Raw genomic sequence first — 102,301 nt, 5'->3', positions numbered from 1 at the left:
ACACAATCACAAATATGGACACATATGGAAACACACATGCACAGAGAGACACACAGGATCAAATTCAGTCAACCAGTCTAAATATATTGAATTTGAATCTTACAATGAGATGATCCCATAAAAAGGCTTTCTCTCTCTCTCTCTCTCTCTGTCACACACACACACACACACACACACACACACACACACACACACACACAGGGAGAGAAGAGCAACTTTCTAGGTCAGTCAAGCAGCCTGGGAGCTGCTAAATTTGAATCCACCAATCAGAGAGGCTGTGTACTTTTTCCCGCCAAAACAGGTGCAGCCGTTTTTACACACACAGAGCACAGAGACAGGATTTCTGCAGTGAATTTCTCATAGTGAGGATTCCTCTCAAACAAATGGCCATAATTTCCTAACCGTAGGGGCTAGAACGGTCATTCTTACACCGTTTTGTTCAGAAGAGATGGGGGAATCTTACAGTGTTGACAATTTATCATTAAAATATGAATTATTGAAGATATTTGACTTATAATGCACCATAACTGAGTAGAGGCAAAGCGAAAAGTGCCTTGACTTGCCCTCAAACAACGCTTTCTAACTCTAAATCTATTTGGAGTATAGATATCATTGTTTCACCGTAAGACACAGCAGGCTTTGGTGAACAGTCATGGAAATTTTCAGGTCTCTGTGGAAATCTATCAAAAAGATATGACGAGAGAAAAAAGTGGTTCATTTACAGAGTTTGAAATCTGAAGAAATCTGAGTGAGGGACAAATTTCCTACTCTCAAACAAACCCAATTCATGGCCAAATGGTAATACATGAGAAAAAAATTCTTGAATTGTGAGCGTCAGGAGTGTCTGAAGATATACTGGTACAAGCCTCATGTTTTAACTTCGCTTCGTTGAGGAGATATGGCGATTCGAATATGCCTCTCATTACAGAAATCAAGCGGTGATTTTGAACAAACTCTCCATTGACTTTCTATGGAGAGTTTTGCGACTTTGTGTTGGTCTGAGGAGATTTGCCAAAATTCTATAAATCTCACAACAATGATGGTGACATTTTCTGAAAGCCAGCAAAAATACCTACGTTTTGATGTATAAATTGTGGAAGTTGAGTGAAAATTGAGCAAGTAGCAAGAAGTTGTTCGGAAATGAAGAGAAGACTGCGAAACCTACAGTGGCACACTGGAAACCAAGTGCATAGCAACCATAACAACGCATGTATTTTGTGAAAAATCACAAAGATGAAACTCAAAACTTGAAGAGGGATAAGATGAAAATGGTAACAGATATGAAAAAGCTGAATCAGACATGAATAGCCCAATAATTTGTGAACATTTTAAAGTTTGAATGGTTATTCTAGGCGAAAGTATGAGGAAGTAGTTCAGTTTCAAAAACAAGTAAGTTTTAGCAGAATTGCAGAAGTTTCCCATTCATTTCAATGGGACAAATTAAAGGAAAAAGCTTAATATTTTAAAAAGTATAATAGTATAAAATACCAAAAGATATAGCCGGAAAGGGAAAAATTAGCAGAATAGTTTAAAATTTGAACGGTGAAAATCGGCTGAAAATTGTGGAAGTAGATCCACAGCGAAAAACGTACGGAAACACCCGGAATAATAATAATAAAGAATAAAGAGAAACAGGAACTCAATAGTGTGGATGCTTAATCAGCATCCACACAACTAGAAAAATTTGCATTTCCTGCGAAATTGCTGTGTGGATGCCGGAACGCTGAAGCTGTCTGCTGAAAATGACTGAAAAAGATGAAAAGCTGCAAGAATTGTATGGCAGTAAAGAAACTGAAAAATTATGCTGAAAACAAGTGAAAAAAAACAGAAACTTTTTCTGAAAAGAGGTGAAAAGGCAAAGATTCTGCTTCAAAGGGGTACAGAAGTTCAAATTTGTACTGAAAAGAGGTGAAAGGGTTTCCTCTGAAATGAGCAGAAGATACTGAGATTTGTACTGATAAGAGGTGAAAGGCTGAAAATTCTGCTTAAAATACGTGAATCAGCAGAATTTCTGCTGGAAAGAGGTAAAGAAGTAGTTGCACTGAAAACAGGTGAATCAGCAGAATGTCTGCTAAAAAAGAGATTTCAGTTGAAAACACCTGAAAAATCTGGGATTTGTGCTGAAAAGGGGTGAAAAAACTCACAATTATGCTGAAAAGGGTTGAAGAAGAGGTGTTGGGCTGTTGAGAAGAGTTAAATAAGTTGAACTGATATGTTTGGGTACAAATACTATGATTTGGCAGAAATAGTATGATTTGGCAATAATACTGCGTTTTAGCACAACTACTGAGATTTGATTGAAATACTATGATTTAGAAAAGATATTATGACTTTGTACAAATACAATGTTTTGGCACAAATACTATGATTTGGTTCAGATGCCATGATTTGAAACAAATACTATGATTTGGCAGAAATACTGTTATTTAGTTGAAATACTATGATTTTCCAGAAATATTATGCCTTAGTAGTAATACTTTAACATAACAGATATATGATGATTTTGCAGACATTCTGGTTTTACACAAATACTATAATGTGGCAGAAATACTATGTTTTAGCACAAATACTATGATTTGCTATAAATACTACGATTTGGCACATATACTTCATTCAGCAGATATACTATAACAAAACAGAAAGTCTACGACTTAGTAATAATACTATAACATAACAGATATACTATGATTTTGCAGACAGTCTATTTTTTTCCACAAATAGCACAATATGGCAGAAATACTATGATTGGGCAGAAATACTATGTTTCAGTACAAATACCATGATTTGGCATTAATACTGCGTTTTAGCACACCTGCTGAGATTTGATTGAAATACTATGATTTAGAAGAAATACTATGACTTCGTACAAATACTATGTTTTGGTTCGAATACAATGATTTGCATCAAATACTATGATTTGGCACAAGTACCATGATTTCGTACAAATACTACGATTTCGCTCAAATACTATGAAATTGCAGTAATACTATGATTTTGAAGAAATACTATGATTTGGTAGAATTACTATGCCTTAGTAGTAATACTATAACATAACAGATATACTGTGATTTTGCAGACATTGTATGTTTTTGCACAAATACTACGATGTCTCTCAAATACTATGAAATTGCAGTAATACTATGATTTTGAAGGAATACTATGATTTGGTAGAAATACTATGCCTTAGTAGTAATACTATAACATAACAGATATACTGTGATTTAGCAGACATAGTATGTTTTTGCACAAATACTACGATTTCGCTCAAATACTATGGAATTGCAGTAATACTATGATTTGGAATACTATGATTTGGTAGGAATACTATGCCTTAGTAGTAATACTATAACATAACAGATATACTGTGATTTAGCAGACATAGTATGTTTTTGCACAAATACTACGATTTCGCTCAAATACTATGGAATTGCAGTAATACTATGATTTGGAATACTATGATTTGGTAGGAATACTATGCCTTAGTAGTAATACTATAACATAACAGATATACTATTATTTTGCAGAAATTCTATGTTTTTGCAGAAATACTACAATTTGGCAGAAATACTATGTTTGGGCAGTAATACTATGATTTGCTATAAATACTATGATTTGGCACATATACTATAATCAGCAGATATACTATAACATAACAGAAATTCTACGACTTAGTAGTAACACTATAATATAACAGAAATTTTAACTGGGCACAAATAACATGATTTGGCACAAATACCATGATTTGGCAAAAAGATACCATGATTTGCCACAAATACGATCATATTGCAGAAATACTATGATTGGGTACAAATACTATGATTTGGCACAAGTACTATGAATAAGTACAAATACTATGATTTAGCAGAAATACTATGATTTAGCAGAAATACTATGTTTTAACATAAATAATATCTTTTGACAGAAATTTCTGCTAAAAGGTACTATTTCTGCTTTTTAGCAGAAATACTGTAATTTTGCATAAATACTATGATTTGGGATAAATACTATGATTTGGCAGATATACTATATTCAGCACATAAACTATAACATAACAGACATTCCTCCACTTAGTAGTAATCTTATAACATAAAATAAATATTATGGTTCTGCCCCAAAACCATGATTTGGCACAAATACCATGATTTTTCAAAAATACTATGATTTAGCAGAAATACTATGGTTGAGCAGAAGTACTAAGATGTAGTAGAAGTACTTTGATTTAGCACAAATACTATTATGGAGGAGTAATTCTTTAACATGGGAGAAATATTGATATACACACACACATACACATAGAGCAAAGTGTACAGGGCTGTTAAGAGTCTGGGCTTGGTATATCTAGGTCAGCTAAATTGGCTGCACCTGCTGCAATCAGCACTTACACACACAGACACAGAGACATGTATAAGTTTTCTGCAGTGTATTTCTCACATTCAGGATTCCCCTGGAACAAATGGCCAAACTTTCCTAACCGTAGGGGCTAGAACGCTCATTCTGACACCGTTTTGTTCAGAAGAGATGGGGGAATCTGCAGGTCTTCATAAATCAGAGATAAAATATAAATTATTAAAGATATATGATTTGTAATACACTGTAACTGAGCAGAGGCAAAGCAAAACTGCCTTGACTTGCCCTCAAACAATGTTTTGTAACTCTAAATCTATATGGAGCATCAAAATCATTCTTTCACCGTAAGAAACAGCAGGCTTTGGTGAACAGTCATGGGAATTTTCAGGTCTCTGTGGAAATCCATCAAAAAGATATGATGAGAGAAAAAAGTGCCTCATTTCCAGAGTTTGAAATCTGAAGAAATCTGAGCGAGGGACAAATTTCCTATCCTCAAACAAGTGTAATTCATGGCCAAACGGTAATAGGTGAGGAAAAAATTATTGAATTGTGAGCATCAGGGATGTCTGCAGATATATTGGCACAAACCTCATGTCTCAACTCTGTTTTGTTGAGATATGACGATTTGAAAATGCCTCTCATTAGAGAGTCCCAGCGCTGATTTTGAACAGACTCTCCATTGACTTTGTGTGGAGAGTTTCAAGACTTTGTGTTGCTCTGAGGCGATTTGATAAAAGTCTGTAACTTCCACAACAGTGATAGTGACATTTTCTGAAAGCCAGCAAAAATACCTACGTTTTGATGTATAATTTGTGGGGGTTGAGTGGAAATTGAGCGAGTAGCAAGAAGTTGTTCAGACATGAAGAGAAAATTCAGAACAGACCAGCACTCACTCTGAGTTAATTGCATAGCAACCATAGCAACGCATGTATTTTCTGAAAAATCACAATTTTGCAACTGAAAACTTAAAGAGAGATAAGATTAAAACGGTAGAAGATCTGAAAAAGCTGAATCAGACAGGAATAGCCCAATAATTTGAGAACATTTTAAAGTTTGAATGGAGTTTCTAGGTGAAAGTATGAGGATGTAGTTAAGTTTCAAAAACAAGCAAGTTTTAGCAGAATTGTGGAAGTTTTCTATTCATTTCAATGGGACAAATTAAAGGAAAAAAGTGTAATATTTTAAAAAGTATAATAGTAATAAACACCAAAAGTCATTGCCGGCATTAGCAGAAAGAGCAGAACAGTATAGAGTTTGAACGGAGAAAATCGGCTGAAAACTGAGGGAGTAGTTAAGTGCCAAAAAGTGTACGGAAGCAACTAGAATAATATAGTGGAACTAGAAAGCGAAAATTTCAGAAGAAATTTTATGTGTGCCTATGCCGCTGCTAATCACTGTAGTTGCCATTCATACGGCTACAGACAGCAAAACTCAGAAGAGCAGCCATTCTCCACCATGAACTATGGTAAAAACAAACACCGCTCACGCTTCACAGATGACAGCTTACAGTTTTGTGTAAAGATGAAGTTACTTCGTACAGCGCCGATTTGCAGACGCTGTGCACACAGGTTCATGAGCAGAAGTCCCATTGTACCACGGCAGACCCGACAATGTTTGCATGAACACGCTTTGAAGCATTACATTATAGACCACTTTTCACACATGCATTCACTTTTTGTTTTTTGTTATTTCTACACAGTGTTCTGAATTATGAACAATGGTCTACAGCCAATCTTGTGTATTATTATACAAACTTTGGTTGTGAGATTCAGATAACTATTTAATAAAAGCTAAATATTTTATATGAGAGTAAGAAAGAAAAGTATATCTTTATGTCCACCTTTCTCTGTTAATGCCCTACCTGGCCCCCTGGCAAAAGCTTTGCTAGATCCGCCCCTGCACAGTTACCAGCTGTCAGCTACACAAAAAAAGGAGCTTGGTGTTTACAGGGAGTGCAGAATTATTAGGCAAATGAGTATTTTGTCCACATCATCCTCTTCATGCATGTTGTCTTACTCCAAGCTGTATAGGCTCGAAAGCCTACTACCAATTAAGCATATTAGGTGATGTGCATCTCTGTAATGAGAAGGGGTGTGGTCTAATGACATCAACACCCTATATCAGGTGTGCATAATTATTAGGCAACCTCCTTTCCTTTGGCAAAATGGGTCAAAAGAAGGACTTGACAGGCTCAGAAAAGTCAAAAATAGTGAGATATCTTGCAGAGGGATGCAGCAGTCTTAAAATTGCAAAGCTTCTGAAGCGTGACCATCGAACAATCAAGCGTTTCATTCAAAATAGTCAACAGGGTCGCAAGAAGCGTGTGGAAAAACCAAGGCGCAAAATAACTGCCCATGAACTGAGAAAAGTCAAGCGTGCAGCTGCCAAGATGCCACTTGCCACCAGTTTGGCCATATTTCAGAGCTGCAACATCACTGGAGTGCCCAAAAGCACAAGGTGTGCAATACTCAGAGACACGGCCAAGGTAAGAAAGGCTGAAAGATGACCACCACTGAACAAGACACACAAGCTGAAACGTCAAGACTGGGCCAAGAAATATCTCAAGACTGATTTTTCTAAGGTTTTATGGACTGATGAAATGAGAGTGAGTCTTGATGGGCCAGATGGATGGGCCCGTGGCTGGATTGGTAAAGGGCAGAGAGCTCCAGTCCGACTCAGACGCCAGCAAGGTGGAGGTGGAGTACTGGTTTGGGCTGGTATCATCAAAGATGAGCTTGTGGGGCCTTTTCGGGTTGAGGATGGAGTCAAGCTCAACTCCCAGTCCTACTGCCAGTTTCTGGAAGACACCTTCTTCAAGCAGTGGTACAGGAAGAAGTCTGCATCCTTCAAGAAAAACATGATTTTCATGCAGGACAATGCTCCATCACACGCGTCCAAGTACTCCACAGCGTGGCTGGCAAGAAAGGGTATAAAAGAAGGAAAAACTAATGACATGGCCTCCTTGTTCACCTGATCTGAACCCCATTGAGAACCTGTGGTCCATCATCAAATGTGAGATTTACAAGGAGGGAAAACAGTACACCTCTCTGAACAGTGTCTGGGAGGCTGTGGTTGCTGCTGCATGCAATGTTGATGGTGAACAGATCAAAACACTGACAGAATCCATGGATGGCAGGCTTTTGAGCGTCCTTGCAAAGAAAGGTGGTTATATTGGTCACCGATTTGTTTTTGTTTTGTTTTTGAATGTCAGAAATGTATATTTGTGAATGTGGAGATGTTATATTGGTTTCACTGGTAAAAATAAATAATTGAAATGGGTATATATTTGTTTTTTGTTAAGTTGCCTAATAATTATGCACAGGAAGTGTCACCTGCACACACAGATATCCCCCTAAAATAGCTAAAACTATAAACTACTTCCAAAAACATTCAGCTTTGATATTAATGAGTTTTTTGGGTTCATTGAGAACATGGTTGTTGTTCAATAATAAAATTATTCCTCAAAAATACAACTTGCCTAATAATTCTGCACTCCCTGTATGAGAGTAAGAAAGAAAAGTATATCTTTGTGTCCACCTTTCTCTGTTAATGCCCTACCTGGCCCCCTGGCAAAAGCTTTGCTAGATCCGCCCCTGCACAGTTACCAGCTGTCAGCTACACAAAAAAGGAGCTTGGTCTTTGTCTCTCAGAAACAACTCATAACTTCCCTTCAACTCATTCATGTCACCTAAAGTGTAAACCTGTTTCTCCATCACCAGTTCAGCTCTGATGATTCAGTAAGGACATCTCCTGATTTCATCTTCATGCTCCAGCAAACATCAGCTGATACTAGAAATTAAAATCAAAAGAATTCTAACAACAGCTGATCAAGCTTAAACTTGCTGCTGTTGTTTAGCGCGATAAATAAGAGCGAACAGCCGATCATTGATCAGTTTCATGATTGACGTTTCAACACGCGAGAGAATGACAGGGGAGGCTTCGTAACGACAGAATAAATCATAATGTTTTCTCTGAATGTGGGACGATTCCGTTTGTACGGCACGGCAACTCTATGAACTAACCCTAATGAATAAAATAAAGTCCAACGTCAGTAACTTAGTACGCACACAGCTGTATATAAACTCCCGTGGCATTACGATTGTAAAAGGTCAACGAAAATAAATTACACCTAAACTCGGTTTATATCTGACCCAAATAGAGAGCGACCGGGTGCTGACACGAGTTTCACCCGCCTCAATATAAGCCAAGCCTGGGTGCTTTTTCACGAAGGGTTGCTAGCGGCGCGAGCTAACTATGCTAGCGGCGCTAGCTAGCTAGCCGGCTATCAGCAACACATAAGAGAACTGCTGCTAAATAAACTACACCTAAACTCGGTTTATATCTGACCCAAATAGAGAGCGACCGGGTGCTGACACGAGTTTCACCCGCCTCAATATAAGCCAAGCCTGGGTGCTTTTTCACGAAGGGTTGCTAGCGGCGCGAGCTAACTATGCTAGCGGCGCTAGCTAGCTAGCCAGCTATCAGCAACACATAAGAGAACTGCTGCTAAATAAACTACACCTAAACTCGGTTTATATCTGACCCAAATAGAGTGCAGTTCATAACTTCTTACCTGAAATTCAGTTCACCTCACGCTCCTGCCTTCGCTTTCCCTGATCCATGATTGACCACCGCGTTAGCAATCGCCTGCCCGGCCTCATATGTCTCGTTGGCGGCATGTCCTTTCTGTCACACACCGGTGGGTAGCTGCCCTCTGTTGTAGCTCCACCACCAAACAACTCAGTTATTTTTTCCACATCCAGCTGTAACTCCGATTCTATGCGAGCATTTGCGAGAGACCAGGGAGGTGAAACGACAGAGAGAGTCCCCTCGCTATCCATTTGCAGCCAAGTGCGGCAGCTAGCTAGGTAGCCAGCTAGGTAGCCGGCTAGCTGTCAGGCAGGAGCGACGTAGTCAGAGCACTGTCGCTAAATATGGGATGTCTTGATAAAACAAGCAGATATTTGAAGTTTACACACCTACATTCTCGCCTGAAAATATCTTAAAAGCTTATTTTGTGACCTAGAAACAAGAATAAAAGACATATAAAACGAAGTGGTGGCCGCCATTGTTCACTCTGTAGAGGCGTGCTATGAATTGTGGGATATTGAGTTTTCCACCAAGCATTACCGTAACTTTTGAATGATTTGCGCAACCTTAAAAATTCCAATGGCTCCTGAAAGCAGCGACGCTGTGCGCACCGTTGAAATTGTCATCATTACGGTAATCCAAACAAGGGTACACAGGCTGTACCACTCCCGGCATACCACTAGAGAGAGCCAACACACCACAAATGAAGTCTGTTTATTTGGCGCCAAAAGATGAATTGGCCTAAATTTGCACTAAAATATTAATATTTAAAAAACTATAAAAGTTATGAACACCAAAAGTCATGACATAATAGTCCAGCTCCAGCCGCACAAAATGATCTAACATATGTAACCCTAATGTCAAAACTGTTCGGCAGAGGAGCGCGGGAAAATTTTCACTAAAATATTAATATTTAAAAAACTATAAAATTCATAAAGACCAAAAGTCATAGCACACCATTCCAGATCCGGCCGCACAAAATGAGGTAACATATATGAAGCTTGTCTCAAAACTGCGGGGCGAGATTCGCTGCAAAATTTCAGGCGGAAACTGGAGAATAATAATAATAATAATAATAATAATAATAAATCCGAGGAATAGTAATATGTGTGCCTCTTGGCATAGGCACACATAATAAAGAATAAAGAGAAACAGGAACTCAATAGTGTGGATGCCTAAAGCATCCACACAATAACTTAGCAGAAAAGCAATAACTTAGAAGAAACATAACAATTCAGCAGAAATGTTGTAGTTTACCAGAAGCTACAACTTAGCAGAAATGAAATAATTTAGAATAACATAACATAACATAATAAACAAAAGTAGTGTAACCTAGCAAAAATAATATAATTTAGTAGAAAATTAAAAACTTGGCAGAAATATTACAAGTTATCAGAACTGCTATAATTTTGCAGAAATGTAATAATTAGGCAAAACTGTCTACAGATAACAGCTGAAAAGGCTGAAGTAACCTCAAAGTTACTTGTTTAACTGTGAAAAATTACCAGGAACACTAGAAAAGGAAGAAAATCAGCCAGTAGATAAACTGATGTGGAACAAAACCAAGGTAAAATTGCAGAGTTTACACAGCTGGTGAAATCTAAAAATGGCAAAAAAAACAAAAAACAAAAAAACAAAACCCACACAAACAACATTTAGGTAATAAATGCACAAGATGCTGCGGTCAGAGATAAAAACACCCAAAAATTATGTTATTGAAATGCCAAAGAGTGGAAGAAAGTTTAGAAAGTAGAAAACAAGTAGTAGAAAAGTAGAACATTCAAATACTTTTAGAAACATATGATACAAAATATTTACTCAGTTGTTTCCAATGATTACAATAATGGCATACAGAAATAAAAATCCCATTTGGGACAAACAGAAAAATATTAATAGAAAATGCAAATCAAATGAATCTAACATCTATACAAACAATTGAAGCATCTGTTGGAATTGTGAACATATCCTTGTTTGCCATGTTTATGTTTATGGCCCTAAGATGCGCAGACACATGATAGGCTATTAACTGCAAAAATATACACATATGCGCATATACGCAAGTGAGAGACAAAAATATATCCTCTGATTTGCTGGAGTTTTGTGTAAATACCATTTGGCAAGGATAAACAACATGTTCCAATGCCACATTAAAAATTTTCATAAGCTTCATTTTTTCAATTAGTTTACAGTTTCCTGATTTTATGATAAATATGGTACCAATCTACAAAATACTGTCGAAATGAAGTCCACATTGTGATATATTTGAGGTGTAGAGAGTCACACAGCTGAACAATCGATGTGCATATTTAAAGAAACAGGGATCAAATAAAGAACATTATTGTGGAATAAATTACAGTGAAAATAATCACTGCTTTGCGTTATAGAGTGACTTATGATGAGGTATTAATTGGGTTAACTTTACCTCTAACAGCTTTTCACATAGTGCTGTGACCAGGATGAAATCCATCATAAAGTAACTGTAAACAGTAGAACCATTAGAATGAATGTTATGGTTCTACTCTGATCAAAACTCAAGTCAGCTGTGTGACCTGATATAAAATGATAAAGAGGAACACATATAAATGGATGTGACCTTTATGAACTTTTCAAAATGACTTTATATGTCTGACCCATTATCTATATATATTAGAGCAGATGTGGAATACCACTGTTAGACCTAGTCTATACTAATGTAGTTACTGACACCCTATACTAAGGCAGGATTCATACAAACACACAATATTTATTCTCTTAAACATTTTCTTTTTTCACATTTTGAGATTGTGTAATTTCTATAAAGAATATGTGTAATGGTTCAATAGATATAGTTATTTAAATGTCCATAATAATCACATGATCATTTTTGTACATCCTTTTTTTTTTTTTTTTTTTTTTTTAACCTGTCCCGTTTGGTTCTTTTGCCATCAGAATTATTGTCTAAAGGCGAAGAAAGATGCCCAACGGATTTACTTTACCAAATGGACCATCCCAGCCTTGCCGTAATGGTCCATTTGATTCACCTTTTATTGTTTATTTTATTTTCACTTGCTGAATACGGGACAGACTTGACTGGTGGAAAGAAAGGGGAGAAAGAAAGAGGGAAAGGAAAAAAAAAACAAAAAACAAAAACCAAAAAAAACCTGAGAAGAGGGACGGGGGAAAAGGGCAAAAAAAAAAAAAAAAAAAAAAAAAAAAAAAAAAAAGCCAACAGAATAAGCAGACAAAAAATACATATATCGATCACCTGGATCACCTGTTGAGAAAGAAAAAAGAAAGCAAGCAGAAGAAAACGAGAGTAATAAACAAGATCACAATGATATATGGGAATTTGACAGTAAATACTAAATATTAAACATTATTGTGCAGCACGTGAGAATGACAGCGCACAGTGTGCTTTGAGGTAGGAGCCAAAAAGGGTGTAGTTTGTGTGTGTGATCACCCGTGTGTACACCTGTGAGCATGAACGCGCTTGTTTTTAAAAGGTTCCTTCATGTAATGATCTGCTAGAGGGTGTGGGGGGACCACAGCCCCGTCCTCCAGGGCATGAAGCAGGTATGGAGGAGATCAAACTCCAGACATCCAGAGGCCCCCAGAACACAAGAGACCAAGGAAGACCAACAGAAGGGCAGCCGCGCCACTATCCCAGAAAGAGCTGAGGAGAGTCCCAGATGAGGGGTCACTCAGCAGCCGCGGAGCAGAAGCCAGGGGGGTTGCAGTGACGTGCCCGTGAGCTCCGCCGGCAGCCAGCTGTGCCTGAGTGACCGAGCCCCGGGCCGAGAGGCCGAGGGCACCCCATCCCCGAAGTGGCCCGAGCGAGCCCCAGGCTTCATTTTTGTACATCCTACAATTCAAGATTTAGAGCTGTGTGTTTGTATGAATTCAGCTTGCTATACTTAGACTTAGATATATTAATCCACTATTTACCCAAACAATGTAACTTGTTTGGGTAAATAGATTGGGTTTGTCCTACAAAATAATTATTCAACAATAAAAAAAAAAAAAAACACACAAAAAACATCTGCACATTAATCCAGAGTTCAGTTTCATATGTCTGATATTGTTTGTTAAATCTGGTGACACAAACACAGTCAAAAATTCATTGCTAGCGTGACATGTGGTCCTTTTTGTCTTTGACCAATGATATGCTGGTTACTTGGACCAGTTTAGTATTTACTGTCACAGAGGAATGTTAAATCCAAAAGACAAAACTGAAAAAAATATGTTAATTGCAAACATGTTTTTGCTTAGTCAAATGATTGAAATTACTTGGAAACTGTCACCTTAAAACCTCATTGTAAATATCATCACAAACAGATGTTTTACACACAGTTAACAAAGCTCCACCACATCCGATAACTGCATATAAATGTAAAAGAAAAAAAATAAATAAAAAATAAAACAATTAACACAAGGGAAGACTTTTGATTTAATAACTAAGCTTAAAATAAGTGTTACCTTTGAATATTTGTGGGAAAAATCTGATGCTACCCCAAGAATACAAAGCCACACTGGAAACGATAACAGGCTTGCAGCCCTCTGTCTTCCTGGAGTGAGGTGCCTGATCAGTAGCACTGAGTTGACAGAAGTCGGTGTCTGTAAGAGTGGCCAAGCACTGATACTCTGTCCACTTGCGTAGAGTCTAAGAAGCTGGAATGCAGGCACACAGGACGAGCTTGTTCTAAAAAAATACAGAAAAAGGAACATTTTATTTGTGTTAACTAGAAATAAGTTATAAAATGAACAATGCTGAAATACCTTATAGGTGCTGCAGGCCACATAACCAGAATCCAGAGCAATCTCACACTCACATGATGGTGAGGAAAGACATGAGCTCTGCAATGAGGTTTGAATGTCTCAGTTGGGACACTGAAGAACTCAGAAGACAGCAATACCTGCACAGAGAGACAGAGTAGAAAAAGCATAGATTTGTAATCCATAATGTGAATTAAAACTCAAAAAGTGTCAACAAGTATAATCATTTGAGTGTGTAATTCTTTATGCAATAAACAGGATTTAAATTAATTAAATGAATTAAAAGCAATGACATTTTTTATCAAAGATAAAGAATCACACCTCTCTCTGCTCTGAGGATCACTGAGCATCTCTGACAGGAAATACAGTTTCCTCAGTATCAGTCATCATTGATGGTCTCAGAGGTGTGTAGTGTGGCAGCATGATGATGGTCTCCAGATCAGGCAGGAGGTCAGGTGATGGGTGTGTCATCTTCTCCATTGAAGACACACTGGTATGGCAGTTCATAAAACAGCAGTCTCCTTGTGGCATGTAGTTATCTGTGCAGTCCAGCACTGATGGATCAGGTTTGGCTCAGCAGTTCATGAAGATGGTGTTAAGATGTTGTTGTTTCAGCTGAGGATGGTGAAGTTCGAAGGTTTTCCCACAAAGGAGACAGGACTGTGTGTGCCCTGTCTGAAAAAATACATCTACAAAACATAAAGTGCTTTTAACACCACCCACCCTCCCCACCCACCCATCTCAGCCCCCAAGTGTCTATGTAATGCTGGTATGGGGTGTCAGTTACTAAATCTAATTAGTGCGTCAGAAAGCGGGGGCTACACCTAAAGCCCCCGCTTTCTGATGTCTTTGTTTACTAGCAGCTTTTTCCAGCTGCTCAGAGAATTCTGACTTGGCCTTTATCCACCCAAACCCAAACCCACCCGGATAAAGGCCAAGTCAGAAAATGGATGCAGAAACTTTCCATGTACTTCTAAATCAGTTTTTATACATATTCTGTAAGCTGTAAAAATGTTTTTCTCTACATAATGAATCATTATAAACATCTCTGGTAGCCTAAAGATAGTTTAAAACTTTTAACATTTTTTACCTGTAAAACATGATAAGCAAAACCTCATTCATCCCAAAAACATTTGATTCTACAAAATTTACTATAATCAAGAAAATATAATTGTCTGTTATTATTCATGTGACCCATAATAAATACCTGCATTTATCTGGGATTTATTTATTTACTATTTCATATTTGAAAGCCCTTTGAGGGGAAGCTCTCGTTTGTTGAGATACATACATCAGAGTAAAAAAAGTATCAAAAAAGGAGATGACAATTAACATCCATGAAAAAATGCATTAGTAGATTTAGTCATTTAAAACATGAGAATAAAAAATAAATTATGTCCGTTTAATACTTTTTGCAGCATATTTCAGATCTGAGGTGCATGATAACAGAAAGCAGATCTCCCGGCTCTGCATGAAGTACAGCCATGATTTGGTGAAATGATTAATAACATTGCAATAAGAAAGGCTCTTCTTACAGACAAAGTAGGGAAGACAATATGAAGAAATATAATTATTCAATGAAAAATCTTTTTCATGCTCTACAATCAGTAAACTCTGTAACAAACATGATCTGTAATTGTTTCAAAACTCACCAGACGACTTCATGATTGGCTGGAGGACAGGACACAAAACACAGGGTTGTGGTAACTGTAATATGTCCTCAGGACACCTGAATGAAGATTCTGCTGTGGCTGAGAAACAAAAATGAGGTCGAGGTCAAGCAGGGTGTTCTTGTCTGTAGTGGCAGAAGTGATCAGCTGTGAATACCCTCTGAACTGAAACTGCTCCAGAATCTGTTTTCTTCCACTCTGCAACTGGTTCTCATTAAAATCTCCACACACAATTATTGGGTGACAGTCCATTATTTCAAGTGAATCTAAAAGACTTACCAGGTTTTGCATGAACGGTGCCAAACTGTAGTCTGGAGGTCTGTACACAACAGCAATGAGTGCAGGGAATGGAGCCTGAACCTTCAACACTAAAAACTCAAGATCAGTGACATTATGCAGATACTGTTTTACCTGAACCTGAAAATTATTCCTCAAATACACAACAACTCCACCACCACTTCTGCTGGCCATGTGAGGAAAGTTTGTGTAGGACACATGTCTGTTGCGTTTGAACATGGTGTAGCCGTCCAAATGAAGACTGTCTGCAACAAAGGAGCCTTGGAGGTGAGACTCTGTGAGACACAAAACATCTGCTAAACACATTTCATAATGACTCTTGATGTCACTGATGTGAGATGGCAAACCCTCTGTATTGTGATGGATCAGTGTAAGAGTGTCAGGTCTGCTGGCTGTTTCTCTGACCTGAAGAAGAGGCATCATTTCCTCAACACTGGCTTGTCTCATGGTTTGGAGCGCTGCAGTTACCTCGGGATTGGCGTAAATCTTTTTCTCATCCAAGTCCTGTAAATAGAGTCCACTGAGAGACGTCACCCTGCTGAGAGCAACATAAGCCATACCTGGTTCAAAAATGTTCTTCATTGAAACTACAGCTGTCTGTGTTGTAAGACCCTGAGTTTTGTGGATTGTGCAGGCAAATGCGAGCTTTACAGGAAACTGTCTGCGTACCGCTCATTTAAACTTCAGACTCTCCTCTGCTCTCTCAATGTAAACCAGATCATCAGATGCTGCATTAGCACTGCGGTTGTGTCTCATAGGCTGCCAGTTGTCCATTCTGAGCCCCAGTTTAATTATTTGTCCATCATTTTCAGATCTCACCACCTTTATCAGTATACCAAAAGCACCATTGACCAAACCGTTTAGTGTGTCCAAGTTTCTGGTCAGCATCACTCGGGCTCCTTCAGCAACATTCAGGGTGTCAGGTAAATCATTTCGCCCACCTGTAAATGGTTTGTCTCTTCGTGCCATTCTGCCTGTACGTTTATCCTTCTGGAAATCGTCTGCATTGATGATTATAATGTTTGAATGAAGCTTCTTGAGCGTATCTGTGTTGTGGGATTCAACATTCTTGTTGGTGGCATAAATGTGTAAGACCTCGATTGGACATTCTTCTGGTGCAGTCACAGCCTGTGACAACAAATCTCTGTCGCACTGAGAAAGCTCATTTGTCTTTTCTTTGACTCTAATCCTGTTCAACATCTCTGCAAAGGCCACATCATCTTTCTGACGCATGATCTCGGTTAGAGTGATCATCTGAAAATGTTCCTGCCATAGGTCAATCTGTTCTGGATCGTAAACACAGAGAGGCTTAGACTGTCGCACTGGTGGCAGCTGGTAAAAATCTCCAACAGCTAAAACTGACATTCCACCAAAAGGTCTCTGAGTGCCTTTGATTTGTTTCAGTCTTGCATCCACATAGGCAAAAAGGAGTTTTGAAACCATTGAAATCTCATCAATAACAATAATTTCAGCATTTATAAGCTCAGATCTGACTTCATCCAGTTGGTTACCAAGTCCTTGAATGGGTGGTTTCAGACTTCTGGGTAGTTTCAGTAGAGAATGTAATGTAGAGCCATTGATAGAAAAAGCTGCTGTACCGGTAAATGACGTCAGTAAAACAGTTGGATTTGATATGTCAGCTTCTTCTGCATTAGAAGGCAGTCTGCTCAGGATCTTTGATGCTTCAGAGTGAATACACTTAATCAGATGTGACTTTCCAGTTCCTGCACCACCGTTGACATACAAGAAAAATGGATCTGGGTTCAAACCACAAACTCGCTGAATACACCAGTCTCTTATAGCATAGAACACGCAGGCCTGCTTCTGGTTCAGATTCTGATACATGATGCGTACCACAGCTGGATCGACTGCAGGTTGTTCTCTGATGGCTCTGATCTCTGTTACAGCATCAGACTGACGACTGTAGTCGGGAACATTCTCCTGTTCGTTCTCATCATCAGAATGTCTCTCAGGAAGATTCTCATCACATTGCAACCTCACAACTTCAGATTCAGGAGCCAGATTACACCATTCATCAATCACAACATCCCTATTTTGTTCAAACTCTTCCAGTGCACTCTCAATATCCTCAGAGTTCTTCTCATACTTGTCTTTATTTCTCTTCACAACCCTTTTCACAGACTCAATGTGGTCTGAACATGGAAGTCGTACAAAACCTGAGTTGTAGAAGGACTGATAGGTTTGGAACCCTTGTGGTTTCAGTTCCTGCTCTGATCTGTGTAGAAGGTAAAGTCTCAACAGTCGTCCATAATATTGCTCAGGATCTTTTTCCTGTGAACAGTGGTAATACCTGATTATAGCTGGTTTATCATTCTTTCGCCTTTGTACAAATCCAAGCTGGTTTAGAAGAGGAAGCACATCTTTTCCTTCATTTGGACCACTCACCAACCGGCACAAGGCAGCAAAATCAGCCAGGGACATTTCCTCATATTCTGGTGTCTCAGGTCTGCATTTGTATTTATCACTCAAACTTGTCATCCAAATATTACAACTGTCATGTGTTGTGGATTCCAGATAGCTCATCGGGCGACTCATTTTTACTGGGTTATCATCTGTTGGTACAAATACAACACTGCGGGAACATTTTTTTCATTTTTAGGCCACAGACTCGAGTCACACACTCCTGTGCGCTGATTTCTCTCTTTTTTGAGTAAGCCTGCATCACAGCTCTCATTTCATCACATTCATTGACCGTGTTCTTATCAGAGTTGTCAATAACTGTCTTTAGGTATTCAGAGAGGCCAGATTCTTTCTTCGTTATATATTTACAGAGGTATTCTATACATGAATAGGCATTCAATATTAACGAGACATCTAAATTAGAGTTCCAGGCTTCAAGCAGGTGTGGGTTGTAATTGTTGATCCAACAGTCCTTTGGGTCACGTTTCAGAATAAGAGCTGTTTTCTTGTTTATGTCCTGGAGGCATTGTTCATACTCATTCATTGTCAAGTTGCATTGTGACAGAATCTGCTCTATGGTGAGAGAAGCAGCTTCAGGTTCCTTCAGCAGGTTCAACAAAGGTCTGAGTTTGGCTTTTGCAGCTTCAGTGTCTGAATCCTCATCCTGTCTCACAATCATTGTTCTTGTGGATGGCGGTTTTGGAAACCCAAATCTACAACCAGAGTTCACACTCTTAAAGCATGTTTTTGTGTGGTTTTTGCTGTGCTTTTGTAGTTCAGCGACTTTTTTGTGCAGTTCAGGCTGTTTTTCTGTTTTTTGGTTTATCTCAAACTTGGGTTTCAGGCAAACTTGGGTTTCAGGCAAACTTGTTTTGCTTTTCAACTCAGGTTCAAGCTTGTCAACTTAGATAGAGCTCGTGGCGGAGAAATGATAGAAGATAGAATGGCTTGTCAAAAAAGATGGAGCAGGGAGAGGGAGAGTGATAGGACAGACTGAATTGCTTGTTAATGATAGAGGGAGAGGGTTTTCTGCAGCAGGTCACCTGTAAGACAGAAAGAAAGTGGAATTAGACACACTTCCAATAAACCTGGCTTTACCATATTTTTCAGACTATAAGGCACATTTAAAAGCCTTTAATTTTCTCAAAAATAGACAGTTCACCTTATATATGGTTGCGCTTACTGACTTCAAACCAATTCTATGTGGTACACGGCACTCAAAAATCTGTCAAATGTTTTAGTATGTCTTTGGTAAGCTACAAAGCAGCACCACTTGATGTATTGTCGGAGCATGGCTACCATAGTCAGCACCCTCGTAGAGTAATTCGTACTGTGCTTCAACATAATATGGTGTGTGTGTGTGTGTGTGTGTGTGTGTGTGTATAAGGGCCTGGCACCTGTTGAGAGCCATGCTTATGAAGCAGATTTCAAACTGATCAATCCACATTCATCAATACACAAATCCTGAAAAGTGAGTGCATTGTTCTGTATTTTATGTCTTACGACTGAACAATGTTGAGAGTTATTGTAAATGAGTTGAATAAAGTTTGGCTTATCTGTTTTGTTTGGCTTAATGTGCCTTAGAATTTAGTGCGCCTTACAGTCCGAAAAATACAGAACATATATATCATTACACACTGAAGAGTTGTACAGTACATTATTAGATTCAACTGAATGAAAATGTTTAACATATGGTGGTGGAACATTTCTAAGGACATTTTTACATTCTATTAACACAATAAAAACAAACAGAGTCTGTAAACCAACATGTGGTGCTACAGTAACTTACTGTAAACATTATATGGTCAAGCTAAACCCACACAATGAAGTTAGAGCAGACAGTTTCAGACCACCTGCTTTAAACACTTCACATGCACTCAACTCAAACTTATAACACATCACATGTACCTAAATGCCCAAAGGTCTCAAATTCCCATTTCTGTGTGTACTTACCTGGTACAACAGTATATCATAATGTTTGGGGAGCCGTTAACATAAAAGTAAAAAATAATTTACTCAGTATGACTTTTGGCAAAATGAAAAATTATATAGGGCATGTTTAATACACACTCACCTCAATCTACAATAAAATTAGCATGGCCGACATTAGGGCCTAATTAAAAATGTAGTATGATGATAAGAGAGATCTGTAAGTCTGGAAATGTTTACATAGACTTTTCTAGGATTTGATGACTTTTGATAATCACCAATAGCTGTGCTCACTCACAGCACTAAACTGAATGTCCTATAATGAGAAACATTTCCCAGCACTGCACATCAGACAAACCTTTACTTACCAGACTTGAGACGATCAGATCAGCTGTCTAGAGAAAGGAAACAATACATCAGATCACTGTTTGATGATTCAGACTGTTGAGCCTCTTCACACACAATCCAATTCACTATGACATAAATTAACTAGTAAAATCCTCAATTACTTTAAGGCTTTATGAGCTTACTGTAGTGTAAAGAGGAGATAAATGAACTGCAGCGTCTCAAATGGCATGTGTAATAAAAGCATTCATTACTACAGAAATGCAAAGAATATCCACCAATATTTGTTGGCACAAGTGCAGGATATACCAAATATTTCCTACACAGAAGCTTTGTGGCTCCAACATTTTCTACCACAAGTCAGTGCTAATAAAGTGTGAACACCAAAACTTTTAAAAATGTAAGATACAAAGTAATTATATAAATCAGAAGCAACAGAAAACCTCATGTCTGACATGAATATGTAAATCTTAAAATACATTTAAATATTAACATGTTACAATAGCAGAGGTGCACCATGTTTTGTAATTAAAATTAAATGTCTTAAAATATTACACTAAAAAGTCCTTTCATTGTACCCGTTGCTAGGAATATTTATGAATTTTGCAGTGTACCTTTTTGGCAACCTTTCTATTTAATTTTAAAACACATTATATTCACTAAATAAGTAATAAACCAATTGGACACACTGGCTGTAATGTACCTAACAATGTCCACTCACACCTCTGGTTCTCTTCGTTTTTATTATTGCTTAACTGTTAAAGCTATTACTTATACCGAGTGAGGCAAAATACTTCTACAGTGTTCTGACTTTAATGTAATACATCAGCAGAATATGAGAGACAATATAAATCAATACCTGTGCAGCTCTTAAGTGTTTGAGCAACCACTTATACTGACTCTCCTAAAACACTTTCATTGTTTTGTCTGCTACTTAAATCCACAAACATAAGGAGAAAATGAACCACCGTATAAAGACATCTGACATTTAACTATGTTTGGATTTGATAAGCCATAAGAAATTTAAACCATACATAAATGCGCTATTAAACTTCAGGGACATTTTCAGGGAGAGTCAGAGGGGTCCTGTGTGGGGGCTTTGCTGCTACAGGTCACAAATCCTGTGTTTTTGCCAATCAGTAAATGGAAACATATCACAAAAAGTCAAACTACTGTATGTAAGTTGCCAAATGTGCTTGCCAAATGCCAGGTTCATACTGCTTCAATTACAATCACTGTTTACTTACCAGCAAAGGCAAAACCAAAGATCTCTTTCACTCTGTGTAACAAAAGACAAAGCACAAAAATACAAAATGAGACAACTCAGATCAGCATCAGAGTCAATACTACATAACTCTGTGTAGTCCAAAAGACTCAGTACACTTCTTTATTTACCACAGCAACAAACAACTCACCTGTTTTTTTCTACACCTTATTAAATATTACTGTCTTCATTAAGGTAATATGTGGTTTCATCCATTTGTAATAAGCCACACAAGTTTCTCAGTTATGTGATAGCTCTATTAGTTTGGTTCTACTAGATAACACAGTAGATTTCATAAGCAATGATTTGCTACACCTAGCACTGCACACTTTATCAAATTCTGACATCACAATTTCAAAGCATGAGCAATCATAAATGAAAGCTTGGGTAATATATTTGTAGGCTTCAACATTTGAGTTGGCCTGCATTCAAATTCTGCTTCCTAAAAATATTATCACCTGCACACAGTATCATTTAATATGGTGTTGTTTTAAATATCTACATATCATATTTATAATATTAATGGTGCACTGCTGCATTTTATTTATTTGAAGGTGGCCTTTTTTAGATTTCATTAATTTTTCACAAAGTGAGAAGTTAAACAGAGCTGCAGGTGTAGGTTTTATTTTAAAAAACAACCTGCACAAACAAGTGTTTGTTAAACAGTTCTTAAAATTTAACTAAAAAACTAAAATTGATTAATTAAAAAAAAAAAACTTCTTCTTGTTAAGAAATGTTATTATTCTTATATTATATTTTTTTATCCTCACTCTCTCTCTCCCTTCTGTTAATTAACCCACAACACAAACACACACCGGCACAGGCACGTGAATCTTTTTCTCCCAGCCTTCAGTCAGAGGCGGTAAAATGGCTCCTTTAAAGTTGCCGACCCTGCTGCTTCAGCAGCTAATCAGTGGTTCTAAAATGGCGGCTCATTACCTTATAACCTAAAGAATGAGGCCGTTTTAACTGACTGATTTATGAAGAGGAGAACTACCTTCAGCTTCCCTAAGAGACTCAGAAACACTAACACACCGAATGAACCAGATACAACACAATAACTGTATTAAACAATCAAATGAACCATATTAATTTCACACTGGGCCTATAGGAGCTAGGCTAGGCGTTAGCGCTTAGGTTGCTAGGGCTAGCATACCAAACACTCCTTTTAAATACTAAAATTACAACGTTTCACTAAAAAAGCAGCCATTGTGTTACTTTAACATGACTTATACTTCGACTGGCTTCATAAGTCACTAACAACAACTCGGTAAATCACTCAAACAGTTTATACACATTTAATTTCAGAGAAGAGAGACAGAGAGGCAGCGCTTACCGGCAGGGATCAAGCAGAGAGTGGGCGGAGATTCAGTAGTCAGCCATAGACGTAAAAAAAGAGGCATTCACGGGTAGTGGGAAACTTCGCCATTACACAAAATTGGCATTGAAAACGTGAAAAATATATGTAGATTTAAATATTATTATACTAGATTTTTTTGCAAAAAAAAAAAAAAAACTAGTAGAAATTTAATTCTATAAGTTTAATAAATGTTTCAAACAGGATTCTTTGAATTTGAAATAATGGTTAAAAGACATAAATAAACATAAGGTCATTATGTTAAAATGTACTGTATTATGATAGATTTATGTAACTGACTGCAGTAATAAGAACAGTCTTCAGGACAGTAGGAGCTGCAGAGGCTCATCTCACTGCTCTGCAGGACTCAAGATCTTCAGGAGGTCCTTTAACCCCACTGCCATGTTACTTTTTAACTGTGACCCCTGAAATGTTCATTGCACATTTATTTCTTTTTTTCTAAATCATAATGGTTGTAATCATATAAACTCCCCCTTGTGGGACTAATAAAGGTATATCAAATATCAAATATCAAATACTGACCTAAATGGACTTGCACCCACTTGTTCACCCACATTGCAGTAAAGCTACAGCGTGGACAACTACAGTGAGGTAAAGCTGTGGCTGTCTCCAACAAGACTCTTCAGTGAAAGTTTTAAAGACAACCATCTAAACTATAGCTTTAACAGTTACACTTTCTGAAACCACATGTTAATGTAAAAATCATATTTGTAAGAAAATCGGTTTCATAGAGTGGAAACCTGTTAATACACAAAGACTTGTTCTGAACTATCAGTAATTAGTGCAGGGGTGGCTTTTACACACACACACACACACAGACACACAACACAGTAACAGAGAGAGAGAGAGAGATACACGCTTCAGCCATAATTTCATAACCATAGGGGCTACAACTGTCATTTTGTTCGGAAGAGATGGGGGAATCCTTAATTGTTATGTATTTAAAATAAAATTATGAATTATTAGAGATATATGACATAGATGATTGGTTGGCTTAGGAGCCAAAAAGGCATCAAAATGCAAATTTTAATGTCCCAGCCCTCAGAAATGATTGGCTGGTTGTGAAGTCGTGCAGGTCCTCATATGTAAATTTGAATATTACAGTGCTCACAGAGGATTAACTCCTTGGGGAGCTGGCAGAAATATATAGAAATACTATGATTACCCAGAAATACTGAATTTAGTTGAAATACTATGTTTTAGCACAAATACTATAAAATGGCAGAAATACCATATCAGAAATACTGTATTTGGTAGAAATATGTTTTAGCAGAAATATTATAGTTAGCACAAATGTTATAAAATAGCAGAAATATTATGATTTAGCAGAAATACTGAAAAGCAGCAGAAAATCTATGATTTAGCACAATAGTAATAACTTGCATAGAAATATGGAAATACAAAATGGAAAGCTGAAGAAAACCTGAATATGGTTAGATGTGTTAGAAAAACTATAACTAATCAGAAATCCTATGTTTTAGAACAAATACTATATTTTGCACAAATCTTATAAAATAGCAGAAATAGTATGATTTAGCAGAAATGCTGTATTTAGCACAGATACTGAAAAGCAGCAGAAATGCTATGACTTAGCACAATAGTAATAATTTAAATAGAAAAATTGAAAAAGCAAAATGGACAGCTGAAAAAATGATGAACATCATAAGGGTCACTCAAATATACTTGTTCAATCAAAAAAAATTGGCAAAAAAAGTATAACAGTCACACAATCACAAATATGAGCACATATGAAAACACACATGCACAGAGAGACACACACAGGATCAAATTCAGTCATCCAGTCTAAATATATTGAATTAAAATCATACAATAAGATGCTCCATTAAAAACTCTCTCTCGCCCTCTCTTTCTCTCTCTCTTTGTCACACACACACACACACACACACACACACACACACACACACAGGGAGAGAACAGTAAGTTTCTAGGTCAGTCAAGCAGCCTGGGAGCTGCTAAATTTGAATCCACCAATCAGAGAGGCTGTGTACTTTTTCCCGCCAAAACAGGTGCACCTGTTTTTACACACACGCAGCACAGAGACAGGATTTCTGCAGTCTATTTCTCATAGTGAAGACACCCCTCAAACAAATGGCTATAATTTCCTAACCGTAGGGGCTACAACGGTCATTCTTACACCGTTTTGTTCAGAAGAGATGGGGGAATCTTAAAGTGTTGACAATTTATCATTAAAATATGAATTATTAAAGATATTTGACTTGTAATGCACCATAACTGAGTAGAGGCGAAGCAAAAACTGCCTTGACCTGCCCTCAAACAAAGCTTTGTAACTCTAAATCTATTTGGATTATCGATATCATTCTTTCACGGTAAGAGACAGCAGGCTTTGGTGAACAGCCATGGAAAGTTTCAGGTCTCTGTGGAAATCCAAAAAAAAGATGTGACAAGAGAAAAAAGTTGTTCATTTCCAGAGTTTGAAATCTGAAGAAATCTGAGCGAAGGACGAATTTCCTACCCTCAAACAAGTCTAACTCATTTCAGAACGGTAATAGGTGAGAAAAAAATTCTTGAATTGTGAGCGTCAGGAGTGTCTGAAGATATACGGGGACAAGCCTCATGTTTTAACTTCGCTTCGTTAAGGAGATATGACGATTCGAATATGCCTCTCATTACAGAAATCAAGCGATGATTTTGAACAAACTCTCCATTGACTTTCTATGGAGAGTTTTCAGAGTTTGTGTTGGTCTGAGGAGATTTGCCAAAATTCTATAAATCTCACAACAATGATGGTGACATTTTCTGAAAGCCAGCAAAAATACCTACGTTTTGATGTATAATTTGTGGAAGTTGAGTGAAAATTGAGCAAGTAGCAAGAAGTTGTTCGGACATGAAGAGAAGACTGCGAAACCTACAGTGGCACACTGAAAGCCAAGTGCATAGCAACCATAACAACACATGTATTTTCTGAAAAATCACAATTTTGCAACTGAAAACTTTAAGAGGGATAAGATGAAAATGGTAACAGATATGAAAAAGCTGAATCATCCATGAATAGCCCAATAATTTGTGAACATTTTAAAGTTTGAATAGTTGTTCTACGTGAAAGTAGGAAAAAGTAGTTAAGTTTCAAAAACAAGCAAGTTTTAGCAGAATTGCGGAAGTTTCCCATTCATTTCAATGGGACAAATTAAAGGAAAAAAGCTTAATATTTTAAAAAGTATAATAGTAAAAAATACCAAAAGTCATAGCCGGAATTAGCAGAAATAGCAGAATAGTTTAAAATTTGAACGGTGAAAATCGGCTGAAAATTGTGGAAGTAGTTAAGTGCCAAAAAACTGAAAAAAGTGGCAACTAGAATAATAATAATAAAGAATAAAGAGAAACAGGAACTCAATAGTGTGGATGCCTAAAGCATCCACACAATAAAGAGAAACAGGAACTCAATAGTGTGGATGCATAAAGCATCCACACAATAAAGAGAAACAGGAACTCAATAGTGTGGATGCATAAAGCATCCACACAATAAAGAGAAACAGGAACTCAATAGTGTGGATGCCTCCAGCATCCACACAATAAAGAATAAAGAGAAACAGGAACTCAATAGTGTGGATGCCTTAAAGCATCCACACAATAAAGAGAAACAGGAACCCAATAGTGTGGAAGCCCTTGTAGGGCATCCACACAATAAAGAATAAAGAGAAACAGGAACTCAATAGTGTGGAAGCCCTTTTAGGGCATCCACACAATAAAGACAAACAGGAAAACAATAGTGTGGAAGCCCTTTTAGGGCATCCACACAATAAAGAGAAACAGGAAAACAATAGTGTGGAAGCCCTTTTAGGGCATCCACACAATAAAGAACTAGAAAAACTAGAAAAATTTGAATTTCCTGCGAAAATGCTGTGTGGATGCCTTAACGCTGAAGCTGTCTGCTGAAAAGCTGAAAAAGATGAAAAGTTGCAAAAAGTTGTATAGTGGTGAAAAAAAAAAGTCACCCTGAGCATGATTTGAACATGGCCCTGGTGGGCTCAAGGCAGCTACTCATCTGACTGACCCAAACTCATTCTCACAAAGAAGAGGTGGACAGACTGACAATTCTGCTGAAATTAGCAGAAGCTGCTGAGAACTGTGTTGATAAGAGGTGAAAAGGCTGAAAATTTTGCACAAAAGAGGTGAATCAGCAGAATTTCTGCAGAAAAGAGGGAAAGAAGCAGAACGTTGCGCTGAAAAGAGGTGAATGAGCAGAATTTCTGCTGAAAAGAGGCAGAACAACCTGGTTCTGCTCAAATTCACCAATCAGAGGTACTGCCTCTGTCTGCTTCATCAGGCTGTGTACTTGTATGTATTCCTGCCATGGAGCTGTCACTTGGTGTTCGCTCGCTTTGTGGTAGACTATCACTTCCTGTTCCTGCTCAAACACAGTGGTGTTTCTGAGTAGCTTTTCTGCTTGGCAATTTAATTTAAATCTTTTGATACATCCCTTTTTCATAGTATAATCTTAACGTGCTTCATCTGAATCACCCTTTCTGTGTGCTCACTACCTAATTTATAGCCAAAGTATTCACTCACTGTCTCCTTACTGTTTCGCTAGCTTAGCTTAGCTCGTAGCCGACTCGTTAGCAACATGGCTACTTCACCTGTCCCTCCTGCACTTTCCTGCTCATTGTATCAGATGTTTAGTTACTCCTCGGCCTCCTTTAGCAGTAATGATACCTGTAACAAATGTAGCATATTTGCAGCTCTGGAGGCCAGGATTACTGAATTGGAGACTCGGCTTCGCACCCTTCATTCACCCGTAGCTAGCCAGGCCCCTGTAGCTGGTGCAGCCGAAGATAGCGCAGGCCCCACTAGCTGTTCCCCGGCAGACCCCAATCAGCTGGGGAAAGAGGGCGGCTGGGTGACGGTGAGGAGGAAGCATAGTCTTAAACAGAAGCCCCAGGTACACCACCAACCTGTTCATGTGTCTAACCGTTTTTCCCCACTCGGCGACACACCCGCCGGGGGTCAAACTCTGGTAATTGGTGATTCTGTTCTCAGACATGTGAAGCTAGAGACACCGGCAACCATAGTCAATTGTCTTCCAGGGGCCAGAGCAGGCGACATTGAACGAAATTTAAAACTGCTGGCTAAGGGTAAACGTAAATACAGTAAGATCATAATTCACGTCGGCAGTAATGACACCCGGTTACACCAATCGGAGGTCACTAAAATCAATATTGAATCGGTGTGTAACTTTGCCAAAATAATGTCGGACTCTGTAGTTTTCTCTGGTCCCCTCCCCAATCCGACCAGGAGTGACATGTTTAGCCGCATGTTCTCCTTAAATTGCTGGCTGTCTGAGTGGTGTCCCAGAAACGATGTGGGCTTCATAGATAATTGGCAAACCTTCTGGAGGAAACCTGGTCTTGTCAGGAGAGACGGCATCCATCCCACTTTGGATGGAGCAGCTCTCATTTCTAGAAATATGGACCAATTTATTAAACCCCCCAAAATATGACTATCCAGAGTTGGGACCAGGAAGCAGAGTTGCAGTCTTACACGCCTCTCTGCAGCTTCTCTCCTCCTGCTACCCCCCCAAAAACCCATCTCCATTGAGACTGTGTCAGCTCCCAAACAGACAAAAAACAAACTAAAAACCAGCAATAAACAACTTAAACATAAAAAATCACAAAGAAAGAACAATACAGTATCCACATCTGAACCAAAGAGTAAAACAGTGAAATGTGGATTATTAAATATTAGGTCTCTCTCCTCCAAGTCTCTGTTAGTACATGACTTAATAATTGATCAACAAATCGATTTACTCTGCCTTACAGAAACCTGGTTGCAGCCGGATGAGTATGTTAGTTTAAATGAATCAACACCCCCGAGTCATTCTAACTACCAGAAACCTCGAAGCACAGGCCGAGGGGCGGTGTGGCAGCAATTTTTCACACCAGTCTATTAATTAACGAAAGACCAAGACAGACTTTTAATTCATTTGAAAGCCTGATGCTTAGCCTTGTCCACCCCAGCTGTAAAACTCAGAAACCAGTCTTACTTGTTATCATATATCGTCCACCTGGGCCTTACACAGAGTTTCTCTCTGATTTCTCAGATTTTTTATCTGATTTAGTGCTCAGCTGAGATAAAATAATTATTGTGGGTGATTTTAACATCCATGTAGATGCTAAAAATGACAGCCTCAACATCGCATTTAATCTGTTATTAGACTCAATTGGCTTCTCTCAAAATGTAAAAGAACCCACCCACCACTTTAATCACACTCTAGATCTTGTTTTAACATATGGCATAGAAACTGAACATTTAACAGTGTTTCCTGAAAACTCTCTGCTATCTGATCATTTCCTGATAACATTTACATTTACAATAATTGATTACACAGCAGTGGAGAGTAGACTTTATCAAAGTAGATGTCTTTCTGAAAGTGCTGTAACTAAGTTTAAGAATATAATCCACCCACTGTTATCATCTTCAATGCCCTGTACCAACATAGAGCAGAGCAGCTACCTGAAAGCTACTCCAACAGAGGTCGATTATCTTGTTAAAAATTTTACCTCCTCACTACATACGACTCTGGATACTGTAGCTCCTGTGAAAACAAATCCGAAGTACCTGACTCTGTGGTATAATTCTCAAACACGTAGCCTAAAGCAGATAACTCGTAAGCTGGAGAGGAAATGGCGTGTCACAAATTTAGAGGATCATCATTTAGCCTGGAGAAATAGTTTGCTGCTTTATAAGAAAGCCCTCCGCAAAGCCAGAACATCTTACTATTCGTCACTGATTGAAGAAAATAAGAACAACCCCAGGTTTCTCTTCAGCACTGTAGCCAGGCTGACAAAAAGTCAGAGCACTGTTGAGCCAACAATCCCTTTAAAGTTAACTAGTAATGACTTCATGAACTTCTTCACAAATAAAATTTTTATCAATAGAGAAAAAATTACCAATAATCATCCCACAGATGTAATATTATCTACAGCTACTTTTAGTACCATCAATGTTAAGTTAGACTCTTTTTCTCCAATTGATCTTTCTGAGTTAACTTCAATAATTAATTCCTCCAAACCATCAACGTGTCTTTTAGACCCCATTCCTACAAAACTGCTCAAAGAAGTCCTGCCATTAATTAATTCTTCAATCTTAAATATGATCAACCTATCTCTAATAATCGACTATGTACCACAGGCCTTCAAGCTGGCTGTAGTTAAACCTTTACTCAAAAAGCCATCCCTAGACCCAGCTGTCTTAGCTAATTATAGGCCAATCTCCAACCTTCCTTTCATATCAAAAATCCTTGAAAGAGTAGCTGTCAAACAGTTAACAGATCATCTGCAGAGGAATGGCTTATTTGAAAAGTTTCAGTCAGGTTTCAGAGCTCATCACAGCACAGAAACAGCTTTAGTGAAGGTTACAAATGATCTTCTTATGGCCTCTGACAGTGGACTCATCTCTTTGCTTGTCCTGCTAGACCTTAGTGCAGCGTTCGATACTGTTGACCATAATATCCTATTAGCGCGATTAGAACGTGCTGTAGGTATTACAGGTACTGCACTGCAGTGGTTTGTATCATATCTATCTAATAGACTCCAATTTGTACATGTAAATGGAGAGTCCTCTTCACCCACTAAGGTCACAGGGTTCAGTGCTAGGACCAATTCTATTTACATTATACATGCTTCCCCTAGGCAGCATCATTAGAAGACATAGCATAAATTTTCACTGCTATGCAGATGACACGCAGCTCTATCTATCCATGAAGCCAGGTAACACACACCAATTAGTTAAACTGCAGGAATGCCTTAAAGACATAAAGACCTGGATGGCCGCTAACTTTCTGCTTCTTAATTCAGATAAAACTGAGGTTATTGTACTTGGCCCTGAAAATCTTAGAAATATGGTATCTAACCAGATTCTTACTCTGGATGGCATTACCTTGGCCTCCAGTAATGCTGTGAGGAACCTTGGAGTCATTTTTGACCAGGACATGTCCTTCAACGCACATATTAAAGAAATATGTAAGACTGCTTTCTTCCATTTGTGCAACATCTCTAAAGTTAGAAATATCCTGTCTCAGAGTGACGCTGAAAAACTAGTTCGTGCATTTATTACTTCCAGGCTGGACTACTGTAATTCATTATTATCAGGATGTCCTAAAAACCTGCTGAAAAGCCTTCAGCTGATCCAAAATGCTGAGTAACGCCAGAGCTTATATTATATTTTTACATGCTGTAGTGCCATTTTTGGGAGCATTTCAAGTTGATATACATCAATACAACCATCCATCCATCCATTCGCTTCCGCTTATCCTTTTCAGGGTCGCGGGGGGCGCTGGAGCCTATCCCAGCTGTCATAGGGCGAGAGGCGGGGTACACCCTGGACAGGTCGCCAGTCTGTTGCCAATACAACCATTATAGCCCAAATTTTAATAATATGTATGCATTAAGTGCTTAGTAATTACATAAATTGCAAAAAAGTGCAATAAACTACAAAAAAATTGAAAATCGTTTTTGTTTTTTTAACATATATTTCTAGTTAGAGAAATTTAAGAGGCTTATCCCTCAAAACTGTAAATACAAAAAAGTTGCACAAAATAGTTTCCCACCACAGGAAATTTATTTTGAGTGTCTTCATAGTTTTATTTTTGAAATACACCAATTTTTATATACTGCAGGAAAAACGAAAATAAATATTATAGTGCAAATTTGCAAAAAAGCAGCATATGCATCAAAATAAACTATTTCCAGCAGTGCAATTTGAGTTCTAAGCATCCCAGAAACGACACAGAAAGTCATAAAGTCAAAGATAACTTTTAAAAATACCAGTATAGGCTCTGAGGCCCTGATAGTAAAAAAAACTACATTTCCGCGAAAATGACGTCACTTCCGGTTTCGGGCAGGTAATGGCGGACATGCGAAAGTTCGCGCTGACGTCTATTCCAACGTAGGAAGTGTTATGAACAGCTGATCGGATCGGCAAAACGTGTTTCTGGAATATTATGTTTTATGTATTATGTTTTTGTTGCTGCAAGCGCTTTTTATGCAGTTTTTGCAAAGCTATATGTGGAAGAAAACCGTGACCTAGGACAAGCTGATAGCATAAGATGTAAGTACAACTCCTCCGGTTTCATATGCAAAAAAAATTATTGCTCTAGCTTATGTGGTTGCAGAGCTACCGGGATTTAAAAATAGTTACGCAAAACGGAGCGTGCCCGCTCCGACCGGTTTTAAAGGGTTAAACATTATTACTGCTATATTTGGCAATATTTGATCATTACTTTTTAAAATAATTAATTTCAAACTTTAGATAATACTACTAATACCTGTTACTCTTTCACCAATCAATCTTATGTTACAGTAGCTGTGCCGAACGTCATTGCTCGAGGGTCGGTGTACTGCAACTTTTTGATGTGTCCCTGGTCCAATTATGAATTAAATGGCTGAATTGCCACCTCAGCATGGAGTCAAGTCTTTATTGTGGTGTGTTGCAATGACGACTTGTTTAATAGTTTTAGGACACAGGCCCTCAAGGACTGGAGATTAAAACCCGTGGGTTATAGGATCACAGTCTTGTCCACATCAAAAACTAAATGATTAAAAAGAAAATGCGCATGTCCCTTACTCAAATTTTCATGCCAATTATCTGCAGCTTGGCAGTCTATACGGCACTATAATGCCCAGACCTAATTCTTTTGAAAACTATACATCTATCCAGAGGTCAACTTCATCAGACATCACCTAGACACAGAGCTGGATGAGGCCACCACAAACAGCAGTCTGTCCGACAAAGATGACTTCTTTGGATCCATGGGGTCAGGAAAGCCAGAAGCAGGGGAGCTGGAGAGGTACCTTTCATGTCCATTCACTGGAGGTATGGATCTATTGCATAGCTTTCCCCACATCAAGAAGCTGTCAAAGTCAATACAGCTCTTCCTGCATCTGGAGCTTGTGAGGGACTTCTTAGTCAGGCAGGACTCCTGTTCACTGTTAAACAGTTACATCTGCACAGCAATAACCTTGAGACCAAACTGCTGCTGAAGCTTAACCATCATTTCACTGATTGAAGAAATGACACATTTTTGCTAAATATGAAGAAATAGATGCACGCCCATATAGTTTGTGGTAAAATAAGCAGCTTTGTATCGACATATGTTAAAGTTGCCTCGTTCTAATGGTTTCTCTGAGACTGCTGTGCCATGTGGAGTAAAAGTGAATATAAAGTGTACAGCATCTTGTCACTGGAAATGGTTTGCACTTTACTGTAGGTATTGGTGAAAAAAGCTTTATGTTGTGAAAAACTGAAATCTGGAAATTTGAAGTGTTGTGCCTTATTTTGTTAATGTTTTTTACATATATTCTGTTACGGCCCATCTAGGGGGGCCAGGTCATAACATGAGTGAAGCAAGGGAAAGACCAAGGGAAAAGGGAAAGACCATCTCTGAATCGAGGAGGGGGCCTAAGGGTACATCTTTCACCATCTTACAATGCTGTGATTGCAGTTATTCCCCAACTCTCTGTAAATGGTACTCATGGCCATTGATCAGTGGTTGTTGATCAATGGTGTAGACAATTTACATATTAATGATGTGCGTGTGCTCTGCGACACACACACAACACCTCAGGTCCTGGCACATCACACAGGGGAGCCATGATCAGCTGATGAAGCTCCCTGAACCCACTGCTCCACCCCTCCCCTGCAGCTGAGCCACAAACCACACCCTGCCACAGAGAGCCTCTAGGTTTTGTTACCACTTACATTACTTACATTTTGTGGTTTTTGTTTGCTTTTGTCTTTTCTATTTTTGGTGTCCAGTCTGTCTTCGTCTTGTCTCTGTGTTCTGTCTTCAGCATCTCCTGTTGGCGTGTTTTGGCTTATGTCTTTTTGACTCAATCTTTTGCCAGTTAATAAAGCTGTCTTTTCAGTTAAATTTGTCTGCCAATTCCTGATTTTGGGTCCGGACACTGCTGCCAAACAACCATCACATGGCATTTATAGTCTATTCATTTTAATCAGTAGACTACATGCAACATGTATGTCACTCTCTGAATTTAATATTGCTTTTAATATTGCTTTGTGCGACACTAGCTGTTTTAGTTGAAATTAAATCATTTTGAGGTAGTCTTCCTTCATTTATTTCATCTACTTTTTGCAATGTATCACTACCACTGGCAGCAAAACAACCCCAGAGCTTGATATAACCGTTATCATGCTTGTTCTGGTAGTGTTCTTAGATTTAAATGCCTCACCTTTACCCGTCCCAACATAGCTCTTGTTATTGTGGCCAAATAGCTCAATATTTGTCTTTTTACACTATAAAACCTTTCTCCACACTGCATTTGGCTTGTACATGTGGGCAGCTTCAAATTTCAGTTGAATTCTAAGGTGGTGATTATGAAGCAGGGACTTCTCTGTTGGTTAACATCCTCTCAGTCCATGGTCAATTTAAATGTGCTTCATTGTGGATAGTGATCCTGGTGTTCAGCAGAGTCCAGTTCATGGTAAATTTGAGTTTTGGGTTTTTGGGGTTCTTACTGAACATCCTTACCAATTTCCTCTCATCCAAGTTTGATAGTTTGTGTCTTCTTCAGACATAGGGCTGATTTGACTCATCTAAATAATGTGTACTTGTACTTGTTAGAAATGATGCAGCTGTTTAGAAATGAATAGCAGAGCGCATTGTGGCCAAAACACAAAGCCAAACACAGACACCATCATGCCAGAAGTTGTCATCAACACTATCATCATCGATATTTGTTGTCTGTCTCTTGTTCAGAGGTAGCAAATATTAAAAAAAACAACAAACAAAACACCACATGAATAAAACAGTGGCAGTTCAGCCTGTAATGTTTTAAAGACAAGAGACATCATTATGGGAGAAACTATCTGTCCAGTTAAAAGGCACAGTGCCTAGCACAACTCAATTTTATCCAGAAGAAATATGCACAGTACTATCAAATCTTACGCGGCAAAGGAAAGGACCAGTCAGCTGTTGCCAGAAATTCCTGCTGGAAACAGGTTTGTTGAAATAGTCCCATCGCCCCTTCTGATGTTCTTACATTTAAACGTTTCATACGATCAATATATCAGTCTGGAAAGGGTTGCAAAGCCATTTCTAAGGCTTTGGAACTCTGACTACAATAGGAGCTATTATCCTTAAAAGGAGAAATTGTCACGGCCCAGCGGCACAAGGAAAACGGGATGGGCACAAGTGCAGGACCCAAATCGGAAGCGAGACAGTGAGTGAACTAGGTTTATTTTCCCCCACAAGGTAAACACAAAAGCCAAATTTAAATGATGCCACTACACTAGTTGGCGCGCTGTTAAAACTAAGGCAACTAACTGAAAACTAGACAGCTCTAGAATACAGCGGGACAGCTGTGGCAGTGGGTAGGTGGAAGCTGGGCCGGGAAAATACTATTAAATGAGAGGAGAACACAGTCAGAGGGGTCCAGCAGTCTATCAGCGATCCTCCACAGTTAAACTGAATCGCCTTACTTGGTTTCAGGTGGAGGGGACAGGTGGGGCGCAAGGCCCAGGTGGGCTTGAGGTCAAGGCGTGGGGAGGCAGGCAGGTGAGTGGCAAGTTAATTGCCAAAGCTGTACCAGAAACAGGTGACCCAGGTCCAGAAAAGCGGGGATGAGTGAGGTGAGAACCCCACTCCAGGAGCCAACTCTGAAGACAGGAAAAAGCAGGTAAGTTTTCACACAGGATTTAGACTGAGCAATAATACACCACTGACTAACATGGGATAGCAGATACTCAGGCGATGACTAATTGAGCGTGCAGGTTTTATATGCTGCTGGAATAATTGCCTACAGGTGGTCAGCCAGGGAGGAGCAACCGATCTCCGCCCAAAGGAGGAGGGCTGCTGTTTGAGAACTGCAGGGGCCCACCCAGACCATGACAGAAACATTGGAACACTGATGAGCCTTCCCAAAAGTACTCCAAGAATGTACTGATGATTCATCCAGGATGTTACAAAATAATACAGAACAATGTCTAAAAGCTGAAGGCCTCCCTTGCCTCAGTTATAGTCAGTGTTCAGGATTCAAAAATAAAAAAGAGACTTTCTTATTGTTGAGATGTAAATAAATTTAAAATCCATTGCCAGTCAAGTCATGTCAAAGTTTATTTCTGTTGCACATATATATAAGCTAAGGAAGTGCTGCTCAGTCTATACAAAATACATTTTAAATAACTACAAAATGAACAAATAATTACCAAATATGTTATAAATTGCATTATAAACAACAACTTAAAATAAATATACACTCACATATACTAAATTACAAAGTAGAAACCATAAACTTATCACAGCATACCTCAATAAACATAAACCTCAATTAAATATAAAACAAAAAATACATAACAAAGTAGAAGTAAATACGACTGTGGTTGGACAATGAAAAAAAACAGGGCATGCTGCTCAACTAGAACTGAACGTAAGAGAGAATAAATCCATTTTTAATATTTTAAAATATTGATTGTGCAGGACTTATGTGAAAAGGTAAGTGTACAGACGTTTCCCAGCATCCTCTGAAACAATATCTCTGAGTCATTGTACTTTTTATATTGTATATTTTATTTTACACAATCATTATTGTCTTTCACAATACTTGCTTTGTTTTACTTTTTCAAACAAATAAAAACAGTAAAATAAAATTCAATAAATGGGATTTTGGTTCAGTGGTTAGCACTGTTGCCTCACAGCAAAGAGATTCTGTTCAAATCCAGGCTAGGCCCTTTCTGTGTGGAGTTTCTATGTTGTCCCCAAGTACTCTGGCTTCTTCTCACAATCCAATGACATATAAGGGTCCGTTTAATTGGTAAATCTAAACTGCCAATGTTGGGATTGGATGTTGTCGGATGGAACAAAACCACCATTTAAATTGTAAATGTTTAGCAAAATGCTTCCTGTAAAATATTCTGTGCATTATTTGAGGTATGCATGATGATGCAAAAATAAATATGTATAAAGATTTTTTCACCTCTATAATACTGTAGACAAAAATGGAGCAAACAGGAAACAATGCATGAGGCTGACTTGATCATGTGTTTTTATATTTCTTTATATAAGCTGTTCTTTTTATTTAACTTTCGTCACGTAGAGCGGTGCTTCTAAAAGCAGACACACTGTCTCGAGTGGTTTGTATTTGTTAAATTGAAATAACAGCATCTAAAATGAAACACATGCTGACTAACTGATACCAGTGTGTCAGTCAGCAAATGTGTGGCTTTTTCTTTCTGTGAGAAAGTTTCACATCATTTACTGTCAGCATGAATATGTGATACAAAGATATTTAATAACTTCAAGTCAGTTGAATAAAACTGATGAAGAACACAATGTAGACCCACCTTTCAGTTTACTGATGAGATGTGTTTTGTTTAAATAACTTGACCAAACACTTCCCTGTGGATACTCAGTGGTTGTTATTAATCAGTTACCTTTAAAGGTGAACCTATTATTTTTATGTAACTCTGATTTTCACCCATTGAAGAAGTACCAGTAGTAGCAACAGCAGAGCTACCATCACCACAGTGAAAACAGTTCTCAGGATGAGGTAAATTGGAGTTGAGTGGTCAGTGAAGGCAACACTGTCTTTGTGAAGTGCTGTGAGAATAAGAGAACATATCTGCTGTAACACTGTTCTAATACTTGTATTAAGAAATCCTTCAGGGTTTGCCATTGCATTGTAACTATATATGTTACCTGTGACAGCCAACCAGCTCTCTGGTGATTCACCAACATCAGAGATGCTGCACTTGTACCATCCTTCATCAGAAAAGGAAACATTATGGATCACCATGTCTCCTGTTGTACTGTTCCCTATGAGGAGTCCATCTTTATAGAACTCAGAGTAGAGGTGGGAGGACGTGTTCCTGTTTCTGCATCTCAGAGTCACACACTGACCCTCCAGCACAGCAAAGACAGGACTCTCCAGGATCACAGAGCCAACTGATAAAAAAAAAAAGGTTTTCATTTCCATCCATTCTCTCAAAAATTTATATCAAAGACATCTTATAGAAGTTGGAAATTACCAGTGACTGTGATGTTGACAGTGTTGCTTCTCTCTCCACTTTTAGTCTCACACCAGTATTTTCCACTGTCTGCTGGATAGGCTCTGTGAATGGAGCAATATACTGTAGACCTCTGCTTAACATCACATGCTAATAGGAATCCCTCCACATTCCTGATCCCTCTGAACTGAGCAGAACCATTATGACTATCACAGTGAAAAGAAACAGACTCGTACTGAAACAGCTGCAGTCGGTCTGGAACAATATTAAAACCTGCACCTGAGACAGAAACACAGAGAAAGTTACAAATATGAATGATTCATGACAAAAGCAAGCAGGTTTCGATCACCGCCATCGCAAAATCGGTATAACTCATACAAAAGAACAGGTTTATGTAGTATGCCAAAACATTTACTGCACGCTAAAATTTGGATATAGTCCAAAGTAAAATCATATGGGGAAAAAGGTCTAAAATGTTATGGAAAAATGATTGCTACTTACTGTTGTTCTGGACACATTCACTCAACATAATGAAAACAGCCATGGCTGCATAGACAAAGGCAATGAAACTCAATATTACACTAAACTGCACTTTAACGTGAAAAAAGTAAAACTTTAGCAGAAAAAATTAGGATGCTTGTATTTACAGTACTCACACAGTCTAATGCAGAGAGCTCTAACCTCCATGTTGACTTGCTGCTGAATGACAGCTCATCATACTGAAGTACAACCTACTGTAGATGACAGCTTCCTCTTCCTGAGCAGTTCTTCCTGCTAGACTCACAACTATCCATTTACAGTAAGCGTATGCTTGTTTTTGAGCAACTAGACCTCTGAACTACGGTGGCCCCTAGAGACAAAGCATGTACAAACTCCAAAACACTTACAAATTCCAAATAGCACGCACAAACTCCAAAACACGTACAAAATCCAAAACACATGGAAACTCCAAAACACGTACAAAATCCAAAACACATGCAAACTCCAAAACACTTACAAAATCCAAAACACATGCAAACTCCAAATCACAACGGAAGTGCTCCAGGACGCTAGGGGCAGTGTTGAGCTCGATTTGCAAAATAAACGGCAAGTTTGTTTCAAACACATGGGCTGTATGGGACAGTCTAGTCTCCGTCTGCCCACAGAGGGAGAGCAACCGCAGCCGTTCATTGTCCGCATCCATTACTACCAGGAGAAGGAGCGGATACAGCGCTTAGCCAGACAGAAAGGCCGGCTGGAGTTTCAAGGGAAGCAGATCTTCATCTTTCCTGACTACAGCGCCGACCTGGCCAGACGCCGGGCTGCTTTCAGCGAGGTAAAGGGACCACTACGGAAAAACGACGGAGTTCGCTCCCGAATGACATTTCATAAGAACCACCGGGACTTTCATACCATCATGACTATACTTTTGTCAATCAATAAACGGACGATCCCTGGTTTAGCTTAGTTTCATGTTCAAGGTTCATTTAGAAATCTCAGATGTTGGTGAGTTTGCCCTTGTTCCCTGGGAGGTTAACTATATTCCAGTACTTGTCACCAGTGTTGGGTGTAACGCGTTACTGTAATTAAATTACTTTTCCACTGAAAAAGTAGAGTAACTAATTACTGTTCATTTTTAGGTATTTTAATTACAGTTACTTACAATGTACTTGCGTTACATTGTAAAATAATTAAACTTGCTGAATATCATTATTTAATTTCATTAATTTATCTTCTAAATGTAGAAGTAAACTCTGCCGCTTTAACATCGCTGTAGTGCAGCTTCACATCATTTCGCGCCAGTTTGCTGCATAGTCGTATTCCAAAGCGGAAGATGTCGAACTCGGCTGAAGCGAGTGGCTGTTTTATGACATGGACATATTCCCGTCTCTTCACTTTTCTGAAACAAGCAGACAGGAACATTACAGTAATGTGTAAGCTATGTGCTGGGAAGAAAAAACTATCGGCTGCTGTTAATAGCACGAGTAATCTACTGAAGCGCCTGACACAGAGCATAGACGAACACTTCTGAGTGATTCTTGTTCATCATCCATGGATAACACCGCGGCAACTCCTGCTAAGCAGCAAAACGTGATTTTACTTCAGCAGCACAGAAAGCGTCTGATGGTGAGCTTAAAAAATGACTGCAGGCTACATAGCTGGACTGGCCATCGGGCATACCGGGCATTTGCCGGTGATTTTTCGTTTTTATGGGCCGATGGGTTTTTTTTCTTCTTTTTTTCCATGACGGTATAAACACTGAAAGGTGGTGGATTGGCCAGATGAAGGGAGATGTGTAAAAATAACTCAATTGTTTGGTGGTGGCTATTGCGGAGATTACAGATTCAGTAACATTAACAAGTGGTGGAGGCCAGCAGATGCAACACGCTGGCAGGTGGATGACGGAAAGGCAGGAGGAGCAGAGACCCGAGGCGGTGAACTGAACTTCAGGTAAGAAGTTATGACCTGCAGGCTATCTGGGTCAGATATAAACCAAGTTTAGGTGGAGTTTATTTTCGTTATGCTGACTTTTTACAGTCAGTTACAATAACTCGTATTGCGTACTAGCTAGCATGACAGAGTTTCTATACAGCTGGGCGGGTGCTATGATATTATTGATGTTGAACTTGTTTTATCTTATTTATAAGGTCAGTTATTAGAGTTTCCAACCGTCCAGTAAAAAACAGAATCTTCTCGTATACAGAGAAAATATTATGCGTTTAGTGTTGAGGTGAAAAGGAACAGTTTGTCCCGGACTTCAGCTACAATGAAAAAGACACAAAGCTGGAGTTATTCTGTGTTTACGCTGCACAGCTGTTTCTTCTTCTCTCATTCTCTCCCTCCCTCTCCTGTTTCTACTTCAATCATGAAACTGATCAGTGATCAGCTGATCGGTTTTTCTCTCTTGTTTGTTTATCGCTCTGAATCTTACAACAAACGTTTTCATCTGATGTAAAATGTATAGAAATCCATTATTGTACATAGTATTTTTTTTAGGGTCCCATCATAATTTCTTCAGAAGTAGCTAAGTACTGTTTATGATGCCAGCATTTCCCCACATTTTCTAGATACTGTACCAGTACTGTGTGAAATGCCATCAAAAAGTCAATTAAGTTTTTCTTTCTCACCTGTCTTTCTATCTCCTTTCACTTTTTAAAGGTTGCCATGTTAGAAAAAATATTTTGCCCTGCCATGCTGTTTATTGATGTGGCAAATGAATGGTTTATGAAAATATATCTAAATCTGTCATCAGTAATCAGTAATGATCATGTCTCACCTCTAGTCTTCTCTGTCTTACTTTCAGGTTTTCACCATGTGTTGTAGATAGTTCAGGAGGTTAACTCGACCAAGCAGTCTACTTTCGGGTACTGTTTAGAATACGAGAATAGGGAGGATGGTGAAGGTTTAAGTTTATCAGACTGATACATATATACCAACAAGACAGTGTACATCACTGTGACAACAGTGTTTGTTTTCATTCATAGGCTTTATGGTTTTTCCTATAATACCTGGTGGGCCGGTTTCTAGTCAAAATGCCCGGGCCGATTTTTTGTCCCAGTCCAGCCCTGGCAGGCTACATTGTGGAACAGATGCTACCGCTGCGTACTGTAGAGTGTCTGTCTTAAAAAAAATGTATTTATTATTTAAAGAGTTTAATTTCTATTGTTTGTCCACTCAAGGTTTATATGGATTTTAAGAAGTATTTAGTTAAATACTTATGTAGTAATTAAGTTACTTTTCTGACACAGTAAATAGATAAGTGTTTTAAATACAATATTGACTAAGTAATTGGTAATTAATTGCTTTTTTAAAGTAACTTACCCAACACTGCTTGTCACTTGAAAGGGACTCCGGAGTAAGCTTTGATGAGAAGTGAAACAGGTCCGTTTTTTGGTTACAGGTAAATTTGACGTGGGAGTTTTTCTCTTTCCTTCACTTAATTATTTTACTCTATTATGTTGGACTTTGTGACTTTCTAACTTGAATATATTTTGCACTACATGTGTGATTCATAGTTCAGATGCTTCTGCTTATGTGGGGCTGTGGTTATGAATAAGGTGAATGGGACTCTTAATAGAAGCAGGGGAGCTTTGGGAAATTGGTGTGTGTCATTTGGGGACAACACTGAACACGGGGAGGTGGGTGGGAGGGATTTATCTATTTTTTCTTTTGTTTTTTTTCTTTTTTGTTGTATATTATTTGCTCAGATTATTGTTAACAACAAGATTTCAGTGTACACCCATGATAGAATTGGTATTTGTGTTTGGAACCGCCTTTTTCATCATGTACTTATATTGTGATGACTTCTGTTGATTACACTTCAACTGCTGTGAGTAATGGCTGCCATGTTAACTTTATTAGTTGGAATGTGAAGGGATTGAACCACCCAGCGAAACGAAATAAGGTACTCTCTCATCTTCTTTATCTTAAAGTACATGTAGCGTTTCTTCAAGAAACACACCACATAAGCCCTACGCCCCCTGTACAGGGGGCAAAAATGAGGAGATCACGTTTAATCGGTTATAACACGGGTTGAGAAATATAAGTCCAGACATGTGTGGTATCCACAGAAACCTCAGAATCTCAGCTAAAATGTCATGTGAACCACTTCTACAACCACCAAACACACCAAAAACAAGCCGTGATTAAACGAGCAGTTACGTAAATGCGCAGAAGTCCGCTAAACAAACAAACCCGGACCAGAAATTCTTCAGACTTCATGTAACCGGCTAAAGATAGGCTGCTTAGCTTCCAGGGCTATCACTGACTCCACACACCAAGTTTCACCATGATCAGACCAAAATTCACTGAATGAGCCGCAAAAGAAGACCACAAAAACACACAGCGGCGCAGATAAGCTAAGACAGAAATTGGCTTACCGTCCTGATTTCCTCAGTTATTTTCGGCGGTAGCCGGTAGCCGGTAGCCACGTGATTACCAGTAGCATCAGTACTAGCCGCATCAGAGCCGTTTTCCATCAACAACCTCCATTTTAGACCCAGCTACAGACACGTGACTGGACAGACGCCACATGCAGTAAATTTGGGCCCACGTGGGTTTTGGCATTACAACGTCTGATTGGTTGAAGTGATGTGAACGTGGCATCGTTACTGTGAATCTATTGGCTCAAACGATTAAAAAGAGGTGTCAATCACGCAAATTGACCAAGAGAAACCAAAGTTACAGCCCCTCAGAGTTTAAAGGGCCAGAGGCCAATCAAGCGCTCTATGCGCACGGCAGAAAAGGGCCATTGCCATGTGAATGTATGGTTAATTCTTCAAAAATATATTTTTAAGAAAAGCATTTGTAGGCCTGTTAATAATTTTTTTTATTTCTCCTCTTTAATACCTAAAAAAATCAACTGGCATGGTGTCCAATTGTGTGCCAAAAATTGACATTTTTGTACAACGTCTGGATATTCATGTATTGACAGGGCTGTAATTTTTCACTGTTTCACTTTAGAAACATAAATCTTTGCACAGATGATGTTTATATGTTGGTTACTGAATTTCTGGAACCAAATGTGATCTGAGGCATATTTTTAAAAGGGTTATATGCTAAAAATTAAAAAACAAAATTAGGCGAGGATAAAATCTACTTACTTTTTCTGTGTTCCAGTGTCAGTAACTTTGACACAGTAATATCTGCTTCAATATTTACACCTCTGATGAAATGTCCCAAGTGTTAGCTTTATTTTGATACCAAGATTGTAAGGACAGAGTTTGTAATTGCAGAGAAACAATCAATTAAATTTGGGCATTACATTTTCGAGCAGGAAGCTCAGAAACCCCCTTGGGGCTTAAGAGAATACAGATCATGTCAGATTAAGACGAAATTGGGTTGGAGAAATTTTTCATTCCAAATTCAATGGTAAAGCCAGAGGTGCAGCAATTTTGATCAATAAGAATACTCCATTTATAGTCTCTCACACAATAGCTGACCCAAATGGTCGTTATGTAGTTGTGACAGGGTCCCTGTTTAATACTATGAGGGGCCGTACAAGCCAAAATTCATTCTTTCACTCTCACACACATACATTCTTCTTTCACACACATATATTTTCACTGTCACATACATATATTTTCACTCTCACATACATATATTTTCATTCTTTCACTCTCACACACATACATTCTTCTTTCACACACATATATTTTCACTCTCACACACATACATTTTCACTCTCACACACATACATTTTCACTCTCACACACATACATTCTTCTTTCACACACATATATATTTTCACTCTCACATACATATATTTTCACTCTCACACACATATATTTTCACTCTCACACACATACATTTTCACTCTCACACACATACATTCTTCTTTCACACACATATATATTTTCACTCTCACACACATATATTTTCACTCTCACATACATATATTTTCACTCTCACATACATACATTTTCATTTATGCATTCCTACATTTTGCTCTCATTTACATGCATTCAATATGCATTTAATCTCTCAAATAATATATGTATGTAAGCAGAGAATGCATACATGTCAGAAGAAAATATATGTATGCAAGAGAATAATGTATGTGAATGAAAGAGTATAGTGGAAACGGAAGGAGTTTAATGGAAACGGAAGGCTGGGTGTCTGTACCGCCGTGATTGGCTGAGAAGCACGCGCGGGTCACTTTCAAGTGTCTGACAGCATGGATGGGGGAGAAGAAACTCGAGTTCTTCAGCAAGCTATCGGGGTGTTAAGAAATATTTTATCATCTCCTGAAACGGTCACATCGTTGTCCTCGTCACTTGATCGAGATGGGACGGGCTCAACTTTTTTTTTTACGTGCGCTCAGAATAGTGGGACAAAAATAACGCCACAGTAACCCAGAAAGAGTAATATTTCAAACTCCGCCACTCTGTGCTTCTCTGCCACTGCCTCGTTTGAGTTTTGGACGAAATGGATTCTGGGATATTGCATTTCGTCATTTCGAGCCGATTGGAGACCAGAACAGCCAATCAGATATTTTTGCATCCAAGTCTGTGATTGGCTGGTTTTGTGGCACAAAAATAACGCCATAGGTCACAAAATAAACTTTTAAGATATTTTCATGCGAGAATGGTGCTGTGTAAACTTCAAATATCTGCTTGATTCATCAAGACATCACATATTTCCATAAGTGCTCTAACATTTTCGGAGATGCCTGTTACCTATGGCCTTATTTTTGTCCCACTATTCTGAGCGCACGTTAAAAAAAAAGTTGAGCCCGTCCCATCTCGATCAAGTGACGAGGACAACGATGTGACCGTTTCAGGAGATGATAAAATATTTCTTAAAACCCCGATAGCTTGCTGAAGAACTCGAGTTTCTTCTCCCCCCTCCATGCTGTCAGACACTTGAAAGTGACCCGCGCGTGCTTCTCAGCCAATCACAGCGGTACAGACACCCAGCCTTCCGTTTCCATTAAACTCCTTCCGTTTCCACTATACTCTTTCATTCACATACATTATTCTCTTGCATACATATATTTTCTTCTGACATGTATGCATTCTCTGCTTACATACATATATTATTTGTGAGATTAAATGCATATTGAATGCATGTAAATGAGAGCAAAATGTAGGAATGCATAAATGAAAATGTATGTATGTGAGAGTGAAAATATATGTATGTGAGAGTGAAAATATATGTATATGAGAGTGAAAATACATATGTGTGTGAAAGAAGAATGTATGTGTGTGAGAGTGAAAATATATGTATGTGAGAGTGAAAATATATGTATGTGAGAGTGAAAATATATGTGTGTGAGAGTGAAAATATATGTATGTGAGAGTCAAAGGAGTTTGCAAAGAAAAGCGTCTGGACTTCTTTAAGTTGCTTGAAGACGTTTCACCTCTCATCCGAGAAGCTTCTTCAGTTCTAAGGTCAAATGGCCGAGAGTCCCAGATTTAAACCCAGTGGGAGTATCCCCCCAAGGAGGGACAAAGGACCCCCTGGTGATCCTCTAATCACATGCACCCAGGTGTGAAAGCGGGTGTGGGACCTAATCAGCCAGGGTTTCGGGTGAGCCCATTGTGAAACCTGGCCCCACCTTGTCATGTGAATTCCTGAGGTCAGATGGCCCAGGATGTGAGTGGGCGTTAAGGCGTCTGGGGAGGGAACTCAAAACTGGATTATAGATGGCAGACAGTTGGTGTCGTAAACCACCGCCTCTGTTCAAAGATGGTCGCTCACAGTGGACATAGATGGCCTCTTTCACTCCTCTTTCAAACCATCTGTCCTCTCTGTCCAAAATGTGAACATTGGCATCCTCGAAAGAGTGTCCTTTATCCTTAAGATGCAGATGGACTGCTGAGTCTTGTCCTGTGGAGGTGGCTCTTCTATGTTGTGCCATGCGCTTGTGAAGTGGCTGTTTGGTCTCGCCAATGTAGAGGTCTGGGCATTCCTCGCTGCACTGTACAGCATACACCACGTTGTTAAGTCTGTGTTTTGGAGTTTTGTCTTTCGGGTGAACCAGTTTGTGTCTGAGTGTGTTGCTGGGTCTGAAGTACACTGGGATGTCATGCTTGGAGAAAACTCTCCTGAGTTTCTCTGATACACCGGCTACATAGGGGATGACAACGTTGTTGCGTCTGTCTTTCTTATCCTCCCTCGCTGGTGTCTGATCGCTGGTGAAGATCATATTTTAGCAAACGTATATGCTCCGAATTGGAATGACTCAACTTTTTTCAATGACTTTCTTAATTCCCTTCCACAGATTAATACACACCAATTGATCCTTGGAGGGGACATGAATACTGTTATGGATCCAGTACTAGATCGCTCTTCAGATAAAAGACTTCCACTCCCTAAATCCTCATTAGTGTTACGGTCATATTTACAAACCTATGGGGCTGTTGATGCGTGGCGATTTCTCTACCCCTCCACTAAACAATATTTCTTTTTTTCTGCAGTGCATCAAACATATTCTCGTATAGATTACTTTTTTGTTGACAAAAAATTGCTTCCCAGTATCAAGACTTATAAATACAATAGCATAGTAATATCTGATCACAGTCCACTTGTTTTGGAACTCAGCTTCCCGGATGAACCCTTTGTGTACTCCTGGAGACTCAATCCTCTTTCTTTGTCAGATAAGGAGTTTGTGGAATATCTTTCCAAACAACTTGATATCTTTATAAGAACAAACATTACGCCTGGCATGGCCTACAGTACGGTTTGGGAAAGCTTAAAAGCATTCTTACGGGGCCATATTATATCATACTGTTCATATACTAGAAAACAGAAACGTCTTTCTGAATTGATACACCTTATTTCACAATTGGATGAGCAACACTCTACAACCCCCTCTCCAGTACTGTATAAACAAAGACTAACGTTACAAACTGAATTTAATTTAATCTCAACCTGGCAGTCAGAGTCTATGATTCTCAAATGTAGAGGAAGATGGTATGAACACGGAGAAAAAGCATCTAAAATTTGAGCACATCAGCTTCGTAAATCAGAAGCAACTGATATAATCCCTGAAATTAGGACTAAATCTGGACATGTCACCACTTCACCACAAAAAATAAATGAGAATTTCAGAATATTCTATTCCAGTCTCTATGATTCTGAATCTTTAAACACACCTGAACTGTTTGAGGCTTTTTTTGATGGAATGACAGTTCCAACTTTAACCTCGGCATTCAGAGACCAATTGGAGGAGCAAATTACAGTGGAAGAAATTAAATTGGCGATTAGCTCAATGCAGAATGGCAAATCCCCGGGTCCGGATGGGTATCCGGTTGAATTTTTCAAGACCTTTAAAGACAGTTTATCACCTTTATTACGAGACATGTTCATTGAGTCATTTGTTTCAAAATGTCTTCCCCTAACGCTTCGACAAGCCACATCTCACTCCTACTGAAGCCAAATAAGGATCCATTAGAGTGTTCATCATATCGTCCTATATCACTCTTAAATGTAGATTTAAAAATACTGTAAAAAAACAATTGCTCTCAGGCTAGAGCAATATCTACCGATCTCCAGATCAAACAGGTTTCGTGAAGGGTAGGCATGGTTTTTTCAACCTGCGCAGGATTTTAAACATATTACACACCAAGTCAACTACAGCCCCTGAAATTGCCTTATTACTCGATGCTGAGAAAGCATTTGACCGGGTGGAGTGGGATTATCTGTTTTATACTCTAAATAAATTTGGATTTGGCCCTAATTTCATTTCATGGATTCAGTTACTTTACTCCTCACCTATGGCACGTGTTAGAACAAATTCGTTATTCTCTTCTTATTTCCCACTTCTCTGTGGTACGAGACAAGGATGTCCCTTATCCCCTCTTCTTTTTGCATTATCAATTGAACCATTGGCGATTAAACTGCGAGCTGACAATTGCATTAAGGGCATCTTCAGAGGTGACCAGGAGCACAAAATATCCTTATATGCTGACGATCTCCTGCTGTATATGTCAGAGCCTTAATGCTCTCTTCCCCGTGCTCTTGCCATTTTTGAATGTTTTGGTAATATTTCAGGTTACAAGTTGAACCTGCATAAAAGTGAACTTCTCTGTGTCAACTCTATAGCCAGGAAGATTTCATTTTCAGATTTTCAATTTAAAGTTAAATCAGGGTATGTGACCTATCTGGGGGTTAAGGTTACCCACTCATACAAAGGTCTTCATGAAAGAAACTTTGTCCCGCTGCTTAAGAATACTGAGACAGATCTCCAGAGATGGAACAATTTACCACATCAATTCTATCAAAATGATCATACTACCCAAGTTCCTTTATTTATTTCAATGTATTTCATGCTACTTACCCAATAAGTATTTTATATCACCGAATAAGCATAGCTTTGCTTTTATTTGGAATGGCAAAAGTCCACGAATTCGTAAAGATTTCATGCAGAGAACTAGGCCAATGGATGGATTAACCTTGCTAAACTTTCAGTCTTATTATTGGGCAGCAAATATTCGAAATATGCTGTACTGGATGAGTAATTTTACTACAGAGACTCCAGCTTGGCTCCAGATTGAGTCATCCAATTGTGGCATACGTGCCTATCAGCTTTGTTGAGTTCAACTCTCCCATTAGAACTATTTTATATTGTTTGTTGTCCTATTTTATTGTTTGTTTTAATTGTCTTGTGTTTTGACTGACTGTGAAGCACTATGGTCAACACTGTTGTTTTAATATGTGCTATATAAATAAACTTTGATTTGATTTGATTTGATAGAACTATATACCTATAAACGTAACCCTTTGTTGTATGACTCACTCAGAATCTGGGTGCAATGTAGGAAAAGGTTTGAGTAAGTAAGTAAGTAAAATTTTATTTATATAGCACATTTCTAGATAAAAGATTACAAAGTGCTTCACAATGTATAAAACAAAAACAGTCCAAAGTTAACAAAATGCAATACTAAAAAGATGTGTTTTTAGCTGTTTTTTAAAAGTATTTAATGAGTCTGCAGATCTTAAGTTCTGAGGAAGAGAGTTCCACAGTCTGGCGGCCACAGTGGCAAAAGCTCTGTCACCCTTGGTTTTCAGCCTAGTATGCTGAATAACAAGTAGGCCCTGATCACAAGACCTCAGGGACCTACTAGGGACATAGGGCTGTAAAAGTTCAATGATGTAGGCTGGTGCTTGTCCTTGGAGAGCTTTAAATGTCAGAACCAGTATCTTAAAATGGACTCTGAATTCAACGGGGAGCCAGTGCAGCTGTATAAGCAACGGAGTCACATGAGAGTACTTAGATGTTCTTGTCAGAAGCCTTGCTGCAGCATTTTGGACAATCTGCAGACGCTCCAGGGAGTTTTTGTTTAGACATGTAAACAGTGAATTACAGTAGTCCAATCGTGATGAAATGAATGCATGAATAACAATCTCCAGTTCAGTATGAGATACTATAGGGCTCAGTTTAGAAATGTTTCTTAAATGATAGAAGCAGGACCGAACCAGAGATTTGACGTGGACATCCAGGGTAGGAGCAGAATCAAAGGTTACCCCTAGGTTCCTGATAGAAGATTTCACAAATGATGAAAGAGGACCAAGAGCATTCATTATGTTAGGTACATGTCTGTCTGGAGCACGTACAAGGATTTCAGTCTTTTCTTCATTAAGTTGGAGGAAGTTGTCAGCCATCCAACCTTTGATGGTTTCTAAGCACACATTTAGAATCTGCAGCTTAGAAACATCTTCAGGTTTAAAAGACATATATAGCTGGATGTCATCTGCATAGCAGTGGTAGCGAATGTCCTCAAAGGGGCTCAAAACATGCTGGAGAGGAAGTAGATATATTAAAAACAATAAGGGCCCCAACACAGAACCTTGTGGCACACCATAGGACAGGGACGTGGAAGATGACCTGTACTTAGAGACCGCCACAGAAAAGTATCGTTCATAGAGATACGAGGAGAACCACTCTAAGGCGGACCCAGATACACCAACCCAGTATTTCAGCCTTTCAAGCAAAATGTAATGGTCAACGGTGTCAAAGGCTGACGTGAGGTCCAACATTAGGAGCACAGAACACTTTCCCGCATCGTTTTGCATCACAATGTCACTGGAAACTCTAAGAAGGGCCGTAGAATGAGCTCTACGAAAGCCAGACTGAAATTTGTCAAAGAGATTATGTTTGTCTAAAACTGCTGTAAGCTGCTTAGCCACAACCTTCTCTAATATCTTAGCAATTAACGGTATTTTTGAGATTGGTCTGTAATTGCTAGTGAGAGATGGGTCCAGCATAGGCTTTTTTTAACAGGGGGTGTATAACAGCAGTTTTAAAATAAGCAGGGACTTTACCAGATCCCAGTGAGGTGTTAACTATGGTGAGCACACAGGGACCAATAGAGTGAAAGACATTTTTGAATAACGATGCGGGTAAAATGTCGAGTGAACAGGAGGATGCTTTTGTTGCATTAACTATTTTTTCCAGCTGTGATAGTGAGATGGGTAAAAAGCTTTCTAAAATGACAGGCTGAGCTGGCGTAGGAACTGACAATGCAGATGCTGATGGGGACAATTTTTCCTTACATTACCATTTTTTTCTAGAAAGAAAGAAAGAAATGTTTCACAGTCTTCATTAGAAGAAATAATGGCAGCAGGTGGAGCAGGAGTAATAATATCAGTAATAGTGTCAAATAATACTTTAGGATTACCTCTGCTCTTTGCAACCAGATGAGAAAAATAAGCAGCCCTCGCATCTCTAATTGCATTGTTAAAAGAGGCTAAAACATCCTTTAAGTAAAGGAGATGAACATTTAAATGAGTTTTCCTCCATGAGCGCTCAGCTTTACGACAGTCACGTTTTATGGAGCGGATGTTGTCATTTAGCCAGGGTAAGGACTTGGAAACAGAAACTGGTCTCATTTTAACCGGACAGATTTCATCTAAAATCGAAAAACAATGGTTACACTTAATGTCAATTAAAGCACCTATCTGCTCAAATCATATGTTCCCACCCTCCATGATGGATTCTGCCTTTAAAATATGGGAAAGTTATGGACTTAGAAATATCAAAGCCCTTTTCCCGCTATTTACAAATTCGCCACTTTGTAAAGAGTGGATTTCCTTCATTTCCGGAACTACCTGAGGAAACTTCTTTGGATAAAATTATTAATATAAACATTCATGAGAGAGGGGCAATTAAAGAAATCTATGCTATATTATTAGATCTTTAATCTCCTTCTCTCTCCATTCTTAAAGCACAGTGGGAGAAAGACCTTGGGATGACTATAACAGATGAACTCTGGCAATCTTTTCTCCATAGGGTACACTTCGATATGTGCCAGGCATCGGCTCCTCCAACTCAAGGTCCTACACTGATTACATATCTCCAAGGAAAAGTTAGCCAAGTTCTATCCAGGAGCTGACCCTCTGTGTAACAGATGTAAAGCAGAAACAGGTTCGCTCCTTCATACCTTTTGGACATGCCCCAATCTTCATAACTATTGGGTGTCTATATTTAACACTCTTTCAGAGATGTATAACGTTAAATATGATCCTTCTGCTCTAACAGCTATCTTTGGGGTGATACCTCAAAACATCACGTTGCCAAGATACTATTCGAATTCTATTGCCTTTGCTTCACTTATCGCAAGGCGCCTTATACTTTTAAGATGGAAGCAGGAAGCTACTCCCACACATGAACAGTGGAGAGCTGCAGAGCTCATGAGGTTTTTGCATTTAGAAAAGATGAGATATACACTGGCAGGTTCAACCACCAAATTTCTTAAGGCATGGCAGCCATTCCTGATGTACATGGAAACATTCAAAATGACCATATCTCTATATCACTATCATAGTTAACTGTACACTGAATGTCCCTTATACATTTTATTTTTATATTTGTTTGTTGTTATTTGTTTGTTTTTGTTTTTTGTTTTGTTTTGTAGTGGTTTCTTTGTCTGTTTGTTTGTTTTCCTTCTCTATTTCTGTTATCTTTTAGGGTATTGTAAATACTGAACAGCAAACTACTGTATGTTCAAAGTTTTGTTATTAACATGCTGCTGTGACTGAAAATAAAATTTATATATATAAAAAAAGATTAAACAGTGGTGTTCTCTTATTGTCATACTGAGACAACTACCCCTCATTAATAATTAATATGTTTAATTCAGTTTCAGATTCTTATGTACAATTGTGTACAGTGTTGACAGTAGACCACTACCAAATCTAACTTCTTTTTGTATTTACCTATTCTTGAAACTTGTGATTTGTCTTCATTATAACATAAATTACGTTTGTGTCAAACAATGCCTGATGTTGGTTGTTTCTAATAAGTCAGCTCCTGGGTGCCGGTTTAGCTAAGTGGGTGAGCAGGCGAACATATGCTGTACTACCAAAGAGCAGAAGAACCGGGTTTAAGTACCCCTCTCTCTCTCCCCGATTTCCTGTCTATCTACACTCTCTTTATCCAGTAAAGGCTAAAAGGCCCAAAAATGTATGTTTAAAAAAAGTCAGATCCACCCACTGAATGGCAACTTTGTAAACTGCAGCTAAATAATGTTAAAGCACCAGTTAGCTGACAATATTTTAAAAGGTCACTTATTCACTTATGGTATTTCAGCAATTCAAGAACAAAAGGATAACTGATTAACCTTTTTTTTTTTATTTGGTGGTATTCAACTGGTCATAGGGAATGGAAGAACAATAGCAAAAATGTTAATACACAGTGGACCATTTCTGATAATCAATGGACAAAACTCCATGAGTGCTTACTCTTAAGGTGGAAAGACAGCAAATAAACACTGTTGCTGTTAATTTGAATTTTTATTGAAGTTCTGTTTGTTTTATAACAGTGACCAGTTTCCTCGCAACAGGCTCAAAGTTCATGAGGAAGATTTTCACACACACACACACACACACACTGGATGTCTGGAAGTTTCGCTAACTCATTAATGATTTACTAATTCAGATCGTGTGTTCTTTTCAATTGAGTGCCACATCATGAAGCATGTATGTTATATGTTAAATTATAGTTTTAAATTAGTTTTAAATTGTTATTTTTAATGTCTAAGAGCATACTGTCACATACAAAATACGTGTAATACATCTTTTAGTACAGAATAGCAGGTCTACACTTAGAGCTAAGGTAGACATTTAACTTTGAAGTTACTTATGTTTGTATCTATGTCGAAAAGCTTAAACTTAGCCGACTGGCTAATTGTTTTCTAATCAACATTTTTCAAATAAATAAATGTTTAATGTCTGACTTCATATATTTCATTTACAAATATTAAAACTATGACCTGATATCAGAGAATGTCAAAGAAGAAGTTGTATTATATACATTTTTAGTTAATCATTTTATAATTCTGACAGTATTCAAACAATTTAAATTCATAATAGAAAAATGATCTGAAAGTATCACTTAATGCATTCGTAATTGCCACAGAGACCTCAAGGACATTTGAATTGAATGTGAAAGTATGAAACAGACCATGTTTTATTGTTTTATTACTAACAGTTTCCTTGTGTTATTATTTTTTCTTTTCATTTTCAGAGCTGCATAATTCATTCATCAAACTGCATTCTGGTTGTCCCTCTTCTTCTACATTTTTGTAGGTGCCCTCAAATATTGATACATCATACTTCTTATTTGTGAGTGTGTGTGTTTATCAAATTAGGGGCTCAAATTTTCTCATTTACTGATATGGCAAATAATTATCTTTTATTACTTTTTTCTGTTTTCTGTACCTTGATAAAAGGTTTCATGTTACCTCTCAATATTCTTTTTGATTCTTAAAAGCTTTAACTCTAGAAGCTATAATGTGTCTAGATTATAACTGAATCTGTAATTATCAGAGGTGGCAAAAGTGCAGACCTTCTTTACTTAAGTAAAGTATGTAGGTCACCTGCAGTGAAAGATAATGTAAAAGAAATAACTATTTTCTATTACCTACATTGTAGAGAGCAGCTTTGCCTCCAAAACCTAAGCAATAAAATGACTGACAGTACACAGTTTGTGCTGTCAATCAGGAAAAAATAAAAATAAAATCCTTCCATTGACATTCAGCAGGATTTCTTGGAAGCTCTCATTCATAAATAAATTGATAAACTGTTCTTTTCATCTCAGGTCAGTCTAGGTTATTTGGTCCAAATCAGCCAATTATTGCAACAGCTGGAGAAGACATCACATTGCCATGTCACCTGGTACCTGGAGAAAATGTTGCTGCAATGACTTTGGAGTGGGCAAGACCTGACCTGGACCCCAGATTTGTACTTGTGTGCCGTGCAGGTCAGAACTCATAAATGTAAAAAAAACCCGTCCTACAAAGGTCGATCATCATTGTTCACTGATGAGCTGAAACATGGAAACATTTCACTGAAACTGACCAAAGTAAAACCTGCAGATGAGGGCAGATACAGATGTTACATCCCAGAGAAGGATGAAGAAGTTTTTATTGATCTTGTGGTCGGTAAGTGAACGGATTACATACATTATGTGTGCACAGTGTAGTTTGGACTAGTGTTTGCAGTAACTTAGGTCAAATCAACACACCTTTTAGATATTGATTCAGCCAATGCGTTACACAAGCTTGGAAATGAAATATTTTCTCACTTGGTTTTGATGCGATATCTAGCTGTTCGTCAAACACAAAACACAAGAATCTGACGACTGACTGAGGGGCAAATAATGGGAACAATCATTAAACAGTTAGGAGGTGTAATATTCAAATAATATTCAGATATAGTCTTTAGACTGATGCATTTTTTAGTGATTTTCATTAGTGATCAGTATTTTAAATTCTACATTTCATCCAGCATCGAGTGCTGTCTCCTCACCTGTCATCAGCTTAGCAGACTTTGATAAAGCCATCAGTGGTGTGGTGTTACAGTGTGAGTCTACAGGCTGGTATCCAGAGCCTGAGCTGCTGTGGTTGGACGGTGAGGGAAACCTCCTCTCTGCTGGACCTACAGAGACCCTCAGAGGTCCTGATGACCTCTATACTGTCAGCAGCAGAGTGACTGTGGAGAAGAGACACAGCAACAACATCACCTGCAGAGTCCAACAGAGGAACACCAACCAGAGCAGAGAGACACACATATATGTTCCAGGCAAATGTAGTTTATAAAATTTATGATGTGCTTGAATTTGGTTTGAATAAACCAAAATCTTTTAAAATAATATGTAATTCTGTTTTTATTGTTTCAGATGAATATTTCCAGTTCACATCCAGTTCTGCTGCTCCCATTATTATTGGTGTTGTTGTTAGTTTGGCTGTAAGCATCATCTTGATTTTAACTGTAGTTTTTTTCATCTGGAGATGAAACAAAATAAGTAAGAAACAAATGAATTTAACATTCTGTTTAAATTAATATGTAAAGTTTTGCCTACAGGGGTTAAAGGAACAGACATGCACAGTTATGTAAATTTTTTATAAACCTCTTTGTGTTGCATTAAAAAGAAAACATACAGCATATGTAATTAATTCATATTAAAATGAGATGATAAATGACGTGTTAACATTCTAAAGCCCAGGAGGACATCATGTTGACTTTCTTGTCTGTAATCTTTTTTAACAGATGTCAGTAAACCTCACTGCTTACAAAAAAAACCAAGAAACAGCAAAACCTGAAACAGACCAAGAGCAGAAGACGCTCATGACACAGGACATCGAGTCAGTGATTTATATGACAGAAACAGACAACACAACAAAATGTAGAAAAAATAAGTATCAGAAATTTCCTGTATGTGGAGAAATGATTATGTTTATAAAAAAAATAGATATTTTTAAAGAAAAGAAAGAGACAATTTTACTGACAGTAAAATGAAAATAAAACAGTTAAAAATCATCAGAGGAATATTGTGACGGGAAATATATAGTTACTATCTTCTGCTGTATGAATAGATGGTATTTTTCTACTATCCTAATATTCAAATATTTTTTTCTGTCATGATTCATTTTACAGTACATTATGTAACAACCAAAATATTTCTATTCATATCTTCTCTCAGTCTGGAGGCTCACCAACTCTCACTAAACATCAGCAACTGATGGAGCAAAACATGAAAGAGGAGGAATCCAGTGAAACAGAGGTTAGCAAAAGTTTACTGAAAAACTTTAGATATGTTTCTTGTTCGTGTAAAATATTTTTATATTTTTTAATAATCCTGAGGGAACAGTTTGTCTCTGTTTACATGTTACTGATGAGGTTAATATTATGAAATAGAAAGAACAGAAAAGGTTTATTTGGAACATTTGCATTTTAAGTTGTAATCTGAAAACTGGACTGAAATGTTGACAAAGGTTACAAAAACACAGACACCAGATTATCAGTCACTTCATATATATATATATATATATATATATATATATATATATATATATATATATATATATATATATATATATGCATACATACATATATACATATAAATATATATATATATGCATACATATATATATATACATATATATATACACACATATATATACATATGTATATACACACATATATATATATATATATATATATATATATATATATATATATATATATATATATATATATACACATGTATATATATATATACACATATATATATGTATATATATGTATATGCATGGACGGTTTCACCCCAAGTCCGGCACCCTGAGGCTGTACGCTAAGCGGAAGGAAGGGGGCCGGGGACTGGTGAGTGTCAGCACCACAGTCCAGGATGAGACAACGAACATCCAAGAATACATTGGGAAGATGGCCCCAACTGACCGAGTGCTCAGTGAATACCTCAGGCAGCAGAAACCCAAGAAAGAGGAGGAAGGCGAGGAACCATCACGGAAGGACAGGCCCCTGCACGGTATGTACCACCGGCAGATAGAGGAGGTGGCTGATATCCAGAAATCCTACCAGTGGCTGGACAAAGCTGGACTGAAAGACAGCACAGAGGCACTAATCATGGCAGCAGAAGAACAAGCTCTGAGTACAAGATCCATAGAGGCTGGGGTCTATCACACCAGGCAAGACCCCAGGTGCAGGCTGTGTAAAGATGCCCCAGAGACAATCCCGCACATAACAGCAGGGTGCAAGATGCTAGCAGGCAGGGCATACATGGAACGCCATAACCAAGTGGCCGGCATAGTGTACAGGAACATCTGTGCCGAGTATAACCTGGAAGTCCCAAGGTCAAAATGGGAGATGCCCCCAAGGGTGGAGGAGAATGACCGAGCTAAGATCCTGTGGGACTTCCAGATACAGACGGACAAAATGGTGGTGGCTAACCAACAGGACATAGTGGTGGTAGACAAACAGAAGAAGACGGCTGTAGTGATCGATGTAGCGGTTCCGAATGACAGCAATATCAGGAAGAAGGAACACGAGAAGCTGGAGAAATACCAAGGGCTCAGAGAAGAGCTCGAGAGGATGTGGACGGTGAAGGTAACGGTGGTCCCCGTGGTAAAAGCTAGGCAAGTGGCTCCAGCAGATCCTGGGAACAACATCGGACATCTCTGTCCAGAAGAGCGCAGTCCTGGGAACAGCTAAGATACTGCTCAGGACCCTCAAGCTCCCAGGCCTCTGGTAGAGGACCCGAGCTTGAAGGATAAACCGCCCGCAGGGGTGTGCTGGGTGTTTTTTATATATATATATATGTGTGTATATATATATATATATATGTATATATGTATATATGTATATATATATGTATATATGTATATATATATATATATATATATATAGGAGACACACATTGATATACACTAAATATTCATTTCATTTCTCTTTTTTTGTGTTGCCAATTTGTGCACCTGCTTGATTTTGTTTAAACAGTTATTGCACACTTTCTGTAAATCCAGTAAACTTCATTTCACTTCTCAAATATCACTGTGTGTGTCTCCTGCATGATATATTTAACTGACAATTTTTATTGTAACAACCAACGATTTGTACAGGAAAATAATGACTTTTAACAAGGTTGTCCAAACTTTTGCATCCCACTGTATTGGTATATTTTGTCATTAGTATAATATGAAATAAATTCTACATGTGTCAAGTCGGGTGCCAATATTTGCTGTGTAGTAGAACAGAGACATTAGTCATTAGAAATGTTTATCGGAAAAAATATATAAATTCACTAACAAAAACATTAGACATAAATATATAAAATTTAACTATTTACAGAGAGACAGGAATAAAAAGGACCCAGCTTGGAGTGGAAGAGCCTCAGGGAGAAGGAGGAGAAAAATAACAACATTGTTTCTGCACTGAAGAGCCTGCTGCCTCATCAGAAAACTACTGATCATTAGGGTCCAATGTTTCCAAATTTAACACAGCTGTGCTGTTTTCAAAAACTAATTTATACATTTGAAATTTCATGAATTCTTGTGTCTGAGGCGGCATGCTCTCCAGAGCAGGAACAAGGCAGAGGAGGAAATGCTCCGTTGGAGACTGGCGTGGCCTCTTCAGGGACTCCAGGATGGCCAGCTCCACCGCCGATGGACCGTCCTGGGACCCGTCCCTCGACCGCCTTTGAGCTGTCCTCCTCTGTGGGCCTGCAAAACACAGCACAAAACAACACAAAGTAATGAGAAGGCTGCTACTAGATTTTCATTTTCAAAACTGAAAAAAAAACCCAGGATATAATCAAATTGGTTGTAGATATTTAGTAAAGGTGATCACAAGGGAATCCGAGTGAGTAAAAAGCTATCAGTGCTTGATGTACATACCTGTGGGTGCAGCAGCAGGAGTGGAGGGACTGGGGAGCCAGAAGAAGCAACAGGGGATGCTCTGCTGCAGAATCAGTTGACTCTATCAAGACAATATTAAATGTTAACAGGTTGAAAACAATAGTCATAGAGAAATTATATACAGTGGTCTCTCATTTATTGCAGCACATGAACAGTAGTCGCAGTTCTCACAAGTTGATTCTCAAAGTGCAAACCTTTGTTGATTTTAAAACGTAAAAGTATTATTATGCCGCACTTTTTCTCCGTCTGCGGCGCCACTTTTGTGGGCCTTTTTCCCTCGCGGTGCAGGTGTGTATTTCCGAATGAGGGTCATAGTTATGAGTGTTTTTGTGCTGTTTTTTCTATTGGACGTGATGGTTATCAAAACGAAACATGATAAGTTTGGCAAGCGCAGGAGACACGACACGGAGATTTGTCAATCAGGCTGCAGAATGCGCATTGTTGAAAGCTGTACGGTGCAATAAAAAAAAAATCAGCAAAAAGGCGAGGCAGTGACGGATGAACAGCGGGACCACTATATACTGTTTATTAATAAACAAAATATATTCCTATATGACAACACGCATAAATTAACTGCCTACATTAATTCATTGTAAACATACCTTCTGACTGACACTCCCCTGCTGCCTCTCCGGGCTGTCCCTGGTCCTCGGGGGGGAAGTTCTCCACGGTCCGCACCATATTGCCGCTAGTCTCCCGTGGGGTGAGGAAGGGGTCCAGAAACCCCATGACCACGAAGAACTTCCATCGCTTCCCCGATCCTGCTGCAGACCCACTCCTCTTCTCCTTCTCTGTCCTCTTCTCCTTATTATACGTGTCCCTGAGGCTCTTCCACTTTCGCCTGCAGATGTCCTCTGAATAAACACATTATCTTGTTAGCGGAAAGGTATTTGTACATCAGTGGGAAACTAGAAAAATTTGCATTTCCTGCAAAAATGCTGTGTGGATGCTTTAAAGCTGAAGCTGTCTGTTGTAACTAGCTGAAAAAGCTGAAAAGTTGCAGAAATTGTAAAAACTTTGCAGAAGCAAAGGAACTTTGCTAAAATGTAATAACTTAGCAGAACTGCAATATCTTAGAGGAAACATAATACTTGGCAGAAATACAATAGCATAGCAGAACTTAGCAGAAATATTGTAACTTACCAGAAACATGATAACTTCTCAAAAATACAAGAATTTAGGAGAAATAGTATAAGATAACAGAAAGAATATATTTAGCCAAAAATACTTAAACATTACAGAAACACTATGATTTAGAAAAATAGTACAACATAGCAGAAATACTGTGATTTATCAGAGACACTGTTATGAACTATGAATATTGTAATTTTAAATTAATACTATGTTTCAGCACAAATACTCTGGTTTAGCACAAATATTATAACATAGCAGAAATACAATTATATAGCAGAAATGCTATATTTAGAAAGAAAAATATAATATAGTAGAAATAGTATGATTTAGCAGAAATACTGTAATCAGCACATATACTGTAACATGACAGAAATTCCTCCACTTAGTAGTAATACTGTAACATAACACAAATGTTATGATTTGGCACAAAAACCATGATTTGGCAAAAATATATGATTTAGCAGAAATACTATGATTGAGCAGAAGTACTAAGATGTAGTAAAAGTACTTTGATTTAACAGAAATACAATTATGGAGGAGTAATACTTTAAAATGGGAGAAATATTGATACACACACACATACACAGAGCCTAAAGGGAACAGTATTTCTGCCATGGAGTGTTAACAAGAATCTGAGGTCCATATTAGAAAAGCTGCTAAAATCATAAAACTTTGCAGAATTGTAATAAATGATGAATGTGAATTACTGGTCTGTGATAGTGTATTAATTTGTAGGGAAAAAAACATGTTGACCAAGGTGGAATTGAACCCACAACCTTTGGGCTGCAGACCCGTGTCATTACCAACTGCGCCACTGGGAAAGAAAGTGGGTGCCTGGAAAACCGGGTGATGAGCAGTCAGAATTAGATCGCAGTGAGAGGCGAAAAACGCCGTTTTTTGGACTAGAAGCATAATTCTTGTACTGGGTGAATCAGCGGACTTTGGTGTACTTTGACTGCGATTTTCATTGCTCTTTGTACATCCGTCGCTGAGATATGACGAGAGAAGAAACGGCAGACCTCAGATATGATTGGCTGGCTGGGAAGCCGTGCAGGCCCTGATATGCAAATTTGAATGTCTCAGTCCTCACAGAGGATTGGCTGCCTGGGGACCTGGCAGAAATATATAGAAATAGTATGATTAAGCATAAATACTACATTTAACAGAAATACTGTATTAAGCACAAATCCTATAAAAAGCAGAAATACTATATTAAGCAATATGTCTGTGAAGGTTCTCAGTCATCCAGGTCATCGTAGTCAAAGGAGTTTGCGAAGAAAAGCGTCTGGACTTCTTTAAGTTGCTTGAAGACGTTTCACCTCCCATCCGAGAAGCTTCTTCAGTTCTAAGGTCAAATGGCCGAGAGTCCCAGATTTAAACCCAGTGGGAGTATCCCCCCCAAAGAGGGACAAAGGACCCCCTGGTGATCCTCTAATCACATGAGCCAAGGTGTGAAAGCGGGTGTGGGACCTAATCAGCCAGGGTTTCGGGTGAGCTCATTGTGAAACCTGGCCCCACCTTGTTATGTGAATTCCTGAGGTCAGATGGCCCTGGATGTGAGTGGGCATCAAGGCGTCTGGGGAGGGAACTCAAAACTGGATTATAGATGGCAGACAGTTGGTGTCGTAAACCACCGCCTCTCTTCAAAGATGTACAAGTTACAAGTACAAGTTTTTTATCAGAAAAACTGTCGTGCTTGGATGTCGTGCTTGGAGAAAACTCTCCTGAGTTTTTCTGATAAAAAACTCAGGAGAGTTTTCTCGAAGCACGACATCCCAGTGTACTTCAGACCCAGCAACACACTCAGACAGAAACTAGTTCACCCGAAAGATAAAACTCCAAAACACAGACTTAACAACGTGGTGTATGCTGTACAGTGCAGCGAGGAATGCCCAGACCTCTACATTGGAGAGACCAAACAGCCACTTCACACGCGCATGGCACAACATAGAAGAGCCACCTCCACAGGACAAGACTCAGCAGTCCATCTGCATCTTAAGGATAAAGGTTACTCTTTCGAGGATGCCAATGTTCACATTTTGGACAGAGAGGACAGATGGTTTGAAAGAGGAGTGAAAGAGGCCATCTATGTCCACTGTGAGCGACCATCTTTGAACAGAGGCGGTGGTTTACGACACCAACTGTCTGCCATCTATAATCCAGTTTTGAGTTCCCTCCCCAGACGCCTTAATGCCCACTCACATCCTGGGCCATCTGACCTCAGGAATTCACATAACAAGGTGGGGCCAGGTTTCACAATGAGCTCACCCGAAACCCTGGCTGATTAGGTCCCACACCCGCTTTCACACCTTGGCTCATGTGATTAGAGGATCACCAGGGGGTCCTTTGTCCCTCTTTGGGGGGGATACTCCCACTGGGTTTAAATCTGGGACTCTTGGCCATTTGACCTTAGAACTGAAGAAGCTTCTCGGATGGGAGGTGAAACGTCTTCAAGAAACTTAAAGAAGTCCAGACGCTTTTCTTCGCAAACTCCTTTGACTATATTAAGCAATATAAATATCCTATAAAAATCCTATAAAAAGCAAAAATACTGTACTATGATTTGGTAGAAAAACTATAATTAATCAGAAATACTATATTTGGCAGAAATACTATATTTAGCACAAATCTTATAAAATAGCAGAAATAGTATGATTTAGCACAATAGTAATAACTTAAACAGAAAAATTGGAAAAGCAAAATGGACAGCTGAAAAAAATGCTGAACATGCTAAGGGTCCCTCAAATATACTTGTTAACGGAAAAAAATCGGCAAAAAAAAATATAACAGCCACACAATCACAAATATGGACACATATGGAAATACACATGCACAGAGAGACACACACACAAGATCCAATTCAGTCAACCAGTCTAAATATATTGAATTTGAATCTTACAATGAGATGCTCCCATAAAAAGGCTTTCTCTCTCTCTCTCTCTCTCTCACTCTGTCACACACACACACACACACACAAACACACACACACAGAGGGAGAGAGAAGCAAGTTTCTAGGTCAGTCAAGCAACCTGGGAGCTGCTGAATTTGAATCCACCAATCAGAGAGGCTGTGTACTTTTTCCCGCCAAAACAGGTGCAGCCGTTTTTACACACATGCAGCACAGAGAGAGACAGGATTTTTGTAGTCTATTTCCAACACGTTCTCACTCCCAACTCGTCAAATGTGTGACACATGGTCAGGCTCCCTCTGCTTCACTTATCGACGCGCAGGGTACTCCCCTCGCATCGAGAATTGACGTGCAGGGTCCTCTCATTGAATACTATAGAGCTCCCTAAATGTTGTTTATTGACGACGAGATTGCCGCGGAAGAGCCTGTTGTCCGTATATTTATACATTTCCGAAATCACATTGTAGTGACGTGTACTGAACACAATATATTATATAATGTAAACAACTACCTGAGAAACAGCAGATACAGCAGCTAAATTAATTATAGGCTATTACTTTTGTATCGTTTATTGCATTTATGGAGGGAGTGATGTATGCTGGGTAATGGCACAGCTAGCGACATGGTGACTTTATTCACCCGCTTCGGCTGTTATCAGTCCATACAATGGGCGTTATTAGCAGAAATCAGTCCCATAGATATGGGCCATCTCCACCTGCTAGATTGTTCAGAAGGTTGTTATCATCCATCCAGATGGAGGATCAGTAACAGGAGCGTGGAAGACTCCAGAATCCACTCTGGCTGGAATCCGGTGGATACAGCAGTGTTACAGGTAAGGCCATTTAAACGGACAGCATTTATAGAATGACTATTAAAAGTCAGTGAGTGTCAATAATGTTAATGTGGTTATGTTAGTAATACACCGAGTGCTAATATAACAGCTTTAAGATGCATTTGTAGATATTATTACGTGTTTTACCGTCTTTATGGTGCTAGCTTAAAGTTACGGTGTAAACGTTAGCTTATATTGTAGTAAAGCTGTTACTGTTTAATCCTGCATGACAAACCTCAGGATGCAGGTTATTATTACTCTTTCCTGCTGGCACACCTGTCACACCTGAGAGTCAGCTAGAAACTTACAGTGACGTGGACATCATGCAAAGACTGCCAGACTCTGTAATACTGTAAATGATCAGTGACTCAGGTTAACACTAAACCTTAAACAGTCCCTCTGTGTCTCTGTGTGTGCTGAACATCTAGGATTGAGTCAGGCTGCACTGACTGTGGTACTTTTCTGTGTTAAAAACTGGTTGAAGACGGCTCAGAAACATTTGAAGATTAAAATTTAGCATTATGGCTGCTCGTGGTGTGTAAAGCTTCTACTCAGCTGTATTTTTGTTACTAATTTATGTTTGTTGTTGCTTAACACAGATTTCAGGAGAGCAAATATGAGCACTGTTGCTTAATCCTTAATAGTTTAAAGCAGGACTGGATTGGAAATAAAAAAAAATCCAGATTCTTCTTCCACAGAAGTTTCATTTGTCAGTGTGGGACTGCTGAGTCACCTGAAGATCTCATTTCATTCTCCATGATGTTCATTTACAGAAATGTTTCACAGGAACTGATTCCTCCCAAAGGGTGAACTAGTGTGTTTCCATAATGATATGTTTTTCATATCTCGTTATGAATGTACTTCTTAAATGAAGGCAAGTGTTTGTCCTTTTTTGTTCCTCAGGTACAGTACATGATATTAAGGGCAGGCGGTCATCACTGGGGGAAGACAAGAAGCAGACGTACTTCCAAGAGGGAGCTGCAGTGAGGACACAGCCTGGTCACTGAGGTCAGAGGTCAGAATCTGAAACAGCCCAGGTTTATATTCTAGGAGTTATAAAAAATTCTAAATGTATTTATAAAGAAACCTTTAAATAATATTTTAAATAATAATCATAATTATGATTATTATTAGAAATATCAAACATTTAAGTGGATTTTCTGTCACACGTATTGTGTTAGCCCTGCGATAAACTGGCAGCCTGTCCTGTCTTTGTCCTGTATCAGCTGGGATAGGCTTCATCCTCCTGCGACCTTGAATTGGATACATTGTATTCCAATTATGTAATCTCATCATTTACAAACTCAAGGTATCCAATCAAAATGTAAGCATTAATGGTAAAAATGGGAAAGCAGAAATAAGTGTGACATGAATGTAAATGTGTAAGCTGACATAGAGGACAGCTACATGTAGTCTGAAAAACCTTTGTTGTCAAGTTTGCTGGTATATCAGCACGAGACATTCTTACATAGAAGAGACTGTTAAAGTCTCTAACTCAGTGAAGCATTATTGGTCCAGTCTGTTTGGATAAATATAGTAAGCTGATGTATGTGGATTTATTGACACATTTTCTTAAGTGCTTATCCAGTTCAGGATCACAGTGGAGCTGCAGCTGGATATGTTCAGTAAAGAAACCTTACAAAAGTTAACAATAAACCTGCATCTCTGTACGTTGTTGTCCACAGGATGAGAAAATCAAACTGGAAGACTGTGGAACATGTTAATAAATGTTTGTGTTTATGCCTGTGTCTTTCACAGGAGGCACTGAAAGGTTTCCCTAATAGTTCCTGGTGAATCAAAGCAGGACCATAAAGGTTGCTGGACTGCATGATGGCCTTACCCCTGAGCAGTCATCCTGTTAAAGGAGGAACCAGTTAGAAGCTGTTTTCAAAGTAGCTGAGCAGATTTCATCTCAAGTAAGCGATTAACTGTTTGTTCATTTGTTCTGCCACTTAAAGGACATTTAAGGACGTGTTTTGAGTGTTTAGTTGAATTAATTCTACTGGCTCTCATGGTCATTTGTGATTATGGACATATTTTTCATGTTTTCAACCATTTAGTAAATTCTATCTATTTAGTAATATCTGTCAGCTATAAAATATAATATAAATATAAAAATATCTAAATATCTCCTGCCCTTTATATTTTAATGATGTAAGACCAGATGTCTGTTATCGTGTTACATTAGCATTCCTCACATATGAATGAGATGCTGTACAGTACAATCCTACTGACACAGCAGAGGGATAACGACGGCTATTCAACATCGTTGCACGACACATTCGAGCTGCATGTTGCTGACAAAGTGACTAAATCATCTTTTTTGTGGTTTATTGTCTTCAAACCAGCAGACAAAGCTGATGGCAGAAGTAGTTTGGAGAAGAACTTCAGGCCGTGTACTGAAAAGGTATTTTTTTATTGTTATCAAAAGACATTTGGAGTGACGGCTTCTACAACTGTGCTGATGTGAAGCTTACAGTCTAAGAAATCACAGTGTTGATATTCAGCACAAAGAGAAAAGCTCACTTGTTTGAATTTATTTACAATCATAGTTTTTATACATTCTGTCTGTAAACAGCTTTTACAGCTTTGATATTGTTTGACACTCGATATCAGGTGATGGTATTGGGACATTGGGACATAGAAACCTTTAAATTAAAGGTTTCTATGTCCCAATGAGCCATTTACACTGACCAGTGTTTCACTTTAACTGTAACACATTCATTATTTAGATCCAACATTTCTAAGAGAAATAACTGAATGTAAAAAATGGCAGCACTCAGGTCAGGTTTAATTGATAGAGATATATGCATGCATTATGAAATTTATGTATCCCAGATCATTTTTATTCATCTAGTCATGGCAGACCCACCCCTTCCTCCCAAGTTAACTGCAACCCAAAAGAACTAGTGGGGCTATTTACACACTCACAACCAGTGTGGGGTAAAAAGAGCCACTAAAAACCTGTCAGCCTGCACAGCTACAGATGTGCTAAAAGCTATAAGAGTTAGAAGCTCTGCTTATGGAGAAACTTTCTAAGCCTAACAGGGGACAGGTACTCCTGCCCAAATAACATGATATAACCCCACATACAGCCCAGCCATAAAGTGAACCAAGTCATTTGGTTAAAGACAGCATGGGACCAAATGCATGTAACCAGCCTGCACCCACCTGACATTTCTTCCTCCTGAATTAAATGAATGAATGGATGAAAGTTAAATGACTACAAACCTAAAGCCACTAGTTCCCACACTGGAGTTCCCCGACACTGTGTTAACTGTACTGAGCTTGTATCAACAGTTGCAGCAGGCTAAGCTACCTGAGACACTGCATTGAACGATTGTTTCTATCTTAATGGTTTCAGCTCATATGTTCTGCTTTTTCCTTTCAGTAGATCAAAGCAGCTCGTGCTCTGTCTGCTTCCATTCTGATGGCAAGAAGAAGAAGAAGAAGAAGAATGCTTCAGCGAAGTGGCGTTCATGGTCTCAGTGGACAGTCATGGTCACACACTGCATGTGGTTTTAAAAGCAACATGTCTGTTCACAACAATCGAGATGTGTAATATTAGTGCAGCTACGGTTTGTTCTTGAACATCAGTTCTGTTTTATACTTTGACCACTTAGACCAAAAAAAGTGTTGTTTTCAGATTCTTTCTTATAAATCTGTAAAGCACCTGCTCATTTTTTATTACAATTAGTTTCACATAAATGTTAGTGTTTCCTTTATGATCTTTTAATGCTTACACTACACTGTGCACATCTACATTAGAGACATTTCTGTTACCTATGTACAGTGTTGGGGAGTAACGGAATACATGTACCGCCGTTACGTATTCAGAATACAAAATATGAGTAACTGTATTCCGTTACAGTTACCGTTTAAAAAGGTGGTATTCAGAATACAGTTACTTTGTTGAAATAAATGGATTACACTGCGGTACTTCCCTGTTTCATATTGTCGCGGGTCAGGATTGTTTGGGTTTGTTTGACAGCTATGTTCTGTTGTTCCAGGCGGCAGCGTTACGGTTGCCATGGTTACAGGGTGACGCGCTCTCTCTCTGCGTGTTTCCTGGGTGAGAGAGCGCCTTTTTGTTGTTGTTGCTGTGCTAAGCTAATAGACAGAATGCTACAGGCATAGCTCTAAAGAATGTAGCTTCATAGGCAGTGTAGTCCGTGCTGCAGGGAGAATGGACTGCCATACCCGTTATGTGTCTGTGAGCGAGGGAGGGAGAGAAAGGAAGTCCGAGCTGTCACGGAGCAAAAACGGGAGCTGGAAGCATGTAAATATAATAATAACCACAGCAGCCAAGAAGAGTGCCTGACGAGCCCATTTGTAAGTAAGCTATTAAGACTCAACTGTACACTGTGTTCGTGTTTTCCTCCGGAAAAAATAAGTTCCGTTGGAGCAGCCTTTCAACGCCTCTCTCTGTCTCTGGCAAGCAAAGTTGACCCAGACAACAAAGTAAAGCTAGTTTTCGGCTACCAGCCCGACACGGAACCCGAAGTATTAGCCGGAGGTCCCTTTACTACGTTTCGGAGCCGCGGACCTTCAGTAACAGTAATAAATCACAGCAATAGTACATTCACGTAGTTGTAAACAGCATGATAATATATTAAGTAATCCAAAGTATTCAGAATACGTTACTCTCATTGAGTAACGTAACGGAATACGTTACAGAATACATTTTGGGGCATGTATTCAGTATTCTGTAATGGAATACATTTTAAAAGTAACCTTCCCAACACTGCCTATGTATGAGACTGGGCTGCTTGACTACGATTTGGAAATGGATGCAAAATCACACAGATCGTGCTATTGTTTGTTTTTTAATATGATGGACTGAACACAGGAGGTATCTGACTAAGCAAAGATTAGTCCGATCCCATTTCTACCTGTCTCTACTGTTTCAACATTTCACTGAAGTTTGCTCAACTGTAACTGTCAGGATATATATTTATTCCAGCTCTCATAGGGCAAAGGAATGACTCAGACTTGTCAAATGTTCTTTGATTTGATACACAATATGAAGTTCACAATTTTCTTACAAATAAAACTATAATGACAAACATGAACAGCTGTGCTTATTTCTGAGACATGATTTTTTTTAAATGTGTTCATATTTAGACATTTGTATGCTGAAACTGTAATGGTGAACCTGAGGTGATGGTCAGCAGAAGGCAAATATATATAAATATAAAACAATATTGAAGTAATGTCTTTACCCTGTGCAGCGTGTGGACGCTGTGCACACAATCACCTTATTCACTGTAGTAAACGTGCACCGCTAGCTCACGTGACTGACTGTCTCCATGGTTACATCGTATATTATTAGCTATGTAAACAGCTTCCAAAGATACCGCCATAGCTCTCTGCAGCTGTAACACTTTCACACTTTACAAATCATTTCACGTTTTTGATAGTTATGAATAAAGAATGTGTTTTAAAGACATGCTAGGCTGTTGCTATGGTGGTTGCTGTGGACTAGAGTGGACCGCGTCCGATTCCTGTTATTAGCTGTCCGCCATAGGAAGGCTGCGTTCCATTTAGAAGTAGCACCAGTCTGCCGTAACTCGAACTCAAACCCCGTTTTGTTCTGTAATTAAAGGGCTTTTACAGCCGTTCATGACATGCACGCACACACACATAAAGCACTTTGCCTCACCATGAGAATGCAACTTTACTAAAACCTTTAAAGTATCTGAGTTAGGATAGAAAAATGAAGCAACCAGAGATTTAATGATGAAGACTCTGGGTTCTGTAGTTCACGTTTTACAGTCCTGAATGACTCACTGCATATCCATATAATTTATTGAAGAGGAGTTTAGAATGCACTTTACATTTAGACAGTTGCTGTTTAATTTTTTACATTGTTACCATGTCATGAATAACGTTCACCTGCCAGGGGTTTGATGGATCAGCTGGACAATACAGTCAAAGACAGACTTCATTCATCATATGCAAGAATCCTAGTTGGATTTTTGTTTTCACTCATATTTTAGAACCAAATATTGAAAACAACTGTGACAGACTGGATACCTGGTCAGGGTGTACATTACCTTGTACTCAAGCATCCCAGGACAGAGCCCTGCCCCACCATGAGCCTGAGTGGATACATGGTTATAATATAAAATGACTGATACTGAATATGAATATTTCATGAAAATCAAATTATAATATGAATTCCTAGGTGTTTGTTATATCCAGCAAGAGATTGATTACATATGTCTGAATTGCTAACCCTAACCCTAGCTCAACAGACCACAATGCCCTGGACTGTCAGTATTATTACATGCTGTGAACATAAGTAGCTTTGATCACAGTTTATGTTGTAAAAGAGAAGGAATATTGAAAAAAAGATCAACATTGTGATATTATTTCTTCCAAACTGACCAGAAACATGCTTGTCAGACTCTCACAGCAAAGGATCAGACTCACTGTGCATGACGGCTCAGGCCAATAATGTTTGTTAGATTGTCAGTTGTTTAGTGCTTCTGTACAGTTAGGGTCACCATCTCTATTTCAGTATAATTAATATGCAGAAAACACTAAAAGTTGATTGTCTTCCAATATTCTAGCATAATTAAAAAACTTTGACTTTGTTAGTACATATTGGTACAGTCCTAATGCCAATATGATTCTTCATAATGCCTGCTTTGAAATACTGAACTTTAAAATTTACCTGATGAAAGATAATTTACAGTGGCACTCTGTCAGGATAATTCTGACTATAAGATCACTGTATTAATCTGAATCCTTCTGCAATGTGCTGTGAATGAATGCTGATGCAACTGACTGTGGGAAAGCTGTTAATAAAATGAATCTGTGACACATGCAACACATTCACAGAGGAAGAGGACACAAAGGGAGGACACGCAGAGGCTGTGTTAAAGTCAGAAATCCAAATCTTTAGTCAAAAACAGGCAGCGGTTACAAGACAAGCAGTCCATTAAACAGTCTACAGAGTCAAACATGCAGTGAATTCAAACAACAGTAAAAAATAACTGGACACTGAAAAACTTAAAGCAATGTGTGATGCAATAAAAGGAAGCAGCAGAGTATCTTCACTGAATTATCATCAATTACAAAAGAGAAAAACGACGATTTCTACGGTTTGTTTTCTTAAATGCAGTTAGAGTGTGGCTGGTAAAGATGGAAACATACGGAATGTAAACTGTGTGAGTTTAGTGAACTTTGTTAGTAACAAATGAGGTAAAAAACAAAACAAAACAAACCAGACAAAACACAGAAAGAGTCTCTCAGTATTCATTAATAATTAGAAAGCATCTAAACATTCTGGTCGTGGATTTTTACAGTCTTAGTTCCGCTCGCTGTCATTATTATAATCATCATGATCAATGGCGAGGTCCTGAGGTGGGCGGGGCTGTCTCTGGTGATGAAACCATGAAGTTACAGCGTCTGGCACGTGTTGGTGAAACATCCCAGTACACTGGTGTAGTTTCCTCACCAGCTGTTTGACATTTGACACTTCAACATTAAGGGGAAGAAGAAGAAACAGTGTTAGGTCAGGTGACCACATGGTTTCTAAAATAACTGACAGGAAGTAACCAGGCCGTTAGAAATGGATGGCATGTGTTTATAGTTACTGTATTTAGGTAACTCTACTTACCAAAAGCAATGCTGCTGAATGTTGCAGGAACATGCTCATGTGTGGTGGTTATTCAGTGCTGCTCCTGCAGGTTAGACAGTCCAAGATTGATATCCTTCCCATCTGAGAGTTTGAAAACACACATGCAAAGATTTAATTGTATTACAGTCAAAGTGGGATGTTCGATTTTGTCCTTTAAAAATGTTTGTGTATTTGAAAGCACTAACATTTTATGATGACCCGGATCGTCTCTCTCTAAGAGTGTCTCCTTTAAAGGGGAGACAAGTGTATCCACTGATCCACGTCACTTTACCTGGATGATGACTCCTCTCTCCCTCACTCAGAAACTGGAGATTTACTTACATCATTACAAAAACATCAAAAACTTCTCCCTTTGATTCCATTCCTCCATTCCTGCTGAACATCAGGCAACAAATATCTCAATAAATCACAGTAAAATGTAAAGCACATATTTTCTCTGCTTTGTCCAACCTCTGCAGAGCCTCTGTCAAGAAAAACATATCTGTAAGCATAAAACAAATATACATTTCATAACACTGCACTGGACAAACCTCGGTCAGTTGATTTCCTCTGTGCAGTGCAGACGAGCATCAGTCAGCAAGTCAAGGTGGTGAGATGGACTCGTGTCCTTTGTGACTCTGCTGGTTCTTCTGAGGAAACACCACCGTCTCTCCACACCGTCACCATCTGTGAGCACAAACTGCCGCTCTGTTCTGTCAGCATGTAGGAAATCACATATCACACACACAGGGGTGAAGAAACATTAGAGCTCAACTTTGGATACTTTAGATCTACACAGAACAAACTAGCTCTTAGTTTCAGCAATCAGTGAACAGACAAACAATGATACCATACTGATTCTGTATGAATACAATATGGTATTTTCAATACAGCTGTCAAATTAATTTATTAAAACTAATACAGATACAGGTCCTTCTCAAAAAATTAGCATATAGTGATAAAGTTCATTATTTCCTGTAATGTACTGATAAACATTAGACTTTCATATATTTTAGATTCATTACACACAACTGAAGTAGTTCAAGCCTTTCATTGTTTTAATATTGATGATTTTGGCATACATAACTCATGAAAACCCAAAATTCCTGTCTCAAAAAATTAGCATATCATGAAAAGGTTCTCTAAGCGAGCTATTAACCTAATCATCTGAATCAACGAATTAACTCTAAACACCTGCAAAAGATTCTTGAGGCTTTTAAAAAGTCCCAGCCTGGTTCATTACTCAAAACCGCAATCATGGGTAAGACTGCCGACCTGACTGCTGTCCAGAAGGCCATCATTGACACCTTCAAGCAAGAGGGTAAGACACAGAAAGAAATTTCTGAATGAATAGGCTGTTCCCAGAGTCCTCTATCAAGGCACCTCAGTGGGAAGTCTGTGGGAAGGAAAAAGTGTGGCAGAAAACGCTGCACAACGAGAAGAGGTGACCGGACCCTGAGGAAGATTGTGGAGAAGGACCGATTCCAGACCCTGGGGGACCTGCGGAAGAAGTGGACTGAGTCTGGAGTAGAAACATCCAGAGCCACCGTGTACAGGCGTGTGCAGGAAATGGGCTACAGGTGCCACATTCCCCAGGTCAAGCCACTTTTGAACCAGAAACAGCGGCAGAAGCGCCTGACCTGGGCTACAGAGAAGCAGCACTGGACTGTTGCTCAGTGGTCCAAAGTACTTTTTTCGGATGAAAGCAACTTTTGCATGTCATTCGGAAATCAAGGTGCCAGAGTCTGGAGGAAGACTGGGGAGAGGGAAATGCCAAAATGCCTGAAGTCCAATGTCAAGTACCCACAGTCAGTGATGGTCTGGGGTGCCATGTCAGCTGCCGGTGTTGGTCCACTGTGTTTTATCAAGGGCAGGGTCAATGCAGCTAGCTATCAGGAGATTTTGGAGCACTTCATGCTTCCATCTGCTGAAAAGCTTTATGGAGATGAAGATTTCATTTTTCAGCACGACCTGGCACCTGCTCACAGTGCCAAAGCCACTGGTAAATGGTTTACTGACCATGGTATTACTCTGCTCAATTGGCCTGCCAAGTCTCCTGACCTGAACCCCATAGACAATCTGTGGGATATTGTGAAGAGAAAGTTGAGAGACGCAAGACCCAACACTCTGGATGAGCTTAAGGCCGCTATCGAAGCATCCTGGGCCTCCATAACACCTCAGCAGTGCCACAGGCTGATTGCCTCCATGCCACGCCTCCATGAAGCAGTCATTTCTGCAAAAGGATTCCCGACCAAGTATTGAGTGCATAACTGAACATAATTATTTGAAGGTTGACTTTTTTTGTATTAAAAACACTTTTCTTTTATTGGTCGGATGAAATATGCTAATTTTTTGAGACAGGAATTTTGGGTTTTCATGAGTTATGTATGCCAAAATCATCAATATTAAAACAATGAAAGGCTTGAACTACTTCAGTTGTGTGTAATGAATCTAAAATATATGAAAGTCTAATGTTTATCAGTACATTACAGGAAATAATGAACTTTATCACAATATGCTAATTTTTTGAGAAGGACCTGTATATGTATATATATTTTTGATTAATTAGTTTGCTAAATTAGAATATATACACACACACACATATATATATATATATATATTTCATTTAACAATTGCAACTGAAAGAAATTAAATATTGAACAAAAATATATTGTCACATTCTGCATTCTCAAATACAAATTTCACAAAGTAAATTTTTAATTAACAGAAAAAATATGAATTATACAAATAATTGTATATTATTAAAATATTATGCAACTGTGACCAAAGTCAGAATCTTCATTACAGTACTGTGGACTTAATGCTTGTATAATAGTGATAAACTTCAGGGGAGATCATGATGACAGAAAACTGTAAACAACACTCTGAAGTGTCAAGCTGCTTTTCTTGTTTCTGTGACCTCAGCACGCTGACAGACTTGAAGTTGCTAAAGATTTTAAAAAGTGATAATTATAGGGAAGAAACTTCTCTTTTTCATCGCTTTAATCAAACATTTGATGCCTCAGCTGTCTCAGTCCTATAGCATTCTGCAACTACAACTAACCTGAGGAGGCTTGGATTTGGCTGCAGGTGCCCCTGTACATCCTCCTCAGCAGCACACATGTGGGTACCATTTAATCGCACTTCTTCCTGAGCTTTGCTTCATCACAAGACTAAAGGTGGCATCCCATGTCACAGTCTTATCATCATCCAATTGGAGAAGAAACATTTACAGGCCTCCTGGTTTTGTTTTCTGATCCTGCAAAAAGACTGAGGACAACAAAGCCCAGAGAACATGAGATACACAACATCCAACATTCAGACTCAACAGCCTCCATAAATGAAGAGCACCAGGTTGGTCCAGTTATACTAGATATAAGCATACTTCACATTACTGTGTATGAATAATAATCAAGAGACAAACTTTGAAGATGCAGAGCATGATGTCCCATCATCAGACTGCAAACAAATATCCACCAGGCTTCTTTGTTGGCAAAGGTGATGATTCTCCCATCAGGGATCAGTGGCGTGTATTAACCTGTGGTATAAGCAGCAGTCAGTGAAATATTACTGTTTCAGGTAAGAAATCTAGCACATAAAAGCCAGGGTGGAAGGGATCTCTGCAAACTGACTTACCTCTGCAAGTGTGAGGCTGTTCCTCCAGCCTCAACAAAAATCTGACTCTCCAGTCACAGACAAACAAAAAAAACTCCAGCTGGGAGATAGAAAACGCTGCCTGGGTCTTGCTGGGTGTTGCTGGTCAGAGTCCACACATTAGCAGAGTGCTTCTTGGTCCCACTGACCCATGTGGACAGCGACTGTGGAGAACTGTTCTGGAAAACAGAAAAGAAAATTAAAATGACAAAAAGCCAAACAGGATTTCCACAAAGACTCTCTTAGAATCAGCAATCAGAAAATCATTGGTTCATATTACAATTAAATATGACCAGGCTCCTTAAATGTAAGCAGTTAAGATCTGATTTGATTTACATCCTTCACACAGCACATGTGTCCAGGCTGTCAGGTAAACATAGAATTAATCTCAGGTAACATGACTCAGAGTAGAGATTCAGTAAGAAAGATTGCCAGCTCTAATATTATTACCACACCAACAGCTCAGATTTCTAGAACTATTTAAACAAATGTCTTCTGAATATTCAATTCATGTTCACAGTGGGAGGGTGGGGGGGTATCATGGAATTTTGTAAATAAAGTCTGCAACACAGAAAGAGCTGTGATCAAGCTATTTATTACTGCGCGTAGGAGAGCCAACACACATCAAACATCACAGTTCAGTCATGTCAGCTCTTCCACAGAACTGGTGCTCCCACTCCTTTATGCATTCCAAGAAAGAGGGAGGAAGTTACAAACTGATTGTACCACACTTCACGCGCCTCGCTATGAAACCTAACGAATCAATGGTTAAGCTGTTTTGTGCCCTTGGCCTTATCAGCACCTGTAAAGGGAGTTGTTTTCTCAAACTGCTGACGCTGAAGTAAGTTCATCTAGTTTTAGAAACTTTCACTGAACAGTCTATAACAGTATCACAACTAAGCATATGCATAAGCACTTAAATACTTTAAATGAGAATAATAGAAAATTTCTATTACAGGAGCAAGAGCCTGTCCCAGTAGTCATAGGTAGAGCAAACCTGGACAGGTCACCAGTCTGTCAGAGGACTAACAGAGAGACAGACATCAGAGTAACAAATCCATTTAAAATTAATGTAAGCTTGCTACAGCTGTATGTATGAACATGTGTTTCTGTGCTCACAGTCCACCTCTCAGGAACCTGGAGTTCATTTTAAGTCTACTTTAAACAGACCTCACAAAAGACTGATGTGGATCAGTAGTTTGATTTAAGTACGATACCTTTGGCCAGGGATTAATCTGGTACATCGCTTCACCGCAGTCTTACATATTATCCCCACACCTGAATAAAAAATATTGATATTTACAAATAACAGATTCAGCTGATGCAGCCTGACTCAATCTGATTCCAGATGTTCAGCACACACAGAGACACAGAGGTACTGTTTAAAGTTTAGTGTTAACCTGAGTCACTGATCATTTACAGTATTACAGAGTCTGGCAGTCTTTGCATGATGTCCACATCACTGTAAGTTTCTAGCTGACTCTCAGGTGTGACAGGTGTGCCAGCAGGAAATAGTAATAAAAACCTGCACCCTGAGGTTTGTCATGCAGGATTAAAGGAGCCAGGCTTTGTTCACACAGCTAGGATTGTATTTTACACTGACCCTGGGTCAGTATAAGTATCATACAGTTTAAACGAAGCACTGAAACGTGCACATATTTATTACAGATGCATTGAAGCTAATCGGGATATTTACTGTTAATCTGTGGCTGCGATTAATCACTTTACTGGAAACTTTATTAACTAGTAACTTCATCAGTCATGACAGAAGCTAATATTTCTGTCCTAACATCCTTTAAACAGTAACAGCTTTACTACAATATAAGCTAACGTTTACACCGTAACTTTAAGCTAGCACCATAAAGACGGTAAAACACGTAATAATATCTACAGATGCATCTTAAAGCTGTTATATTAGCACTCGGTGTATTACTAACATAACCACATTAACATTATTGACACTCGCTGACTTTTAATAGTCATTCTATAAATGCTGTCCGTTTAAACGGACAGCATTACATAACCACATTAACATTATTGACACTCACTGACTTTTAATAGTCATTCTATGAATGCTGTCCGTTTAAATGGCCTTACCTGTAAACACTGCTGTATCCACCGGATTCCAGCCAGAGTGGATTCTGGAGTCTTCCACGCTCCTGTTACTGATCCTCCATCTGGATGGATGATAACAACCTTCTGAACAATCTAGCAGGTGGAGATGGTCCATATCTATGGGACTGATTTCTGCTAATAACGCCCATTGTATGGACTGATAACAGCCGAAGCGGGTGAATAAAGTCACCGTGTCGCTAGCTGTGCCATTACCCAGCATACATCACTCCCTCCATAAATGCAATAAACGATACAAAAGTAATAGCCTACAATTAATTTAGCTGCTGTATCTGCTGTTTCTCAGGTAGTTGTTTACATTATATAATATATTGTGTTCAGTACACGTCACTACAGTGTGATTTCGGAAATGTATAAATATACGGACAACAGGCTCTTCCGCGGCAATCTCTTGTCGTCAATAAACAACATTTAGGGAGCGCTATAGTATTCAATAGGAGGACCCTGCACGTCAATTCTCGACGCGAGGGGGGTACCCTGCGCGTCGATAAGTGAAGCAGAGGGAGCCTGACCATGCGTCACACATTTGACGAGTTGGGAGTGAGAACGTGTTGCTATTTCTCATAGTGAGGACTCCCCTCAAACAAATGACCATAATTTCCTAACCGTAGGGGCTAGAAGGGTCATTCTTACACCGTTTTGTTCAGAAGAGATGGGGGAATCTTAAAGTGTTGACAATTTATCATTAAAATATGAATTATTAAAGATATTTTACTTCGAATGCACCGTAACTGAGTAGAGGCGAAGCAAAAACTGTCTTGACTTGCCCTCAAAAAAAGCTTTCTACCTCTAAATCTATTTGGAGTATCGATATCATTCTCTCACTGTAAGAGACAGCAGGCTTTGGTGAACAGTCATGGAAATTTTCAGGTCTCTGTGGAAATCCATCAAAAAGATATGACGAGAGAAAAAAGTGGTTCATTTCCAGAGTTTGAAATCTGAAGAAATCTGAGCGAAGGACGAATTTCCTACCCTCAAACAAGTGTAACTCATCTCAGAACGGTAATAGGTGAGAAAAAAGTGCTTGAATTGTGAGCGTCAGGAGTGTCTGAAGATATATTGGCACAAGCCTCATGTCTTAACTTCGCTTCATTAAGGAGAAATGACGATTAGAATATGCCTCTCATTACAGAAATCAAGCGGTGATTTTGAACAAACTCTCCATTGACTTTCTATGGAGAGTTTTCAGACTTTGTGTTGGTCTGAGGAGATTTGCCAAAATTCTATAAATCCCACAACAATGATAGTGACATTTTCTGAAAACCAGCAAAAATACCTAGGTTTTGATGTATAATTTGTGGAAGTGGAGTGAAAACTGATCAAGTAGCAAGAAGTTGTTCTGACATGAAGAGAAGACTGTGAAACTTACAGTGGCACACTGAAAGCCAAGTGCATAGCAACCATAACAACGCATGTATTTTCTGAAAAATCACAATTTTGCAACTTAAAACTTTAAGAGGGATAAAAATAAAACGGTAAAAGATTTGAAAAAGCTGATTTATACCCGAATAGCCCAATAATTTGAAAACATTTTAAAGTTTGAATGGTTGTTCTACGTGAAAATATGAGGAAGTAGTTAAGTTTCAAAAACAAGCAAGTTTTACCAGAATTGCGGAAGTCTCCCATTCATTGCAATGGGGCAAGAAATTGCATAAAAAGCTTAATATTTTAAAAAGTATAATAGTAATAAATACCAAAAGTCATAGCCGGAATTAGCAGAAATAGCAGAATAGTTTAAAATTTGAACAGTGAAAATCGGACAAAAATTGTGGAAGTAGTTAAGGTGCAAAAAACGTACGGAAGCAACTTGAAGAATAAAGAATAAAGAACTAGAAAGCGAAAATTTCAGAAGAAATTTTAAGTGTGCCTATGCCGCTGCTAATCAGTGTAGTTTGCCATTCATACGGCTACAGAGAGCAAAACTCAGCAGAGCAGCCATTCTCCACCATGAACTATGGTAAAAACAAACACCGCTCGCGCCTCACAGATGACAGCTTACAGTTTTGGGTAAAGATGAGGTGACTTCGTATAGCCCCGATTTGCAGACGCTATGCACAGAGGTTCATGAGCAGAAGTCCCATTGTACCACGGCAGACCCGACAATGTTTGCATGAACACGCTTTGAAGCATTACGTTATGGACCACTTTTCACACATGGTTGGTGTACCCACACAGCCGGCTGTAGCTTTTCAACTCACAGCCCGACACACACCCAAAAAACAGCCGAGAGACCACAGACTACGCCCGAGAGGCGTGATTGCAGATGCCGCTCAGGTGGGTCCACCTCCCCTGCAGCGGCACTGCAGACCACGCCCCACCACACACATCAAACACGTAAAATAAATATTTATGCACTTTTGCATTCACTTTTTGTTTTTTGTTATTTTTACACAGTGTTCTGAATGATGAACAATGGTCTACAGCCAATCTTGTGTATTATTATACAAACTTTGGTTGTAAGATGCAGATAACTATTTAATAAAAGCTAAATATTTTATATGAGAGTAAGAAATAAAAGTATATCTTTGTGTCCTCTTTCCCTGTTAATGCCTTACCTGGCCCCCTGGCAAAAGCTTTGCTAGATCCGCCCCTGCACAGTTACCAGCTGTCAGCTACACAAAAAAAGGAGCTTGGTGTTTATTTGTCTCTCAGAAACAGTTCATAACTTCCCTTCAACTCATTCATGTCACCTAAAGGGTAAACCTGTTTCTCCATCACCAGTTCAGCTCTGATGATTCAGTAAGGATATCTCCTGGTTTGGACCAGCCCTTTTTTCAGCTGTGGCTCCAGCAAACATCAGCTGATACTAGAAATTAAAATCAAATGAATTCTAACAACAGCTGATCAAGCTTAAACGTGCTGCTGTTATTTAGCGCGATAAACAAGAGCGAAAAGCCGATCGTTGATCAGTTTCATGATTGAAGTTGCAACAGGCGAGAGAATGACAGGGGACGCTTCATAACCACAGAACAAATCGTAATATTTTCTCTGAATGTGGGACGATTCCGTTTGTACGGCAACTCTACGAACTAACCCTTATGAATAAAATAAAGTCCAACGTCAGTAACTTAGCACGCACACAGCTGTATAGAAACTCCCGTCGTGCTAGCTAGCACGCAGTACGACTGTAAAAAGTCAGCACAACGAAAATAAACTACACCTAAACTCGATTTATATCTGACCCAAATAGAGTGCAGTTCATAACTTCTTACCTGAAATTCAGTTCACCTCACGCTCCTGCCTTCGGTTTCCAGCATCATCGGCCCATATAAACGAAAAATAAGTCCAGCTAAAACACAGAGTGTTGGCGAGTGATCGGGTGTTGAAACGAGTTTCAGCCGCGTCACTATAAGCCAAGCCTGGGTGTGGAAACTGAATAATAATAATAATAATAATAATAATGAGAATAATAAATCCGAGAAATAGTAATAAGTGTGCCTCTTGGCATAGGCACACTTAATAAAGAGAAACAGGAACTCAATAGTGTGGATGCCTTAAAGCATCCACACAAATAGCGGGACAGTAGGCGGGCTTGCTAGCTTTTGCGCAGCTTCATCAGGTCAGTCTGAAAATTCAACAGAGAAATGAATGAACTTACCAGGTTGCCCGATCTCCTCACTTATGTGCCTCCAAGCTAGGTCCTTTTTATTCCTGTCTCGGTAGAAGTAGCAGCTGGCATCATACAGCTCTGGGAGATTAGCCACGGCAGTGATGAGGTTTTCCTCCATACTGAATGAAGAATGAAGGGCTTTGGCTGAATCTGCGCCTTTGACCTAGGTCAGAGCCACATCACCAGGCTCCTAACTGGTTGTCGCGGCCCGATTTGACGCTGGAGTTCAGATTTTTCCAACTCGAGCGGTAGACGCGAAACGCGCGTATGCACAAAATGCAAAACGAAAACTGACGCGTGTGGTTTTATTCGCGAGCCAAACGCGCCAGACGCGGTACACTGACACCCGTTTCACGGGTTTTCGCGAGGCAAATCTGCTTCCAAATTTTCCCGGGACCCGCAATTGCGTGTCATCGTTCTCTTTCCATTGACTTTACATGTAAACCTGACGCTCTGGCCGCCTCTATCGGGTTCGGTGTGAACACAAGACAGCATCTGGGATTCGCTCACTGAGCCAGGTTTCAGTGAAGCAGAGAGCAGCAGAGCGTGCAAAGTCCTTGTTAGTCCAGTTTAAAAGCAGTAATTCATTAACTTTGCTTGGAAGGCGCTGTCACGTGGTGTTCGCTCGCTTTGTGGTAGAGTATCACTTCCTGTTCCTGCTCAAACACAGTGGTGTTTCTGAGTAGCTTTTCTGCTTAGCAATTTTCATTAAAAACTTTTAGATACATTCCTTCTTCATAGTATAATCTTCACGTGCTTCATCTGAAGCACCCTTTCTGTGTACTCACTACCTAATTTATAGCCAAAGTATTCATTCACTGTCTCTGTACTGTTTCGCTAGCTTAGCTTAGCTCGTAGCCGACTCGTTAGCACCATAGCTACTTCACCTGTCCCTCCTGCACTTTCCTGTTCATTGTGTCAAGTGTTTAGCTACTCCTCGGCCTCCTTTAGCAGTAATGATACCTGTAACAAACGTAGCATATTTGCAGCTCTGGAGGCCAGGATTACTGAATTGGAGACTCGGCTTCGCACCCTTCATTCTCCCGTAGCTAGCCAGGCCCCTGTAGCTGGTGCAGCCGAAGATAGCGTAGGCCCCGCTAGCTGTTCCCCGGTAGACCCCAATCAGCTGGGGAAAGAGGGCGGCTGGGTGACGGTGAGGAGGAAGCATAGTCTTAAACAGAAGCCCCAGCTACACCACCAACCTGTTCATGTGTCTAACTGTTTTTCCCCACTCGGTGGCACACCCGCCGGGGGTCAAACTCTGGTAATTGGTGATTCTGTTCTCAGACATGTGAAGCTAGAGACACCGGCAACCATAGTCAATTGTCTTCCAGGGGCCAGAGCAGGCGACATTGAAGGAAATTTAAAACTGCTGGGTAAGGGTAAACATAAATACAGGAAGATCATAATTCACGTCGGCAGTAATGACACCCGGTTACGCCAATCGGGGGTCACTAAAATCAATATTGAATCGGTGTGCAACTTTGCCAAAACAATGTCGGACTCTGTAGTTTTCTCTGGTCCCCTCCCCAATCAGACCAGGAGTGACATGTTTAGCCGCATGTTCTCCTTAAATTGCTGGCTGTCTGAGTGGTGTCCCAAAAACGATGTGGGCTTCATAGATAATTGGCAAACCTTCTGGAGGAAACCTGGTCTTGTTAGGAGAGACGGCATCCATCCCACTTTGGATGGAGAAGCTCTCATTTCTAGAAATATGGACCAATTTATTAAACCCCCCAAAATATGACTATCCAGAGTTTATTTATTTTATTTATTTATTTATTTATTTTTTTTTTTAGAAAGAGGGGCAATACATATTAATAAACATTTTAATAAATGTAAATATGCCAGATTATAGCCTTGGGCTAATTTCCATCTGCAGACCCTCTGGCAGGTTGGTGTTAAACACAAGTTAGTAAAAACATACAGAGACACTATTTACAGGTCATGTAACAGAGACAAAAACAGTCATCACATTATACTAGAACAAACAAATGACAAGAAGAGTGGACACAGAGGACAGCATAGATAACAATAACGGAAACACATCAATTATATTGCACAAACCCCAGTATTGCATATGCCCTGACTGTCGTGATATTGCGTTCACCCATTGCACTAACAGTTGTTTCCCTTTTAGTAATACACTAACTCTTTTTCCCGTCCAATATAAAGCATGATTATTAAACATGATCACATGTTTGTGTGTCCCTCAGCCGCCCTTTTAAGTGACTCTTAAAGATGGGTAGACTTGTACTTTCCCTCACTGACAGTGGAAGACTATTCCAGAAGCTCACTCCCTGGTATGACAGAGCATTCTGTGAAAAGGTGGTCCGCCTGAATGTCAATTCACAATCACCTCTAACAGTGGCTTGAGTCAGTCGAGACCCGGCAACACTGCTAGACTTTTGTTTAATAAAATCACTCATTGGTGGAGGCGCCAGACCATGTATAACTTTGTATATTAGACAGGCAGATTTAAATAATTTGAAATTAGTAAAATTTAAAAACTTGTATTTATCTAAAATTTGACAATGGTGATATGAAAAAGGTTTTTTATCTAATATTTTCAATGCTCTTTTGTAGCATACTTCAATTGGCCCAATAGCAGCAGAGCTCGTATAGGACCAACTTGTAATACAATATTCAATATGAGCCAGTATCATAGAATGCAGGAATGTAATCGCTGCTGTGTCTGTTAATGATGTGCGGATATGTCTAAAGTTCTGTATATTAACATTTACAGTTTTCACTACTTTTCTAATGTGTTTTTTAAAGGATAATTTAGAGTCTAGTAGCACTCCCAAATACTTAAATTCCTCAACATTAATTAATTCTTGTGCACCCAAGCAAACTTTTACTGCAGCCACGGTTGTTTTAGGTTTACTAAAAAACATTGATACGGTCTTTTTAAAATTAAGGCACAGGCATGAGTCATTCAGCCATTTTTGTAAATCATGTAATGCCAGTGAAAGCTGATGGGCTGCATCATCAGCAGTTTTGGCTTGCGTAAAAATTACCGTATCATCAGCATACATAATCGTGTCCACATTTTTGCACACATTAGGCAAGTCATTTACATAAAGTGAAAATAACAGGGGGCCTAGAATTGAACCCTGGGGGACACCTTGCGTACAGTAAAGATAGGGTGACTTGCTATTCTTTATTTGCACACATTGTTTTCTATCTGATAGATAAGACTGTATCCATTTAACAGTATGATTACTAAAGTTAAATGTCGACAGTCTAGACAAGAGCTTAAGATGATTCACAGTGTCAAACGCACGCTTGAAATCAAGAAAAACAGCCGCAACACAACTGCTCTTGTCTAAGTAAGATTTCACTCTCTCAACAAAAACACAGACAGCCGTTTCAGTTGAATGAAGAGTGCGAAATCCGAATTGCATAGGGTGCAAACCCGGATTGGAGTCATTAAGATGTTTGATGATAGAATTAGCAACCCACTTTTCTGCTATCTTTGAGAAGATAGGGAGTATGCTAATAGGTCGATAATTAGCAGGGTCTGTTTTATCACCCGATTTATAAATTGGTGTAACTTTTGCCACCTTCCAACTCAGAGGAACGACTGCCTGCGTGATTGATAAATTAATAAGATGGGTCACAGGCACCAAAAGACAAAATTTATAATGCTTCAAGAAATTGGTACCAGGAAGCAGAGTTGCAGTCTTACACGCCTCTCTGCAGCTTCTCTCCTCCTGCTACCCCCCCAAAAACCCATCTCCATTGAGACCGTGTCAGCTCCCAAACAGACAAAAAACAAACTAAAAACCAGCAATAAACAATTTAAACATAAAAAATCAAAAGGAAAGAACAATACAGTATCCACATCTGAACCAAAGAGTAAAACAGTGAAATGTGGATTATTAAATATTAGGTCTCTCTCCTCCAAGTCTCTATTAGTACATGACTTAATAATTGATCAACAAATCGATTTACTCTGCCTCACAGAAACCTGGTTGCAGCCGGATGATTATGTTAGTTTAAATGAATCAACACCCCCGAGTCATTCTAACTACCAGACAACCTCGAAGCACAGGCCGAGGGGGCGGTGTGGCAGCAATTTTTCACACCAGTCTATTAATTAACGAACGACCAAGACAGACTTTTAATTCATTTGAAAGCCTGATGCTTAGCATTGTCCAACCCAGCTGTAAAACTCAGAAACCAGTCTTACTTGTTATTATCTATCGTCCACCTGGGCCTTACACAGAGTTTCTCTCTGATTTCTCAGACTTTTTATCTGATTTAGTGCTCAGCTCAGATAAAATAATTATTGTGGGTGATTTTAACATCCATGTAGATGCTAAAAATGACACCCTCAACATGGCATTTAATCTGTTATTAGACTCAATTGGCTTCTCTCAAAATGTAAAAGAACCCACCCACCACTTTAATCACACTCTAGATCTTGTTTTAACATATGGCATAGAAACTGAACATTTAACAGTGTTTCCTGAAAACCCTCTGCTGTCTGATCATTTCCTGATAACATTTACATTTACAATAATTGATTACACAGCAGTGGAGAGTAGACTTTATCAAAGTAGATGTCTTTCTGAAAGTGCTGTAACTAAGTTTAAGAATATAATCCACCTACTGTTATCATCTTCAATGCCCTGTACCAACATAGAGCAGAGCAGCTACCTGAAAGCTACTCCAACAGAGGTCGATTATCTTGTTAAAAATTTTACCTCCTCACTACGTACGACTCTGGATACTGTAGCTCCTGTGAAAACAAATCCGAAGTACCTGACTCCGTGGTATAATTCTCAAACACGTAGCCTAAAGCAGATAACTCGTAAGCTGGAGAGGAAATGGCGTGTCACAAATTTAGAGGATCATCATTTAGCCTGGAGAAATAGTTTGCTGCTTTATAAGAAAGCCCTCCGCAAAGCCAGAACATCTTACTATTCGTCACTGATTGAAGAAAATAAGAACAACCCCAGGTTTCTCTTCAGCACTGTAGCCAGGCTGACAAAAAGTCAGAGCTCTACTGAGCCAACAATCCCTTTAAAGTTAACTAGTAATGACTTCATGAACTTCTTCACAAATAAAATTTTTATCAATAGAGAAAAAATTACCAATAATCATCCCACAGATGTAATATTATCTACAGCTACTTTTAGTACCATCAATGTTAAGTTAGACTCTTTTTCTCCAATTGATCTTTCTGAGTTAACTTCAATAATTAATTCCTCCAAACCATCAACGTGTCTTTTAGACCCCATTCCTACAAAACTGCTCAAAGAAGTCCTGCCATTAATTAATTCTTCAATCTTAAATATGATCAACCTATCTCTAATAATCGACTATGTACCACAGGCCTTCAAGCTGGCTGTAGTTAAACCTTTACTCAAAAAGCCATCTCTAGACCCAGCTGTCTTAGCTAATTATAGGCCAATCTCCAACCTTCCTTTCATATCAAAAATCCTTGAAAGAGTAGTTGTCAAACAGCTAACAGATCATCTGCAGAGGAATGGCTTATTTGAAGAGTTTCAGTCAGGTTTCAGAGCTCATCACAGCACAGAAACAGCTTTAGTGAAGGTTACAAATGATCTTCTTATGGCCTCTGACAGTGGACTCATCTCTTTGCTTGTCCTGCTAGACCTTAGTGCAGCGTTCGATACTGTTGACCATAATATCCTATTAGCGCGATTAGAACGTGCTGTAGGTATTACAGGTACTGCACTGCAGTGGTTTGTATCATATCTATCTAATAGACTCCAATTTGTACATGTAAATGGAGAGTCCTCTTCACCCACTAAGGTCACAGGGTTCAGTGCTAGGACCAATTCTATTTACATTATACATGCTTCCCCTAGGCAGCATCATTAGAAGACATAGCATAAATTTTCACTGCTATGCAGATGACATGCAGCTCTATCTATCCATGAAGCCAGGTAACACACACCAATTAGTTAAACTGCAGGAATGTCTTAAAGACATAAAGACCTGGATGGCCGCTAACTTTCTGCTTCTTAATTCAGATAAAACTGAGGTTATTGTACTCGGCCCTGAAAATCTTAGAAATATGGTATCTAACCAGATTCTTACTCTGGATGGCATTACCTTGGCCTCCAGTAATGCTGTGAGGAACCTTGGAGTCATTTTTGACCAGGACATGTCCTTCAACGCACATATTAAAGAAATATGTAAGACTGCTTTCTTCCATTTGTGCAACATCTCTAAAGTTAGAAATATCCTGTCTCAGAGTGATGCTGAAAAACTAGTTCGTGCATTTATTACTTCCAGGCTGGACTACTGTAATTCTTTATTATCAGGATGTCCTAAAAACCTGCTGAAAAGCCTTCAGCTGATCCAAAATGCTGCAGCAAGAGTACTGACAGGAACTAGAAAGAGAGAGCATATTTCTCCTGTATTGGCTTCCCTTCATTGGCTTCCTGTTAAATCCAGAATTAAATTCAAAATCCTGCTCCTCACATACAAGGTCTTTAATAATCAGGACCCATCTTATCTTAATGACCTTGTAGTACCATATCACCAAATCAGAAGTAATAAAAAACGGCCAATTATACCCTGCATTATACCTTGGACCCCGGAGGGTTAAAAGATTTTTTTTTTTTTAAGTAATGCAATAGTTATCTTGATGCATACTCAATCATCCACGTAAGTTAATCCGAAAAGGTTGATTCTGTTCATCTGGACGTAGCATTTTCAGTGGGAGAAACGCAGAGGTGGGTAGTAAGGAGTTACATTTACTGCGTTACATTTACTTGAGTAAGTTTTTGAAAAAAACATGTACTTCTAAAAGTATCTAATTTGCACCATACTAATTACTTTTACTTGAGTACATTTGCGAAGAAGAAACATTATTAAACATTATTACTGCTATATTTGGCAATATTTGATCGTTACTATTTAAATTAATTAATTTCAAACTTTAGATAATACTACTAATACCTGTTACTCTTTCACCAATCAATCTTATGTTACAGTAGCTGTGCCGAACGTCATTGCTCGAGGGTCGGTGTACTGCAACTTTTTGATGTGTCCCTGGTCCAATTATGAATTAAATGGCTGAATTGCCACCTCAGCATGGAGTCAAGTCTTTATTGTGGTGTGTTGCAATGACGACTTGTTTAATAGTTTCAGGACACAGGCCCTCAAGGACTGGAGATTAAAACCCGTGGGTTATAGGATCACAGTCTTGTCCACATCAAAAACTAAATGATTAAAAAGAAAATGCGCATGCCCCTTACTCAAATTTTCATGCCAATTATCTGCAGCTTGGCAGTCTATACGGCACTATAATGCCCAGACCTAATTCTTTTGAAAACTATACATCTATCCAGAGGTCAACTTCATCAGACATCACCTAGACACAGAGCTGGATGAGGCCATCACAAACAGCAGTCTGTCCGACAAAGATGACTTCTTTGGATCCATGGGGTCAGGAAAGCCAGAAGCAGGGGAGCTGGAGAGGTACGTTTCGTTGAGGACGGTAAGTGACGGAAGTGACGGACAAGGTAAGGGACTCATGTTGTAACTGACGTCAGACGCCGGAGATTTTGGCGGAAAATTAAAGCGAATGGTAGTTTAGATTTGAACAAATTCCTTTAAGCTTCAATCTTACCAAATACATTTATCAATTGTCTTACAACTAACGTTATTTGTCTAAATAATCTCCAACACCCTGGAGAACAACGGGGAGAGTTTAGAGGCTCTCCAAGATTACATTGATCAGTGCTTTCAGGATCTAGTGATGAAGAAGGCCCAGTGTGCAGCTTCCCCGGCTAAATCTGAGACGCCGTCGTCGAAAAGACTTCGCCCGGCAGATTCCCCCGGCACAACATCGCCAGCCGGCAAAGATATTGCCGACATACTGGAGTCAATCGACAAGCGATTGTCCACTTTCGACGCAAGGCTGTCCTTGGTGGAGCTTCTTCACCGGGAATTTAAATGCTTACGAGAATCACTGGAGTTCAGCCAGCAGCAGGTGGAAACGCTCGCTGCTGAAAATGCCACGCTAAGGGAGTCGGTGAAATGTCTCACAGACAATGTTACTGAGCTAAATAGAGAAAATAAAAAAATAAAAGAAACAGTTATTGATCTACAAGCTCGTAGCATGCGTGATAATCTGGTATTTTCTGGTATTCCAGAAGCCGCTGGAGAGGACGCGGAGACCACGGTAAAAAGCTTTATCAAAACCCACCTAAAGCTGCCGGAGGACACGGTGAAGAACATCGTCTTCGATAGGGTGCATCGCCTCGGCCCTATTCGGACTGCAGCCGGGAGACCACGTCCTATCGTGGCCAAATTCGGCCACTTCAAACAAAAGGAACATGTGAAAAGCCGCGGCAGGGAATTAAAAGGAACGGACTTCAGCGTGAACGACCAGTTCCCCAAAGAGATCCTGGAACGACGCAGGGTCCTCTTCCCAATCCGACGCGGCTTCATCCAGAAGGGCTCCCGCGCTGTCATCGCTGTGGACCGGCTGTACGTGGACGGACAGCTCCACCGCGACCCCGACATCACTCCGTGGCTGTATTAACTTCACACCAGATAAGAATCCGCTACACCCTTTCCCCATCCACTCACACTAACTTGCATTAACATCTGTCTAACTTAGTAGTATTAAATCGCATCTTAAGTGTGATATCATAGCAGAATTAACACCGTCACTCTCCGTCAGTGGTTTAATTGGAATGTTTCCGTTTTTTGTTTCTTTTTTTTTTTTCCCCTCTCGTTTTTTCCTCTCTCTTTTCCCCCTCTTGTTTTTATGCTGCTCACCCTTGTCCTTGGTTTCTTTCTTTCTTTATTTCTTTCACTGCTTCGATCACCTGCATCCACACTCATCCACAAACAACATCCTTTATTTCGACACATGCACAGCACGATCACGCACAGTCATGCGCACAACGGCAGCACATTTACATCAGTCAGACAGCGCACACAGTCGTATAGGATACACACACTTAAGCCAAGCGTACTCATATTAGTAAATATGCAAACACATAGTCAGACTCAGGGAGCATCTCGCCACATATTCCTTCTCTCTCTCCGTCTCTTTATTTATGAACAAGTGATGCACTCTCTCCACCTGTCTAAGCGACACACACAGCATACACCCCTAGTTATACACAGACATCTATGGGTGCACTAAGATTCGTCTCATGGAATGTAAATGGAGCTGGCTCCAGAGAAAAGAGGTTAAAAATATTTAACCAACTCAAAAAACTACAGGCAGATGTTGTCCTTTTACAAGAGACCCACAGACCTCTTAGAGGTTCGAATGAACTTAAAACACCTGAATTTCCTAATGTGTTCTCAGCTTGTTATAACTCTAGACAAAGGGGAGTAGCGATTTTAATCCATAAAAAAATTAATTTCACAGTACTCGATACAGTTATAGATCCAGAGGGCAGATTCTTAATCATTAAACTATCTATACTTGATAAAAAGCTATGTATTGTAAGTGTATATGGTCCAAATGTTGATGATCCCTCATTCTTTCACGGTTTTTTCAGTGCACTCTCTGAGCACTTAGATGGCACACTTGTTCTTGGAGGCGACCTCAACCTTGGACTAAATGAAGAAATGGATAGGCTCAATACAGCAGGAAATCAGCGTAATTGGCAGTCCACAAATATAATCAAACAGTATATGAGCGACTTTGGTCTTTGCGATGCATGGCGCTCCCTTCACCCCACCAGTAAGGAATATACTTTCTTCTCACATGTTCATCGCTCCTACTCTCGTCTGGATTATTTTTTGGTCAGCAGCTCACTGCTGAGTGACATTTCAGACACTGAGATTCACCCTATAACTGTCAGCGATCATGCTCCTGTATCTTTAACACTAATGCAGAAGAATAATACCACACTAAGTAAAAACTGGAGATTTAATACATCACTGCTTAAAGATGAAGACTTTATTAAATATTTTAAAAAGAGTGGACTTCATATTTAGACTTTAATGACATTCCCGGAACATCAGCTTCTGTTTTATGGGAAGCAGGGAAAGCTGTGATGAGAGGTAAAATAATTTCTTTCTCATCACATAAAAAGAAAAAAGAAAACAAAAATATTCAGGAATTAGAAAAAACCATCAAATCACTAGAAGAAGCCTACGCGTCCCACCAAGATCAGGAAACATTGAACAAAATACGCAAAACAAAACTAGAATTAAATGAGATAATTGATAAAAAACCAAATTCTTAGTACAAAGACTACGCTTACAAAATTATGAACGTAGTAATAAATCCGGTCAATTTCTAGCAAACCAGCTAAAAATAAATAAAGAAAAAACAACTATATGTGCTGTTCAAGATTCATCTGGGAACACAGTATATGACCCGAAACAAATAAACAACATCTTCAGGGATTTCTATAAATCGTTGTATTCACCACAAATAAACCCATCTAAAAAGGAAATTGATCAGTTTTTAGACAACATAACTCTCCCAAAATTATCAGACTCTCAAGCAATTGCACTGGATTCGCCACTGACATTAGGTGAACTCCAGGAAGCCCTGATAAGTATGCCCAATAATAAGGCTCCAGGTCCAGACGGCTTTCCTGCAGAATTCTACAAAGAATTCTGGACGATTCTAGCACCAGTTTTTTACAGAACGTTGTTGGAAATCAAAGAAAAGGGCAGACTTCCATCAAATATGAATTCTGCAAACATTAATCTCCTGCTAAAACCAGGCAAAGACCCTGTATATCCCTCAAGCTATCGTCCAATATCCCTTATAAATGTAGACCTCAAAATTATCTGCAAAGCTCTCTCGAAGAGACTAGAGAAAATAACCCCCCTCTTAATTCATCCTGACCAAACTGGTTTCATAAAAGGTAGGCACTCATCAACAAATACACGTAGATTACTTAATTTGATAGACTACTCGTACAGTAAAAACCTTGAAACTACAATATTTTCTTTAGATGCAGAAAAAGCGTTTGACAGAGTTAACTGGAAATTTCTATTTACAACTTTAAACAAATTTGGTGTTGGATCTTCTTTCATCAGCTGGTTAAAAATATTATATAATTCCCCAACAGCTTGTGTCAGAACAAATGACCAGACATCCTCCAGCTTCTGTCTCCTGAGGGGCACCAGGCAGGGATGCCCACTCTCCCCTTCACTGTTTGCAATTTTTATCGAACCACTAGCAGCAGCAATTAGACAGAATTCAGTAATTAAGGGCATAAAATGCAAGAACATGGAACATAAAATCAGCCTTTATGCGGATGATGTGTTACTCTTTCTCCAAAATTCACAAACCAATATCTCTGGGGTGATTGAACTGATAAACTCTTTTGCAAGAATATCAGATTACTCAATTAACTGGTCAAAATCTACAGTCCTTCCGATTAATTGCTCCTTCCATAATTCCTCTTCTACTCCACTGCAATCGGGAAATATAAAATATTTAGGTATTAATGTTTCTCCCAAGCTTGCAGATCTAACTAAATTAAACCATATCCCACTTTTAAAGAAAGTAGAAGGTGATCTGGCTAGGTGGAAATGTCTACCCATATCACTCATGGGAAGGGTTGGCGCTATAAAAATGATGGTATTACCAAAAATAAATTATTTATTCTCAATGATCCCAACTAAACCGCCGCAAGATTGGTTCAGATCTCTAGATTCATATATGTCCAAATTCCTTTGGAAAAATAAGCCCCCACGTATAAGCTTAAAAACACTACAAAAGACCAAGGATAAAGGAGGATTAGAACTACCTAACTTTCAGCACTACTTCTTAGCCAACAGGCTTCAGTTTATCTCAGGATGGCAAAAACATACCCTCTTAGATGAACCTTGGCTAGATGTAGAACAAGCACTTTGCAATAATCTAGAGATTTCAAATCTACCATTTATTAGCTCAAACATCCAACGACATGAATGCTTCAAAAGCATCAACATCAACTCTTCTCTGACAGCATGGTGGGAGTTTCTGAAGTTGACAGAGTCTTCATTAATCCCATGCAAACGTACACCTATCTGGAACAACCCTGACATATTACAAAACAATAATATGATAAACTTTTCAGATTGGAGTGGTAAAGGAATCAAATATTTAGAACATATACTAGAAGGAACAGAATTTATTTCATTTGACAGACTAGTTACACAATATGGGATCAGCAAGAAAAGATTTTTAGAATATCAGCAAATTAAATCCATAGTAAAAAAGAGATTTAAACCAGGTCAAGATGAACTACAAACACCACCAAGTGTGGTTCAATTTCTGACTCTTAAAACCCCCAAATTACTGTCCAAAATATACAGGATGCTTTCTAAAATAGATAAATCAATATCACTTCCTATTGCAAAATGGGAAGCGGATTTATCAGTTAACTTAGACCAAAACTTCTGGTCTCAGATTTGCTCAAAAACCTTTCATCTAATTAGAAATCCCAGTCTTCAATTAATTCAATACAAAATACTACATAGAGTGCACTATACAGGTCATCGGATGTTCAAGATGGGCTTTACATCTACCAACAACTGCTCACACTGCCAAACCAATTCACCGGACAATTATATCCACGCTCTTTGGTTCTGTCCACCAGTTCAGAAGTTTTGGCGCGAGATATGTGAAGACTTATCAAAGTGTCTGAAATGTAACATTCCAACTTCGCCTTTAGTGTGTTTGTTGGGCAGCTTAGATAATGTCACTACGGAAAAGAATATAGCCCATATGGTTTTCACTGCACTATGCATAGCCAAGAAAACAGTCCTCATGAACTGGAAAAATAAAAATAATCTTAATTTTAACCAATATAGAAATTATCTATTAGATCACATTAGTCTTGATACAGCCTCTGCCACCACATCAGATCAATTGCTCTGGGCTCCTTTGATCAGCTCCATCACCTAGTGGGGGTGGGGGGTCATAGTTTGGTCCCACCTTCACTGTTGTGATAGGTGTGGGGGTAGGGACAGGCTTAGGGCATCGGGGGGTTCCCCAGGAGCATCTTCCTTGGGGGCTCAACCGGGGTAGCGGTCATGGCCAATTAAGGGCTCTGTTGGCTCTTGGGTGACGGTTTCCTCGTGGCTGCGTGCAGCGGGGCTAGGGAAGGGTCTGTGCTGACGGACGTGGGTTACTGACCTGGTAGCCTGGCTGCCCCTGGGTGGGTCCGGGATGGGCGTGAGGTTCTGGGGGCGTTCCGTCTCTGGGCTGGGGCCCTGGCCGGGCCTCAGGGGCCTGGGTCCTGGTTGGTGTGTTGCCGGGGTTGTGGGCGGGTGGGTGTATGGGGCCAGCCCTGGCGCAGGGTGCCGCCGGTGCATCGAGCCACCTGGGGGGCTCTTCAACTGGTGGGGGAGGTTGTCACATCTTGCAGGAGCTTTCCTCTCTTCGGGAACTCTCTCTGCAGGAGGGGGAGATACAGGAGAGGTGGAGGAAGCTCTCAGCCTGGGCGTCTATTGTCTTGTGTAGTCTGGAAGATGAGTGGATGATGGGGTGGGTGTAGTTTTCTCTGTGGTGGGGTCGGGTGGACTGTCCCGGGCTCTGTGGGGCTGGGCGGCGCTGCTGCACTGGGCCCCGGTCCGGATGGGCCTGGGCCCCCCTTTCCCTGGCGGGTTGCAGAGTATGGGGTGCCTACTGGGGTCAGCGGGGGAGCTGGCCCCAGGGAGGGGTCACTTGCCCCTCCCTTCCTTCCCTCCCATCTCCAGCTGCCTCCTCTTCTCGCTCCACCACAGTCACCCACACATGCAGGGCCTTGGGTAGGGGTGTGTCACCAGGGTGCAGGGAGGCATCCCCCCCTCTGTCCCCTTCTGGCTGCCTCTGCCTCAATTTTATCCCACAACTTAGACATTCACATTACTCACACTCTCATTACACATACATATAGGATCTTGGGGGTGGGCACGCCACACAGAATCCAAATTACCATCAGGTGTACACCTCACCCCTGGCGTCGTTGCCCACCTCTCAATTTTAAATACACGTAGACATTGAGGGCTAGCAGGAGGGGCTATGCGCCTACCTGCTGCTCTGGCAGGTAGCTCCATGCCCTCCTGGGTTTTAAATGCACCTTAGAACACACATACATCAACACTACATATGAGCGGGTGGAGGGAGGTTTGGAGTCTTCACACACCCCCGTTCTCTGCGGCCTGCTGGAGCGGGGGGCTAGGAGGAGGAGTTGGCCGTCCGACTGGGGTCTGGAATGTGGGGCCTCCCTGCTGCTGCGGAGTCGGGGCGGTCTGCTTCTCCCCACCGCAGGGAAAAGGGTAACACCACCTGGGTCTGGGTGCAGTTTCCCCTCCAGGGGCAAGGGTACCCGGACCCGGTTCTTAGAGTACGCTTGGGGAGAGTGATTGTGTGTACAGCGTCTCTTTATGTCTGTCTCCGCGTTGGTTGAGTGTGGAATAATTGCCTATGAGAGCATGAGGGTGGGAATGGATGTTTGTATCTGTGTGTGCCTGTATGTCTGTGTCTATATGTCAGGTTGGGTATCAGACGCCACCTCTCTGGGGACATCTCAGGCCCTCCAAGGTTTGGAGGCCTATCTCCCCCCACCACTTCCCCTGCCAGTGGTGGACGCCCTCAGACATCGGTGCGTTGGTGGTTCTCTGTGTCCGGGGGTGGGCGCCAGGTACACACTGGCTCACTCCTTGGCGGCTGCTTATCGGGGCCTGGAGCCTGGGGCTCGCTCGGGCCACTTCGGAGGCGGGGTGTCCTCGGCCTCTCGGCCCGGGCTCGGTCACTCAGGCACAGCTGGCTGCCGGCGGAGCTCACGGGCACGTCACTGCAACCCCCCGGCTTCTGCTCCGCGGCTGCTGAGTGACCCTCATCTGGGACTCTCCTCAGCTCTTTCTGGGATAGTGACGCGGCTGCCCTCTGTTGGTCTTCCTTGGTCTCTTGTGTTCTGGGGGCCTCTGGATGTCTGGAGTTTTGATCTCCTCCATACCTGCTTCATGCCCTGGAGGATGGGGCTGTGGCTCCCCACACCCTCTAGCAGATCATTACATGAAGGAACCTTTTAAAAACAAGCGCGTTCATGCTCACAGGTGTACACACAGGTGATCACACACAAACTACACCCTTTTTGGCTCTTACCTCAAAGCACACTGTGCGCTGTCGATCTTACGTGCTGCACAATAATGTCTAACATTTAGTATTTACTGTCATATTCCATAGATCATTGTGATGTTGTTTATTACTCTCGTTTTCTTCTGCTTGCTTTCTCTTTCTTTCTCAACAGGTGAACCAGATGATCGATATATGTATTTTTTTGTCTGCTTATTTTGTTGGTTTTTGGTTTTTTGCCCTTTTTCCCCGTCCCTCTTCCCCGCTGTTTTTCTTTCCCTCTTTCTTTCTCCCCTTTCTTTCCCCCAGTTAAGTCTGTCCCGTATTCAGCAAGTGAAAATAAAATAAACAATAAAAGGTGAATCAAATGGACCATTACGGCAAGGCTGGGATGGTCAATTTGGTAAAGTAAATCCGTTGGGCATCTTTCTTCGCCTTTAGACAATAATTCTCATGGCAAAAGAACCAAACGGGACAGGTTAAAAAAAAAAAAAAAAAAAAAAAAAAAAAAAAAAAAAGATGACTTCTTTGGATCCATGGGTCAGGAAAGCCAGAAGCAGGGGAGCTGGAGAGGTACGTTTCATGTCCATTCACTGGAGGTATGGATCTATTGCATAGCTTTCCCCACATCAAGAAGCTGTCAAAGTCAATACAGCTCTTCCTGCATCTGGAGCTTGTGAGGGACTTCTTAGTCAGGCAGGACTCCTGTTCACTGTTAAACAGTTACATCTGCACAGCAATAACCTTGAGACCAAACTGCTGCTGAAGCTTAACCATCATTTCACTGATTGAAGAAATGACACATTTTTGCTAAATATGAAGAATAGATGCACGCCCATATAGTTTGTGGTAAATAAGCAGCTTTGTATCGACATATGTTAAAGTTGCCTCGTTCTAATGGTTTCTCTGAGACTGCTGTGCCATTTGGAGTAAAAGTGATATAAAGTGTACAGCATCTTGTCACTGGAAATGGTTTGCACTTTACTGTAGGTATTGGTGAAAAAAGCTTTATGTTGTGAAAACTGAAATCTGGAAATTTGAAGTGTTGTGCCTTATTTTGTTAATGTTTTTTACATATATCCTGTTACGGCCCATCTAGGGGGGCCAGGTCATAACATGAGTGAAGCAAGGGAAAGACCAAGGGAAAAGGGAAAGACCATCTCTGAATCAAGGAGGGGGCCTAAGGGTACATCTTTCACCATCTTACAATGCTGTGATTGCAGTTATTCCCCAACTCTCTGTAAATGGTACTCATGGCCATTGATCAGTGGTTGTTGATCAATGGTTTAGACAATTTACATATTAATGTTGTGCGTGTGCTCTGTGACACACACACAACACCTCAGGTCCTGGCACATCACACAGGGGAGCCATGATCAGCTGATGAAGCTCCCTGAACCCACTGCTCCACCCCTCCCTGCAGCTGAGCCACAAACCACACCCTGCCACAGAGAGCCTCTAGGTTTTGTTACCACTTACATTACTTACATTTTGTGGTTTTTGTTTGCTTTTGTCTTTTCTATTTTGGTGTCCAGTCTGTCTTCGTCTTGTCTCTGTGTTCTGTCTTCAGCATCTCCTGTTGGCGTGTTTTGGCTTATGTCTTTTTGACTCAATCTTTTGCCAGTTAATAAAGCTGTCTTTTCAGTTAAATTTGTCTGCCAATTCCTGATTTTGGGTCCGGACACTGCTGCCAAACAGCCATCACATGGCATTTATAGTCTATTCATTTTAATCAGTAGACTACATGCACATGTATGTCACTCTCTGAATTTATATTGCTTTTAATATTGCTTTGTGCGACACTAGCTGTTTTAGTTGAAATTAAATCATTTTGAGGTAGTCTTCCTTCATTTATTTCATCTACTTTTGCAATGTATCACTACCACTGGCAGCAAAACAACCCCAGAGCTTGATATAACCGTTATCATGTTGTTCTGGTAGTGTTCTTAGATTTAAATGCCTCACCTTTACCCGTCCCAACATAGCTCTTGTTATTGTGGCCAAATAGCTCAATATTTGTCTTTTTACACTATAAAACCTTTCTCCACACTGCATTTGGCTTGTCCATGTGGGCTGCTTCAAATTTCAGTTGAATTCTAAGGTGGTGATTATGAAGCAGGGACTTCTCTGTTGGTTAACACCCTCTCAGTTCATGGTCAATTTAAATGTGCTTCATTGTGGATAGTGATCCTGGTGTTCAGCAGAGTCCAGTTCATGGTAAATTTGAGCTTTGGGTTTTTGGGGTTCTTACTGAACATCCTTACCAATTTCCTCTCATCCAAGTTTGATAGTTTGTGTCTTCTTCAGACATAGGGCTGATTTGACTCATCTAAATAATGTGTACTTGTACTTGTTAGAAATGATGCAGCTGTTTAGAAATGAATAGCAGAGCGCATTGTGACCAGCAGCAGAAAAGCCAAACACAGACACCATCATGCCAGAAGTTGTCATCACACTATCATCATCGATATTTGTTGTCTGTCTCTTGTTCAGAGGCAGCAAATATTAAAAAAACAAAAACAAAACACCACATGAAGAAAACAGTGGCAGTTCAGCCTGTAATGTTTTAAAGACAAGAGACATCATTATGGGAGAAACTATCTGTCCAGTTAAAAGGCACAGTGCCTAGCACAACTCAATTTTATCCACAGGAAATATGCACAGTACTATCAAATCTTATGCGGCAAAGGAAAGGACCAGTCAGCTGTTGCCAGAAATTCCTGCTGGAAACAGGTTTGTTGAAATAGTCCCATCACCCCTTCTGATGTTTTACATTTAAATGTTTCATACGATCAATATATCAGTCTGGAAAGGGTTGCAAGCCATTTCTAAGGCTTTGGAACTCTGACTACAATAGGAGCTATTATCCTTAATAGGAGAAATTGTCACGGCCAGCGGCACAAGGAAAACGGGATGGGCACAAGTGCAGGACCCAAATCGGAAGCGAGACAGTGAGTGAACTAGGTTTATTTTCCCCACAAGGTAAACACAAAAGCCAAATTTAAATGATGCCACTACACTAGTTGGCGCGCTGTTAAAACTAAGGCAACTAACTGAAAACTAGACAGCTCTAGATACAGCGGGACAGCTGTGGCAGTGGGTAGGTGGAAGCTGGGCCGGGAAAATACTATTAAATGAGAGGAGAACACAGTCAGAGGGGTCCAGCAGTCTATCAGCGATCCTCCACAGTTAAACTGAATCGCCTTACTTGGTTTCAGGTGGAGGGACAGGTGGGGCGCAAGGCCCAGGTGGGCTTGAGGTCAAGGCGTGGGGAGGCAGGCAGGTGAGTGGCAAGTTAATTGCCAAGCTGTACCAGAAACAGGTGACCCAGGTCCAGAAAAGCGGGGATGAGTGAGGTGAGAACCCCACTCCAGGAGCCAACTCTGAGACAGGAAAAAGCAGGTAAGTTTTCACACAGGATTTAGACTGAGCAATAATACACCACTGACTAACATGGGATAGCAGATACTCAGGCGATGACTAATTGAGCGTGCAGGTTTTATATGCTGCTGGAATAATTGCCTACAGGTGGTCAGCCAGGGAGGAGCAACCGATCTCTGCCCAAAGGAGGAGGGCTGCTGTTTGAGGACTGCAGGGGCCCACCCAGACCATGACAGAAACATTGGAACACTGATGAGCCTTCCAAAAGTACTCCAAGAATGTACTGATGATTCATCCAGGATGTTACAAAATAATACAGAACAATGTCTAAAAGCTGAAGGCCTCCCTTGCCTCAGTTATAGTCAGTGTTCAGGATTCAAAAATAAAAAGAGACTTTCTTATTGTTGAGATGTAAATAATTAAAATCCATTGCCAGTCAAGTCATGTCAAAGTTTATTTCTGTTGCACATATATATAAGCTAAGGAAGTGCTGCTCAGTCTATACAAATACATTTTAAATAACTACAAATGAACAAATATTACCAAATATGTTATAATTGCATTATAAACAACAACTTAAATAATATACACTCAATATACTAAATTACAAAGTAGAAACCATAAACTTATCACAGCATACCTCAATAAACATAAACCTCAATTAAATATAAAACAAAAAATACATAACAAAGTAGAAGTAAATACGACTGTGGTTGGACAATGAAAAAAACAGGGCATGCTGCTCAACTAGAACTGAACGTAAGAGAGAATAAATCCATTTTTAATATTTTAAAATATTGATTGTGCAGGACTTATGTGAAAAGGTAAGTGTACAGACGTTTCCCAGCATCCTCTGAAACAATATCTCTGAGTCATTGTACTTTTTATATTGTATATTTTATTTTACACAATCATTATTGTCTTTCACAATACTTGCTTTGTTTTACTTTTTCAAACAAATAAAACAGTAAAATAAAATTCAATAAATGGGATTTTGGTTCAGTGGTTAGCACTGTTGCCTCACAGCAAAGAGATTCTGTTCAAATCCAGGCTAGGCCCTTTCTGTGTGGAGTTTCTATGTTGTCCCCAAGTACTCTGGCTTCTTCTCACAATCCAATGACATATAAGGGTCCGTTTAATTGGTAAATCTAAACTGCCAATGTTGGGATTGGATGTTGTCGGATGGAACAAAACCACCATTTAAATTGTAAATGTTTAGCAAAATGCTTCCTGTAAAATATTCTGTGCATTATTTGAGGTATGCGTGATGATGCAAAAATAAATATATAAAGTTTTTTTCACCTCTATAATACTGTAGATAAAATGGAGCAAACAGGAAACAATGCATGAGGCTGACTTGATCATGTGTTTTTATATTTCTTTATATAAGCTGTTCTTTTTTTTTTAACTTTCGTCACGTAGAGCGGTGCTTCTAAAAGCAGACACACTGTCTCGAGTGGTTTGTATTTGTTAAATTAAATAACAGCATCTAAAATGAAACACATGCTGACTAACTGATACCAGTGTGTCAGTCAGCAAATGTGTGGCTTTTTCTTTCTGTGAGAAAGTTTCACATCATTTACTGTCAGCATGAATATGTGATACAAAGATATTTAATAACTTCAAGTCAGCTGAATAAAACTGATGAAGAACACAATGTAGACCCACCTTTCAGTTTACTGATGAGATGTGTTTTGTTTAAATAACTTGACCAAACACTTCCCTGTGGATACTCAGTGGTTGTTATTAATCAGTTACCTTAAAGGTGAACCTATTATTTTTATGTAACTCTGATTTTCACCCATTGAAGAAGTACCAGTAGTAGCAGCAGCAGAGCTACCATCACCACAGTGAAAACAGTTCTCAGGATGAGGTAAATTGGAGTTGAGTGGTCAGTGAAGGCAACACTGTCTTTGTGAAGTGCTGTGAGAATAAGAGAACATATCTGCTGTAACACTGTTCTAATACTTGTATTAAGAAATCCTTCAGGGTTTGCCATTGCATCGTAACTATATATGTTACCTGTGACAGCCAACCAGCTCTCTGGTGATTCACCAACATCAGAGATGCTGCACTTGTACCATCCTTCATCAGAAAAGGAAACGTTATGGATCACCATGTCTCCTGTTGTACTGTTCCCTATGAGGAGTCCATCTTTATAGAACTCAGAGTGGAGGTGGGAGGACGCGTTCTTGTTTCTGCATCTCAGAGTCACACACTGACCCTCCAGCACAGCAAAGACAGGACTCTCCAGGATCACAGAGCCAACTGATAAAAAAAAAGGTTTTCATTTCTATCCATTCTCTCAAAAATTTATATCAAGACATCTTATAGAAGTTGGAAATTACCAGTGACTGTGATGTTGACAGTGTTGCTTCTCTCTCCACTTTTAGTCTCACACCAGTATTTTCCACTGTCTGCTGGATAGGCTCTGTGAATGGTGCAATATACTGTTGACCTCTGCTTAACATCACATGCTAATAGGAATCCCTCCACATTCCTGATCCCTCTGAACTGAGCAGAACCATTATGACTTCACAGTGAAAAGAAACAGACTCGTACTGAAACAGCTGCAGTCGGTCTGGAACAATATTAAAACCTGCACCTGAGACAGAAACACAGAGAAAGTTACAAATATGAATGATTCATGACAAAAGCAAGCAGGTTTCGATCACCGCCATCGCAAAATCGGTATAACTCATACAAAAGAACAGGTTTATGTAGTATGCCAAAAACATTTACTGCACGCTAAAATTTGGATTAGTCCAAAGTAAAATCATATGGGGAAAAAGGTCTAAAATTTATGGAAAAATGATTGCTACTTACTGTTGTTCTGGACACATTCACTCAAAGAATGAAAACAGCCATGGCTGCAT

General features: G+C 39.4%; 1 protein-coding gene and 4 long non-coding RNA genes across 7 annotated transcripts; 2 read left to right on the top strand and 3 right to left on the bottom strand.

The window, feature by feature from the left end:
* Window positions 1-18,939: 18,939 nt before the first annotated feature.
* LOC112845077 (uncharacterized) lies at window positions 18,940-34,962 on the bottom strand. The gene is made up of 3 exons (XR_003217882.1): window positions 34,952-34,962; window positions 20,375-20,397; window positions 18,940-19,120 (listed from the first exon to the last, which is right to left on the bottom strand). It is a non-coding gene; the product is annotated as an uncharacterized LOC112845077 (long non-coding RNA).
* A 4,133-nt stretch (window positions 34,963-39,095) lies between these two features.
* LOC106097265 (butyrophilin-like protein 2) lies at window positions 39,096-55,518 on the top strand. Its single transcript, XM_019356178.2, has 3 exons — window positions 39,096-39,426; window positions 54,652-54,855; window positions 55,202-55,518. The coding sequence occupies exons 1-3, from the start codon at window positions 39,096-39,098 to the stop codon at window positions 55,510-55,512; spliced, it is 846 nt and encodes a 281-aa protein (XP_019211723.1). The 3' UTR covers window positions 55,513-55,518.
* Window positions 55,519-63,936: 8,418 nt separating this feature from the next.
* Window positions 63,937-67,446, top strand: LOC109200592 (uncharacterized). 3 transcript variants are annotated; one of them, XR_002060750.2, is made up of 4 exons: window positions 63,937-63,998; window positions 64,902-65,013; window positions 65,757-65,914; window positions 67,390-67,446. It is a non-coding gene; the product is annotated as an uncharacterized LOC109200592 (long non-coding RNA). The 3 variants fall into 3 exon arrangements; XR_002060751.2 differs by having other exon boundaries at window positions 67,393-67,440; XR_002060749.2 differs by lacking the exon at window positions 67,390-67,446 and adding an exon at window positions 66,347-66,368.
* A 3,431-nt stretch (window positions 67,447-70,877) lies between these two features.
* Window positions 70,878-72,166, bottom strand: LOC112845078 (uncharacterized). The gene is made up of 3 exons (XR_003217883.1): window positions 71,832-72,166; window positions 71,626-71,727; window positions 70,878-71,483 (listed from the first exon to the last, which is right to left on the bottom strand). It is a non-coding gene; the product is annotated as an uncharacterized LOC112845078 (long non-coding RNA).
* Window positions 72,167-74,447: 2,281 nt separating this feature from the next.
* Window positions 74,448-77,424, bottom strand: LOC109200591 (uncharacterized). Its single transcript, XR_002060747.2, has 4 exons — window positions 77,377-77,424; window positions 75,262-75,458; window positions 74,690-75,163; window positions 74,448-74,572 (listed from the first exon to the last, which is right to left on the bottom strand). It is a non-coding gene; the product is annotated as an uncharacterized LOC109200591 (long non-coding RNA).
* Window positions 77,425-102,301: the final 24,877 nt, after the last annotated feature.

The sequence above is a fragment of the Oreochromis niloticus genome, unplaced genomic scaffold, assembly GCF_001858045.2.
Source record: "Oreochromis niloticus isolate F11D_XX unplaced genomic scaffold, O_niloticus_UMD_NMBU tig00002896_pilon, whole genome shotgun sequence".
Classification (NCBI taxonomy): domain Eukaryota; kingdom Metazoa; phylum Chordata; class Actinopteri; order Cichliformes; family Cichlidae; genus Oreochromis; species Oreochromis niloticus.
The sequence above is the reverse complement of the archived record's forward strand: the minus strand, read 5'-3'. Positions and strand labels throughout refer to the sequence as shown.

Coding starts and splice junctions, on each gene's coding strand:
- LOC106097265 (XM_019356178.2), top strand. CDS start 39,096: ATGGGCTGTATGGGACAGTCTAGTCTCCGTCTGCCCACAGAGGGAGAG. Junction 39,427..54,651: donor CAATAAACGGACGATCCCTG/GTTTAGCTTAGT, acceptor CCTGGACCCCAG/ATTTGTACTTGTGTGCCGTG. Junction 54,856..55,201: donor TTTTATTGATCTTGTGGTCG/GTAAGTGAACGG, acceptor CATTTCATCCAG/CATCGAGTGCTGTCTCCTCA.